We start from the raw sequence: 144,179 nt of genomic DNA on the forward strand, positions 1-144,179 counted from the left end.
CGCTCTCTTTCTCTCTCTCGTAGAGGTTGTCTAGATCGCTCTCTTTCTCTCTCTCTCCTCTCTCTCTCTCTCTCTCTCTCTCTCTCTCTCTCTCTCTCTTTCTATTTCATTCTCTCTCTCTCTCTCTCTCTCTCTCTCTCTCTCTCACACACACACACACACACACACACACATCATGAATTTAAGTGTGCATTTGTTATTATAAACAGTACATGTATTTTTGGGTTGTTTAAAAGTACTTATTGTGGTCATACCACCCATTTAATGCATGTCCTTGTAACACGTGTACAATAATATTCGGCTTGCTTCGTTAAAAACGCTAACGGTAATGTGTATTATTGCATGAAAAGGGGAGAGAGAGAGAGAGAGAGAGAGAGAGAGAGAGAGAGAGAGAGAGAGAGAGAGAGAGTATAACTCGTGTAGTGACAGGACAGATCAAGGGGAGAATAGAAATCATATTGGTGAAGCTAAATACAGACTGAGAGAGAGAGAGAGAGAGAGAGAGAGAGAGAGACTTAAGAAGGCCTCTGCCTCCTTCAAGGTGCAAGAATCAGAAGCTTGAAGACCCAAAACAACATTCCCAGTCCTGAATCTCTACTCCAACAGCAATGTCTAGTCCTGGCAAAGGTAAAGTCAATCTCTTCACTTTCATTTGGTCCATAGTTTAGTTATGTCTAGGAATAGTGCTTCAAAATGTAAAAGACCATTTTACAATTCACCAACCGATATTGGATCACGGCGCGCCAGTAATGTTGTGGACATTCGTTTACATACTCTGCGCACCGTGATCCTCTTTTGAAATTGTATAAACGTTTTTTTTGAAGAATAATATTCTTTGATGTTTTGGTAGGTATTCCATTGTATGAAAGCCCATTAAGTGGATCACGATGCGCCAGTAGTGTTGTGGACATTTGTTTACATACTCCGCGCGCCGTGATCCTCTTTTGAAATTGTACAAACGGTTTTTTTGAAGAATAATATTCCTTGATGTTTTGGTAGCTATTCTACTGTATGAAAGCCCATTAAGTGGATCACGACGCGGCAGTAGCTCTGTGGATTTTGGATTATGTACTCTACACGCCGTGATCCACTTTGTATGGCTTTTGCTCTTCACAACTATAAAGCAACTTTGCATTCTATCCATACTAATCATCTTACGTTATTGTCTATATGATTAGTTGGAAATAACTCTAAGATACCTAGCTATAGTTTGTTCAAAACTTATATGATCATGTGGTGCTCTTCTTTTGATTTATGTTTGATGAAACTTATATTTGTGAGTATGAAATAAATGGCAGGATTAAGATCACATAGGAGGAAGAGACAGAAAATAGATCGCGAGCACATTGTTGGCCAAGAAAACATTCCGAGAAGACTGTCGGAGCTATTAAAAACATCAATGAAGAGGAATGTAGACTTCACAGAACCCATTGATATATCTGCTGTAGAGCCTGCCATGAGTTTGGAGGAGCCTGCTCTAGGTTTGGAGGAGCCTGATACTGATCCATTTGTCGAAATGAAGTCCCCTTCTCTTCCAAAATTTACTTTACTGAACTCACTTAAGAGAGAAGTGGATTTTTCAGCACCTACTTTGCAGAGTGCCCAATGTGTTGCAACAATCCAAAAGAAAAAAGAGGCAGTTATTTATGAAGACCCTACAGTGATTGATGAAAGGCTTTTAGATTTTGTAGTTTTGTCTGGGGATGGTGATAAGTGTGATTTGGTCTCTTGCATTTTTAATGCTCCATTTAATCTTGATGTGTTTATAGTTGAACCTAGTGAACACTTGAAGTTGGAATGAGAGAAGTTTGAGCTTCACACTCAAGAGGGCAAGGTTAATGTTGGTGAAATGGTGGTAGTCCATTTAAAAAATTGTGATCCTAAAAGACAGTCTTACAAGGAATATAATCAGTTACCTCTTATGTACAGGCCCCATTGGTGCAGCTTACATGAACGGGAGTGCAAGATGATTCAAGAATCCTTTGGATTTCTAATATTTTTTGATGGATTATTTACAAGTCTTATGAAAGATCCTAAGGAGGTAATGGAGGAACACGATTTACCAGCAGATGAAAAAGAGGAAAAGGATGAGGAATATATTGAAGTGACGGAGATAGAGGAGTCCATTGATCTTGAAGAAGAAGCAAAAGAGGTGAAACGAAGCAATCTTCTCTCAGTGAAAACCTCAGATATCAAGCTACTCTAGATGTGTCAGGTTTCAATGAGCGGCAAGCCACCTTAATGCTACCAGGAGTGCCAGAGTTTAAATTTGGAGATAGATCATACATTCTCCTTCATGATATAAAAAGTATTTTTTGTTTGCGGGAGGACTTTGCATTGGCCACTATCTCCAAGTATCAGGAGGAGAGGAAAGGATTTGTTTCAGATGACAGTAGTGATGACGAGGCAATGGAGATCTCTAGTAACCCACTGGACTTCCTTAAACTCTGCTTTGAAAAGGCCAAAAAGTATAAAGAAAGCCTTCCTGATGAAGCCACATTTCAAACTATTTGAAATAATCTTAAGCCATCAACTAGTAAATAGGAAATGGAGGATTGGTTTAAGCGACCAGCCCAGGAGTCAACCGGATCAGTCAACCTATGGAAAGATGAGCTTTTTTTGCAAGATGAGAGTTTCATGGCATAAAATCTTGCCCCCCCACCCACCCACCCCCCACATATCTGTCTCCCTCTCTCTCACACATACACAAACACTTGTTTTGTTTACAGTCATGGATTGTTGAAAAGGACGACTCTAGGACAATATCTTTTGGTCGAAGAAGATAGTTTCGTGGTAGGGATGTAGCTCTAGGACAATATCTTCCTAGTTATGTGAGGGACCCATCCTAATATTCCACACTGGAATGTCATAAGAGGGGAATACTGCAGCCTATTCTTTCAAGACATTATCTCGCTTCTTAGGTGGTCCAATGCTACCACAAAATGCTGACAAAGTTATCCTCGTCGACAAGGTCTTGGGAGAGAATGTTTTGGTTACTCGCCAGGATATATTGGGGGCCGTGCAACATATTACTACACATACACAGCAATGGCATTATCTTTAGGAAAAGAAAACTCTATTGAACTCTTAGAGTAGGGCAAACATTTAATGATCAGATACAAGGGCGAGGTTGCAAATCATCAAAATGTTGAAATAGTTGTGGTACATATTGAATTTAATTTTACAGGCATTTGTGGTACATCCGATCATCTAAACTCTTAACTCTCTTGCTCCACCGATGATTGGCATATTGCATTGTCTCCCTCTCCCTCCACCTGATTTGACTGTCAAGAGCACTTGAGTTGTTGAATGTGTTTGCTTGCTTTCTTTTCTGAAGTTGCAAATGTCTGATTGCCTGTATGGTTGCTGAAGAGGCCAATACTTGCTTTTGTTGCATGCGATGAATGATTCTGCAATAAAACCACTAAAATAACTCCTTCAAATTGTTTGCCTTATTTCGAGAGCCTCCATGTTGTGTGTGTCTGAAGTAGGCATTTCTAGCCATGTAATGAGACTTCTCCAGGCCCTGGGTGTTCCATATACCTGGATTTCCATACTTTTGGATGAAGTATGGCAAATGATTAAAAATAATGTGCTGCAAAACAAGATATTTAGTTAGAAATTTAAACACAAACTTAGTACTAAGACAATCTGAGGTGCTTTGAATTTACCATGTAATGAATGATTTGAGTCTCAGCTCATGCTGTCTTGAAGGATTTTTCAGTAGCTGAAGGTTCTGTTTAAACTTGCTGAGATTATCCTGCGACCAATCATCATTCTCACACATTTGAAATAATGTGTAAATAGAATGCCACACATCACCCTTTGCATTGCGAGTTGTTGGCTCTTGGTCCTTCACTGCTAAATGAAGTTTTTTCTAGAGTGATATACTCTCCCTTGCTTTGTTAGCTTCATATCTTTCATACCTTGAGGTTTAGATAGAAAACGGCGTGCCTTGACCCCACCTATGGATGGTTTGTAGGGTACATCTTTCTCATTGGTTGACCTTTTTTTGTACCGCTGTATTTTCACATTGCCCCCATGTAGACCAATATCTGACAAAACTAGTTACAAAGCGTCTAGAGCGACTTGTCGTTCATATGACTTTTTGATTTTCCAAGCAAACCCAATGTATAGATATACCAACTTCTCTACAATTCGACAGAGACCATGCATTGTACAAATATGGACATTAACAAGTGGTATATCCAGAACTCTTTGGAAATTAGAGTCTTGATTGTGACGCGAGTAGGAGCCTTTCGCCACCACTTTGGGTCCATCACTTTGCAGGCTCCATGCAATACAAGCATGGAGACTTTTCCATGGCACCCATTCCACAATTATACATACACTTCAGTGTTTTAAGGTCACCTGCAAGATGCCATTGAACTTGAAAGTCTCCTCTCCCATCTACAGCCAATACCTCTCCTTGATTCATTTGCCTATCAATGATATCTGGAATAGGGGTTTGATGGAACACCCAAAATAAAATGTCACGGTCTTCTTTCTTTACCTGCAAGATTAATGCTTATGAGATATGAAAAATAAATCTAAAATTTAGGTACAATAGAGGGCTTGCTAGAGCTGCAAAATTGGAGATAACTGGATTACCTGAAATGCACCAAGCCACCATATGTTTGTTTCTGATTGAATACTGAAGTATGAAGGGTCATCAGTGGGACATTTGGAAAGAGACCTATTCATTAATGTGATTGTAACTCGCTCTAGCTTCTTCTCTTTAAGAATCTCACACTCATCTAGCTTCAAAACAAAATATAGAACGCCACCTCTCTCCTCGAATGTGATATTGTAGAACTCTACCATTCTAGTTTACAACAAAGTGAGGTCCATGAAGATATTGTTGTACTCATCATAAGTGACAGTAGTTCCCTGTGAGCTATAAATATCTTGAATATGAAATGGACATCCAATGAAGTCTGTTTGTTCATTATTGAGTTGTAGTCTTTCCTTCTAAACACTTGCAGCTATTGGTAAAAGCTTAGACTTTATTCCCTTCTTCACAAACACGGAAGAGATAGACTGTTGAATAGCTGAGTAACCTCTTTTACTAACTCCAAGGGAGTCCAATGTACCCTGTATATGCTTGGCAGGCACTGCATTCTTTGAAATGAATAGGTCAACGACATCCCGTTGCAAAACCTTAAACTTTTTGTCATGCATTATATCCTTTTCAAGACCACTAGTTATCAATGGCTTTAACTGCTTTCCTACATTGGCCTTCGGGTCTATGTTTTCTTTGTCTGAATAGATGGAATCTCTACAAAGAAAGCATAACTAACATAAACAAAAACTTAGATTATGTTAAACTAATTAGACAATTTACAATGCTCACGTCAATGCTTGGATTCTTTTCTTAAGGCCGCCATAGCCTACCTTCAACGTTTCAAGATTCCGTAGTTTCTTCTTTCGTACACGAGTGCCTAACATTGTCTCTTTGTTTTGTAATGACCGTACCTTTGTTCGAAAGACCTATGCGCTGTATTACAATCTTTTGGTTCTCATGATGCAAGTTTGAAAGTCTCTGCGTATCATTTTCTTGGTGCTTCACCATGTCTTTATAAGTTTCTCATTTGTTGTTTAGAGCTTTATAGTAGCCAAGAAATCCATTCTCTCCATTACCTGCAAAGGTCAATAAGCTAGTGGGATTTGAAAATGCAGGGAAAGCATTGGTCATGGGATTCAATGGATTGAGTGAGCCTTTTGTCCAAATATCTAAGTGTTTTGCTCCCTCTGCTTTGAGTCTCTTTGTCACGATCGGTGTCGCTTTGATGTTAGTTTTGCCTCGCTTACATAGTGGCATATATTGGGGATCCAAGTCAATGTGTAGATAATAGAAGGGTCTTTTAAGGAGGACATTTGTGGGGGTGGAAGAAGAAGCCATGTATGCAACATGGCAAGAAAGGGAGGATTTCTTTAAGGTCAGCGCACAAACAATGAGAGAGTAGGTTTGGAAGGATACGTCCTATTTCCTTTAGTCATACATTCCATGTACAGAAAACTCCCTCCAATTCTAGGATGTTCATTAAATGCAACTGAAGATGATTTTTTCTTCAATCATCACAGCCGTTATGACATTGTGGCAAGAATCTACTTGTAAGTGCACTTTTTGAATGGTTATTCCAAGTTTACAATTGCTTTTACCACACCTATTTTCTAGAGAGAGAAAGTCATAAATCTATTTTTCTTAGAAGGCCCTCCAAATGACCTCCGAAATTTCCTAATGGATGTGGAGATGACCATTGGGTGCGAGAATGTCTGCATAGAGGTCAATGAACAATTTTTTTTGGCTTTTGTGATGTGTTGGAATTAGGGTTGCAGAGAAACGCACACAGCTTGGAGAAGACGAAGGAAGCTTAAGGCACACAATAGAGAGTATGTTACTTAGTGTGCAATGGAAAGATAGATAGCCCTAGACTGATGGACGTATATACAATGCTCGGGGGGAAAAACCTCCTAAAGAGGGAAAAAATGCCCCGGAGGTCCTAGTGTGTTCACACACATCACTACCACAAGTATATGGTAAAACAACCCCCCTGGAGTGACACGGTGAACGAGAGCTGGCACATGAGTAAAGGGAAGTGCCATGCCCTGAGGACATGATCAGTCCACAAAGGGGAGTAAGCCCAAAGCTTTGCAGAAATCTTCAAGCTTCTCACGAGACAATGTCTTTGTGAAAAGATCTGCAAGGTTGTCCTGTGTTGGCACATAAGCCAAGCCGATCTCTCCTGCTGAGAGCCTCTCCGTGACATAGTGGTAATGCACCCCAATGTGCCTTGTGCGAGCATGAAAAACTGGGTTCCTCGCAACTGCCAATGCGCTCTGACTGTCAGTGTAGATGGTGTTGGCAGTGTCCTGTCCAACACCCAAATCAACCATAAGGCGTCTGAGCCATACACACTCAACCGTAGCTGTGAAGACTGCCCTGCAGTCAGCCTCACAACTCAAAGTGGCCACAATAGGTTGCTTCTTGCTCAACCATGATATACATGAACTGCCAAGCATGAAACAAAAACCACTTGTGGACACTCGCTTGTCAAAACAACCAGCCCAATCTGAGTTTAAAAAAGCATGTAAGTCTGGCAGCAATGATCCCCCCTTGGGATAAAACAAGCCAAGATGTAAAGTGCCACTAAGGTAGCGGAAAATCCTCTTGACAGTTGTCGATGCTTAGACCCTGGGCTAGGCATAAATCTGCTGACCTGTGAGACTGCAAACTGAATATCCGGCCTCGTGTTGCATACATAAATGAGGCAGCCAACAGCAGTTTGATAAAGAGTGACATCAGCAGGATTGCCAGCATCATGTAGACTCAACTTCAAACCTGTTTCCATGGGAGTGGCAATAGGTTTGCAATCCTCAAGTCCAAACTTACATAGCAATGTCTCTATGTAACGTTTCTGACACAAGGCAATACCACCATCACACTGCTTAAACTGTATACCCAAGTAATGATGCAAGAGTCCCAAATCTTTCATCTTGAAAGTAGTCTTCAAATCAGCCTTAAATTCAGCAATATGTCTCCCATTTGGTCCAGTGATCAGTAAATCATCGACATAAAGAACCACAATGAGAAGTACATCACCCTCACGCTTTACATATGATGTGCTTTCTGTTGGACTGTTACGAAAGCCTTGTTTGACCAAATGAGTGTCAGTTTTCTCATACCAAGTACAAAGAGATTGCTTCAACCCATACAAAGCCTTCTTTCATCTGACACTTTGTCCTCTTGTCCTTTTATGACAAAACCGCGAGGCTGCGTTACATAAACTTCCTCAAATATGTCACCATTCAAGAAAGCAGTAACGATGTCTGATTGATGTACATCCCAACCAAAATGAGCTGCCAATGCACATAGAAAATGCACAATAGTCATATGACCAGTCGGAGAAAAAGTCTCTTCTTAATCTATGCCTTTTTGCTGTGCATAACCCTTTGCAACAAGTCGAGCAAAACTTTGGCACGCACGTTTTGGTCATCTGAATTTTGCCAGTTTGCTGCGTTTGCAAAAATCTAATATGGTTGCTTCTTTGCCGCCTCTTGAAGCACATGTCAAAGACGTTTGTGAAGGCTGTATTTTGGATAAGATGCAGCGTTTTAAGTTTCCAAAGGATGGTTCAGTTAGGGTCACATGCAGGTTGCACCTTGTGCATAGTGATGTTTGTGGGCCCATGCAAAGTCCGTCCTTGGGCAATTACCTTTAATTTGTGACTTTCATTGATGATTACTCCAGGCATGCATGGGTATTTCCGCTTAAAGCGAAGTCCAAAGTATTTATGTGCTTCAAACAATTTCTGGCTATGGTTGAAAATGTCTCGAAATGTACTATGGGCACCCTCCGTTCTGATCGAGAGGGGGAGTATATGTCTTATGAATTGAATGCATTTTTGTCTAGTCGTGCGATAAAACACCAATGTAAAGTGCCTTATACGCCTTAGTAAAATGGTGTTGCTGAGAGGAGAAATAGGTCACTTACGGAACTGACACGATGTATGGTCAAAAGTCAAGCTTTGCCGCATTCGTTTTGGCTTGAGGCCATCATGTGTGCCTCTTATGTACTAAACATGTGTCCTAGGAAAGCTTTACACTCTATTACTCCATATGAAGTATGGCATGATAGAAAGCCTTCTATTGAGCACATGCGTGTTTTTGGTTGTTTGGCATATGCTTTGTTGCGACAAACACAGCGCAAAAAATTGGATGATAAGGTTGTTAAATGTATTTTTTTTTGTTATAGTACTGAAAGCAAAGGTTATAGGTTGTATCATCCACAAACAAAGCGTATTCTAGTTTCACGAGATACTATGTTTGTGGAAGATCCTGTTCAGCCCTTGTTGTCATGTACTAGAGACAGTAATGTAAGCTCACATGACGTTTATGACACTTTGTTGCCTCTTTTCAGTGGTGGAAGTAGGAGTGTAAATTCCAATGAGGCAAATGTACAGCCTATGGGGGTTTCCAAAAATGTTACAGATCAGCCTATTACTGATGCAGATGTACATGATGTACTTGATGAGGAAAGGGTTGAAAATGAGCAGGCTAGAGGTATGCCAAAATGGCTGGTGCATACATTACGTGACAATAAATTGGATGCACCTTTGTCTAGTCGCACTCGTTCAGTCTCTCACCATGCATCTTATGCATCATATTGTTATGCTTTGGCTGTGTCTAGCTTACATGATGTTTAGGAACCTCTATCTTTTGATGAAGCACAGAATTCAGAAAATTGGATGACTGCCATGCAATCAGAATATGATGCACTTATAGAAAATGCCACATGGACTATGTGATTTGCCTCCTGGCAAAAAGGCCATTGGTACCAAGTGGGTTTACAAGTTGAAACGCAAGCCGGATGGTGAGATTGATCGCTACTATAAGGCTCGAATTGTTGCAAAGGGTTATGCACAGCAAAAAGGCATAGATTATGAAGAGAATTTTTCTCCTACTTGTCGTATGACTACTATGCGTTTTCTATGTGCATTGGCATCTCATTTTGGTTGGGATGTACATCAATCAGACATTGTTAGTGCTTTCTTGAATGGCGACATATTCGAGGAAGTTTATGTAACGCAACCTCGCGGTTTTGTCAAGAAAGGACAAGAGGATAAGGTGTGCAATTGTATGGGTTGAAGCAATCTCCTCGTGCTTGGTATGAGAAGGCTGACACTCATTTGGTCAAACGAGGCTTTCGTAATAGCCAACAGAAAGCACATCGTATGTCAAACGTGAGGGTGATGTACTTCTTATTGTTGTTTTTTATGTGGATGAATTTGGTCCCATTGAGTCACATATTGTTGAATTTAAGGCTGATTTGAATACTACTTTCAAGATATTTGGGGCTGTTGCATCATTACTTGCGTATACAATTTAAGCAGTGTGATGGTGGTGTTTCCTTGTGTCAGAAAATTTACATAGAGACATTGCTATGTAAGCTTCGACTTGAGGATTGCAAACCTATTTCCACTCCCATGGAAACAGGTTTGAAAATTCATGATGCTGGTGATCTTTGCAGATGTCACTCTTTACCAAAATTCTATTAGATGCCTCATTTATGTATGCAGCACGAGGTCGGATATTCAGTTTTCTGTCTCACAGGTCAGTAGATTTATGAATAGCCCAGGGTCTAAGCATTGGCAGGGTGTCAAGAGAATTTTCCGCTACTTGAGTGGCACTTTACATCTTGGTTTGTTTTATCCCAAGGGGGATCATTGCCGCCAGACTTACAGGCTTTTTCAGACTCAAATTGGGCTGGTTGTTTTGACACACGAGTGTCCACAAGTGGTTTTTGTTTCATGCTTGGCAGCTCATGCATATCATGGTTGATCAAGAAGCAACCTACTGAGGCCACTTTCAGTTGTGAGGCTGAGTACAGGGCAGTCTTCACAGCTACGGTTGAGTGTGTATGGCTCAGATGCCTTATGGCTGATTTGGGCGTTGGACAGGACAATACCAACACTATCTACAATGACAGTCAGAGCGCATTGGCAATTGCGAGGAACTCAGTTTTTCATGCTCGCACAAAGCACATCGAGGTGCATTACTACAATGACAGTCAGAGCGCATTGGCAGTTGCGAGGAACTGAGTTTTTCATGCTCGCACAAAGCACATTGAGGTGCAATACCACTATGTCAGAGAAAGGCTCTCACAGGAGAGATTAGCTTGGCTTATGTGCCGACATAAGATCTTTTTACAAAGGCATTGTCTCATGATAAGTTCGAAGCTTTCCACAAAGCTTTGGGGTTACTCCCCTTTGTGGACTGATCATGTCCTCAGCGCATGGCACTTCCCTTTACTCATGCGCTAGCTCTCGTTCACTGCATCACTCCAGGGGGAATTTGTTACCATATACATGTGGTAGTGATGTGTGTGAGCACACTTAGGACCGTCGGGGCATTTTTTCCCTCTTTAGGAGGTTTTTCCCCCCGTGCATTGTATATACACCCATCATTCTAGGGCTATCTATCTTTCCATTGCAAACTAAGTAATACACTCTGTGTGGTGTGCTTTGAGCTTCCTTCGTCTTCTCCAAGCTGTGTGTGTTTTCTTGCAACCCTAATTCCAACAGATTTGAGCAGAGATTATTGATTTGCAATCTACACACCGAGCTTTTTCTGTAGATATGCTACATTATATGGTTTTACCTACTCATTTTGAACTCCATTTTGAGGGAAAACGTTAAATCAAATAAACGAGTCGTTTTGCATGTTTGAATTCAAAGGTTGTCCTTTGATTGCTTTCTTAATGATAAAGGTTTGACTCCCTTAAACTGCCAAATAAGGAGGCCCTCCTAGACCCCATTCTCTTCTGAATGGGCATAGTTCATACAAGCATGGTTTTATAACCTTTGTTTTTCTAGTCTGTCTCATTCACATGTGACGTGCAATGACACAAGTTCTTACAAGTGATAAAATACCTTTGAGTTCTCTTAGAACTCCACCTACTAGGATATTTTATTGCAATTGCATGCCCACTGGGTGATATGATATCTTAGTGTGTAGTAAGGAAGTGTCTAATGCCAACAAATTAAAGGTTAACATGAGTAGCAATAATTGGCCTTAACCATTCTTTGGTTCATTGCTCACATAATTTCAAAGGATCGAAGGGATCAAGAGCAAGGATTCTTCTAGGATATGCCTATTGTGTAGAATGCATTACGAGATGAATATGGAAGTTCCCTGTAGTATGCCAAATATTAGCTCATCCTCTCTTGCGATAAAAAGGCATGCATTTTTGGACTCTCTAGGAGGCGCATCTGATGATGATTTCTTATATGCTACCGTGTGGAGTTAAGTATAAATGTGTGGTTCCTCTGCATCTAATTCAAATAATGAATACTCCACACAGTTTTCTTTAATGATTATTGAACTACCTCTGGGTCCGCACTCCACATCGGAGTATACAAATACCTTGGAACTTAGACATCGACATGGCACCACCTTTTTAACATGTCCCAAAACTCCAAATGTATTGTTCATCATAGATGATAGGTAGACCATGCCACAATAAGACTAATCTATTACATCTAAGACGGCATATTGATATGTTATTTTTGCATCAACAAAGTGCCACATAACCTAGAATTAAAGCAGCTAGGCACATTGACTCTTAAGCATACAAGAGATCCTCGCATTATAGGGGGAGACATTCTCTATCTTCTTTTAAGCTTGATTTTCTCATTTTTGTAGTATGTATGTTTTCACGAGTAGTTTGCGAGGATTTTTTTATTGTTTGTGTAGCTTCATTCAAAAATGCTTACAAGGAAGACTCCAAAGATGACATAGCTATGGTGGAGACCATGTAAACATGTAAGCTATGTGCCCACGTTAGTGAGCGGTATTTCAAACGTTAGATAATAGGCCCCATTTTCAACTCATTGATCACATAAGATTTCATGATTAGGCTTGATGGGTCATTTAAGTTATTTATAGTATGTTAAGAAGGATACATAAAAGACATGATGTAAGATAAAGAGGCAAGGTACACCTCTAGAGGGTTTTCCTAGCTTAGATACCTAGCGTAATGTGCAACAATCACAAGACCAATACCAACGGTATGTACATGAGAGAAGGATAATGCTTTAGAGGAAGGAGATCAAGTTTTTCCGTACATTCAAGTATCTTTGGAATAACTGAAGAGTGAAGAAGTACCATGTCCCCCAAGTATTGTGCACCTTTCAAATGCTCCAACAAGTAGGTCTAGTTTCCTAGCACCTATAGGTACTTGCTATAGGTACCTCTTTGCCTACATCTAGATTCTTCCATAGGGGTCAATATTGTCAAGAAAGGGGTCTTGTGGAAGAGAACTCGCAGAAAAGGGGCCACCTATAGGCAAGGTGGAGGGTGATTCTTAGATCTCGAGTCACCTAGTTTATGGCGAGGGCTCAAATGAACTGCTTGGAGATGCCAATTGTGGAGTCTATCTAGCCTTGGGGATCGAAAACTTTTTCATCTGTTTGTCTTCATTTCTCGATTTGAAGTTCTGGCAACCCTAGTAGCAATGGCATCAAGCACCCATGTATGGTACCAAGTTGTGTAATATGATGATGACAGAATAATGGTTACCATCATTAAGGTGTGTAGTTTGGTGCATCGAAATAGTTCCCTCAAAATCAAGATGTTTTCCCTACCTTATGTGATGTGGACAAGTGGAATTAGTCCCGCTAATGGCCTCCATTACACCTACACCCTACTCTTTCAGGTTGCAATCCGTTCAGCACCTGTTATCCCCAAAAATCCATGTTCACAAGTAGGTAACAAAGGACGTGCTAAACTACAAAACATACTAGCAAGTTCCTTTCCATCGTCAATCATTTTGTTGGTGTAGAGAAAAAGTGTTTGCCACAAAATGTCAAATATCTAGCAGGACCGAGCTCTCACAAGTGAGCCCCAATACTTTTTGTATCATTTATTGTGGTATAAAGGTCATAGTTACTTAGGCACTACTTAAGCATAGGCAAGTTGTCTGATGCATAGAGGTATACGTGCGGTCGAGTCCTTTCACTACAACAATAAACAATGTCATATAGTCTCCCTCAATCACAGAACCACAGCATGACATAAATAGAGCATCTCCCTCTCGCAAGGCAATTTCCTCTTGCAATGTTTTTTGTCACATATTAATTTATTCCTTGGAAAGCTCTCGTCAATGAACAAAATTGGTTGTATTGCATTTATTACTCTTTTATGTTTGTGTTCTAGGATTCTTCGTCAATTGACATATGCATTACCCACTCCTATGTTTCCTCATGCACAAACATGTATTTTTGAATACATGTACTTAAAAAACCCCAAGAGTTGGTCTAACGGTAAGGCTGTGGCCTCTCAACCTATGGATTGTGGGTTCAAATCGCCCTGTCGGGTCACGCTCTAGAGGGACACCTTGTGCTCACCTAGTGTTCATGTTGCTAGAGCTATTGCCTTTGGCTACTTGAGTGCATCCTCCTCCTTGGGTGGGTCACCCGAGGAGGAGGTTCCTAGCTAGTCGCAACAAGTTCTCTCCATTGTTCCCCAACATGTGGTGCATCAAATTAGGTGGCCATGGTGATGCCTACACGTGGCTCTTGCCCAATGGTACGCGGCCCTTGCCTGACCATGTCACATGGCTAATATTTGGAAGGGATAAGCGCCTCCCCCTGTGGGCCCTCTGGAGTGTCGAGAAGAAAATCACTATTTGAACATTATGTTTCACTACATTTATTATCTTGAATTAGCTCCAAGGGATAATGCACTCCTATCCTCTTTACATCACTTAAGAACCCAAAGCACACCACTTTAACTCTAAAATTAAACAATCCATAAGCAAGGGGAACGGTTAGAAACCATTCATTGAACTCATTTTACTTCCAATCACATACATTTTTGTCCTGCACGAGAAAGGATATAATAAGCCAATGGTAAACGTTGTCTTTGAAGGGAGTGTTACAAATGAACTGAACTATGGACATACAGAGTGCTGACGAGACTTCTGAGAGCCTTGGATACTAGGTGCATTCCAAAATTTAGCTAATGTCATTTAAGCTCTCCTGTTCCCTTGCTTTCACATCATCAATGCTTCTTACTCGCGCTTTCATCATTGGAATCTAATTTATTCGTCTGGATATAATTGTGGGTAGTAGTTCGACATTCACAATTATTTCACATGTGCTCAATCTCAATAGTGTCTGGACCACAAATCACACAAGCTGTACAGACAAAGAATATGTTCGTCTATGGCAAGCTATGACGTCGTCATCCATCGCACATAGATAGCTGCATTCCCCCTATTACAGCTAAAAGTGAGGCCTCATTACAAAACCCGTCTGCATGCCTCTATCTGACATGCATAAAGAAATAAACGAGAATATACACAAGCATAGTAGTACAAGAACAATCTTTGCAGTTCTTGCTAGATGGGCACAATTAAGAGACGAGCCAATACAAGCCAAAACAAACAAATGGCCAATAAAGACAAATCCAAGGCCCAAATATCTAAAAACGTAAATTAAAGAGAGATCAACAAAGCTCTTCAAATGTCCAGGACAGTATTTCTTGTTCCATTTTCTTTAGGAATAGAGACAAATAGAGCTATAACACCCACACAATGACATTAATCAAGGCCTTTGATGCCCCAATGTTTTCAACAGACATACAATGATAGTTCTGTTGGCCAGGAACCAAACCGGGCAAGAATCATAGCTAAAAGAATGGTTCCGATATCATCAATTGCTACCATCGATTAGTACCAAATCATAAAAATTACCATGCGGTGCCAAAAGCAAGAAAGATAGCCCCTCGCTGTGAATTGATACATTGTAAGCTTGTGAAGATTTTGTAAGATCCCACAGAAGAATAGATGCACTAACAATCAATAAATGCTATGCTCAAAGCCATGGACATTCCACCCGCTTAAATCATCCACACAGGAGAGAATTCGGATTTAAAAAAATCACGCCCACAATTTGTGGAAACTCTCAAAATACCCCTCAATTTTGAAACCCCTCATACTTGGTTTAGATGGTATTGCAGGCTCTTAGGATAAAATTGTTGTCATTTTTGAACACAGATGCCTCTATTTGTGGGCACATTTGTTAATAGTTTCATCAAAGACACTTCAAGATAGATCTCTTTTGTCATAAAGATTAGAGACTGCAAAAATTGGGGCCAATCCATTCCGAAATGACACAAGGTTATATTGGGATTTTTTGAAATTTGAGGGTCATGTTGGGAATTTCCACAAATTTCAAGGGTATTTTGGTAATTTTCCCAAAAAAGAAACACAGTCTGCAAGCTAGTAGACAATCCAATTTGGTAGACATAGCTCTGATACACTAGGTCAAACCTTCACACACCACATCAAACAAACACTCCAGTAATGAACGTAGCTCTTAATAATAGAGCATAAATCAACTGTTGGAGTGCATGCATTCCATTCAACCCATCTAAACACAAGCCAAATGGATACATTTGAAATACTGAAACAGCTGTCAGAAACAACATATAGCTGAGATTAGTGCGCATATCCCACCACCTAGATTATCAGCTCAATGGAGGCCACACCCGACACTGTACATTCAGGCACGAGGTATGGGGAACATTTTGCCGTGCGAAAAACATAAACAACAAGCTCCGTCCTCAAATTAGCTTTAACTGCATGCATCCTTGCCTCACTGTATATCAACATACATAGCTCCAACTTTTAAATCAGGCACTTTCATCATGAGCAGAAAAACAAGGCATTTCCTCTTTATTTTGCCTCATAATTGCTGTGGTTTTCAGCTATTTGACCGTGACCATTGTACCGTAACTATTTAGTTGACAGTAGAATTGTCTTCTTCCATGGTACATATTCCAGAAGGTGAATGCAATAAAGTCATATCTGGAAACCTACAACTCAAAGGGTGTAAATCCCCGGGGGCTTTTTGAATAGATTGTCCACAATTCAGAAGAAAAATCAAGCTAGCGCATCAAAAGCAGAACATCAACAGTCCAGATAATTAGGCATGAAACTGAAATTCTCCAGGTATTGCAACACACAGCACACGCACACAAGCAGACAGCTCCTCAATGCGAACTGCGAAACCATTTACAGCACAGCAAGCCCAAGCACTGCCCATCTGCTCTTCCCACCTGGAGAACCATGCTGTAATCTGAAGCCACACATGCAAGGTTAGTCGAGCCCTCCCGTCAAGTCAGCAACACCTACGCAAGCGATTCACCTTGCAAACTGTCCAACCCAAAGCTTCTTCCAATTTGCTCCACATAAATTAATCTAGTCCTTCTCACTCTCTTGGAAATCGTATAGCTGGCGGATATTCCCTGTAGCTGCACAAAACAACAAGATTTCTGAGATTAGTCTCACTACATCATCGCCCAGAGTTGCTTTCAACGATCCAGTCCTTGACATTAAATTACCATAGAGCCACTCCCGGAAATGCACATTAATAGCTTGTGACAAATCTTGTTTCCTGCTTTCATCCATTGGAACACTCTTCAAGGTATTCCTCAATGCATCTACAGCTTTGTTCTGTACAGACAGAAGTTACTTCAGCATATAAAATAAAAAGCTTCATGAAGAGGGCGACACGTTCTGACATCAATGCATAGTTAGCAAACAGGAAAACTTTCAATCAACTTTTCAATCAACAGAAAACTAGACACTCAATCAAATTGAAAGGACAATTGAATCTTTGTGCCTCAAAATTGGATAAGAAGACAGCTGGAAACGCTTCATTTTGCATAATATAGTAAATTCCTAAAACAAAAGAAGATTCTGGTGGTTTCTAGAAGAAACACTCCAGAATATGCGGTGGAGGAAAACCCTCTGTGGCAAGAATTTCTGCTTGGACAGAAAGAAGTCAGATCCACATGTCTCTGCTTTCTACGAGTCTTCAAAAATGAGAGGATTCTAGCAGAACTTCAATACATAGACATAAAAATGAAGAGGAATGTAAGGGACACTACAGCGTTTACCAAACAGAAGCACATAAGGCAGACAGCTAGATAGACAGAGTGAACTACTTTTAGAAAAGAAGAGCAAAGGTAGTTCCATTGGAGATCTGTAAGACCACATAATCGCCAACTGATACTCATAGGCCCCATGTGTCTTTCCTTGATTTCTGCTAGTTTGTCGAAATGAGAAGGCATCATGAGGCCAAGTTCAATAGGCACAGCTGATAGAGTGGGAAGAGACAACAGCAAAAAGAAGGCTAGGAATGAGAACATGTCTAAATTTAAGAGAGACAGGAGAGAGTTTAAGAAAGAATTTGTAATTACAGTCCAAAAGAAGGCCTGCCGTGAGACAGGAGAAGGAAAACAACACAGGAAACACATGGGATTAAGGTCATGTCATATCCAATATCCCTTTGAAATTGGATGACCAAGTTGCGAGGGATTGCTTGATGCAAAAAGCTAGGAGAAAAGACAAACATAACTTTAAAAAGTTGTGGCCTTGAATATCACCTTCGCAATAAACCCCTCTCAGATTTCAACCTACAAATTGAGGAAAACAATATGGAGTAAAAGTCCAAAGATACAGGAGACGTTACACAGGAAGACTTGCTAGTATGATAAAAAGATTGTACAAGAATTGCCTATATGAAGCATTTGTGCATGCCTGCAACACCACCATGCATAATTATGAACCTTCCATACTGAATAAAAATAAAAAACTGCACTAACAATGATAAAGCGCAAAAAGCATTTCGAACCAGGAAAATCCGAACAGCTGTGAATTTAGACATGTTTCAGCCTACTGAATACAATTTCAACCTTCCAGCAACTCTGAGATCTACCCAATATTATGCCAACCACTATTACTGACTGTAATGCAAAATACCATCACATTTGCTCACACTGTAAAACAACAAGCAATTACCCTTTGCTGCTGGGCTACAAAGTATGCCTTTGGTAGCATGAATGGATTGGCTTTTGTGAAAGGTTCCTGGGAAGATTGCGAATCATTCCATTTTGGAATCTGCAAGGTGAAAAAACTGTAAATATTCAGCTTTAACTTATGACTACATAAACAAGCTTTCACCACATTTGAATGTAGCTGCGCACCACGAAATTTGTGAATCGATCGGGTGATAAAAGTGATGCACCCTCTGCATGAGCATCAGCAACACCCGCGGCATGTGGGAGGGAATCATGAGGGTCTACCACCCCAAGAGTTAAAACCTTGTCCCATTTATTGACTGAAAGCTCTATACCAACTTGGGCCAGATGTGCCTCCAGTCGTGGATAGAAGGTATTGTAAGGTGCTACCTACAAACAACAGTCCATGCAAAAGAAACATTACACAGCCGAAGGCTTCAAAAGTTGCAGTGGTGCACTACTAATTGGAATCAAACATTTTTTTTCAAGCTAATAGTATTAGCCCAGATTCGAATCTAAACGGCGTGGTGGCAGGGAATACGCCCCTTATATTACTTGAACTCGGTACAATGCCGGTACTCACGCTCTGCACCTTCACCTAGAAGAGTCCCAGAGAATGAGCCCTCACACATATTTAGTGGCTCTTGGCCTTGAAAAGCAATTACATAAAAAGCATTCAAACTCAAAAGCACATGGCCTGAAAAGCTGGCATTGAAAACTGCCCACTGTAAATCACGAAAATCCGTACATGCTACCACGTCATCAGACCAGCCTGAAACGCGGAATTCCGTACAGGCTGCCACATCAGCAGGTCAGCGCAAATTGCAGAAATCTGAATCTGTACTGCTCTGCCACGTCATCAACTGGTTACGCTATCTTTTGTGTCTGTAAGGGTCCAACTTTATTTCAATGCCTTTATGTCACTTGGGCCTCATTGAATGGTGTCCCATAAGTTGGTGGGAACTCCTCTTTGAAAATAGGCCAAACTTCGACACTCCAAGTCAAGATTCTACCGCGACACAACAAAGATTCACTTCAAAACAGTTCACAGTTTACAATTGATTCGACACAGCCCGGCGCAGTTCCGTGCCTAGAGATATTGGCCCCAAAGACTAGCGCCCCTTTTGGTATTTCTTTTTGTATTAATCTGTGTTCAAAGTACAAGAGAGTGTGAGGGTTCTCACTCTCAGACTCTGCGTCCAGATGCTCTGAGTAGTGAGGGCCCTGCCCACCCGTCTGCGCTTTCAAAATCCCCCCCCCCCCCCCCCCGGCCCCCCGTTCTCTTCGCTCTCCGCCTCTTTCCCGAAGATTCCCTGCAATTGGCTCTGGCAGCGTTGTTCTTTGGACAGTGCTCGGCGCGCTCTGTTGCAGATTATTTTCTCCTTCTGCTTCTTCCCCACAGCAGTAGACACAGATAGAGGCTCCAGCTCCGCCACAGAGGTACTCGTCCGAAGCCCCCTCGCCCGACCCCGCTGAGCCCTCCATTCGCTTGCTCTTTCACCGACAGAGCAAGTGAGCCTAGCCGCACAGGTAGAGCGCTTGCAGGCGACTTCTGTCATCTGCAAGATTCTCGGCACCCGACCCAGCAGAGGAGAGTTGCGTGACCTTCTTCACGCCCACCTTCTCGTAGAGGTGGGCAAGATCTTGGACGTACAGATACTCGGACGAGGTTACTATCAGATCGAGTTTGAGACCTCCGAGATGGCGTCCAAGGTCATCGCCATGAGTCCATTGACCATCCGAGCAGCACGAGCCCACTTTCGACAGTGGAGACATGGTTTCGACCCTACTTCCGATGTTCTGGTAGAGGAGGCAGACATCCCCATCTCCGTCTGCTCTCCGGGTTTGTAGAGGGAGTTCTTACCACTTTTATCCAGGATAGGTTCAGCCATTGGGACTGTCCTGGAGACACCTCGCACGGCAGCCTCAGTAGCTGCAAGGCGGCTGGCATTCCCTCAGTTCGCGTTTTGGTTAGTGATACTCACACGCTCCCGAAGGTCATCCTTCTACCTCGGGTGAGTGGGGATTGGTTTAGACGAAGTGTGGAGTATTCGGGCCTCCCGAGCCAGTGCTTCATTTGTCGACAGATGAGCCATCTTGCGAAGGCCTGTCCATGGAGGAGGCCTCGACCTACACCACAGAATCGGCCCCAGCTTGCAAGGGCTGGCCGGCAGCCACAAACAGAGACAGCGCACACACGCAGAGAAACCCTCTGAGCCTGGGGCTCCAGGGGAGGAGGGATGGCAACAGGTCCGTGGTCGACGACGTCAGGGGCCACAGCGACAGCCTGGCACTTAGAGTGGTCCTCAAGCGCCTACCCAACAGCAATGGGTTCCCACGGGGAACCGGTTCGGTCCTCTTGAGCAAGATGAGGTTCTTGCTCAAGCCCCCACCCCAGCTTCACCCTCGACAGCGCCCCCCCCCCCCCCCCAAGAGTTCCCCCCCTCCTCATCATCCTCCCCCCCGCCTCTCTACCTCTGCCGCTCCCTCCCGCCTCTCTTTCCACCTGCTCCTACTCCCCCCCCCTCTCGCTCCAGTTCCACAGTCGACTCGGGGGGCAGGGCCTTCTCCGACTGCTAAGGAGATCTCTTGGCAACGCCTTTGCCACGAGTCGCTTAGCGAGAGAGGGACAGGCTTTCTTGCGACCCTAGGTACAGACGTCTCCCCTTGCAGCTATCCCTCGTGGTCTGACGAGCATCGACATCCGGCACCGATGGGACTTCTTCGACTACGACTTTACTCGTTTTCACGGCGACCCCTTAGCAGACCACGAGGCAGCCTGCTTCAGGGTCCATGTTCTGTTCCTTGCAGCTAGGGGGACAGAGGCCTTGGACTCAGCATTTGGCTTCTCCTTTCCCCTTTGCGGCAGCGACCAGACTGAGTGGACTCTCGACTCAGTGTTGGGATGGTTGCACACACAGGTCCTAGAGTTCTCTCACCATATGGGAGAACTAGGAGTTACAGACATGCTTCAGACTTTGTGGCCATTGGCCAAGTTTGCGGTGACACCTCCAAATTCAGCAGGATGTAGACACATTGTGGTTTACTTCTTTACCAATACACAGTGCTTGCCATGCTATGTACACATTCATGAGGACTCCTAGACAGAGGAGGTTGCTTTACGTACGGATCGCTCTGCTTGGGCTTGGGCCAGGCACTCGTTGCAGTCACGCATATCTAGAGGGCCCTCGGATGCGGATTACTCCCCATCCAAGCCAGCCTCTCGGATGCGGATTACTCCCCATCCAAGCCAGCCTCAAAGATAGCCCGTTTAGCTGCTGCAGCAGCATCTGTTCTCTCTCGCTCCCCATGAGGATCGTCTCATGGAACGTGTAGAGACTTGGTGGGCCCCGATTTCAGCGTCAGCGGGGCCGACTACGTCACGAGCTTCAGCGCGGCCTTGTGGGAGGAGAGATTCATCTCCTTATGCTTCAGGAGCACCATCTGTGTGAGAGCCGCATTAGACGCTGTGGTCAGCTCTTGTGTGGACGATATGATACTTTTTGGTCAGCTGCTTTTGGAACTGGAGGCATCGAGGGTGGGGTATGTATGATTGTTGCGGACTCTTTGCAGCAGGCCATTGTGGGCAAAGGGATTATTGTGCTAGGCAGGGCTCAGTGGATTACTATGTAGGTTCAAGGTTGCCTTGTGGTCTTCCTGAACATCTATGCGCCCAATGTGGCGAGTGCTCGAGCAGAGTTTTGGTCACAGATAGTTGAATCTCTGCCGTAGGCAGAACACTGGTGCATAGAAGGGGACTTCAACATGTTGGAGGACCCTTCTGACACGATTGGTGGTAGCCATGCTACTGTGCATGGAGTTCAGCTGGCAGCTTGGGAGAGGTTTTGTATGACTCTGAGGGTCTCGAATGTTTGGCAGCACTCTAGTTTTGTGAGACCCCCAGACAACCTTACCTTGTCTCATTCGGACCGCAGAGTGGGAGGAGTGAATCTATCGCAGATAGATCGCTTCTACACTAGTGACCATTTCAGTGACTTGGGAGGGACAGTTGGCATTCTGGCAGGGACTTCCTTCTCGGACCATGCACCAGTGATCCTCACAGTGGCAGACAGACAGAGGAGAGGGAGCACGATGCTTCGCATCCCAGAGAGGGTCTTGCTAGACTTTGCACTCAGAGAGCGAGTAGAGGCTCTCTGGACAGAGAGCTCGGACAGGCAGGATTCTCTTGTTGACATAGTGGCCTCAGGACTAGCTCAGATTAGTCGTTTCTTTCTCCAGGAGTCTTCGGCTCGCCGGGCTGCAGCGAGAGAGGAGGAGCAGCGTCTCAGACGGGGCATTGCTTCGTTGCACAGGATGCAAGAGCAGCATCCAGATAGTCCTTGGTTGGAGGAGTAGCTACAGCAGGCTCGTCGGGAGCTTGTTAGCACAAAGGAGCGGCGACATCAGTTTGCTTTCCACCGACAGGCATCTCAGTGGACACAGGTGGGCGACAGAGTGACTGGTGCTTTCTTTGAGGCAGTAAGACCTCAGCATTCGCATGCCAAGGTCAGACAGTTGTGGAGGCCCGACGGGTCAGTTGCTTCTGAGCCCGAGATGTCCGTGCAGTTGCTACTGACTTTTACCGTGAGTTAATGTTTGCATAGCCTCAGTCAGAGCGTCAGGATGCATGCAGGGAGCAGGTTTGGGCACAGATGCCTTGCATTGTGACTGAGGAGATGCGTCAGAGGCTTGAGCTGCCACTTCAGCTTGAGGAGCTGCACACGGCTCTTAGGGCCCTCCCCCGTAGTAGCTGTCCACATGAGGATGGGTTGACTCCTAGTTTTTTCTTGGAGTACTGGGACCTGCTTGGCCCAGATCTCTTAGTCTTTTCAGTACATTTTGCACACAAGAGTGATGCCTGACAGCATAAGTGAGGGCTTGATCTACCTCATTCCCAAGGAGGGTGGCTCCTTGGATGAGATTCGACAGTAGCGCCCCATCACCATCCTCAACTCAGCCTACAAAATTCTTGCCAAGGCTCTGAGTTTGAGGATTCAGCCACCTTCTAGAGAGCCTTATACATGGGATTCATACAAGTTTTGTCAAGGAACGCAGTATCCTTGACAGCATCTTTACTTTTTGGGAGGCTTCTACCCTAGCACGGCTCTGTGGTGAGGACCTAGTGATTCTTCTTCACAATTTTGAGAAGGCATACGACAGAGTTGACTGGGACTTTCTAGAGGGCACTCTACGTAGGATGGGCTTCTCAGATGCTTGAATCAGAGGGGTGTCAGCTTTGTACAGACAGGCTCACACTCAGGTACTTTTGGCAAGAGGTAGAGGTGATCGCTTCATGCTCACACGTTCGGTCGGACAGGGCTGTCCTCTTGCCCCCTTCCTCTTTCTGTTCTATGCAGAGGTGATGAGCAGGTTTTTGGTGTCCCAGCAGGTTGGTCTACAAGGCATACCACTCCCTATTTGAGGAGATGAGCTACTGGACGTTGAGTTTGCCAACGACTCAGCCTTGTACTTAGATGGCCAGGAGGCCAACCTTCACAGGTGTGAGCAGACTCTGGAGACCTCCTGTTGTGCATCGGGCGCACTGATCAACTGGAGAAAGACAGTGACTTTCTCGGTTGGTAGTGCTCCTGTGCCCGATTGGATGCCAAGAGAGGGTTTTAGGTGGATTCCCCCAGGGACTACAATTCGGTACTTGGGGTGTCAGGTTGGTTTGGACTTGTCTCCCGAGCAGCAGGTTGCTCCCCTCCTCCTGTCTATCAGGAGGAAGTTGTTACATTGGAGCTCAGCACGACTTTCTTTGGCTGGTAGAGTAGTAGTGACCAACCATCTGTTATTGGCGACTATGTGGTACATCACTTCTTGATGGATCTTCTCGAGTTCTTGTATCAGCCAGATAGAGAGGCTGATCAGGAACTTCCTTTGGTCAGGACGTGACACTCAGATAGCCCGAGCCAAAGTGGCTTGACAAGTCATAACTCTTCCTTGTTCACAGGGAGGGCTTGGGATCGTTGACCCAGCACAGCAGAGCAGAGCCCTTCTTGGGAAGTTCATAGTCAGAGGACTTCTTCCAGGTGAAGAGCCCTAGAAGGAGTTCTTGCTACAGCGGCTTCCTGCTAGGGTGCCTTAGGATGGAGGCCCCTGGCGACCTTCGACCAGATGGATCTTCATAGAGATGCGCAGAGTTGGTTTGAGAGGAGACTGGAGGACCGCTTTGCTGTGAGTTTGCTTCGATCTTGGGAGCTCTTGCGGCGAGGCTTGGAGCAGAGACAGCCTACCTGCACGGAGGAGCATCTACTACAGCCCCTTGTTTGGAACCCCATGGTTAGCACTCAGAGAGGCCACTTGGTTGGTAGTCGGCCTCATGTTTCCTGGGGTCCCATGGCAACGGGTCCAGCGCGCTCTTTAGGTGACTGGTTAGAGTTTTCAGGCTTGTCAGAGCAGGTACAAGGTTTTCAACTACATGGCATGAGAGGGGTGCAAAGCATGTGCCACGACATCTCAGAGGCAATTCCAGCTGAGTGGCTCACGCCTCACGAGCCAGTAGCACCCAGGTGGATGGGAGCCTTCACACGACTCGAGGTTCTCATCTCAGTCAGGGCCTGCTCATGGACTGTTCCATCCCTTTTCTTCGAGCTACAGGGTGAGGGACGCTTACAGCGAGTTGCAATAGAGGCCCCGCAGGTGGCACAGTGCTGTTTTCAGTGGATCTAAGTGGTGGGCATCTTGGGAGGACTTGTGTCATCGATCCTGACCCAGCAACTCTTGAGACTGGACACTAGAGGCTGTGGGCTTGGGAGTGCTGTCCACTCGCACGAGTACAGTGGAATCCTGGTGAGTGGCTTTGCAGGGACCCTTTCTCTTCTGCAGACCACCCAGGTGTCCCGTTCTTTCAGTACATTGTTCGACTGGGATGTCATATACTAGCAGCACACAAAGAGGCCCGTCCCGTTGCAACACCTCATTGGCAGGAGGGTCTCACAGCTGAGTTCTTGGCAGCCTTCTAGGAGAGGTTGTGGGACTCCAGACAGCCGAGGCGAGTCATCTTGTTTCAGTGGCTGGTCGCACACAGAGCTACAACAGCTGGGAGCTAGCTAGTGCATAGTGGTCTCTCGGCCGCATGTGCAGCTTGTGACCATCTTGTGGAGAGTCAGCGTCACTGTCTTTGGGACTGTCCTTCTGCACAGCAGTTGTGGCTTCGAGTTCTTCGATTGATGCATGCTCTTTCCACGGCTCGACAGTACACTTGGGGAGCATGCTAAGGGCAAAAGGCATCACCAAATATTCGAATAAACCGAACGTTGTCCGAAAAGCTGTCTTATAGACATCTCCCAGCACGATTTGGATCTGATGATATCCACTCTTCAAATCGATCCTGCTGAAACAAGAGAATCCCTGTGGTTGGCAGAGTTACCAGGGAACGGACATTTCGGGCCTTGGAACGCCGGAACGGAACGGCGTTCCGACTGGATACTGTCATCGGAACGGGACGACCGGAACGCGCTGGAACGGACCGGAACGGCCCCAACGGCCATAAACGGCAGTTTTTGAAATTGAAAAAAATGACTGTTAGGCAGCCAACGGCCATTTTTAGCAGTCAAAAAAGTATATAATGCCCCCCTCCTCCCCCATTCTTCACACACTCATCAAGCCTCAAGGCCCATTCTCCCTTGCTTGAGCCTTGCTCTCAACTCTCAAGCCAAGCTCATTCTCCCTAGCTTGCTCTCAACTCTCAAGCCATAGTGTGGCGCCGCGGCATGCCTCAAGGCTCAAGCTCTCAACCTCTCTCTCTCTTGGGCTAACTTCTAAGTTCTAACCCTCAACTTTCAAGGCTCAAGGCTCAAGCTCTCACGGAATCAAGCGGCAAGCCTCTCTCTCTCAATCCCTCTCTCTCTCTCTCAAAGTTCAAGATCAAGCTCTCTCTTTCACGGATAATCCATCATCCATGGCCTCTTCTTCTCGTTCAACCCCCTCCGTTCATGCGGGCAACACTCAAAAGGCGAAGGAATGGTCGTGGTGGGATGAAGTGACCTCGGAGGGCACCTTGTCGGCGGCGGGAGGTTCTCGTGCATGGGGATGCAAGCTATGCTCTTACACGCGGAAAGGGGGGCATGACATAGTGAGGGCACACTTTCTTCGAGTGTCGGGACATGAGGTGAAATTTTGTGCCAACGTAACCATCGAGAAGAGGAAGGAGCTCGAGGAAAAGGATCGGCAATTCAACCATAAAGCCAAGCCGGCACGCAAAGGTATTGATCCAAAGACCCTCATTTTCCCTTCTTCCTCTCTACCCGGTGTAGGTGTTGGTGCATCTTCAAAAGGTCCAATTCGTCGCCAAAAGACCCTTGCCACCTCTTGGGACCCAAAGAAGAAGGAAGAGGTGGATGCGGCCGTGGCCCGATTCTTCTATCACGACCATATCCCATTTGTCGCAGCGAGGTATGTTCATTGTTTTATGATTCATCAATCTTCTCTCTCATTTCTTCCGTTATCGTCGTTTCCACTTTTTTGATACTAACCTCTTCTATGTTTGATCGAAATAGGTCGGAGTATTGGAAAGTCATGGTGCAACGGATAGGAGAGTATGGCACCGGCTATGTGCCGCCATCTTCAGAGGCTCTCCGAACCACCTTGCTCGATCGAGAGAAGGCTATCGTGGAGCAAGCAACCCTCAACATTCAGCGTCTTTGGGCAAAACATGGCGTTTCCCTCATTGCTGACGGGTCAAGCGATACAAGGAAGAGATCTATCCATGGTCTCGTCGCATACTCCAGTGGAGAGATGTACTTTGTGCACTCTCATGATGCCACTGAGAGTGGCAAGTCCGCCGATGTCCTCTCTGCAGAGTGGACAGCGGCCATAGAAACCATCGTTGAGCAACACGTGGTGGCCTTTGTCATAGATGGGGAGGCATCAAACAGGGCAGCAGCAGCTATCATAGAGGGCCACTATCCGCATGTGACAGTATGTTTTTGCATGGCACACTGCTTGAACAACCTTCTAAAAGACATCGACAAGCTAGACTGGATTGCTCCAATCATTGCTGATGCAGTGAAGATGGTTACTTTCATCAACAATCACAACTTGGTTCGGAGTGAGTACCTCAAGAGGTCGGGCGGCAAAGTGCTTCTAAAGTATTCAGATACCCGCTTCGCATTCAACTTCCTTCTTGTACGCAGGCTGTCTGAATGTCAAAATGCGGTCCGACAGGTCTTCATCAGTGATGAGTTCACCACCTCCCCCTATGCAAAGACAGTTGCAGGGATTTTGTGCAAGGATAAGGCAGAGGATCTTGAGTTCTGGAAGGAGCTCAAGAGTCTAGATGCACAGGTAAAACCGGTGGTTCATTTGCTTCGAGTTCTGGATGGCATGGATCCTTACATTGGCAAGATTTATGAGGCAATGGACCGCATGATTAAGCAGCTTGCACAGCTTGAGCCGAACGCAGAGCGATGTGAGGAGATCCATGCGCTTTGCAGCTCGAGGTGGAATTCATATGCCTCTCCTTTACACGGGGCAGCGTACATGGTGGATCCAGAGTTCCAAGGTGCAGGGCAAGAGACAGATAGGGAAGTCATGAACCAATTTACAGAGATCTTAAACAAGATGGTTCTCGACAGAGATGGGCGACGCATTGTCAGAGATCAGCTGAGACAGTACAGAGAGATGGCAGTCCAAATGCTCAGATTGATCGCAGGAAAATAGGTTCAGTGCTTTGGTGGGAGGACTATGGCTATGATGGCCCTAAGCTTCAGAGATTGGCGATCCGTATTATCAGCCAGTCAGTTAGTACCTCATGCTTGGAGCAATTGTGGAGTACCTTTAGCCACATTGCTTCCAAGAAGAGAAATCGGCTTGGAGTGGAGAAGGCTAATGATCTTGTCTTCGTCAGCGCAAATTTGAAAATGCTTTGCAAGAGTACAGACAAACAGACAGATCCTTTCACAGTGGGAGATGGAGCAAGAGGCTTCTCAAGCGGGTGGAGATGCACATCCACCAACACTAGGTACTTCATCTGTGGCTGAGATCGAGCCGGACCTAGACCTCGATGATGAGGAATGGGAGGATGTGCATGATTTACAGCCGGCTACTACGGATTGGGAGGCCTCTCAGGCTAGTGGCTCTTGAGTCTTGAGTCTTTGCCATTTATCCACCTTTTTGTATGGCTGCTTGAGCCTTGCCCTCTTTGCCATTTGTAGCTACTAGCATCTTTATGGTATTTGTCACCTTCAGTCTTTTGGTATTGTGGTCACTGAAGTCTGGTTTGAACTTTGCCCCCCTTTGGTTTTTTTGTAGCACCTTGGCCGCTGGCGGCCCTTGAGGCTTGTTACTATGTTAGCCATAATTAATTCCAAAGTGTTATCTCTGACTACTACTCTTGCAATTATTTGAGAGCATTGTGTATGTACTATGGGCATTGTGTTTGCTCATTGTTGTTCATCTGGCTATGTACTCTGGGCGCCTCACATCCCAATCAAGTCATAATAAGGTTAAATGGTCTTCGAATCGTGTTTTTTGTGGGTATTAGAGTCAAAGGACTCTAATACTACTTGTATTCAAACACATAACGCTAAAAAAAATAATATTTGGGTGTTTTTTTAGCCTGCCGTTCCGGGCCCATTCCCGTTCCCCCGTTCCGCAGGGAGGCCCGTCGCCGTTCCCGTTCCGCGTTCCGGGTAACTCTGGTGGTTGGTCTAGAATATCATTAATCCTAGGAATCAGAATTCTGTTCTTGATAATGATTTTGTTGAGAGCTCTATAATCAATGCACATTCTCCAAGGTCTGTCTGTCTTTCTTCAAAACCAACAACACCGGAGAGCAGTAAGGTGAAGTACTCGGCTGGATAAGACCCTTTTCCAAGAGGTCTTTCACTTTGTTTATAATCTCTTCATTCTCGGCTCGGCTCACACGGTAAGGTGGCCGGTTCGGTGGTGTGCTTCCAGGCATCAGATCAATGGTATGATCCTCAGGACGAGCTGGTGGCAACTCGCCTGGCAGGCCCTCAAAAAAGCAATCGACATGAGTGTGGAGAAAATCTTGGCGTTCTTTATCAAGTTCATACATATTTGTGCTATGTTCATCATTCAACTCTTTCAAAAAGATCGAGTAAACAAGCGAACTGGATTTCATTAATTTCAAAACGGCCGAAGCTAACACAATAGGGACAGATTCGCCCTTAAGTTTCACATCAAGTACAATAGTTCGGCCCTTTTCAATAGTCGATGTCGCTTTCTTCGCCCGATAATCAACCACGGTATTGTTCTTATGGTACCAAGGGACTCCCAGGAGAACATCACAACCTTCCAAGGGCATTATGTAGAAGTCCTCGTGCCCCGAATACTCCTGGCAATGCAATCGATGTTTGCCAATGACAGGTGTAATGGCGACGTCCCTGCCGGGTGCCGCTAGAATTGTCTCTGCTTGTGGTCCCACCCAATCGGGTGTAATCTCGTGGCTCCTCCATCAAAGAAAATCAAGGCTTCTTGGTCTTTCACTTTGTCCCAAGCTTGGCAAAGTTTTGTACTTTCATCAATCGTGCTTGAATCAGTGCCCATGCAATCTGGACCCAGTTCTGCTTTCATCTTGCCTTTTCGTCCATGTTCCTCACCTGCTTTCGAACTCTTTGGCCTTTCTTCATCTTGTGCTTTCTATGCGTTTTTACAACACTTCGCAGAGATGTGCCATGTTCTCCGCATCCAAAACGGTTCCCCTCTTTGATGTAGCTAGCCCTCTCCCAAAGAGAGCCGGGGTCGTGCATCCTTATCTTTCTTTTCTTGGGAGCTCTTCTTCTTTCTACTTTCATTATTAGAAGTCAGTCGGTTCTCTGAGTGATGATCTCATATGTGGGGTAAGTCAGACTGCCTGAATGTATGGCAAAACCCCATTTCGCATGACCCATCAATTCTTGAATAGAACCCGACTTTTGTTCTAAGCGGTAATCACGGATCTCTGTAGGAAGTCCGCAGCAAAACCGATGAATCTGTTCTTTAAATGAGAACTTCTTAAATGAAGAAGCGGTTAGAAAAGAGCCCCAAAATCTCTCGCAATATGCGTCCAAAGAATCTCTCTTGGTCATCCGAAGATGATTCGAAGCGGTTCGTATATCTCGTTCGTACTCTCGAGTCTGCCAAGAAGAAATAAAAAGACTTTTAAATTTTAGCCATTTAACTGGCGCTTTCTTGTTCAATAGAAGACTGGACCACCATGTGCGAGCATTTCCCTTGAAGAAAGAGGTAGCCCTTCGAATCTTGGATTGCTCTAGAGAAAGCTATATCAAACTACTGTATGAAGGCCAAAGCCCTCGAAGCATCTCAGAATCCATAAAAAGTGTCAAACTTAGTTCACTGTCCACCTTCTTTAAATTCTCAAACTTTCTTGCTTTTATCTTCGAGAAAGTCATATTGGTTGGCTTTATAGAAATGCTTCTTCTTTGCATAAAATCTATGATCGTCGGTGTCCGAACTATCTGAAAACGAGTCCTCCATAGAACTGTCAGAAACTGGGGAAACTTAGGCTTCTTTGCCTTTTTCTTGCCCTTTTCGAAGCTTTGCTTTTTGCTTCGCTTTTCTTTCCTGTTTTCTTCGCTTGAGTCAGAAGAGCTAGAAGAACTATCAGAAGAAGAAGAAGAAGAAGAAACTGGGGAAACTTAGGCAAGAAAGCAAAAGAAGCGTGTCGGATTTGAAGCCTAAGTTTCCCCAGTTTCTGACAGCTCTTCTTCTTCTTTCTACTTTTTGTCGTGCTTTTTGGCTTTGTTGTTCGCGTCAAAAAGTTGAGAAATCCGTGTAACAACCACCTCTTCCAATTCTTGCTCTATAAACATCCTCCGAGTAGGAGGTTTCTTGAGTGCCGGTTTGAGGGGTGGCTCTTTGGCTTTCTGCCACTGGGTGTGCACCTCATCGAAGGATGTATGAGTCAAAAATTTAGTAAACTTCGTATCCTTCGCAAGGTTGATCAACATCTTTGTCAAGTCGTCAACCAATTGTCGACGTTCCATCTCTTCAATCTCTGTCTGAGTAGGCCGTACTCTTCGTGAGAATCTTCTTTGTGATCTCTTCCCGCATCCCCAACTACAGAGGAAGTCGAGCGTTCGTTGTAGGAATCCATAAATGTCACGAGAAAAGGATTGGGGTTCCCGTTAGAAGAGAAATCCGCCACGCTTTGATATACTGTAACAAACTTGGACACTCCAAGTCAAGATTCTACCGCGACACAACACAGATTCACTTCAAAACAGTTCACATTTCACAATTGATTCGACACGGCCCGGCGGAGTTCCGTGCCTAGAGATATTGGCCCCAAAGATTGCGCCCCTTTCGGTATTTCTTTTTGTATTAATATGTGTTCAAAGTACAAAAGAGTGGGAGGGTTCTCACTCTCAGACTCTCCGTCCAGATGCTATGAGTAGTGAGGGCCCTGCCCACCAATTTATAAGTTACAAGGGATGCCCAAAAAGCTTCTCACTCAAAAGCTCTTAAAAAATAGCAATTCACTCAAAAACTGCCAAAATCAGCCTGCGTAGAATTCAGCCTATCCAAAAAAGCAGATTTCCGTACAGCCAGTCCGCTTTTTGCGCCGCAATTCACGGAGCTGCCGTACAGCTGCCATGTGTAACAGTTTTCGCCTTTTTCGATGTTGCCACGTCAGCCTGTCTTCGCGTTTCACGAACCTGCTGCCAACCAATTGGGTGTAACCGGTCTACTGGCCCACTTTGGGATTGTGTCGGGTCATGCCACGTCACCAGTTAGTGACACCACTCAACCGTAAGTCGGTAAAACTTCTTCTGTTGCTTCAGCTTCCTTACTTAGGGTTTAGGCCTTTGAGCCTGGATCTGCAGATTGCCTCCGTTCTTCAGTGGCTTGACACGTCAACAATTTGTGACATCCCGCCTTCTTGAAAGAAAGTAATCGTCCGCCATTACAACATATCTACAAAACAACTCAAGTTAGCTCACAAATTTCCGAGGATAAAGCTAACACACTTGCTAAACCTAAGCTCACCCCAGATGAAAAAGCGACACAAGGAATCATAGAAGGATACATAACAACAGAAGAACAAGTCATTTATTCTAAGGAAGGTCGTTGTTATCATTGTCACGTCAAGGGTCAAATAAAGAAAACATGTCCTAAGAATGAATCTAACGAATCTAAAGAACCAACAGAACCCACATCCTCTGTTAATGCCATAAATAAGAACACTCGTGTGTCCCAAGTTTCTCATGAAGTCTTATGGTCATGTGAATGGTCTGGTGGTCTTGTTTGATTCTGGTAGTATGCATGATGTGATGGGTGACTCTCTTGTCGATAGAGCCCACTAGGAGGTTCGCAAGACATCTCCTTTCGAGGTGTCAGGCTTCGCTCTCGGTATGGACTCTCTCATTACTAAAGAGTGCCTTGATGTAGTATTCACGGTTCAACAAGTGTTCTTCCGCATAAAATTTGTAGTGTCTCCTCTTTCACATGTGATATGCCTTGATGTAGTATTCACGGTTCAACAAGTGTTATTCCGCAGAAAATTTGTAGTGTCTCCTCTTTCAGATGTGATATGCCTTTTGGCATTCGATGGTTTCGTGAGCATAACCCTTTCATTGATTGGGTGGACAAGACTTTCCCTTTCAATGCCAAAAGTGACTCTCCCATTGTCATTCGTGGGGAGAAAGTTGTTCATTCTTCACCTCTCATTTCTAATGTGCAGGCAAAGCTTGAAAAGGAAAAGGAAAAGGAGACTCTCTAAGTCATTTCTTCTCCAAAGCACGACACACATGATTTGCATGATAAAGATGTGTTTATTCACAAGGATGATGATTTGCATGATAAAGATCTGTTTATTCACAAGGATGATGAGCATGATCAAGATGTGATTGTTCACAAGGATGATGGTTTAGTTGATGCTTTTTCTAGTGAAGCTAACCTCATTGCCGATACGATCAATCACGAAGAACCGATCTTGACTCTCGAGTCGAGATCTAAGGAACCCACTCATGTTTGCATGAGTAGTCAACACGCATTGTTCGAGTGTTTCATTCGTGACGCTTTCTTGTATTTTCGTCACCGTCTTTACGTGGTCCCTTTTCAATGCACATGATTCACTCATATATGAGCATGGATCTATGCGGATTTCTATCGAAAAGAATAAAAGTTTGCATGACACAGTCTCAGAAATAGCACAAGAAAATTTTTCCATCAAGCATCGGCATTTTTATTGTGATTTGTCATAGTTGATAGATTTAGATCAGAAAGTCAAGATTCGACCCCATTGTTTGCGGCGTGTGTTTGGTGAACGGTTTGGCACCCCGTCACTTTGTTCATCTACATTGCATGCACAGTCTTTTAGGAATCATAGTATTTTTCCAGTCACTCTACATGGAATGGGTATATTCATGCTTTTCTCTTGGAAGTGATTTCAGGAATTTTCCTCCACGGAGATTCTTAACGAAGGTGGACCTACGTCCATAGCCAAAGTTTAAGCATTAAAGCAGCCACAACTTCCTTTGCGTCGCTTTCGGCGCGGCCCAAAGAAGCAAGCGTTGTAGACCTTTATGAAGTTAAAGTATCGCACCACGCATCAGAGTGGGCCGGCGAAGAGTCCTTCCCAGGATTCCAAACATTGTTGGCGATCTCCCTCGATGCCATACAGTTCGGTACCAGTACCTCACTTTGAAAAGGAGGGGATGTCACGTGCACATCTAACCCTATGTGCATGTGGACAAGCTACTTCAGCTCTAGGGTTCAGGTCAGCTTAGGAAGTGTTCTGGCACCTTTGTGAGCCTGTGAGCAAGCCGTGCATGTCCAGACACTTAGTAGTTGCATATCCTCTGGTTGCACACAGCATGATCATCAGCATGACAGTCAGTAGCCATCATGAGTATTTTACAGTGCACATAATTCATTTTTCCTATTTTTGCCATTTTTCACTTATTATTAATAAGTGACTTTGTTAGAAACTGGGTAGGGCAAATTGGCTAAGCAGGTATAAATAAAAGCTAGCGCTAGCACTTTCTGGCAAAAGAGACAGCAGATACCCAACATCTCGCAGTGCACCTTCAACAGCAAGACCAGTAGGAATCCCTAGCATTTTCAGCCACCAAGACCAGCCAGCGTTTTTCTCTTGCAGATCAGCCTTGGCATTTTCAACAGCATCAGACCAGCACTAGCGTTTTTACATATTTGAGAACTACTCGGCGTTTTTGCATTTGTAGATTCCCATCAACGTTTGCAGATTCTCGGTGATAGGGTCAGCCATTACCTCATCTTTTTCAGTTTGCTGCACCTACACACAGCAGATCAAGTCCCAAACCTCGCAGATCTCACCTTCCCGCAACAGATCCTCGCCGCGTGGTCAAATCAGCCAGCGTTTTCAGTTTTGGCCCGTTGTTCGCACATTTCAGCACCTGCGTTTTCAGCGCATCGTCGTCACGTTGTCGCCATCACCGTCCTCGCCGCCATACAGAGTCAGAATTCAGCAGATAGCAGATTTGCAGATTTCAGCCTCTAGCGTTTTCAGATTTCAGCCCGTCTCGTCGTCGACATCGTCGGCGAGTCCAGTGCATCTAGACCATTGTACCATATTTGTGCAATCAATAGCATAGACCTCTCTCGCCATAGAGAGTGGGGCCCTTGGAGGACGGTTTGACAACATTCTGGTGTCGTATTCATCTCTCTCTCCCTCTCAGTTTCAGCACCTTCATTCACAGTGTCATTCACTTTGTTTGTGATCATTTGCACTCTCACTAAAGGAACGGAAGGCTCTCCCTTCCGTAAGTAAAAGGAACCCTTGAGCACAGTTCGGAGCACTCATCTTGAGCAAAGTTCAACATTCACTTCCGCTGCACCTTACAATACCCACCCCCCCCCCGGGTAAATAACCACAAGGGTATGGGCCATGAGTAAAAACAACACTTTTCAAACATTCAATACTCCCCCTGCAAATAACCACAAGGATCCGGGCCATGAGTATGAGCAAGCATTCTCAAACATCATTTCTCAATACTCCACTCGGGAGTAAAATCACCAATCATTAAAACCATTATTAAAACCAAAGTCAAACAATTCAAATCGGCACCAAGACAGGTTTAAAACAGATACCATCCATTTCAAACAAATTCCAAACAGGATCACCAAACAAGTTCCAAATAGAACTCAAACTTGAAAAGCAATCTCGACATCAGTCGAGCTCGGAAAGTCAACTAACTTTCCATCCTGGAAATTGCACCAAAAATTAGGGTTAGGTTCCTTCCATAAGGTCGTAGCCGACCACAACATGGTCCATCAGCCCTTGGACAGACAGTGTTACTCTGGCGGCGATGGTAGTCTGAAGACCTGGCAATCACACTGGACCTCCAAGCTTTTTAGCTCGGGAAAAGACACCTAATGAGAGATGTCGAGAGATTTCCAGTCGTAATCTGCAAGGGTTTCCGTGGCAAGCATTTCCAAGATACCCCAATCTGCTTGAGGCTACTAGAAACCATATAACTTCGGGCAAAAATTTTCTTGAGAGCTTGCCAAGTCCTTGGAGTGTGCGGCTTAGTAGCTATGACTTCCACCACTGCATGACACTGCCTCTGAAAAAAATAACACCTTGAAACAAATCTTGGATCCTTCTTTTGCAAGTGATCTTTATGGCTTATGCCCTTTAAGACAGAGCGATGAAGTAAGGGTGGGAGTGGCTAATAAGTCCAAGGTCGGGATACGAGGATTCTTCAAGTAAAATTCCAGTGGACCTTGGAAGCGTCAACTTGCTCTATTTGCGCTTTGGTGGGACCGGTATGCTTTCAGAAAAGCACACGCCTCAAGCTCTAATACCCTTGTCACAGGACGGACACCACGTGTCAATAGAAAAGAACAGACTAAACAAATTTTTAGCACTTCAATAACAACTGAACTCAAAGAGAGAACACGCGAGACGAAGTGGCAGAATTCCACCCCAGAGAGTATTGGCCCCAAACCTGGACGCCTTTCCGTATTTCTTTATATTACTTGGATACAATCCGATACTCACGCTCTACACCTTCACCCAGAAGAGTCCCAGAGAATTGAGCCCTCTGCACATATTTAAAGGCCCTTGGCCTTGAAAAGCAATTACATGAAAAGCATTCAAATTCAAAAGAATATACCTTCATAAGTTCAGAATAGTCTGAACTCACGAATTATAAGAGGGAATAAAGCACTCATACTCAAAAGAATATGGCATGAAAAGCTTACTCTAAAGACTGTCCAACGTAAGTCACGGAAATTCATACAGGCTGCCACGTCATCAGGTCAACGTAAAACACGGAATTTCATACAAATTGCCACGTCAACAGGTCAACGCAAATTGCGAAAATCCGTACTCTACCACGTCATCAACTGGTTGCGCAATCTTTTGTGTGTGCAAGAATCTAGCTTTATTTTAATGCCTTTATGTCACTTGGGCCCCATCAAACAAGGTCCCATAAGTTGGTGGGAACTCTTCTTTAAAAATAGGCCACTTGGCAAGACTTTGTAAGTCGGTAAAACTTCTTCTGCTGCTTCAGTTCTGCACTTAGGGTTTAGGCCTTTGAGCCGGGATCTGCAGGTTGGCTCCGTTCTTCAGTGGCTTGACACGTCAGCAATTTGTGACACAAATTGTCATAAACAAGTGCCCGTAAAAGTGGTGCTCTAGGATTGACCGTTCCAGCACTCGCATCACCTATTTTACATGTCAGATCTACATTTTGGGCATATGGCTGCAAAAAACCAGCCATACCAAACTGAGTTCCACGCACTCTAAATTGACCATAGGCACCCTGAAAACCTGGTTGGAGACCCATGTTCCCATACATAAGGTTAACCATGCTTGTTTGCATTGTCCAAAACACATTCCCTGGCATATAACCTGTGGAAGGTCAAGCCATAGCTTGAAACACTCAACCACCTCCAAAATACCCAAGATATGAAGTAGGTAACGTAAGGGTCTCTGACGTATAGCCTGTTCATTACTCCATTAACCATTCACAAACGGTTCCTATCAACGTAAAGCAAATTGTTTGGGATCAATGGACACCATTCGTTTCTCAATCACATGGGCTTTCCCTCGCGCATCACGACACCTCCGTGCATTGGAAATTTCAAATTTCCTTTTTCCTGCAATAGCTCAGTCATGACCTGTGTTCGAGCCTGAAAACCTTGTGTAGGAGCCTAAAATTCTTGTGTGGGAGCCTATAAGAATTCCTCCATCCTTGGGTTGTTGGCCAACTGTTGAAACATTTCCATTCAGCCACGTAGTTGAGCTCAGAACAACTTGTCCTCTTCTTGAAGAATTGAAGGAACTTTCTGTGTGCCATGTGAGGAAGATCCCTCTTCGGGTACTTGGTCTCTCTTCTCTGCCATAACAACAAGCTTTGTGTTGCTTTCACCCACAACAATCCACGTTGCACTTTTTGAAGAAAAAGTGACTATCTCGTCGACGGAACCATATAACCGGCATGTACACAGTATGTTGGGTATAAAGGCCTAAACACCCCTTTGTACATGCTTGTACAATATTTTACTCTTTGGCCAAGTTCATATTCAACCTGGCCCATTTTTAAAAAAGAGATAACTTACAATAAAAAGTGGACATCCAAAACATCAATCATGGGTTTTGCCCCAAATCTCTCTCTCTCTCTCTCTCTCTCTCTCTCTCTCTCTCTCTCTCTCAACGCATTCTCTCCTGTGCTTCTCTTCCTGCTGCGCATCCCTCTATCAGAGCCTACACTTGCTCCTTCACCACCTAGGGTTTCTTCTTCTGCATTGTGGCACTCCTTTCAACTAGTATCAGCGCCTAGGGTTTCTCTTTGACCTGGTCAGCAAGTACAGGTTCAGCCAGAAGCTGTTATTGAAGTCCGAAGCGCAAATACTCGCTCGTGTCACGAAGACGCACCCATTCGGAACTTGGAAGCAGCCAGGTCACTAAAACAGTAAAACAGCCCAAAACAGGCTGTTTTTAGGTCAAAAACAGGCTATTACAGCAGTACACATGTGTGTAGCAGGTTGGAACAGGTCTCAAGAGCACATTTCGAGGAGTTTCGTCGCGGAAATCAGCGTATACAGCTGATTACAGATCCTTTTTGACAGTGTCGCACAGCTGAAGTTAGTAATTTTGCTGAGAACTGATTGTGGGCTGATTTATGTGAGAAACTTGCGGAAGATTGCATGTAACACATTGCGGTTGGGCTATTGCGCAGAAAATTTCAGTCCCCTGGGCCCTTCTTGTTGCGTTACATTTATATCTGTGGTTTTATCGAATGGCTACCACTTCTTCCAGCTCTAACACAAAGAGTTTGATGGAAATCAAACGATTTGATGGTCAGGGTTACAATTCTGATGAGGAGTGGGCTAACCTGAACAAAAAGGCTATAGCCTACATCAAGATGGCTGTAAATGATGATATTCTTGCGGATAGCAAAGGATTGGACACGGCTTATGCGATCTGGTAAAAGCTTAAGTCCACTTATGAGAATACCACACCTATTAATCAAGTGCATTTGATGCGTAAGTTGGTAAATATGCAACTTGATGAGGCTAGGTCAGCATCTGAGCACTTGAGTGCTTTCACAGGTATTCTAAATCAATTGCAGGACATTGGGCTTTAAGCATTTGATGACAAGTTGAAAGCCCTTGCTTATGACATTGCCAGACTCATGGGAAACACTTGTGGTCTCTTTGAGTAATAACCCAAATCTTTTGTATGATGGTGTGTGTGGCTCTATTCTTAATGAAGAGATTCGACGCAAATCCAGTCGGGAAGGCAATGGTTCAGCACATAATGTTAGAGGCAGACCTGATAAGAAAAATGCAAATGCAGGACAGAGAAATAGAAGCTAGAGTAGAGGGAAAGAAAAGCAGCAAGACAAAACTTCGTATCAATGTGGCCGTAAGGGTCACAAGAAACCTGACTGCAAGTTTTACAAAAGGGAGCAGGAAAGGAAGAAGAATGCAGCGGAGAAAAAGAAGAAAGACGAAAAAGTCTAATGCATCTGAGGCCTCAAAAGGAAAAGAGGGGGCTAATGTAACCTCAAGTGTAGTCATTGAGGAATTGTCAGATGTAGAAGATAACTTGTGTGCTACTCTTTCTTCTGATGATGCCCTTGCACTTAATGTTCTGGACATGCAGATCACCAAGCAGATGTCATTGGTGCTTTACTTATAGTCGACGATGTATTGTCACAGACATGGATAGTAGACTTTGGTGCCTCGTTTCATGTTACTCCATGCTTGGAGTGCTTTGCTACATTTGATGCGGGTAGTAATGGCAAGGTTTACCTTGGTAATAATCATGCTTGCAGTATTGATGGGATTGGCACCATACACTTGTCATTAAGCAATGGACAAGAGCTTGTGCTCAAGGATGTCAGATATGTACCTGGCATCAAAAAGAGTTTGCTATCTGTGGGGCAGATGAATTTGCATGGCTACACCACATTGTTTGGTGGATGATTGTGGAAACTCAAGAAGGGTTCTATGCTTGTGGTAAAGGGCTGCAAAAAAGGGACACTGTATTGTTTGCGATGCAAACATTTGCCTTGCTAATTTCTTGCTATTGTTGAAATTGACTCTCATTTAGATCTTTTGTAACAAACTTGGACACCCCAAGTCAAGATTCTACCGCGACACAACAGAGATTCACTTCAAAACAGTCCACAAAATTGACACGGCCTGGCGTAGTTCCGTGCCTAGAGGTATTGGCCCCAAAGACTGGCGTCCCTTTCGGTATTTCTTTTTGTATTGATCTGTGTTCAAAGTACAAGAGAGCGGGCAAGTGCTCACTCTCAGACTCTGCGTCCAGATGCTCTGAGAAAGTGAAGCCCTGCCTGCTTATTTATAAGTACAAGGGATGCCTTAAAAGCATTAAACTCAAAAGCTTATAATCTCAAAAGCAATTGTCCCAAAAGCTGCTATAAACAGCCAGCATAATTTCAAGAAAATCCGTACGTTGCCACGTCATCAATGCCGTAAATTCCGTGCGGTTGGCCACATCAGCATGTCAGCACATTATGGAGGGGGTTTTCGTACTGCTACCATGTGTCAACCTTTTCGGTGTGTCCGGGGTTAGCCAATTTAGCAACAAACACTGTCAGCCCAACAGTATCCCTGAAATCCAAAAGGATATCAGTGACTCTATATGAAAAATCAAGGTAATCTGTTAACAAAGGAGCGGAGTGACTCCCCTCTTGTGCATGCCCGCTGCACTAGATTCACCCATGCTAAAATCGGGGTTCTATCGGAGTAGACTATGCTAAACCGAATGCTTCATGGTAACGTTCCACAATCTGAGGAGTATCTGCTAGGTCCTCCTCTCCATCCACTCCGCATCCAATGCAAGATAGTTCTTGAATTTAACCAAGAACCGCCTAATCACTTTACCTTTAATCTTTCTATCTTTATGTGCCAATATCTGTTCTGGAACAAGTATCTCCTCGCTTTCCTCCACTTCGAATCATCGGGCACATCGCCTTTAAAAGCCTTCAAGAGACTCACATGAAAAGCATTGTGAATTCCCCAAGAATCGGGCAGCTTCAGTCTAAAGGAGACATCATTTATCTTTTCTGTTATATGGAAAGGTCCATAGTATCTCATGCAAAGCTTTGGAAAAAGCCGCTCCTTTCCCTTTTTCTTTATCAGGCGTGCCTTCTCAAAACGTAAGAGCACCCAATCGCCTTCATTAAATTTCAATTCGCGACGGTGTCGATCTGCTGCCTTCTTGTGTCTTCCTTGAGATTTCGCTAAAGCCTCCCAAACCTTGGCAAAAGCAGTGTCCAAATCCCTCGTGTACTGGTTGGCTTCAAAAATCTTATCTTTCGTGCTTAGGAAGGGTGGAACCTTCGTAGCACCTTCAGTAATCCCAAATGGCGCCTTCCCCGTCGAAGAGTGGATCGTGTTATTGTAGGCAAATTCCACCAAGTACAAAAACTTTTCCCATTGAGTCTTTGATCGAATGTAAGACTTCAATACATCCAGTACGACTTAACTTGCAATCTCAGATTGCCCATCTGTCTACGGGTCGAAAGATGACGAAAACCGCAACCGTGTGCCAATGTTCTCCCAAATAGCCTTCCAAAACAAACTCTAAATTGGGGATCTCTGTCAGAGACTATTCTCTCAGGCATGCAATGTAATCTGAATATTTGGGCAATGAATAGTCTCGCTAAATGATCCGGCTTGACTGTTTTCTTCATTAGAATGAAATGAGCTTGCTTGCTAAATCTGTCAATAACAATCCAGATACCATCGTGCCCACTCTGTGTCTTCGGGAGATCAAAAACAAAATCCATTGCAATACCTTCCCAAGGGCAAGGCAATCCCTGTGCTTTATGCCTGTCAAACTTGACCTTCTGGCATACCAAGCAACTACGTGCAAAATCGTCCACGTCCTTCTTGAGTCTCGGCCAAAAGAAGTATCTCCCCACACCTTTCAAGGTGGTATCAATCTCGCAGTGATCCATAAATGGTGGACAGTGACATTCGGTTAAAACCTTTTCCCTCAACGGCTGTGTAACGCACAACATCGTTTTCTTCATCAAGTAGCCATCCCAGATTAAATATCCAGCTACTACCTCCCCATTCTGTATTCGACCAAACACATTTACAAAATCTGGATCTGTGGCATACTAGTCGACCATATCCTCGAAGCTTCTATGATGTATCGCAGAAATAGCCAAGACCAACGGCTTCCGAGACAAAGATCTGCCACCAAGTTCTTTTGTCCCTACACATGGATAATCTGGAAGTGAAACTCTGACAAGATGTTCGCCCACCGCATCTGCTTTTCCGATAGCTGCTTCTCTGACAAGAAGTAGCGTAAACTCTGGTAGTCTGTAAAGATCGTAAAATCAGCTCTGAGTAGGTAATGTCGCCACAGAGTAAGAGCATGGAAAACCACAAAAAGCTCTTTCTCATAAATATGTGCTGTCAATTCCAGCTTTGAAAACAATCGGCTTTCATAGGCAATGACATGGACTTCTAACATTAAGACCGCACCCAAACTACGACCAGAAGCATCACAATATACTTCGAAAGACTTTTGCAAATCGGGCAAAGTCAAAACTGGTCTCATAGTCAATTTCTCTTTCAAAGTCTGAAAGACAGTCACCTCTTGGGTCCCCTTGAGAAAGAGACTCCTTTCTGTGTCAGAATATGCAAAAGCGAAGCAACCTCTACAAACTTTCTAATGAACCGCAGGTAGTAAGAACATAAGCCCAAGAAGCTTCTAACTTCATGGACATTCTTCAAATAGGGCCAATCACGTATATCTCAATCTTGGCCGGGTCCATTTGTACTCCTGCTGCTGAGACGATGTGTCCCAGAAAGTGTATCTCCGGTAAGAAAAATTCACTCTTCTTGGCATTGATCACCAATTTGTGATCTCGCAATGCCTGAAAGGCCCGTAGCAAATGATGTCTATGTTCTGCCTCATCCTTGGAGAAGACTATAATGTCATCAAAGAAAGTGCCAACAAAAGATCTTTCCTCTCTGAAAATTCTATCCATCATTCGGTTAAAAGTCATTGGAGCATTGGTAAGGCCAAAAGGCATCACCAAAAATTTATATAAACCGATGCTCGTCCGAAAAGCTATCTTATAGACATCTCCCGACGCGATTCAGATCTGATGATATCCGCTTTTCAAATCGATCTTGTTGAAACAAGAGGATCCCTGTAATCTATCAAGAATATCATCGATCCTCGGAATCGGAAATCTGTTCTTGATGGTGATTTTATTGAGAGCTCTATAATCAATGCACATTCTCCGAGATCCGTCTTTCTTCAAAACCAACAACACCGGAGAGCAGTAAGGTGAAGTACTCGGCTGGATAAGACCCTTTTCCGAGAGGTCTTTCCCTTGGTTCATAATCTCTTCATTCTTGGCTCGGCTCACACGGTAAGGTGGCCAGTTCGGTGGTGTGCTTCCAGGCATCAAATCAATGGTATGATCCTCAAGACGAGCTGGTGGCAACTCGCCTGGCAGGCCCTCAGAAAAGCAATCGGCATGAGTGTGGAGAAAATCTTGGCGTTCTTTATCAAGTTCATACATATTTGTGCTATGTACATCATTCAACTCTTTCAAAAAGATCGAGTAAACAAGCAGACTGGATTTCATTAATTTCAAAACGGCCGAAGCTAATACAATAGGGACAGATTCGCCCTTAAGTTTCACATCAAGTACAATAGTTCGGCCCTTTTCAGTAGTCGATGTCGCTTTCTTCGCCCGATAATCAACCACGGTATTGTTCTTATGGTATCAAGGGACTCCCAGGAGAACATCACAACCTTCCAAGGGCATTATGTAGAAGTCCTAGTGCCCCAAATACTCCTGGCAATGCAACCAATGTGTGCCAATGACAGGTGTAATGGCCCTGTCCCAACTGGGTGCCGCTAGAACTGCCTCTACTTGTGGTCCCACCCGATCGGGTGCAATCTCAAGCCGCGCCGCCAATTCATGTGAAATGAAGTTGGCCTTGGCTCCTCCATCAAAGAAAATCAAGGCTTCTTGGTCTTTCACTTTGTCCCAAGCTCGGCAAAGTTTTACTTTCATCAATCGTGCTTGGGTCAGTACCCATGCAATCTGGAACCAGTCCTGCTTTCATCTTGCCACTTACTCAACTGCTCTCGAACTCTCAAGCATGTCATCATTCTGTTCTTGTTGTGCCTTGATAGGGCACTTCGCGGAGACGTGCACATGTTCCCCGCATCCAAAACACTTTCCCTCTTTGATGTAGTTTGCCCTCTCTCGGAGAGTGAGCCAGGGTCGTGATTTCTTGTCTTTCTTTTCTTGGGAACTCTTTCTCTTTCTACTTTCATTATTAGAAATCAATTCAGTTCTCTGAGTCAAGTTGTCATCAGTGGGGTAAGTCAGATTGTCCGAATGTATGGCAAAACCCCGTTTCGCATGACCGATCAATTCTTGAATAGAATTTGATTTTTGTTCTAAGCAGTAGTCTTGGATCTCTGAAGGAAGTCCGCAACAAAACCGGTCAATCTGTTCTTTTAACGAGACCTTCTTAAATGAAGAGGCTGGTAGAAAAGAGCTCAAAAATCTCTCACAACAAGCGTCCAGAGAATCTTCCTTGGTCATTTGAAGATGATTCCAAGCAGTTCGTATATCTCGTTCGTAGTCCCGAGTCAACCAAGAAGAAATAAAAGCCTTTTGAATTTCAACCATTTAACTGGAGCTTTCTTTCTCAGAAGAAGGGTGGACCATCATGTTCAAGCATTTCCCTTGAAGAAAGATGCAACCCTCCTAATCTTAGAGTGCTCTAAGTAATGCCCTCCAGAGAAAGCTATGTCAAACTGTTGTATGAAGGCCAAAGCCCTCGGAACATCTCGGAATCTAGAAAAAGAGTCAAACTTAATTGATTGTCCACCTTCTTTGAATTCTCTTACTTTCTTGCTTTTATCTTCAAGGAAGTCATATTGGTTGGCTTTATAGAAATACTTCTTCTTTGCATAAAACATGTGATCGTTGGAGTTTGAACTGTCTGAGGATGAGTCCTCTAGAGAACTATCAGAAATTAGGCGAAATTTAGGCTTGTTTGCCTTTTTCTTGCCTTTCCGAAGCTTTGCTTTTTGCTTCGCTTTTTGCCTTTTGTCTTCTTTACTCGAGTCAGAAGAGCTAGAAGAACTGGCAAAAGAAGAAGAAGAAGAAGAACTAGGTAGTCCTTCAAATCGTACACGCCTCTTCTGCGTTCTTGCCGAAGCAAAAGAAGATTGACGACCCAAATAACCCGGGAAGTCGGTTTTCCCATGCTTTTTGGATTTGTTGTTTGCGTCCAAAAGCCGGCTGATCTATGTTTGAACCACCTCTTGTAATTCTTGCCCTGTAAACATCCTCGGAGAAGGAGGTTTCTTGAGTGCCGGTTTGATAGGTGGCTCTGTGGCCTTCTCCCATTGGGTGTGTACTTCTGCGAGGGATTGCTGAGACAAAAATTTTGCAAATTTTGGATCCTTCGCAATTTTAATCATTTGCTTTGTTGCCTCGTCAACCAATTGTCGACGTTCCATCTTTTCAATCTCGTACTGAGTAGGCCAAGGTGGGCCGTACTCTTCCTCTGTTTGCTCATGAGAATCTTCGTTGCGATCTCCTCCAGCATTCGCAGATGCAGAAGAAGTCGATTGTTTCTGGTTGGAATCCATAAGTGCCGCGAGAAAAGGATCGGATTTCCCGATAAAAGAGAAATCGGCCGCGCTCTTATACCATTGTAACAAACTTAGAGACCCCAAGTCAAGATTCTACTACGACACAACAAAGATTCACTTCAAAACATTTCACAAAATTGACACGGCCCGGCGTAGTTCCGTGCCTAGAGGTATTGGCCCCAAAGACTGGCGCCCCTTTCGGTATTACTTTTTTTATTAATTTGTGTTCAAAGTACAAGAGAGGGGGCAGGTGCTCGCTCTCAGACTCTGTGTCTAGATGCTCTAAGAAAGTGAAGCCCTGCCTGCTTATTTATAAGTACAAGGGATGCCCCAGAAGCAGAGCCCGCCTATAACAAACTTGGACATCCAAGTCAAGATTCTACCGCGACACAACAGAGATTCACTTCAAAACAGTTCATAAAATTGACACAGCCCGCCGACGTAGTTTCGTGCCTAGAGGTATTGGCCGCAAAGACTGGCGCCCCTTTTGGTATTTCTTTTTTATTAATCTGTGTTCAAAGTACAAGAGAGCGGACAGGTGCTCACTCTCAGAATCTGCGTCCAGATGCTCTAAGAAAGTGAAGCCTTGCCTGCTTATTTATAAGTACAAGGGATACCCCAAAAGCATTAAACTCAGAAGCTTATAATCTCAAAAGCTATTGTCCCAAAAGCTGCTATAATCAACCAGCGTAATTTCAGGAAAATCTGTACGTTGCCACGTCATCAGCGTCGCAAATCTCGGAATTACGTATGATTGGCCACGTCAGCATGTCAGCGCATTATGCGGGGGGGATTCTGTAGTACTGCCACATGTCAGCCTTTTCGATGTGTCCGGGGTTAGTCACGTCACCAGTTTGTGACAGCTTTGGCATAAGAGAGTAGGCCATATGAACCATAAAGGACTTGATGTCCTTTCCTCTTTGAAAAGACTTGATATTCAGGGCTCAAAGCTCGATTTTTGTAATGATTGTCAATTTGGTAAACAAGTAAGAAGTTCTTATTACTCTGGTGTCTCTCGTAAACCAAAAGTTTTAGATTTGGTGCATTCTGATGTGTGTAGCATGCTTGTGAAATCTATGGGGGGTGCTACATACTTTGTTTCTTTCATAGACGACTGTTCCAAGAAAGTATGGGTGTATTTGTTGAAAAATGAAAGTGATGTATTTGTTGCATTTAAGGCTTTTCATTCATTTGTGACCACCCAAACGGGAAAGAAATTGAAAAGTCTTAGAATGAACAATGGGGATGAATTCACATCTGCTGAAGTTAAGTCTTTTTGTGAGTTACATGGTAATAAAAGGGAGCTTACAACTCCATATAGCCCTTCTTCGAATGGTGTGGCAGAAAGGTACAATAGGACATTGTGTGAGAGAGTACGGTGCATGCTGTCCACTGCTAATCTCCCTCATGGTTTTTGGGGGGAGGCACTAAAAACCGTGGTACATATATGCAACCGCTCTCCTAATCAATCTTTAAAAAATGGTATTCCTGAGGAGGTTAGGTCTAGCAAACCGGCCTCATATGACCATTTGCGTGTCTTTGGTTGTGATGCATTTCGTACATGTGAGGAATGAACTGAGAAGCAAGCTTGATGCTAAGTCCACTAAAGGCATCTTCATGGGTTATAGAGATGAAGCTGAAATGGGCTACAGAATTTGGTTACCTCAATTTAAAAAGATCGTACGCAATCGGGATGTAGTCTTTCATAAGGCAAAGTTAATGAAACATGACTTGTCCTCTGATGTTGACTCGAAGAGAGTCAAGTTTCAATATGCACGGCCACCCATTATGACTGAAAATGACCTTCATGATGCTTTACCACAAGCTGAAATTGAAAATCAGCCGGTTCTTTTTGAGCAAAAGATGCTCGACAGCAAAGGGATGCTCGTGGAGGTGGGAGACAGCAAAAAAATGCAGGTGCTGATCCACAAAATGAAGGTGCTGAACGGCATGGACAGCATGCTGAAAATGGTGTACAGCAGCCCGAAAATGCTAAATTGACCTGCCTCCTGATGTAGAACCTGTGCCAAAGAATGTAGATCATTGGGTACGCAGGTACTCGCGTTAGAAGGCAACCGAAGAGGTTCCAGCCATCTATGGATTGCATTTTGTTGACTGATGAGGGGGAGCCTCTTACATTTAAAGAGGCTCAGTCTTCTGAAGACAAAAGTAAGTGGGAGCTTGCTATGAAATCTGAAATTCAATCACTATATGCAAATAATACATGGGAGCTTGTGCCTTTGCCCAAAGGTAGGAAAGCTATTCCTAACAAGTGGGTTTATACGGTCAAAAGTGTAGATGACAAACCCAAGTACAAAGCACGTTTGGTTGCTAAGGGTTATGCACAGAAGGAAAGCATAGACTTCCAAGAGATCTTTTTGCCTATGGTGAAGATGAGTACGCTCCATGTTTTGTTTGCTTTATGTGCTATCTTGGATTTGGAGTTGGATCAAATGGATGTAATCACTCCTTTCGTATATGGTGATTTGGATGAGGAGTTGTACATGCAACAACCTGAGGGCTTTGTCATTCCAAGGAAAGAGCATTTGGTATGCAAACTAAAACGCAGCTTGTATGGGCTGAAACAACCCCTAGACAGTGGTACAAGAAGTTTGATACTTTTATGCTTAACCATGGGTTCAAACGCAGTCATGCAGATCACTGCCTTTACACTAAAAAGGCAGTCTTATTGCGCTAGTCCTATATGTGGATGATATAAGCAATGGAAGTTGTTAGCAGGTTTATGTCTAATCCTGGCAAACCACATTGGGAGGCAATGAAGAGCATTTTTCGGTATTTAAAAGGTACATAGTCAAAGTGTATCTGCTATGGCATGGGTGACCTAAAGTTGCAAGGATTTGGTGATGCGGACATGGCAGGTGACTTGGACACTAGGAAGTCTACCAATGGATGCGTCTTTGCAGTTGCTAGTGGAGCAGTTTCTTAGTGTTCTAGGCTGCAAAAGATTGTGGCATTCAATACTACTGAGGCTGAATATAGTTCAGCCACTGAAGGTTCCAGGAAGCTATTTGGTTGGGTAGACTTGCAGAAAAGCTTGGTATGCAAGCTAGTACTCCAGCATTGGGATGCGATAGTCAAAGTGCACCTTGACTAACATGAGGACACAAGATAACCCTGCAGACATTCTCACCGAGAGTCTGGCTAAAGCTCGACATGAGCATTGCATACAGTTGGTGGGAATTGGTCAGCTTGAAGGCGTCGTTTACCAAATCTGACGTCTCTCTCTCTCTCTCTCTCTCTCTCTCTCTCTCTCTCTCTCTCTCTCTCTCTCTCTCTCTCTCTCTCTCTCTCTCTCAGTTTTTTGCTTGACTCACATAAACCAACTTAGGACCCCATAGTATATATCTTTGTTTTGTACTGTTGTTAGGTTATTTTGTTACTCTGACTTTGTATCAGATCCACCACTTTGTAACTTTCGGGTCTCATAGGTCATTGTGGCCTTTTGAAGACGTTAATATAACATTTCATTTCATTTCTCTCTCTCTCTCTCTCTCTCTCTCTCTCTCTCTCTCTCTCTCTCTCTCTCTCTCTCTCTCTCTCTCTCTCTCTCTCTCTCTCTCTCTCTCTCCTGCTTCTCTTCCTATTGTGCATCCCTCTATCAAAGCCGACACTTGCTCCTTCACCACCTAGGGTTTCTTCTTCCGCACTGTGGCACTCCTTTCACAGTAGAGGGCGGTACTAATTCAATTACATGTTAACTTTACACAGAGCACTAAGAAGAAAAGAGAACATAGATTCGTCCAATGACTAGATCGTCATTGCGCACACGAAGATCAACACCCTGTAAGCCCCAGAGACTGGTGCCCTTTTCGGTATTTCTTTATTCAATTGAAAGTAGACGATCCGAACACTTAGATCAGATCTAACTCTCAAAAAGCTGTCCAAACCTGGCAAGGGCTGAAATTGCAGGTTTTTGACCCAATTTCGGTAACAAAACAACGCCAAAACCCTTGTAGGTCAAAAGTTCATGTCTAGGACAGATTCCCTCGTAATTTAGAAGCTTTCTAGTGAGCTATAGCAGAATTTCAGTGTGCTGTAAATCCCTGTTTTGTCACTGCAGGGTGCCAAAATTCTATACACGCATCCCAAGGCTTTCCAAAGGCTCCCCTGGTGCTAATTTGCAGTTTAGGTGCGAAACCCTAAACCCGCAAGAAAGTCTGCTCCTCGCTTGCCAACTGGCCCGTGGCAAAAGCACTGCCAAGAGACCTCCTAGCAGACGACGAAGGTCTTGCCCCCTTAGTCGGCTGTGAGGCAAGGGCGAGAGAGGATGAGGAAGCAGAGGGGCTAGTGGGTGGAATGGGAGGGGAATGGGGGGGAGGTGGAGGAGATTTGTTTTTTTTTTTTTTTTTTTTTTTTTTTGGGGGGGGGGGGGGGGGGGCGCAAAGTTGAGGTGGAGGGGGTATCTGTGGCCTCTTCTTGTTGCAGGGGGTCGAAACGATTCCTTGTGGCAACCCACTATTGTTGGCCTGATATAGGACGACCACCACGGGGACCGAACTCGCGTGGTGGTCCCTGGCGACGACGACCAAGGACCTCCTACCATCCCTCCTTTGCCTGGGCACCAGGCTCGGAGGAGGAACCTGCCTGAGCTCCTCGTCTCTCTGTCTGCTGTGTCTGGCCAGCCTTAGGAGGTTGGGTCTAGGTCTAACTATCCAAAGGGTTTGGGCCTCCTCCATGGACAACACTTTGCTAGATTGCCAATCTGTCGACAAATGAAGCACTGATTCGAGAGGCCGAAATACTCCACATTCAAGCACAACCAACCACCACTAACTCGAGGTAGTGAAGCAAGGGCGTGCAGGTGCAGGTACCGAGCAACGGGCGATCTTAGTCCTGTTGCATGTTCCATACACAAACTATTATTCAATGAATCATTTAGCCTTCACATCTATACCTCAACAATCTAGCAAATGTCGAGATGCACTAAATTCATCATATCGATCATTGGTATCACCATTGCCGAACAAAATGTTGCAATCATTTCACCTCTCATACTCAAAAAAAACATGCAAGTTTTGAGTGAGTGAGCATCATCAATTGCTGGCATGCAAAGAAGTTTCTAGGCCGAATACTATCAACCTACATTATCCATAGAGAAGTTACCAAAACTTCCCTTCCCAAACCGTGTCGATCTATTATGGCGAGTAGAGGGTCTCCCTTTATGCGAGGGGCATTGCACTAGAATGAACTACTGAATCCCTGAAAGCTCTACAAAGAAGCTCCTCATACCTGTAGATTCCAAACACAAGATCTTTCTCCATCGAGGAGTATCTACCAAGTTGCCCTCCTCAAATCCAAACTTCAAGAACTCCACAACTCCTATCAATATAAGTTTAGAAGATCCATCTGTGAATCTTTTTGAAAATTTTTAGCAATATTGCAACTTCTTCCAATCCCTTTCTAGATCTGGCAAGTCAAGTAGCTCACTACCTAACTTGCATCCATTGCACACATTAGCAGATATAATGTGTCCCATTTCTTTACCTCTTCAAAAGGTTCTTGACAACTGCGACTTTTCTAATTGCACAAACCATGAGATTTTGTCAATCCCTCTCTGAATCTTTTGAGACACAAAAATGTATTCGCGCCCTGGCTTTCTTTGCTTTACTTCTCACTTCCCTCTTAGTCGGAGACTCTACACACCCTCAAACTTTGGAAGTAGATCTTTTGTCTTCCACAAACTTTGGAAGTAGATCTTATCAGGTCTCGACTTCTTTCAAATCAGCGTCCTCTTCTACTTTTTCACTTTCTACAACTTCTTCAAAGTGCTTCTATTGCTTCAATCTCTTTATCCTCGTCCTTCTCCTTCCCGAAGATGTTGCTTCCACACTTGATTGCGGCATTTCTAGACACGATTGCTCCGTGAAGAACGATCGTCTGATCTATTATACCACTTTAGCCGGCCATAGGCGAAGCAGTAGAAACATTGCAACGATACCAAACAAAACCAAAATCGCAAGCACTTGAGGGAACATCACAGAGTAGACAAGTCACAAAAGACACAATGGTGGAGTTCCACTCTCAAAAGCATTAGCCCCTCAACCAGGTGCTCCTCACAATATTTCTTAGATCAAAGTCCGTTTACAATTTGAAAAGTCACACTCTCCCTCAGAGTCGCAGCCCGTTGCGCCAATTTGCCTATTGCCTTTCATTTATAGGGAAGGGTCAAAAAGCAATCCCCAAGAGCGGCCTTAAAAATCCCAATTATTTTTTAGGTGCAAAAACACCAAAATTCAGCTGCTCATAAAAACTAATGCTCTAAAATTCAGCTGTTCATAAAAACTAATGCTCTAAAATTCAGCTGCTCATAAGAACTAATGCTCTAAAGCAGAAAGTCAACGCTTTCATAACTGGGGCCCCAAAAGGCAAATCCCACGTCCACATGCCATGTCACCCTTGTCCGCACAGACAATCACGTCATCACCCGTGAATCACAATGCGATTTGCGAGCTTGTGGCAGGATTGTGGTCAACCACCAGCTCTTGCTTTCCTCTTCAGATTCATAAGGTCATGCCCCGTCATCACTTTGTGGAATAAGCAATATGTCTTTGAAATCCAAGGTGTGCACCAATTTATGGAATAAGTGAAGCTACATGGATCTAAACAAACAATAATTAGGTCCATTTTGTGTTTTACCAACCTTTGGTGGTCCCATAGGACCCCTTTTCTCTCCTTTTCGCCAAAGCGTGGAGGGCGGGGAAAGATACTACCAAAAAGAGAGCCCTCATCCTCCAATTTCCCAGTGAGACCAAAAGAACAACTTTCAGGAGGACAAGGGTGGTGTTTCACAAAAAACCCCAATCTTCTTGACGATGATCTCACACAAATCCGTAACATTGCAATAAAATGAGTAACCGAAGGACCATAATGGCATACATTTATCTAGTGCCTTGCTTGTGTGATCCCAAGACGTTCTTAGTCCGTAACACAGCCCATATACTGTGGTTTCAACAAGGGATTTGCTTTCCTAAACCTTCCTTTCTACTTTCACTGCTGGTGGGTAGCTTTGAAGTACCGAGCATGCATTCAACACTAGTGAACCTGCTCACGATTAAACAGCTCAACTTAACTGTAATGGGATCCCTTGAGTGACCAAATCCCTTCTTTACATTTTGCTTACCATTGAAACCACGACAATGAAGCTTTCTTTTCTGTACACACTTCTTGTGAAAAATTAAAAAATCCATGAAAAAAGCGAGGATTTGGCGCTGTGTTAAAACTAGTTCGCTAGACGAAGGACCAATGAACTTTCAAGGCACTAAACAACAGACAAATCTAAGGCTTTCAAAAGAACATGTGAAACCACCTTCACTTCAATGGTCCAAAAAGCATAGTTACCTGTAAATTGTGATTTTCTCCCAGTATAAGAGGTCTCTGATTCACAGCCAAGTTGAACAAGCACTCTCGGCAATTTGTGATACATATGCGCCTAGAGCAAACAATCAGCTGTACCCTTTCACAGTGTTCAATTTTCACCACCTGCCATTCAGATACCACAAACAATTTGGTGAATATCAGTAGATTTTCTGTGCGGAAGCATGCAAGGTGAAGCTTCAGACAGAATGAAACAGCGCCTATGTAAGACGGAGAAAGCTTTCAACCACCACCCTACTATTTCTACCAAGTGTGCAACCCAAAAAAGCATGTCCCAAGCTGTACCTGCCCTTTTAATAAGTCACTGCAAAGCAGAATACAGTCCAATCATGCACATTTTAACAAATAAAGATTGTTCTTTACTATAAAACATGCCGCAGACTGTTGCAAAGTCTAAATAAAGAGAAGATACACATATACACGTCAATAGCACCAGTACAGCACATTCAACATTGTGCTGGTTGACTTTGAAAAAAAACAAAGCGTTTCAGTATAACCTTCTGCAGAAGCCACTATCAAACGACTGCGCAACACATTCCAGCCATGCAGCCTAGCCAAAGTCAAAACAGAAGCTTCCTGTTTTCTGAGAACCAAGCCCAAACCGACCCGCATTATACCGTGATCATAACCTCTGCACCTGGCGCAGCCGTCCCTGCCACACTGCTCTGCAAGACAAAGCTAGGAGAGCTCAACAGGTGGAGTGATGGCAACAACACTCCTGGCTCATAAGGCCACTCCCAACCTCTAGCCATGAGCTGCTTGCCCTTGTCATGCATAGCTTTGTATGGCTTCTCTCTCTTCATGTGTGCTGTTCACTACTCAATGTTTCATCACATAACATGCTTCTATAGAGAGCTGCATAACAATTAAAAACTATATTTGGTGTAGCTGATTCAGTCAATAGTACAAAGATTGTGTTCAATTTTCTTGGTCACAAGGCTGTGGCAAAGCCCCATGACCCCGCCTCACAGCTCCGCAAAAAATGAAACAGCAGCAAAGAAAAGCTGTGCGAGCTCAACAAGTGGAGAGAGAGAAACACCAACCACAGCAGGGTCGCTGGGCTGTGGCAAAGCCTGTTGCTGTTACGAAGAAGGGGGGGGGGGGGGGGGGGGGGGGGGGGGGGGGGGGAGAGAGAGAGAGAGAGAGGTCCAGATCCCCACCATAACCGACAGCAAGGCACCTAAAAATTAGTTCCCAACCAACAAGAATAAAATCCGGTAACAGCAGGCAGCAGGTGCACGCGCATGTAGAAAAAACAGTAGCACCGAAGATTACAAATTGCAATCGGAGCAGATAGTCAAATTGTAATCTCCCGCACACATGTGCATACCGAGAAAAACAGTGAAAAACCAAGCAAGCACCAAAGATTACAAACAGCAATGGGAGCAGATAGCTAAATCGTAATCTTCTCCTCTGGCACAGCTTATTGTTTGTTCCAACAAACGCCTCATTCCAAGTATCATGCACGAGTGCCATTTATTCAAAAATGGTCCTACACGTGCCTCCCGTTCTTTCACTCACACAATTCACATTAAATTCCTTAGTGAGCTAAGCCGCCGTGACCCTTAAAACCCCTACCTGTATTTTGAGACATGAGAACCGTCAAGCTCTCACGGTGTTTCCACTTCATCGCCCTAATTGCTGTCACACTTCCTTCCCCTAAAGAATCATTTTCATGATCAAAAACAGAATTAAAAACGTCTAAAATTAGATTGAGAACCTCTTTGTTGTGTGCTTAGTTTAGTTGCTCCCACCTAGAGCTCCCTTCTAAAGTGCCATTCCATTTCCCTAGGCATTGTTGGAAAAAAATATTCCTTGTCCGTCTATTACAAATGTTTAATATTCTTTTGAGTTCACGTGAAATTGGTCGGTCATTAAAGAGTTCCTTACTTTTTGAAACAATCTAATTAGACGACGATTCTTAAGTGATTGTTCCACCTTCATGATTTCACATTGCTCATGATGTTACAAGCTTGGACACTTCAAGCAAGAAATCAATAGCAACACACGAACAGAAACTTCAAAATCACTGAACTTTAGGGGAGAGAGAGAGAGAGAGAGAGAGAGAGAGAGAGAGAGAGAGAGAGAGAGAGTCGACATGGCACGGTGGAGTTCCGCGCCCAGAAGCATTGGCCCCAAAGACTTGCGCCCCTATCGGTATTTCTTTATTATTGCTCACAGCAAAGCACAACTCCCGAGGGTCCTGTGCTCTCAGACTCTATTCATGATTCTTTGCACAAGGAGAGGCCCACGGACTCTTTTAAACTTATGTGGGATGCCTAAAAGCAGAGCCTTGAAAAGCTTCAGTTCTAAAAGCACATTAACCCATTAGCATCAGCTCTCAAAAGCTAGCGTTGAAGACTCCAAAAGGAGCCAACGTAATTTGCGAAAATCCGTACAGTGTCACAAGGACGTGGCAACTGCTAACCTTAGTTGTTGGTTTCTTTCCGATGATTTTCGTTTAATTTTTGAGACCCTCTTTTTGAAGTTGCAAATGGCCGGACATTGCATGGCCAATGTGAAACAGTACTTTCACCCGCAGACGGGAAGTTGGTCGGCACTGGAATTCTAGTAGTAAAAGGGTGTCTAGGCTCAGTTCAAAGTCATTTAGGTCCCCTCGTCGCACTTAATAAGTTGGTGGATACTAGGAAACTAACTCAATGGAGGCACAGTGCCAAGGTGGGGTCACCTAGAGAAAATCACCTGAGAACTGGGCTACATTGCATTTTTAGATATAGTCCGAGTGGTGAAAGATGGTCAGATCATAGTTATCGGGGAACACCCCCTAGCCCCCGTTCCGGCGTTTTGGGGGGCAGTTCCCTTCCCGAACGTTCCGAAACGTCCCAAAACGGTGGCCAGTGCAAACCAGAACGGCCATTCCGGAACGTTCCGGAATGCCCCTGGAACGGCCAACGGCTACAAACAAATTTGGCAAAAATTGAAAAAATTGAAGTAAATGTTTGGGCTTCTTTTTGAAGTGTGCAAGGCCTCAAGGACTCATAAAATGCACCCCCCTCCCCCTTTCTCTCCACAAGCTAATCCTCAAGGCTCGAGCTCTCTCCCTCTCACACTCTCAAGATCTCTCCCTCTCAAGACTCACTCTCTCAAGGCTCAAGGCTTTAAGCCTTCAAGCTCTCCTCCTCTCTCTCTCTCTCTCTCTCTCTCTCTCTCTCTCTCATCATCTAGTCATAGCAAGGTTGAATGGTCTTCAAAACAAGTTTTTTGTGAGTATTAGAGTCAAAGCACTCTAATACTCCTTGTATTTAAACACAAGGAGCTAAAAAATGCACTACCTGGGTGTTTTTTATACCTCCCGTTCCGCGCCGTTCCCATTCGGGACCCCTAGCCGTTCCCCCGTTCCGCGGGGATCCCGTCGCCGTTCTCGTTCCGCGTTCCGGGTAACTATGGGTCAGATGACCAATGAGAGTCCAATGGAAGCATCTCCTAAAATTTAGGAAACTGCTATTTTGGGCCATGAAATCTGTTCGCATCATTAACTCCAGAATGACAAAGGGAACATTTTATTGCTCTGTTGCAAAGTCAATTGACAAACCAGTTGAGATATTTTTAAGCTGGAACCAATGCAGAAAAAAGTGCCATGTGGTGGCTCCAGAGTGACTTGCCAAGCTTGCATGAAGAGGGGGCACCCATTTCCAGAGAGAGCTGATTTTTTATCATTAAGTGACTACAGTGTGTGAGTAGTTGTGTGTGAGTAGTTGGTGCAGGTGAAGAAGCTTCGATGGAAAGCTTGCCTTCTCCCTTGCTCTATGTAGCACAATGATTCTGCTCTCGCGCACCTCTCTCCCCTTTTGAATACAGAAACGTGATGCCTACTCGAGGGCTGTGGTTTCATGCGCGATTGTCGAGGCAAGGGCCTCTTGCACAGATACTGGATTAGCTAGTTGCTAATCCCCCGCAGGTACATGTGAATTCGGAGAGATTTCACACGAGAAATCTCGTCCGATTCCGAGGGCAAGTAGCCCACAGGTGCAGGAGCTCGAGGACTTGCTACGGGTGCGACCGGCACAAATACAGCGTGCTGTGTATTTTTGCAAGTTTAGGGTTTCGGCCCTAAACGGTCCCTAATACTCCCAGGAAGTCCGGGGACGCGAGTAGACCACTGTCCAGGTGTTTTGGCGCATTTTCAGGGCAGAAAACAGAGAATTCAGCGTGCTGCAGATTCTCGCCAGGTTTTGCAAAGTGTCTGTATGCGTCGGGAAAGCCACCTATAGTGTGGGGGTACTGTCTGTGAAGCGTCCTAGTACAGTTCTGCTGCTGAAATCGGGCCAGATCAGGTCATTTTCAGCCCAGATTATGCGGGGCAGCTTGTAGGAGATCACAGGTTTTATTCCCACTTGAAATATAATAAAGAAATACCGAGAGGGGCACCAGTCTTTGGGGCCAACAGGTGTCGGCGTTTGCTTGGTAGCACTCTAGCTTCCAAGCCGTGTATGTTGGAGTGTTAATTCCCGTCAGAGGTTTTATTTGCAAGTTTCTCTATGTCCTAAAGTCTAAAGTAAAGTTTCGGGTGAAAGTTAAAGTCTACCGCCCTACGGGCCGGTTTCATGGTTCCATTGCCGGGACACGAATCACTCTTACCTCAAGAAGTGAGCCTCGGTTGGTTTGGTGAAGACACAGAGTACAGGAACGCGGGATTACACTATGGCTGACAAAGGGAAGGGCATTATGGAAGAGGGTTCCTCTTCAAAGGACAAGCAAGAAATTCCTACAGTATTTGAGGTTCGCGAGAGTTCACGGCCACGTCTGTCTGTACCTCTTGTTGATGTGAATGCTCCACCAGAGCAGGGCTTTACGACTGTGCAACTTGAAGATGATGCGTTCAAGACTCAGTTAGTTGCCGCTGTGAACGTGTTTTCTCGACTAGTGCAAAACCCAAGGTTTATGGAGTTTTTGCAAGCGCCATCAGTGTCACTACAGTCAAGGCAACTCACACAGCCCGTGGAGCCTGTTGAGGCTCAAGCCCAGGTACTTCATGCGTCCCAGCAGGATAGGGAGCACTCATATGTTGCGGAAAGGGCTCCAAAACAGGTTCCTTCCGTCCATGAACAGGTGGTTAGGACGTCTATTCTACAGGCTTTGCCAGCCTGCATGTTGCGTTACAGGGTGTCAGGGACAAGGAACTAGTTTCCATGAAATGCATTAGGTTTTTTCACCACCCACGGTACATCCTGGGTATTTCGGGGATGGATCTGTGTTCCAAAGTATGGCTGGTTATGCGCCTGGAAACCAGCAATATATGCCATGAACAGTGTTTGGGGGTATGCAAGGCATGATGCCAATCCCCATGTATGGTAGCATCGGCATGCAGCAAGGCTTTCAAAGCAACTAAGGCTAGTTTGGGGTGCCACAGGGTAATTTTGGTTTTTCTAGACAGCAGCCAGATATGGCACCTATGACGCAAAATGCCAATGGCCAAGATGCGTCGATGATCCCTACTACAGTGCCCATCAATTCCTTATGACAATTTGGGGGCATTGGAAAAGCCGAAAGCTTACAAAGAAGGTGGTGCAGTTATAAAGTTTAGCACTTTCAGCGACTTTGAGGATAAGGCAAAGGCTCTTACTTTCCTCCAGCAGTTTGATACAGCTTACGCAAGAGGGAATTTTACAGAAGCCTCTAAGGTCAGGAAAGCTGCCACTTTCTTGAAAGACCATGCGCTTACATGGTGGACGACCCTCTTGATGCAAGGACAGGCACCCGCCACATGGGTATACTTTAAGCTAATGTTTGCATCTGCGTGGCTGTCAAATGAATTTGAAGCCGACGTCATGACGGATTGGCACCAACTCATTGTGGCTACTTGCAAGAGCCTACAGGAGTACAATCGGAGGTTTTGTAAATCATTGCTCTCAATAACCTCCTACAGATTTGTGCCATTGACAGAGCAGATAGAGAAGTATCGTTGTGGGTTGCCTAAAGGGCTTCAAGATTACTGTACAAAGAACATAGTGGCTACTCTCACTCAGTTTATTCCATATGGAAGTTGCCACATTGGTCTTGCCTTGTTGAAGGGAGAGGACAGTTGATTTCCGGGCAACGTAAAAGGGGGGCAACAAAAGAAAAATTCAGTAAAAGCGGCTCCTGAAGTATCACAGGGGTCAGAAAAGGACAACAAGGATAAGGACTTAGCCGGGACTTCTGGAGTGCTGGCAAATAAGCCAAAAAGGAAGCCTTTTGTGTGCAAGTTGCTCGAGGAAAAGAAGGTCTTGATGACTGAAAATAAATGCTTTATATGTGAGCAGCCTGATCACTTTGCTGCAGATTGTTCGCAAAGGAAAAGGCCACCTGATTCGGATGATGAAGAAGATAAGAAAGGAAAGAAGCCTAAGCCCACGGCAGGTTTGGTGTCTTTTGACATCGAGTGGAAAATGAGGGGTCCACATACAAGGCAGCCCCTTCATTGTTTTCCAAAAATTATTAAAACATAGTCCCCGAGAGCCCAAAAAGAGGTCCCTCAGCTTTTACATCAGACTCTGCCCCAAGCAGTAGTCATCAGTTCACATTTCTATTGTAACAAAACCCAAATAAATATACTTCACCCCCCAGCTTATACTCGATAAGAGTTATGTAGAAGACATTTGCAAATGGCGAGCACCTCTTATTATTTTTTTATAAAGTTCCCAGACACAACAACATCCGCTTCCTGACTAACAGCTTATCCACTTGGCATTTAATATTAATATTGATACCACAATTGAACCAGAAAAGACATCACATGATCACACCAACACACCTTTTCCACGGCTCCCAGAACTATGATAGAGTCGGAGCATCCATAAACAGATGCATACTTCATGGGGGCTAGGATGTACACAACGGAGTCATGGCAATTGGAGACCTGCATCATTAAAGCAATCACATATTGGGGCCTGAATAAAAAAGTTAAAAGGAAAGCATAAAATAACCAGTCTATGTGCATACTGGGACACTCAAACTCTAGACTAATGACCTTTTTGTCTTGAAAAAAAAACCTAGCAGGAGTGTTCATACCAATGCAGACTCCTATGGACAATAGCGGTCACAAGAACACAGCACCCGGTGTCTTTTCAGACCTTTCATTTTTGCTACGTTCACACTCCCCATGTACATGAACAACAAATTACCATCCTTCTCACAATCTATAAGGTGGACCATACACAAATTCAAGCAAGGTTACGTGCAAAAAGTGCATGATCCAAACTCCCCCCACACAAAAATGATTAGCTTTACAAAAAGCAGAGAAGCAATCTAAACACTCTGAAATATTAACTAGGAAATATGATGCTGATGGCATAGTTTACCAGCTAAGAGCAGCCAAAAGATTACTAAATTACAAATTGTTCCAGTAACAATCTTTGGCAGGTTAAATGACTGGAGCTTAGAACAAAAAGCGCAAGCATACAACAACTCACACCTCCAAAGAAGGCATAAAATCATCTGGCCCAGTAAAATAAAAGCCTCAAAGCAAACACTCGCCTTAACAGATTCTCCATGGATCTCACTATCAATCTTCAAAACCGAAACCTTTGTAATTCCGTCAATAAATGTCAAGCCTTCTTGACACCGGTTTCTTGTCCGACTAGAGCCACTTGCGGGGGTGCCACGTGGACTGACTGGTGAAACTGCAGTGTTCGCACAAGCATCAAGCATGGTAACATCTGCCTCCCCTTCTGGTCCATTCTCCTTCCACCTTTCTTGACAATGATCTGACGCCATTGACAGGTGCTCCAGTACCCATTCAAGAACTTGGGGCAGAGGGACAGGCGCAGCTGGCATATCAGGATCAGAGTTTGCAAAAAATGGAGCTAATTGACTGAGAGGAACCATTTCAGAGCCTCTTTCTCCAACTTGAAGGAGAAACCCAAGATGATTTAACTGCTCAAGAGTCAACACCTGACATTTTTATCAACCAATGAGTAAAATCAGGACAGTTTGTTTTCCAGTAAAATGCCTCCTGCAGACCTAAAAGCTTCAACAGGGGTGAACAACAGCGTACAACTTACCACATAAAAAAGCACAATCTTGGAGCAAAAGAAGCCAGCTCAGGGCCAGGAGCAAAGTTGTAACATTAAAACTCATTTACACAATTCTCTGTCACTACTGAAAACCGTAAGCGACATCTAGAAGTGCTGTACAAATTAAGGTGCAATTAAGGCAACCATATAAGCACAACCAAACTTTCACATATAGCATGAAGCTCCCTCAAAAAAAGAAGCCAAGAAAAAGTCAATGTCCATAAAACATGAGCTCTGGTAGCAAAGTTCAAACTATTAAGTTCACTACATTCTCATTCGTTGCCCTTGTGCAGACCACAGTGAGTCCATGCTTTAAAATTGATCTTACTTTGTAAGGTATAGGTTAAGTTTTTTTTCTAGACCCTTTCATTAGTGCAGAAAATAAATTGCCACAAGCTCTCTCAAAATATTGAGAAACATGAGATGCAGAGAAAGACATCTTCACAGACATCCCACACACTCTACACACTCAAGACTCCGATATACCTCTGCTGCAGGTGCAGGAGGAAAAGAACAAACAGGGCCAAGTGCTGTAGACAGGCATTATCATTTCTGCTGCATCCAGTGTGCCCTTCCTCTACAGCGAGCCTGTTCCCAGAGGACGTGGATCAGCTCATACCAGGCGGCTCTACCTATCTCAACTTGGTGAGAGCGTATCCAGTCTATGGCAAGAGCACAAAAGTATCTGCTCTCTCCAAGAAGCCTGTACTACAAAGGTACTATCTGCTCTCATACTCAACTGAACAATCCCACCCCATGTGTAAATATAGTCACTAGAACAAGGTTGCTAGGTACAAAAATACGAAAATTAAAGTAAAAAAGGATCTCTAGAAAGAAAGCTCCTAACATACTCAGGTCTCAGAGACGAAATCTTTCATCCACAACTCCCACTGCAAAATCGATGTCTAGACACGTCCCAATCATGGCATAGATCATAGAACCACCCGCAAATGCATGAGGAATCTTGGCCATCTCAACACATTGCTCATAAGATTTGGGACAATCCACTTGGCTCAATTTTACACACACCAACTCTTCTCAAAAGAAAAGCAAACGCTTTCCAAATGACATATGAGGGGGCGGGGGGCTTTGAACCACCCCAAATGAAGTTCCTAACCAAGCGTCTAAGCTAAGACATGACTCCTGCATGGAGCGTCCAACACGAAGCACCAAAGCGAGGAGGACCTGGTTCACCAGGGCCCTACCACATGGACAAATGCAGAGAGGACCAGTGACATAGCTTCCTCCTCATAGACAGCAATAAGGGGCAAACTGCTGCTCAGGGAAGACATCTACTCCAACCTGCAAGCTCAAATATCTATATGTTTGCCCATTGCATTACCAACTGAAAGCCAGACAAGTTGTGCCAGTTCATGCGGGCACCATTAGCCAAGCAATAAACATGAAGAGCTCCACAAGTCAGGTGGGAAGAGAGAGAAGGTGGGTTGGGGGAGTGGGGTGGGTGGGTGGGGTGGGGGGGGGGGGGGGGGGGGGGGGGGTTTGCCAAGCATATATTGGAAGAACAACTAGGTATCATCGGCATGATCCTCATCCATCATAGATGGCTCCTGTACTAACCGAATAACCAAACCTCTAAGAGGAGGCTGCTGAGCTCCGAGAAAACCTCACATAGCCTCTACCACAAATAAGAACAAGTATGCTGCTAGCGGGCAGCCCTCTCTCACGGATCTAGAAAGCACAACTCTATCCAATGACGCCCTCCATTAGTCATTGCACCGTCATTGAGTGGTATGAGGCAGAAACACCTCTGATCCAAGACTGTAAAAATCTCGTCCAGAGTAATGTACCTCCAAGAATTCCCAATCAACTCTATAATATGCCTTCTCGACATCAATAAGGAGTACCGCAAGAGGGGTCTAGGACTCTGGATGAACCCGGCCCACTCTACTCCTTGATGAAAACAGAAGATATTGTCCAATATACATATGTTATAAACAAAACCTATCTGCAAGCCACGAATAAGATCTTGTATGAAGGGTCCCAATCTAGCATTGATCATCGTAGCCACAATCTTATAAACTAAAGGGAGAACAGTAATCGACTAGATTGCCAAAGATAAGTGGTGTCCCCTCCTTTGAAATAAGAGATATGAGACCATAACACATATACTTGGGCGTATGTCCAAATGCGAAGATATTCTGACAACCTCTCAACAACTGTCAATGCGATCCTCCCAGTATGTCAAGAAGAAGCTTCTAATGAGCCCATCCTCCCCTGGGCAAGTAAATTGCATGTATGGATGATGTAGCTGCGGTAACTCTTTGAAATGAAGCACCTCCAAGGCTAATTTGATGTGCCAACTAGCTTCTACTCGATGCGGGTTGTGGATGGCCACCACGAGGTAGATCTGGGGCTGATATGTGCACCCCGTGTGAAAGGAATGAAGGGCCGAATGATGGCTGCGAAGAGCAGTCTGAGACGCAAAAATGCAGTGATGTTTGCACACTGAGAACTATGGATGATGGCAGCAGATGGGGCGCCTCAAAGGATGCCAGAGGATGGGCAAAATGGAGAGGGCTGATGAAAACGCTGCAGCAAGAGAGGCGAGCAGAGGGAGGGGTTGCTTCTATAGGGATCTAATGGCCTAGAAGACCGCAAGCTAGGTTGCTGCCTTGTGAGTGCACACGTGTACATAAGTGACTTTCTGGGGATCTAGTGGCCTAGGAGACCGCAAGCTAGGTTGTTGCCCTGTGAGTGCACACGTGTACATAAGTAACTTTCTGGCACTTTCAGCCATACTCACTAACCAATGATGCACTTGACCTAGGACGTGAACCAACAAGTTCCCCTCGCACCAAACTACATGCTCGTCGGATGCCCATCGAAGTGTAACAACAACCGTCAAAACATGTGTACAAACCAGTTATGCAAGAGGATCTGGGCTTGTCTGAACATGTAGGCCCTCCGAACAAGCTCACAATATTGCCAAAACTAAATCCCTTGGACTCTATAGACAAACCTTGGCTCCAGAGACGTGGTAGTAGCTTGTCCACGTGGCACATAGAGCTATTTGCATAAAACTCAACTCCTCATCCTCGACTTCCTCTTCTCTTTCCACTTCAACTTCCTCTTCCACATACTTGAGCTCTTCCTCAAAGTCGTGAGTTGTTGTTGCATGGCCGGTTGCTGTAACGATAGGATTGGACTCTCCATCAAAGACGTGTCGATTGGTTCTCTCATTCCACTGTAACAAGCAAGTCACTAACAAGGGAGTGAGCAGACCCCACCACCACCACGAACTTAATTGAAACAACAAAAACTTGAACTTGAAAGAAAACTAAAAACTGAAAGAGGCAGTCGGGCAGAGTTCCCCACTCAGATCCGCTTGCCACTATAGTAGGCATCCCTTGCAATATTTCTTTATCATTGATCTTCACCGATGCAACTAATGGGAAGAGTGTCTTGCAATCTGCAAACTCGAAATAATCTACAAAGCTCTTCCAAGGCTACATATTTAAAGTCTCTTTATCTCAACTCTTGCTCCTCTGTAGTGGCCCAGTCAATCATTCCACGTTGTCACTTTGTGCCATACCACGCCTTCCACTACACTTTGATATGTTATTAAAACCACGGCTTGGCACCGTCATCCTTGCAATCAGGAGCGCGAAAAGCGCTGATTGGGCTGCAGATTTTCAGCCAGCTAGAGAGCGACTTGTGGCTACCTTCTATCCAGGAGACTACTACAAGTTTGCATTTTTGCATTAGGCTCAAAATCCACTATAAAAGTAGTAGTGTTTGTCACAAAGTGATGATGTGGCATGACAACCTGGACAAATTACAGTAAAAATGACACACTATAAGTTATAAGTTGGTTACAACTTATGGCATAACCAACTTATGGTACCCTGTCCGAAGGGACCAAAGGGACAAAGGAAAATTAACTTGCACAAGTAATGCTGATGTGGCAGATCAGTACACCACCGATCCTAACTTTGCAGACATCTTTCACCGGATACATAATGGGGAGCTAGTTGCAAGCTATTCCTTACGAGACGGCTATTTGATGCGGAAAACGATGTGTGTTACACAACCTTTGATGGACAAGGTTTTGATAGAGTGCCTTTGTCCATTTTTTCCCGGCCACCGCAGTACATATACCACCTTGAAGGTGTTAACCATTACTTTTTATTGGCCAAGGCTCTAAAAAGAATGTGAACACGTTTGTTGGCAGTTGCTTAGTATGCCAAAAGGTCAAGTTTGACAGGCATAAGGCACCAGGATTTCTATAGCCTTTACCCATACCCTCCCATCCCCGGAAAACCATTGCCATGGATTTTACTTCCCAAGACTAAGTGGGCAAGATGGCATTTGGACTCTCATCGACAGATTCAATAAACAGGCCCACTTCATGCCGAAGACAGTTAAGCCGATCATTTGGCGAAGCTGTTTCTCTCACAGATTTTCCGATTACATGGCATGCCTGAGTACACAGACCCCCAGTTTACTAGTTTGTTTTAGCAGGCAATCTAGGAGAACATTGGCACACGGTTGCAGTTCTCGCCCTCGTTCCACCCGCAGACAGATGGGCAATTTGAGATAGCCAATTCAATGGTTTTGGATGTCACAGCACATCTAACCCTATGTGTACATGGACAAGCTACTTCATGACACGGGTTCAATTAGCCTAGCTTAGGAAGTGTTCTGGTACTTTTGTGAGTCTGTTCGTAGACCGTGCATGTCCAGGCACTTAGAGTAGATGCATATCCTCTGGTTGCACACAGCATGACCATCAGATTTCAATCAAAACCCATCAGGAGCATTTTTACCGTGCACAGACCTATTTTCCCTCTTTTAGCCATTTTTTACTTATTATTAATAAGTGACTTTTGTTGGGAAACTGGGTAGGGCAATTTTGACAAGCATGTATATAAAAAACCCTAGCGCTAGCACTTTCTAGCAGAAGAGGTAGCAGGGACCAGACATCCAACAGTGCACCTTCTCAGCAAGACCCCCCCGACAGTCAACCCAACGTTTTCAGCCAATAAGAAGTCCAGCGCTTTTCAGCTTGCAGACCATCTTCAAGCCTCAGCGTTTTTGGACAAGCAAGATCATCAATCACTAGCAGTTTACCTAGCGTTTTCTGTTGTAGACCCCAGATCAGCCCTAGCGTTTTTGATCAGCAGGACAGCCTAGCGTTTTGCAGATTCGCCGCAACAGAACAACTAGAAGCATCAGCGTTTTCAGTTTTCAGCATTTAAACTCCGCAATAGAACCCCCGAACCTTGCAGATCTCACCTTCCCGCAACAGATCCTCGCCGGACGGTCAGATCAGCCACCGTTTGCAGATTCAGCCAGGAAAACGCAGATTTCAGCATCTGCGTTCTCAGCGCGTCGTCGTCACATCATCATCATCGCCGTCGTCACCGACATAAAGTCAGAATTCAGCAGATAAAGATTTGCAGATTTCAGCCCTTAGCGTTTTCAAATTTCAGCCCGTCTCGTCGTCGTCCTCATCGTCGGCAAGTCCATTGCATTGTAGAGATTTGTGCAATCAATAGTAGACGGCTCTCGCCATAGAGAGTGGGGCCTTCGGAGGAGGGTTTGACAACATTCTACTGTCGTATTCTTCTTTCTCTATCTGTCAGTCTCAGTACCTTCATTCACAGTGTTTATCCACTGTGTTTGTGATCATTTGCACTCTCACACTAAAGGAACGGAAGGCTCTCCCTTCCGTAAGTAAAAGGAATCCTTGAGCATAGTTCAGAGCACTCATCTTGAGCAAAGTTCAACATTCACTTCCGCTGCACCTTACATTGGTATCAAAGCTTTGGCAGTGTTCTGTATCACTCACGGAAAGAACCACAAAATTTTATTTTCTTTTTGCTTGTTGAGGTCGCACGTAACCCAAGTCCACTTGGGTCTGTCGATTCCTAATCGTGTTTTTGAAGAGTGACAAGAAACCCAAGAAAGAAGGGCTTGTCCAGCCTCCCCTTGTTTCTCTTTTCACTCATTGAGAGCGGACCGTGCACTTAGCGACCGGCCAATCGACGTGAGGTGAGAAAAAGCAACCTTGGTGTGAGCGCAAGGCCGCTAAGGGGTGCGCCATCGGGAAAGAGAAGAGCTCGAGTAAGAGAAGATCCTTCTCTAGCACAGATTGCAAGCGAAAGAAGAACCTCAAGACTCCAAAACCTCAAGACTCAGAAACCCAAGAACCCAAGACCCACAAGAACCCAAGTTCCTCGTGAACTTAAGAACCTAAGACTTCAGTGTATGGTCATTACCCGAAGCGGAATGGATACTTCGCATGGAGGTGATGAGCATGGCAGTGGTGAAGAAGAATTTTCCCCACCGGAGGTTTTTATGACCCTCCCCCTTCCCCATCTACGCCAAGGATTGCACCAAACCCTATGGAGGCTTGGCTCAAGTCGATGATGGACATGATGTTACACCAAGAAGCGCAACGCGTTACCTTGGATCTCGAAGCGCGCTTGGCGGCCGAGGAACGAAAAGAAAGAAAAGCAAAAAGAAAGGCAGCTATTGAGCGTGAGCGTGAGCAAGCGCGGTTGGCGGCCGGAGAAAGAAATGAGGTGTTGGAGTCAGAGCGTGAGGCGCAGAGACCCCTACGCATACAAGAGTCGGTCCGACAGGTTTCTCACCTCGAAACCCGAGCCGGCCAAAGATGTTGGTGGTTCATCAAGTGGCGCAAGCCGAGATTCGGACTCCAACAACCCCGCCGAGAAGTTGACTTTCAGTAAGTATGACGGTAAGATGGATGCTTGTGTTATTCATTCTTGGTTGCATCAATTTAATGGTTATTTTGCGGCAACTAAAAAGACAAGGAATAGCAAGGTTCTAACGGCAGCTATGTACCTTGCTAGTGATGCCATTAATTAGTACCACGCATGGCAAGAGGCGTCTTAGGGTTCTTAGGGTTGATCTGACATGCCAATGGACAAGGGAAGCTAAAGAAGCTACCCACAGGCCCATGAGCACAAGTGTCACGTGACACATCCAACCCTATGTGTCCGTGGACAAGCTACAGCACGATCAGGGTTCAGTCAGTCCAGTCAACCTAGATTAGAAGTGATCTGGAACTTTTGTGAGTCTATTCGTAGACCGTGCATGCCCAGTCACTTAGTGTAGATGGATATCCTCTGGTTGCACACAGCATGATCATCAGTATTCCCAACAAATCCATTAGAATCAGTTAGGAAATTTTTCCAATGCATTTAGCCTATTTTCCCTATTTTTGACATTTTCACTTATTATTTTTAAGTGGCTTCCCAACAAAAGTAGGTAGGGCAATTTTGCTAAGTTTGTATATAAGCAATCCCAAGTTAGCACTAAATGGCAGAAGAGGCAGCAGGAGCACCACTCAACAGGCACCTTCTCAGCAGGACCCCAAAGGCTTCTTGTCACGTGACACGTCCAACCCTATGTGTCCGTGGACAAGCTACACCATAGCAGGGTTCCCGTCAATCCAGTTAGTCTAAATTAGAAGTGATCTGGCACTTTTATGAGTCTATTCGAAGACCGTGCATGCCCAGTCACTTAGCATAGATGCATATCCTCTGGTTGCACACAGCATGATCATCAGTATTCCCTTGAGGATCCATCAGATTCAGTCAGGGGAATTTTCCAGTGCATTTAGCCTATTTTCCCTATTTTTGGTATTTTCACTTATTATTTTTAAGTGACTTTCCAACAAAAGTAGGTAGGGCAATTTTGCTAAGTTAATATATAAGCAAACCCAAGTTAGAACTTTCTGGCAGAAGAGGCAACAGGAGCTTCCCGCTCAACAGGCAACTTCTCAACAGAACCCACAGAACCCCCAACCTTGGCGCTACCTTTCCCCATAGCCTAGAGTTTTTGGATTGGACAACCTCAACAGTATCCCCCAAGATCTGGCGTTTTCAGCATTGCCTTGATCGCCATCATCATCAACATCCTAGCATTTGCAGATTCCTCTCATCGCCAGCAATCCCAGTTTTGCTAGCGTTTTCCAACCTCAGCCCATCAGCGTCCATCAAGCCAACGTTTTTGGATAAGGATACAAGCAGCCCAGCGTTAGTGGTTTTCAGCCATTGCCGCAGCAGAACACAGCGTTTTCAGCCCTATGGAACAGCAGTAGAATCAGCCCAAGTTGGTTGCAGAAGAACCTCCATTTTCAGCTATAAAAACGCAGCCAAAACAGTCATTTTCAGCTACCGAAACAGTCCTGAAATTCAGCAATTAGAAGACCACAGATTTCAGCCCTAAAGCCGTCGTCGTCATCGGCATAGTCCCAGGTTGCATTAGTCCATTGCATCGTCATTGTACCACTTTGTGAAATCATAAGTAGACCACTCTCGCCGACGAGAGTGGGGCCTTTGGAGGAGGGTTTTACAACGTCTCTGGTATCGTATCTCTCTTCTCTCTCTATCTCTCAGTCTCATACACTTGCATGCACAGTGTCCATTCACTTTGTCGTGATCATAGCACTTTCCACTAAGAACGGAAGGCTCTCCCTTCCATAAGAACTAAAAGGAACCTTGAGCACAGTTCGGAACACTCATCTTGAGCAAAGCGCAAAGAACACTTCTAAATCTAGACTGACTGGACCCTTGTCGTGTTGTAGCTTGTCCACGGACACATAGGGTTGGATGTGTCACGTGACATCCCCTCCTTTTCAAAGTGAGGTACTAGTACCGAACTGTATGGCGTCGAGGGAGATCGCCAATAGCATCCGGAATCCTGGCAGGGACTCTTCACCGGCCCACTCTGATGTGTGGGTCGTGCGGTACTTGAACTTCATAAAGGTCTGCAATGCTTGCTTCTTTGGGCCGCGCCGAAAGCGACACAAAGTCATCTATGGCTCCTTCAATGCTTCAACTTCGTCGAGAGTCATGCTTCTTTCTTCTTCAAGAATCTCCATGGCTGAAAATTCCTGAAACCATTGTGCTACCAGTTCTAGCCTTGAAAACATTTTTCTTTCAAAAATGGCCTTCTTGCATTAAGACCGCTCCCAAACTACGACCATAATAAGCATCTCAATCTACTTCGAATGACTTTTGCAGGTCTGGCAAAGCCAACACTGGTCCAGTAGTCAGTTTTTTCCCTTAAGTGCCTAAAAGGCAGTCACCTCTGTCGGTCCTCACGAGAAAGGGACTCCTTTCTGAGTCAATAAGTGCAAAGGCACAGCTACCTCTACAAATTTCCGACTGAACCGCTGGTAGTAAGAACACAAGCCCAAAGAGCTTCTGACTTCATGAACACTCTTCAAGTCAGGCCAATCGCGGATAGTGTCACTTTTGGCCGAATCCATCTGTACCCTTTCTGTTGAGACGATGTGTCCCAAGCAATGTATCTTAGGCAAGAAAAACTCGCTCTTTTTCACATTTATAAGCAATTTATGCTTCCTCAGTGTCTGGAAAACCCACAAATGATCCATACTCTCTAAAAATCCAAAAAGTCGTTATGAAAGTTGTCTTGTAGATGTCTCCAAGAGCAATACAGATCTGATGATAATCACTCTTCAGATCAATTCGGCAAGTAGAATTCTGAAGTCTGTCGAGTATATCATCAAATTCGTAATGTGGAAATATGTTCTGGTCCATTGTTTCTTTATTTTGGCCTCAACTAACTCTGTAAGGTGGCCGGTTCGGTGGTGTACTACCAGGAATCAATCATGTGATCTTCACGACGTAAAGGAGGTAACTCACTTTGTACGCCTTCAAAGAAACAGTCAGCCCCTATTGCAAAAAATCTTGTCGTTCTTTTTCGAGGTCAAACATATCTTCAATTATCATTTACTTTTCTCAAGAAAATCAAGTAAAGAAACTGAATTTCATTAAGTACAATCTCTTTTCCCTTCATTTATCAAAGTCGCTTTCTTAGCCTGATAGTCAACCACGGCGTTATTCTTGTGGTACCAAAGGATTCCTTGGAGAACATCACACACTTCCAAAGGCATGATATAAAAGTCCTAGTGCCCTAAACACCCCTGACATTGCAAACGAAGTTTGCCAATGATCAGTGTAATGGCAACATCCCGTCTGGGTGCCGCTAGAACTGCCTCCGCTTGTGGCCTCAGCCTGTCGGGCGTAATTCCAAGTCGAGCCGCAAGAAAAGAAGTTGGCCTTGGCTCCTCCATCAAAGAAAATGAGGGCTTCTTGATCTTTCACTTTGCCGCACATGTACTTTTGTTCATCTAATTCGGGTCGGGCCCCATGCAATGTGGTACCAGTTCTACTTTCATCTTTCCTTTTCTTCCGCACTCAGCTGCTGCTCTATAATACTCAAGTTTATCTTTTGGTGGTCCTTTGGTTCATCTTCTTTTCAAGAGTTCTTGTCTATCTCTTTCTGCGAATACAGGTTCCTCTTTTCTACGCTCGTTTGTCCTTCCGGCTTTCCTCCCGACCTGAGAGGAGAAGCAATGGCCACACGCCATCTCGAGTAAATCTTATCAATCGGGTAATTCTTCAGGTGTTTCGCAAGTTCTCATGTCTATGGAGTACTTGATCAATCTTTTCACAGATGTGTCAACCTGCAGTTGACGTTTGTACTCCGTTCTGGCAAAAATTTCCACCAAGATTCTGTCCAAATCTTCATTCTTTTCTTCAATTCCCGCGTCGGATTTTCGACTTTTCTTGCCTTCCCACTGAGAAGTGTTATCTTTGTCAGATTCTCCACGAGAACCCATGTGTAATCTCGGATTCTTTATGGCTTTATGCCCTGTAAGACAGAGCGTTGAAGACAGGAGCGCGTCCGATGCGCGATGTATGAAGGATGGGAGTGGCTAATAAGTCCTGGGTCGGGACACGATGATTCTTTCACAAAAGTCTGTGTGCTCTGCAAAAAGGATCGTATCCTTCGTAATAGAAGAATCTTTCTGTGCTTTGATACCACTGTAACCAACTTGGACACCCCAAGTCAAGATTTTGTCGCGACACAACACAGACCCAGACTCTGCGACCAGATGCTCTGAGAAGTGAGACCCTTGGGATTTATTTATTAATAAAAGGGATGCCAAAAGCAGAGCCCCAAAAGCATGTAAACTCAGAAGCAATTTGATCCAAAAGCTGCCAGCAAAAGAAATTAGCGCTAATTGCGGAAATCCGTACATTCAGGCCACGTCAACAGCCAACGCGTTTTGCGGCAGTCCGTACAGTAGTCAACAGAATTGCGATCGTACGTACAACAGCCACGTCAACAAGTTCTTACGCTTTTTATTAAAACCTAGTGTCCCTTTGGCCCCTCGGTAGTTGTCCATAAGTTGGAACAACTTGATAATCATGCCACGTCATCAGTTTGTGACAAGATTGGAGCCCGAGAGAGGGATAGCAGAGTTTGTGAAGCCCGCTTCATGTGGAGCTCTCTGTGCAGAGGAGTGGAACGGCTTGGAGGTTTATTTTTTCGGCTTGGTTCGTGGGGCTACCCTTGGCTTCTCGGATTACCAGATCTTGCAACTTAAATATGGTCCCCTTGCTCGAGCGCCGGCGACAAATTGAACGAAAATAACTAAGCTCATTGGAATTTAATCATGTGACTCTGGTTCTCACAGAAAGGCTTATGGGATATTGTCGACAGCTCGGAGCCCCGTCCCACGAGAGATCCCAACAACAAGTACACCCGCATTCAAAATGACGAATATCTCAAATCGTGTGTCGATTGGGATGTGGGTTATGTCGGCCATTGCTGAATCTCTTACAAAGGACCTTTCTCCAGCCATTCAGACTTTGAAGACTGCCAACAATATGTGGTTCAAGCTCATTGGAATGTTTGATCGGGATTCTACGATGCGAGCAGTCACTTTTCTTGGACAGTTATTTGCCATCCAGTTTCCACAAGGAAGTTCCAAGCAATCATTTCTTATGAGATCTAAAGTTATTCATGATCAACTATCGGCTATGAAAAGTGCATTGATGAGTACTCAATTAGCTGCTTTGGTTCTCACAAAGTTACCTCAGGCATATGAACAGTGGCTAGAACATTTCGGCTACAAGTCACGAAGGAAAAGCTGGAATTTGATGATCTCAACTCTTTTCTCATTGAAGAGGAAGCCATGTTGATAACTCAAGGCAAAATTCAGATTTCTGAGACACGTGGGGAAGCATTTGCTGCTTCGGATTCCAGAAAGAGGACCAAGAACCATTGTTACAATTGTGGAAAGCATGGTCATTTGGCCAAGGATTGCATATCCAAAAGCAAAGACAAAGATTCTACAAAGGAAAAAATTAAAAGCAAGCATCAAGAGGAAAGCAGTGATAGTGACTCAAGGAAGGACAGCAAAGAGGCTATTGGTGTAGTGGAGAATGGAGTCTATACTGGCACGGACTCCCGCCTTCTAATCACATGGAAATTGGTGCCGCCACCAGCTTCAGCTAGAGAGAGGCTTGTGAGTGGCAGAGAGGGGCAAACAATGCTCCATATAATTAATTTGGACCCTTGTGTTGGAGTTCAAGACTTCAAGTTATCGGTGTTTGAACACGTAGGTCGGATTTTAAGACACATGCATCTAGCAAGGAACCAATCAGATGTATCTAAAACCCTATGGATGAGTGCACCAATCCATTGTTGTTGGTCGGATCATGATCAGGATGTGTTCCACAATTCCTTATCTTGGAGTATTGCTTTTGGATTGTTCACAATTCACGAATGGGGATTTTTGGACGTAGTGTGGTCTACAGTTCTAATTTTCTAAAAAGGCAACCGATGCTCAAGATGGCATTCTTTTCTTCTAAGATACAAAGTTGAGGGTAGCAAAATCGAGGTGTATCAAGTAGTCCAAGGCCTTCTACTAGGGTGTCAATGGTAGCTTCTTCATCACTTGGTCTCCCTATTGATGTCCACTATGAGTTGCAGAGAGGGTGTTAAGAGTTTTGGCATCTCAAGTGAACTGCCCAATGTGGTACCATTATTTATTTTGGCTTTTAGGTATTTATTTTACTTATTTGTCAAAGTCTTGGTAAGGCAATTTATTGAGGCTGCTATATATGCAACCCCTTGCCTCCATTGTATTACACATTCAGTTATTCATTGCCAAGGTTGATTGGTTCAAGAGACTCTCTCTCTCTCTCTCTCTCTCTCTCTCTCTCTCTCTCTCTCTCTCTCTCTCTCTCTCTCTCTCTCTCTCTCTCTCTCTCTCTCTCTCTCTCTCTCTACGCTTCCGCATCGTCAACTTTGACAACATCTGCCGCAAACTGGCGCCTGACTGTCCTTTTATAGGCACTAAAGCTAGCAGGAATAGCACGAGGGGGGGCACCTTGCTTTTTTGGACGGGGCTGAATTAGCGGGGCCTTGGGGTGGTAAGGAGAGAGAGAACGTTGGTTTGCTACCAATTTCGGCCAGAGAGGGAGCACCTTGGTCTTTGTGCTCTCAATAAGTGGGCAACTGGGCAGTTTTTACAAAAGGTGTGAACCGGTTTAAAACTCTATAAAAACTTGTAAGCTGAAAGCAATGCTTATACAAATACTCCCCATGCGTCCTTGGATGCAACCTCATGCACAAATGCAATGAAGACATAGACTCAAATCAAATTTCCTCCTCAGACCAACGAGATATTCTCTATCTGACGCATTAAAATACCCGTTACTCTCCCACCAAACTTACGGAACAACTATTTCATGATGCTTGATGTCACCCACCATATGACACATCAAAGATGTTTGTTCCCGATGGCTTCTATCAGAGCTATAGATCTACAGTTCCTAACTTAATAGTTCTCAAGTGCACAAATTTAAATATCCTAATTTCATTAAATATAAATATAAATTACTCAAAAAATAGTCAATTTAGCACCATCTCTTTGGCTTCTAAATAGTCGTCCATAACTGTAGTGCTTGTACATAATCTCAAAATAACGTGCTAATTCCTTCTGGATCATCCATTGCGCATCCAAAGTGGAGTAGTTCTTCAACTTTACCAAATACTTCCATGTAATCTATCCGGACTTAAGTGGCTGCTCCTGATGATGAATGATCTGTTACGGCTAGAGTATCTCCTCTTTCCTCAACCTCAGAGGGTTCCTCACCAATAGGCTAACTCAGAGGCGGTCTCACAAGACGGGCACCACGTGCCAATAGAAAAGAACAAACTGAACAGACTTTTAACACTTCAATAACAACTAAACTGAAAGAGAGAGACGACACGCGACACAGTGGCAGAATTCCACCCCAGAGAGTATTGGCCCCAAACCTTGGCGCCCCTTTCGGTATTTCTTTATATTGCATCAACACAGTACCATCTCCAAGAAGCATGCCAGAGAATGAGCCCTAACCTCATATTTAAAGGCCCTTGGCCTAAAAAGCAGTTTACGATAAAAAGCCTTCAAACTTAAAAGCATCTGGTCCAAAAGCAAAGCCAAAAAGCTGCCATCGTAAATCACGAAAATCCGTACAGCCTTCCACGTCATCAACCAACGCAAAACACAAAAATCCGTACAACCTACCACATCATCATGTCAACGCTATTTTCAAAATTCTGCCACGTCATCAGTTTGTGTGTGTGTGTGTGTGTGTGTGTGTGTGTGTGTGCGCGCGCGCGCAGAGGTCCTGCTTTATTTTAATCCTTTGTCACTTGGGGCCCCATCAAACGGGGTCCCCATAAGTTGGTAGGACTTCTTCTTCTGTTACTTGTTCTTCTTAGGGTTTAGGCTCCTCGGCCGACATCTGCAAGTTGGCTTCCTTCTTCAGGGCTTTGACACGTCAGCAGTTTGTTACATCTCCCCTTCTTCAAAGAGAGTAATCGTCCGCGATTACAACATATCTACAAAACAACTCAAGTTAGCTCAAAAATTTCCGAGGGACAATCAGTTTTCTCTTTTTATTAAGAAGTTAGCTTCTCCTTTCTGCTCTTTTGATCAAGGTGTTAGCTTCTCCTTTCGACTGTTTTGATCAAGGAGTTAGCTTCTCCTTTCTACTCTTTTGATCAAGGAGCTAGCTTCTCCTTTCGTCCAGATCGGAACTCTTGATATTCCGGCATAGTAAAATTAGCCATCACACCCAGACCGTACTAATCTTCCACAGGTGTCTTGATGCACTAAAAAAATTACATACCCAAGCAATCGCATCCAATTAGGAATATTTAGTAGCTGGCACATCACAATGCAACACAAATGCTTACATATGCATGTTACAAGACATAGAAACATAAAGTCGCCAATGAACACTCCTCCCGCATAACCTAATAAGGTTCGGGCCGGGAGATATTCAACGACTCCCTCATCACTCCTCCCCATAACCTAAAATGGTCAAGGCCGGGAGATATAGAGGCCTTTTACAACCAAACGCCCCCCAGACCGCAGCCTATGTCGTTTTGGAGGTGCTGAGAGTAACCACCGCTCAGACTTCTTAATACTCCTCCCGCATAACCATCCAGGTCCACGCCGGGAGTCACAACAACAATACTCCCCCGTAAATAACCACAAGGGTCCGGGCCATGAGTATAAACAAGCATTCTCAAACATAATTTCTCACTACTCCACCCGGGAGTAAAATCACCAATCATTGAAACCAGTATTAAAACCAGAGTCAAACAATTCAAATCGGTACCAAGACAGGTTCAAAACACATACCATCATTTCAAACACATTCCAAACAGGATCACCAAACAAGTTCTCAAATAGAGCTCAAACAAATTTAAACTTAAAAAGCAATTTCGACATTAGCAGAGCTCGAAAAGTCGACTGACTTTCCATCCTGAAACCTGCACCAAAATTAGGGTTAGATTCCTTCCATAAGGTCGTAGCCGAGCACAGCATGGTCCATCCCCTCTTGGACAGACAATGTTCCTCTGGCGGCGATGATAGTCCCAAGATAGCAATCGCACTTGACCTCCAAGGTCATCTGCTCATGAAGAGACACCTACTGGGAGATGTCGAGAAACTTCAAGTTATAATCTGCTAGAGTTTCCATGGCAAGCATTTCAGAATACCCCACTCTGCCAGAAGTTGCACTCCGAAAGAAGATGTCAGAAACGATATAACTTCGGGCAAAAGTTTTCTTGAAAGCTTGCCAAGTCCTTGGAGTATGCTGCTTGGTAGCTATCAACATCTGCATAGCACTGCCTTTGAGAAAAGCACCGCCTCGAAAGAAATCTTGGATCCTTCTCTTGTAAGTGATCTTTATGGCTTATGCCCTGTAAGACATGAGCGATGAAGACAAAAGCGCTTCCCGATGCGCGATGAAGTAAGGGTGGGAGTGGCCAATAAGTCCGGGTTGGAGGGCGAAGATACCTCGATTGAGTGGCTAATAAGTCCGGATTGGAGGGCGAAGATACCTTGACTGAGTGGCTAATAAGTCCAGGTTGGAGGGCGAAGATACCTCGACTAAATTCCAGAGGTCTCTGGTTTACTCTGTCTGCTCTTTTGTGGGACCGGTATGCTTTCAAAAAAGCACACGCCTGATGCTCTTATACCACTGTCACAAGACGGGCACCACGTGCCAATAGAAAAGAACAAAATGAACAGACTTTTAACACTTCAATAACAATTGAACTGAAAGAGAGAGACACAGTGGCAGAATTCCACCCCAAAGAGTATTGGCCCCAAACCTTGGCGCCCCTTTCGGTATTTCTTTATATTGCATCAACACAGTACAAACCGGTACTCTAGACTCTACACCTTCTCCAGGAAGCATGCCAGAGAATGAGCCCTAACCTCATATTTAAAGGCCCTTGGCCTAAAAAGCAGTTTGCAGTAAAAAACCTTCAAACTTAAAAGCATGTGGTCCAAAAGCAAAGCCAAAAAGCTGCCAACGTAAATCACGGAAATCCGTACAGCCTACCACGTCATCAGCCAGCGCAAAACGCGGTAATCCGTACAACCTACCACGTCATCATGTCAGCGCAATTTTTTGAATTCTGCCACGTCATCAGTTTGTGTGTGTGTGCAGGTCCTGCTTTATTTTAATCCTTTGTCACTTGGGGCCCCATCGAACGGGGTCCCCATAAGTTGGTAGGACTTCTTCTTCTGTTACTTCTTCTTCTTAGGGTTTAGGCCCCTCGGCCGACATCTGCAAGTTGGCTCCCTTCTTCAGGGCTTTGACACGTCAGCAGTTTGTTACAGGAAGCATATGGATCCTTCAAGTAGGCGGTAGATCTAATCAAAATGTAGCATCGTTCACTTGGTTAATTATCTTGAACGGCCCATAGTAACGACTAGAAAGTTTAACCATCTTCCCCTTCTGAGTCGCTTGCTTCTTGAGTCTCACCTTCTCAAACCTAAGTAAGACCAATTGACCAACTGTCAAATCTAAATTCCTTTTATGCTTGTCCGCAGCTTTCTTATGTTTTTCCTGAGAGCGTAAAACTGCTCTCTTGACTAGGCAGTGTCCATATCTCAAACGAACTAATCTATTGCACACATATTATCCTTAGTCAAAGGATCGATGGAAGCAAGGGCTTACCATAAAGGAACTTTCCCTGCAAAGAAATGTACAATATTGTGATATGCGTACTCGACAAGAGGCGAATACTTTTCCCAGTCATACTGTCTATTCGACACATAGGATTTCAACATATCCAACACTCTACAGTTGACAATCTCACTCTACCTATCAGTTTGGGGATGATATGTAGAAGAAAAATTCAACTTCATACCAAGGTTATCAAACAAGGCACGCCAACAAAATTCTGTCAAGCAAGGATCTCAATCACTCACAATAGCCTTGGGCATCCCATGATGCTTAAAAATTTGTGCTAGAAAAACCCTAGCCATATGATGATTGATTTGCTTTGATCATTTTCTTCGCTATAACAATGTGAGCTTGCTTACTAAATCTGTCCACAATGATCCAAAATGCATCGTTTCCACTCTTGAGTCTTAGGGAGATCGATAATAAAGTCCATGGCAATACTCCTCCAATGTTGGAGTAACCCGAGCGTCTTGTGCCAATCATACTTTACTTTTTGGCAAACTAATCGGTGTCTGCTTTTAGGTTCGGCCAAAAGAAATATCGTTCCAATGCTACGGTCATAGGGAGGATACCTCGGTGACCTACATATGGCGAAGCATGTGCTTTATTCCATAATTCTCTTCCTCAAAGGTGTCGCCACACAAATTGCTTAGTGATAGAGGTACCCATCCCGAATTGAATAGGGATACTTGTTCTCTCCATTCTGTAGCTTTCTCCAAATGGAGGAGAAGTCTGATCCTTTAGATACAGGCCGGGAAGTGATTCCAGTTCTTGGTAATATACAAAAGTGATTGCATTCACCCTCAGTTGCTTAGACAATGACGTCTGCAATCAGGTTTTTAGTTCCAGCCGTGTGAAGGATCTGGAAATGAAACATGGACAATAAGTTTGCAAATCTCATCTGCTTCTCAAATAATTTCCATTGTGTAAGAAAATACATCGGACTCTAATGATCTGCCTTTACTACTATTAGAATAGAACCATGGTTCAGAAGGTATTTCAACCTGTCAACAACAACTTGTTGTCTCGTTCCTCGCAAGGTTGGCCCGTACGTACGCACGGACTGGATCCGTACGGTACTTCCATACAATACGGATCCGTACCATACGAATTCAATCTGTACAAGTTTTTTTTTCAAGGTTTTTTTTTTTTTTTAGGGTGGTGGTGGTGGTGGTTTCTCCCTCCTCTTAAGTTCCATTGCTATTATTGACATGTGGTATTGTGTCCCAAGTTCATATCATGAACCATGGTAGGTCACTTGATTGATGTTTACTGCCATATAGACATATACAGTGTTATATTTGTAGGCTTCTCTCATGAAATTCCTATTTTCTTCCTAATTTTTAAGGGATTTTTACCAATAGTGCGTATTTTTACGTACCTTAAACCTCAATCCATACAGGACTGCGTACCTTACGTACCGAATACGTACAAAATTTTACGTTTAATTCCACCTTGGTTCCTCGTTTAAACTGGTTCTTCGTCCTTCTTAGGTCACGGAGTGGTCTTGCTACATGAGCAAAGCCTCGGATGAATCTCCGTTGATATGAGCACAATCTCAGAAAGCTACATACATCATGTACAATAGTGGGAGTTGGCCAGTCTTGAACAACCTGGATCTTAGCTAGATCCATAATGACCTTATTGTGAGAGACTATATAGGTAGTGAATCTCCATGAGAAAAAACTCATCTTTTTTTGCATTGAATGCAACTCATGCTTAAGTCCAAGTGCTTCCACTGTTCTGCTTCTAATCATGAGAAGACCGATATGCCATCAAAGAATACTCCTATAAAGGCTCAGTATGGACTGAAAAAACGATCCATCATTCGATTGAATGTGGCAAGAGCATTGGTTAAGCCGAAAGGCATGATCAAAAATTCATAAAGTCCAAGGGTTGTGCAAAAAGAGGTCTTATGCACATCCTCGAGGGCTATGCGACTAAAGATGCTTGCACCCTCCAACTTCTTGAGAATGTCATCAATCCAAGGGATCGAAAAGCGATTCTTGATTGTGATCTTGTTTATGGATCGATAATCTATGCACATACCAAACATGGCATCTTTCTTCTAGGCCAGCAAAATTGAAGAGCAATACTTGGTTGTATCAGACCTTCTTCTAGATTCTAGAAGCACTTACACATACAAGTAGCTTTGCTATTATATTCAATCCTTCACAGATTCCATGCAAACGGTCACCATTCTGAAGACCACACCCTGTAAAAGGGCGATTAAAGGAATCGAACACAAGCACTGAATATATAAAGCCTACAAATTAGTCATAACCAGCTGAGCCATCCCGTCGAGCCGGAACTCCCACAATTCGTCAAGTTCAAAAAGGAAAAAGAACGCCCCTGCCTCGTCGACCTGCTGCTCTACTCATTCTCTGCCCCGTCCTCCCTCATGAGCCCTGTCCTGCTACCTAGCCCTGGTTGCCTGCGCCCTTCACCTCCTTCTTGCTTGGCCCGATTTCTTTTTCTTTTTCACGCCAAAGCGACATCTATTCGCATTCTAAGCTTTAACGATTTTTTCAAATCATAGAGACATACTTGCTTCAAAATTTCCTCTTGTTGAGCAAGACTTACCGAGAGGGGGGGTTGCTAGGAGGAGAGCTACCCGGTATGCAATAATCAAGGTGGAAAGGTACGTAGTGTACAACATGTTTTAGGTACGTACGGAACGTACTTCCGTACTGAACCACCTTTCAGGTACGTACCATTTGTAAAAAACTCATGTTTTAGAGAAAAACCCATAGACTCATAAACAAATTTACATTACAAAATACAATGCTGAAAATGAACATATTGACAATTGGACATAAAACTCAAATGCCTCAAGCCTCAATGATAAATCATAAAACCAAGTTCAACTACAAGCATACTGTCTCTGGCGTCGGCCAAAAGCAGGCACTGTAAATCCCATACTAACTAAAACAAAACAATGAAACACAGGTACAACCGTCCAAACTCAACTACGAGCATAATGTCTATGGCATCAGCCACAAGGCGGCATTGTATATGCCATACAAACTGAAACAAAATAATGAAACACAATAAACATCTGCTGCTCTCCAAAGCCTGCACATAGGCTATTAGGCAGCATGCCTATAGCCTCAAAACTTCAAAAGTATGTGCCAGATGTTGAAGATGAATCGTCGGTAGAGAGCATGCCCCCATCGTCAAGGACATTGCGAACTCCTGAGTCCTGTCTGTGAACTTCTCAACAGTCTCTGTTGCTCTCTGGAAAATTACGTGCAGTGAGTATAAGGCATACAGCCTTGGGCTATTAGCCTATTAGCATTCCAGACCACCAAAAGACCCCAAATCGTCTTGCATTCCTGGTCAGCACACTAACGTTGCACTTTCGGAAAAAAATTTAACTGTAGCATCATATAGTACTGTACCTTACGTACCTTACCGTACTGTACGGTTGTACCGTACAAAAGGTAAGGTACGTACGTACCTATGCAATCTTGGCGATGATCTTCCGGACCTTCCAAAGTAGCTTATCTGGAAGAGTTTAAATGAAACAATTCTTGTATCTTTCAATAAATTGAAAACGACTTCTATCAAGATTCAAGACCCGAGAGTTAACTCTTTTTACACCTCTCGCGTAGAAAAATCAAGCATGCAGAAACGCACTTCTTCATTTCCTTCTTGATAGAGATATGGCTTACAATAGGGATAGCCAATCTCGAGCACCTGTTAGAGTTCTGGCATCTCAAGTAAATTGCCCAAAGTGGTCCCATTATTTATTTTGGCTTTTAGGTATATATTTTACTTATTTGTCAAAGTATAGGTAGGGCAATTTATTGAGGTTGGTATATATGCAACCCCTTGCCTCCATTATATACACAATCAAGTTTTCATTGCCAAGGTTGATTGGTTTAAGAGACTCTCTCCCCCCTTGGTCTCTACGCTTCCGCATCATCCACTTTGACATGGTATCAGAGCTTTGTGCTCCGTGACCTTGGGCAAGGAAAGTGCACCGTGGAGTAGTTGTGAGAAGAACCACAAAGAGCACTCACCCATTGCTGGCGTGACGCGTCATCACCCTCTGCACCTTGCGTTTTGGAAACTCTACCACATTGGAGCAGGACCATCGTAGTCCATTGCGTTTCAAAACGTTGGGCTCTGAATAATCCAGTGCCGACCTCCTTCACCCACCTTTGGTGCTAGTTAAAGCAAGCGTCGTCAACAGCGTTTTGAAACACTAAGAGCAACAAGTGCTCACCCCCCCTTGGCGTGGCCGACAACAAAGGACTATAGCGCAAGATTTTGGCGCCCACAGATAGGCATGCCACGCCACCCCTCTTCCAGCAAGCAACGTCTTCGGACGTTGCGTTTATTTCCCTGATGCTTTCCCTTGTCGACAACGACAACGTCTCTCTTCACACCCTTGCGCAGACAACATTTCAAAACGCTACTGCGGGCTCCCTTTCATTGCCGGCCATGCCCCCTTTTTTGCTCTCTTTAATGGTACACCTACGAAGTCACATTGCCAGCATTTGTTAACACCGTTCTATGTGAACCATTGAGAAGGGCACTAATGGATGATGTTCTAATTGGATCGGCTTTGGGAGGTGTGGTAGAGGTTCGCGAAGGGCATCCAAATCGGGATCGGCTTTGGAAAAGCGGCAAAGAAGAAACGGAGATTGGGGGCAATAGAGAGCCCTCTTTTGGCACGGTTTGGGAAATTGCTCCGGATTGGGAAATTGCTCGAGACTCTTCGCAACCACCCCTTTGGAGTGCAAGAAGGTATCACTACCAGATTTTGCAACTTCAATATGCCACCCCCTTGCTTGAGTGCCCGCGACGACAACCACCACAGTGGCCACGACACCAGATTTCTAGTCAAGAGGCAGTTGTCGCCACTAGCTTCAGCCAGAGAGAGGCTTGTGAGTGGTAGAGAGAGGCAAGAAGTGCTCCGTATAATTAATTTGGACCCTTGTGTGCTGGAGTTCAAGTTACCGATGTTTGAACCTGTGGGTCGAAGTTCAAGGCACATGCATCTGGCAGGGAACCAATCAGAGTACTAAAACATTGTGAATGCCTGCGTGCACCAATCCATTGTTCTTGGTCGGATTATGGACAAAATGTGTTCCACCCTTCACTAGGAGTACTTTGGAAGTGAGGTGTTCACAATTCACGAATGGGGATTCTTGGACGTAGTGTGGTCTACAGTTCAAGTTTTCTAAAAGGTAACCGATGCTCAAGATGGCATTCTTCAAAGGAACAAAGTTGAGGGTAGCAAATTGGAGGTGTATCCAATAGACGGATCCTCTGCTGGTGTGTCCATGGTAGCTTCTTCATCAACTTGGTCTCACTGTTTATGTCCACTATGAGTTGCAGAGAGGGTGTTTTGGCATCTCAAGTGAACTGCCCAAAGTGATCCCCTTGTTTATTTTGGCTTTTAGCTATTTAAATTTTATTTTACTTATTTGTCAAAGTCTAAGTAGGGCAATTTACTGAGGTTGGTATATATGCAACCCCTTGCCTCCATTGTATACACAATCAATTATTCATTGCCAAGGTTGATTGGTCTCTCTCTCTCTCTCTCTCTCTCTCTCTCTCTCTCTCTCTCTCATAGGTCATTTTGGCCTTTTGAAGACGTTAATGTATCATTTCATTTCATCTCTCTCTCTCTCCCCCTCTCTTTAGGGTTTCGCCTGGTTTTTTAGGGTTTTGCTGCTGCAGATTAGGGTTTCGCTGATCTGCCGCAGATTAGGGTTTCGCCTGGTTTTTTAGGGTTTCGCTGCTGCAGTAGTTCAGGGTTTTGCTGCTCCTGCTCTCTCTCTCAACGCGCCCACCAGTGTGCTGCCACGAGCTCCCTCTCAGCCCCCGCCACAGCTCTGCCCATCGCCATCTACAGCCCATGGCCCAGCGCTGCTATACCTCCATTCAGCTCCTGCATTACACATGGCCGCAAATCGCTGAATAGTGGTAAAACAGCCCACTGTGTAGCAAACCAGCCAGAACCCCGCCACTGTATGGCCACATAGCTCTCTCTTTCTCCCCCATCAACCATGGCGACCACCCCTCCATCCACAACAAAAGTTGATAGGGCGCTCATGACGACCCCCCTCGCCCGGTACCGCCGCCGTAACAAAGTCTCAAAGGAGCTACTTACCTCAATCTGCCGGGAAATGGAAGGGATGCTCCAAGCGGAGATCCTGCAGGCCATTGGAGTGATGCACCGATTTGCGAAAGGAGAATGAAGCTCTTAGGATTGAGCTTGGGGAGACCAAGAAGGAGATAGAGCTTCTACAGGCCTCGATCATTGTGGCCCGGGAAGATGGAGAGATCTCACACGTGGAGACTATTAAAGAAGACTTGAAGGAGTTGCACACCGAGATGGAGGCTACCCAAGGGAAATGGGTGGAGGTGGTCCACAAGACCATCAAGCAGGAGGTCAAGGAGGATGCCGTACATGAGGAGCACATCAGAGTCCAGGACACCCTGGAAGAGGAGAGGTTGAGGCAGGCTCGACGCCTCAACATCCGTGTGACCGGCCTGGCAGAGGGACCTTCACCAGAGAGAGATGCTGAGGAGCTGTGCAAACGGCTCGGCTTTGGAGAGACCATGCCCTTCACCCGTGCATGGAGAGCAGGACGGGACTCCTCGAGAGCACGGGATTTGGTGCTCCAGATGCGGTCCCCGCAGGAGAGAGTTGCTTTCTTTTGAAAGCGAGTCCTGATCTGCACGCTTCCAGGCAGCCCCATCTACATCGACGAGGCTCTGACGAGGATGCAGGTCGAGCACCGCCGTACCTGCATGCCTCCGATATTACAAGCGAGGAGCGAGGGCCGAAAGGCCTTCTACAGAGATGGTCATATTTTTGTGGATGGGCGCCCCATGAAATAGGGGCACGCGGCCTATGGGACGCCGCTGCGACCGGAGATGCTTCTCAGAGGAGCAGTGTGGAACTGCAATGGGTCATTGTGGACTCGCCCCGACAGACTGGAGGAGCTTATAGAGGACCACGACTTCATTTGCATCACTGAGACCCATGAGAGCCCTGAAAGGGGGCTACCAGCCATTGCAGGCTTCAGATGGGAGTCAATCTTTCGAGCTACCACTCGCCGCGACACTTCACGAGGATCCGGTGGGGTGGCCATATTATTTCGTCGTTCCATCAGCAGTCATACAGATTGTGAGCCGAGATGAGGAGGCGCGGTTTCTATGGGTACGCCTGAAGATAGACCGCGAGCATTGGGTCTATATCGCCATTTGCTACTTTCCACCACGAGGCTCCTCATATGCGACCACTGATGGGCACGCACGGGAGGGGGATTCCCCTTATACACCACTCTTAGATGACATACTCCCCTACTCAGCACTCGGAGAGGTCTTCCTTATGGGAGACTTCAACGGGCGCACCCAGACCAGGCAGTGCGAGCTCTATGATATGGACCACCCAAAGATTATGAGCAGTTTAGACCCAGAGGAGATGGGGATTAGCAGACTGTCAGCAGACTCAGGGCAGGATACCACCGGGTACGGCAGCCACCTATTGGAGCTTGGTAGCCGACATCATCTCGTTATTTATAACGGGATGCAGAGGTGGCCAAATTCGAGCGGGCTCACTTGCTTCCCTCATGGGGGGGGGGAGAGTACTGTCGACTACATTCTTGGGAGTCTTCTGGGGGGCCAGCTTCTCCGATCTTTCAGTGTCGGGAGACGTCCTATCGGCGCAGACCACACTTTCCTCACTTTCACACTCACCTCCCATTTGTCACACACACCCACCCCACTCACACAGCCACATACCACTATTCATTTTACACACGAGCTCTCTCATGTCTATGCACACCATCTCCGCACACATCTCCTATCTCTCAACCCACATGCCCCCCTAGAATCACTCACATCAGATCTTACCTCCATGATTCACACATCTGCCATTCAGAGCTTCCCTCACCACACACGCATACATGCACCCCGCACAGGTTCCATGCCACGGAACAGCTAGTATGACAATGATTGCAGAGCATTACGACATCAGCTCAGGGAGGATGAGGCCCGCGGGGTACTCACACACCGCCAGGCTCAGCGCCAAATGCAGTCTCTCACCCGCCGTAAAAAGCGGGAATGGGAGCAGCAGCAGTACTGGGACTTATATCACTTGCTCATGAGTCGAGATAGTGCAGAGGCATGGCGCCGCATCCGCAAGCGCAGGCCACCGACATCGATCGAGGACCCGGACACATGGTACCGCTATACAGAGGACCTTTACCAGATACCAGGACAGCCACCGATACCCCTGCCACAGGGACCATGCCCCACCACATCGTCCTTCTTCACATCAGAGATGGTAGCTCGAGCCATCCGACATCTACAGCATGGTAGAGCTCGAGACCAGACCGAGCTACAGGCCGAGCATCTGATTTATGGGAGAGAGACCTTGGCACCTTTCATAGCTCACCTCTTTAACCGCGCACTTGTAGAGGGATTTCCAGACTCGTGGACACAACACATCATTGTACCTAGTCTAGAGACACCATGGATCCCAACACATACAGGACTATTATGATTGGCCACATGTTGGCCAAGCTCTATGGCGCGGTTTTAGAGGAGGAGCTTAGCACCAGAGCAGAGGCAGCAGGCATCCGAGCTGCAGGACAAGCTCGGTTCCGCCGCACATACTCTACCATCGATCATATCTTCACGCTATGCTGCTTGATCGACCAGGCACGAGTGAGGAAGAGGAGGCTTTACTGTTGCTTTGTGGACTTTCGCAAAGCATTTGATACGGTGCCACGTGAGCGACTCTTCAGGCGACTACTCTCACTTGGGCTTGAGGAGGACATGATATGGGGCATATATACACTTTATGAGCAGGTATGTGGGCGAGTACGATGTCCAGGAGGCACTACAGAGACCTTGTTTAGCACCATTGGTGTGAAACAAGGATGTCCACTCTCCCCTACACTCTTTGGGCTCTACATTGATGAGATAGTGGATTTTATTCAGCATAGAGGAGGTGATGGGGTGGAGATGGGTGGCACCACAGTCCATATACTATTATATGCCGATGATATTGTACTCATATCAGAGTCAGCAGAGGGGCTGCATCAGCATCTACTTGGGCTTGATGACTTTTGTGCGCAGCGAGGGCTCTCAGTGAACCTTGGGAAAACCAAGGTTCTCATCTTTCATACATCAGCACGGATCAGACGAGAGAGCTCTTTCACAGCAGCAGGGGGCAGTATCGAGGTTGTAGGCTCATATGTCTACTTGGGGGTGACTTTTACCGCGGCATCAAGGGCCTTTTCCATGACACAGGCAGCCAGAGACAGACTGACCAGGGGGTACTCCGCACTCGCACAGATGGAGAGACAGTGCCACCAGGCACACTTTCAGGAGCCCCGTACGAAGGGGTGGTTTTTTGACACTTTGGTTACACCGGCTCTTATGTATGGGGCAGCCATATGGGGACCTGGCTTGCAGACTCGATCTGGCCTTTGATAGAGCGCCCACAGGTACTGATGATCTCCAGGATGATCCGCAGCAAGCCATCCGTTCCACATGATATAGTCAGAGCAGAGCTAGCAGTCCCACCTATGCTAGTAGAGGCACTGTTTCAGACGGTTTGCTTGTTACATAGATTACAGAGTATGGATAGGGACCGCATTGCCTATCGAGCACTACAGGCATCACAGTCTATGGCACTGGCGGGAGATGCCTCTTCTTGGTATACACAAACCAGCAAGTGGTTCACTAGACATGGGGTTGATATAGATCGATTACCACCCCTCCAGTATGACATCCATGCACCTACTTATACTAACTCATCAAGAGAGGAATAGGATCATCAGGCAGGAGATTTCGCATATTTACATTGAGAGGACATGGATCAGCCCCAGGCAGCCACTACCGACGAAAATGCTCCACTACCATGAGCATTTTCTCCAGATATCAGATCAAGGCTTCATAGACCCCCCTCAATATATGCAGCAGTACATGCCACGTCACCTACGGGTAGCCATCGGCCAGCTCCGAGTCTCATCACACCAGCTTGAGATTGAGCGGGGTAGAGCCAGAGGCATACCACGAGAGAACCGGACTTGCCCAGTGTGTCAGACAGAGGTGGAGACGAAGGAGCACTTCATGCTACGATGCCCAGCTTACTCAGAGCTTAGACAGAGATTTGGGATTGAGGGCACTCTCCAGACATGCATGAGGAGGAGAGACCAAACTCATGTGGGCCATTTCATCACAGGAGCACTCCACATACGTGAGGAGTCTACACGACCACGACCACATGACACTGGAGGTGTTCAGCAGACGATCACTCAGTTTTTCCAGAGAATGACTTCAGGGGATCCCACACCGCCGACGACGACTGGGCTGACACTCGAGCAGGCAGAGGCACAACGAGCACGACGCCGACCACGGGAGTCAGGATACCGACGGCCCCGTCTATACCAGCAGGATCTACTGAGGATCCGTACACTTCATGAGCAGCAGCTGGAGAGGGCCCGCTCCACCACACATTGGAGCACCCACTTACATCAGGTTTTTCAGCCCCTCCCCCCCATGTACCACTTTTTATACCCATCACCCATTACACACTACTAGCCATCTCTGATACGGGTATGCCCTCACACTTTTACTTTCACTCAGCACGAGGTAGTCATTTTCTGCTGTGACAGAGCTACATCCACAGCCATATATTCATATGGTCAGTATCTGCGGTGCCAGAGCCATATATACCCATACCACCACACATTACCATCATACCACCACACTGCACATCTCGGTTCTAGATTAGCTTTCATTTCAGCATTTTATTTTCAGAATTTTCTTTTCCGGACACCCGGACTACCACTAGATGTACATTGATTTGTCTCATAGGCCGACTTCGGCCTTTAGAAGACGTAAATAAAGCTCGCTCGCTCTCTCTCTCTCTCTCTCTCTCTCTCTCTCTCTCTCTCTCTCTCTCTCTCTCTCTCTCTCTCTCTCTCTCTCTCTCTCTCTCTCTCTCTCTCTCTCTCTCTCTCTCTCTCTCTCTCTCTCTCTCTCTCTCCGCTTCCGCATCATCGACTTTGATAGCACTAGCAAAAAAATTCATTTACTTGCCCTCGAAATCGAAGGTGAGGGACTTCTCGACATAATCGGGGATCGGGTGGATGTGGAGATGCCAGGCATTCGCAAGATAATGTCCCATCCTTCGATGGCTTAGGTGTTCCCCCCTCCCCCTCATAAGTGACACCTCTCCACAACAACAGATGTGGCATTTTTTCAAAAGAAAATAACTTTTAAGGTTATTGGCTACTTTTTCCGCAGATTGTTGCAGATCTGGTCCGCCAAAGCTACTCGTTGCTAGCATTTTGCAAAAACGTTTCTTGGCTGCATTTTGTGGATATGGATGCTTCCCATCAACAAGGCTTTCCAGCAAGCCTTGGCAGCCCCTCTCACGCGCCCTTCCCATGCCTTCTGCTGCCGTTGCGAACTACATGGGCTGATTTTCAGCCACCGGCTTTCCTTGGTCACAGACGAAACAACCCGCCATAGAGTGCTTCCTCTCCTACAGCAACTTTATCTACGGCTGCGGCTTCCTCTTCCCACTTTCCCCTTTCCGATGAGGTCAAATAATCCCCCCCTTTCTGTTGTGTCTTGGCGACCAGAGAGGGCCCCTCATGCGAGTTTCAGGTAAGCCCTTCGCAGATTGGGATACAATCAGTAGAATACTCTTCGGCAAAGATAAGGCATATGGTTTAATCTTTGGACATCCACCTACACTGATTCTACGAAAGGTTCACGACAAAACTGGAGATACAATGATTGCTTTTGATCTATACGCAGGTTTCTCTCTCCTTTCGCAGCTGTGCACACAAATATCTACCTGGTAGGGACCTCACCAAAGCTTCGACACATATCGAGAGCAGACGAGCATGCTGATTTTCGCTTGAGAGCATCGTTTTGGTGGAACCTGATGGCAACAGTTTGATCCCCTTACATATAGCCTCTACACATTCCCACCTGCCCACAATATCCAATCATAAGCACACTCGTGTTATGTTGGATTCTCCTCGTACTTTAGCACGGAGTTGGTTTTTACTTTGATTTATAACTTGAACATTTTTACACTTGAGACCATCACCAAAGCCTTCAAACATAGGCAAAACAAAATGTCATTTTAGGGCATTTTAGACATGTGCTTAGGATAGCAACTCCTTAAAGTGTTGCAAAAGTGAGAGGATTCATTAATATGTTGGTTTCCGTTGGAAAATGGGGTTGCCACCATTAACTGCTGCAAATAGACAACTACAAGATCTTCAATTAACACCAGGATATGCAAGACCCTGACTTAATCTAGCCCATACCTGACTTAAAGCACAGTTAACAAAGCTGATTAGATTAGAAAGGCTGAGATTTTGATAAGAATAGAGGTCTTTAACTTCCCTTGCTATAAGGCAAAAAAGTTGCCACTTGGTCCAATACAAAGCTATTACTGATCTCCATGTCTTAAAGCAAATCAATCGTGCAAAATGATAATGGTTGCAATTGATTATTGCATTGATGCATAAAATTTATCCCTGGCCATGAGGCACAAATAACACTAACAAGTGCAAATTCTTTCTCTCGCTTCCTCCATTGAAGTTCTTTTCTGCTTGTGTAGACAGGTAGAATCTCAACAATCACCACCACCAACCACCATGAAATAGCGCTTTACAATACTAGCGATGTTTCATTATCTTACATTCCATTCACCTTGTTACGCAATACTAATGGGTCAGTACAAACTTGCTGCATGAATAACATTTTGCCAAAAAAATTGTTGTAGTTCAACCAACCTGTAAATTGAGATCATCTTCAGCAGGTACATGCGCTAGGAGAGAGAGTATCGATGGCAGATGCTTTTGCAAATATGCCAGCTGATGAGCTTCCTCGTCCACTTGGGAAGGAACACTCTTCCGACCAGTTCTGACCTGAATCCAGTGAGCACCTATTGGTTGTAATCACATACATAGAAACGAAAAAGTGGTACCAGAAGCATCGCAGCAAACACTAAAAATTCACCCCTGGACTAGTCCAACATCCAGCAAATGTACGAAGTCAAATGCCTTGATATCTAATACCCAATAACTTCATGCAACATAGCAAACAAACAACTTCAGAAACTCTTTGTTGATGATGTTCACCAAAAGTTCGATGCAAATGAGCAACTTCAGAACCTCTTTGGTGATAAACTTGATTGATGCATCAATAAACACATGTTTGCAATGCACTTTCTTAAACCTGAACTTCACTATCAACTTTCAAAAATACGCCTTTTGATCTTAGGTATAGTGACAAGTCAGCACAATGTGATACACGCGTCCAAATTCTGACGTAGGCCTGCATGGACAAACAAGAGCTTTGTGAAATTACTTACTTGCAACGGCGATAAAGTGGCTAAGAATCCATCGAACGCGGAAGTAGATGGCCACACATCAGCAACAGAAGCAGCATCCTTATGAGGGCGGATAGGGGGCTTTTTATAATTCTGGATGTACACGAACAGGATGAGATCATCAAAGCTCACACCAGCTGAACCATCTGTGGTTGAAAACCGGGCAGTGAGAGAACCGGTGCCATGGTGGGGTTCCGGAAGAACAGATACGAGCGTTTCCAAGACAAGCTGAGCTTCATCTTCAGACAAATCCAAAGCTAGGGCAATACCTGCACAATCAATGTCAGCATCTCCATCCGTGCTTGAAGCTAGAATGGAGTTTCCTTCTGAGCATAGCTTGTTGCGAAGCCCACGAAGCGCAGTGAGTGGATCCGGGAAAATAAGGGTGGGAAGAGGGAGGAGGCCATATTCGAAGGGCTCCCTCCTGACACGAAGACTTTGCTGCTGCTGTTGCTTCTGATCAAAGCATCCTGTGGAGCCAACGTTCATCTTTTAGGGTTTTCTGCAAAGCTCGACATCCACTGCGTGTTTGGGCTGCCCAGCAATGAAAAGAATGAAAACCCCAGTAGCATGAGCGAGGGGTCAACGAGAAGCGTCAAGCTGAGGCAGGCGGGCAATAGAGGAGGGGGTTAGGGATGTCGATGGCGAGCTCGAGCTTGAGAGAGAGAGAGAGAGAGAGAGACCCTGCGTGACACTTCTACTCCAGAATGTATATCGTCTACACGTGCAGACTGTGTATATTAGCCCACTTCCAAGTTCCAAGCTAAGGTGCAAAGTTGCAAACACTCCAAAGAGAGGACAATTTGACTCCTCATTACCTGTCTTGTCCTTGCCTCTCTTGAAGACACTTGCCACCTGATCTCCACAAGGGTTACGACTTACAAGGGTTGGTTTGTTCTCTTCATTAGCATCAAATTGTCAGTGTGGAGTGTTGGGTGTTGGGTGGAATGTCATTGAAGCCGTGTCCACTTGTCTCACACTTAAACAATAGGATTAACTCTAGATCGTCCGCATGTACATCTTTGCAGTCGTTGCTTGCAAGGTAAATCATCACAAAAATATATATTGATATGCCAATGCTTAAAAATTTGAGAAACATTGAAACCTCCAAATTGTTCTTCCTATCCATATGCTCTTGATACATCCATACTCTCGTTCTATTTCCATGTACTATATCTTAAGATGTTGTTTGTGTTTGTCCCACGGATCCAACTTTGTAAGCATGATTCTATAGTTGTTCTAATGCCGAAATGGTGGTATATCAATGGATGAAGACCCTTACATTGCTTTGTTCTTCGTACATCTATTAGGCTAGCAATTGGCAAATTAACCATTCAGAATGATTTAGTTACTCCACATCAAAGCAATGGTAGAAATGGGCAAAACCACATACAGCCAATATTTGGCATCGTAACATAGTAAGTCACATGTTTCATCTTAAGTCAGTTTTAAGTGAGGAAATGAAACTGTGACATAAATAACAAATTGCAATAGTTGGTTAGGGTTTACGTCATGGTGGATAAGCAATATACATGACTTATGATTGTTTGCAACATGGAATTGTGTGGCTAATCGTAATTAAGCCATAACTAATAAAGTAAGGTGGCACAAGAATGTGTACACATCAACATTGTTCGGTAATTCTAGCATGATTGTGTTTTGTCATATGTTAAAAGTACTCGATTGTTGCCTTTGGAAGTGAGGAATTAAGATTGGCCAAGCATTTGTTCATGCATTTGGAGAAATCTTCCACACATTGTAGAAGTAGACAAAGAGCGCAAGGGTAAGAACCTAAAAGATGGAAGGAAGATAGGTTTACAAATATGGAGCAATCCTTGCACTAACTAGGTTATTCTTATTCATGGAGAAGTCTCAAGTTTGAGCAAGGAGTAGATATCTAGAAGTATGTAGACAAATCTTTGAATTTGCATGTCAAAGATATTATCTTCCAGAAGAAATACAACAATTATATCCCTTAGCTCCCAAAAATATGTAGCTTATGTTGTTGCTCAAAACTCCAATAAACCATGATATGGTAGCATTCAAATTTTTCTACCCATTGAAGGCCGTGTATAAGACCTGTGTAAATGTGTAAACCACCATCACAAAGAGAAAACGAGACCAAAGGGAAAATAGAGGAAGATAAAAGTGTCCATAAGCATTAATTGCCTCTCTCTTGAAAAGATCACACATTATAGAGCAAGTATTTAATGCTTGAAATGTGGACCAAAGCAAGGTCATTCTTACAGTGTCTATCCCACTCACACAACCAAGAGGGAGTGACAAAAAATAATCTCCTTTTTTACCCTAGTATCATCGATTTAAAAACTGAAGGACCTGGTATCCATGCATTAAAAAAATTATCCTACACGTGAAGCAGATGCTACATTACTAGTCAGACATTTCCAACTGCTCCTTTAATTGAAGGGTCAATACTATTTGGAGCAAGAGGAATTTCATATCTCTCTGCTAAGCAATGCGGATGTTTGTTTCAATACACCATGGTTCCATCCTATGGAAACTTACCTTAAATTTTAACCAAAAAATAATTGCTTTCAATTGTTAAGGTAGAGTGGTTATCTCACAAGTCAACAATAAGGGTGATAAAATACCACTTATATCCCAATATTCCTTCAAAAAGTCAGTAAAATGTGCTCATTTGTTGTACTTTGCATTTGTTAGAGACTCTTCTCAAGCTGATGATTACTAGAAAAGGATTATCCATGTCGCATACATGCAAACCACCATTCACTAAATAAGGACTCTCTCAAAAATTGATTTCCCATTCCCATTTATGGAAATCTCTTTTGTAAACTTTAAGTATACATAGGACTACTTTGATAAAGTAGTTATCAAGAGGCATTGTACTAGATACACAAAAAGCAATTATCCTATTAGGACAAGGGGGCACGACCTTGGCAAGGCCGGCTCAGCATGTGGTGAAGGGGCTCCCTATGGAGGACTAGGAGTCTATAAAGGTATACGAATGGGAGGAGATGAACATGCTAGAGTCCATGTCCTTTTAGTGGTATCAGAGCAGGGCTCCAATGCATGGCTTGCATGACTTTTTTCATGCATGCATCCTTGAGCAACATAAGCCAAGCATCAAGGTCGAGCACAGGGAGCCTATAGAGAGGAAGATCCGTGGGAATTGTCCCGCGCAGGCCTTAGGCAAGTAGCCCCTACTCGCTACACCTTCATGTGGGAGACGGACTCTGTATACATAGATGGGATCTACAGAAGCATGTGCATTGAGGATCCAAGGCGACCTCTGGAGGAGATTACTACTATATTGACACATACATTACATGATGCAATAGTAAAGGCATATCCACAAACCGAGCCTAAGCAAAGATGGTATTTTGGGAGAATGCCCCAAAATATCTGGTATGATGAGGAATGCCATAAGACAAGAGGCATACTTCAGAGGGAGGTGCTTTTGGGGGACATCACTCACAGACAATCACAAATTGACTTTCGATGCCTAGTGCGGCAGAAGAAGAGGGCATTTTTGGCTCGATTAGAGCAGGATCTATACCAATTATTCTTGATTCAAGACTCACGAGAGGCATGGCGACTCTTTCATGAGCCCCCCGCCCCGCCCCTGATCCATGCCCACACACATGTGCTTTTTTCACCACTGAGATGTGAAGAAGGCCATTGATAGGATGAGGACTAGGAAATCATATGATCATGATGTCTTAGTGGCTGAGCATTTCATGCATGCCAGAGATCTACTAGCAAAGCTTCTAGTAGTTATGTTCAATCGTGCCATACATGTGTGAGGGTTTGCTTATTACTTGGAGCTTATCTACTATTGTACCTATCTTCAAGTCAGGAGACCCTATGGAGCCTGGGAATTATCACACTTCATGATTGGACACACATTGGCACAGTGGTACACATCCATTCTTGAGCAGCAGTTGAGTAGATGGGCAGAGAGGAAGGGGATACGCACAACCGGGCAGGCAGGGTTTAGGAGAGTTTTTTCTACCCTTGACCATATCATGACACTCAGAGCCATTATTGAGAAGGGCACATCACATGGGAGACGGATCTATTGTAGCTTTGTTGAATTCCGCAAAGCATTTGATATAGTACCCAGAGCTAGACTGATGTGCAGACTACAAGAGATAGGAGTACCCACAAAGCTCATTTGGGAGATCATGGCATTAGACAGGTCAGTAGTGGGGCATGTATGCACCTCAAAGCATCTATCTACACTAGTTCACTCCACTATTGGAGTGAAGCAAGGCTGCCCAATCCCTCCTACTCTATTTGGTATGTATGTGGATGAGGTTTCAGACTATATCGAGAGAGATGGTGATAGAGGTGAACAGCTGGCAGGGACATGGATTCCACTATTGTTATATGTTGATGATATCGTGTTGGTCTCCGACTCTCCGGAGGGGATGCAATGTTAGTGGTTTTTATGTTAACCTTGGTAAAACCACGGTTATGGTGTTTAATACCACCCCCACAGTGGATCAAGAGGTCAGCACCCACATTCACATACAGCCAGGAGATAGTGGAGTATACAGATGGTTACACTTATCTTGGGGTGGTCTTCATTGGAACAACATTTTCATTGAGGAGAACAACAAAGACTAGACTGTTGACCAAAGCCCATGCAACATTGGGTAGATTGGAGAGGGTGTGTTCACAGGTTTAGTTCAAGGAGCCTCGGATGAAGCTTTGGCTCTTTGACACTTTGGTGGCTTCCACGTTGCTCTATGGAGTTGAGATATGGGGAGTTGCATTGGATCATCATGGGTGCCTCTTGTCTTTATGATCCCTCAGCTTATTAGAGCCAAGGCTTCAGTACCATGTGACATTATCCGAGCAAAGCTAGGTGCCTCCCCACTACACCATCTATGGGAACTTTCCAAAGGTAGATATGACCGCCTAGCACTTAAGTCATTGACACAGTTAGCCATGCAAGGAGATACATCATGCTGGTATGGGAGATTACATCATGGGTTCAACACAGACAAATTGCCCCCCTTTCAGTACTCATTGGTGATGCACCCTCTCTGACTCTTACACAATCCGAGATCACCAAGCTCATCCGCTATACCTGACTCGGCTAGACACCAGGAGGACATGGATACAGCAAGCACAAGAGTTGGGCACGAAGATGGCTTTCTATAGAGAGCATCTTCTCCAACTTACAGAGGACGGCTTTGTGACGAGACCCAGAAACATGGACACGCACTTGTCCCATGGGATACGATGTGATATTGGTGAGATACACACATCTTCACACCAGCTTCGGGTCAAGACTGGGAGATATAGCAGAGTACCAACAGAGGGGCCAGGACATGCCCCCTATGTCACCTGGAGCCCGAGAAAGAGTTGCACTACACATGCCACTACCCAATATACTATGAGATACGAGGCCGCTTCCACTTCTTGTTCAGAGAGGGCTTTGGACCACTCTCTAGAGTCATGGGATACAAGCTGCATAGGTTTGTTTTTTCTCAAACTGTGCATACAGAGAGAGAGAGCCTGATGAGAGGAGAGGCTAGCCACTCTCAGAGTCGAATCACATACTTTTTTAGAGCAGACACTGGACAACTAGAGGCTCTCCACATTCTCCTCGCACCAGAGGCACATTGATCGATCGAGCAACCAACTTGGGGAGATCTAGACGTCCATGATTGCGGAGGACTACAGAGCATCAACGGAGGCTGCATCATAGGATTTTGATCACTTTGGCCCGATATGCACGATGCCTAGTCAGACTACTTACCATGGAGGAGATTGATGCAAGGGGGAGAAGGCTCTATTGTGAGTGGGAGGACCACCAAGGACACAAGGAGGAGCCATTTTGCATCAACATTAGCATCACAATCTCCTTTCACAGAAGACTCAACAATAGCTCCATTTGTAGTGGAACCAACATTAGTAGTGGAACCAACCTCTTTCTTCTTAGCCTCTTCGGCCTTCAACTTAGGAAAATGCTTGATCAAGTGATCATTAGCTTTACAATAATGGCAACGCATCTTCTTTTAGCTCTTATCACCAAAATTTCCAGTGGAAGTGCTGCCAACAGAAGCATTAGGAATAGGTGATTTTCTACTCGCAAAAGAACCAAAAGAAGTGGTTGCATTGTTGCTACCACCTTTTCTTTGAGCAACAATAAAGGCATGTTCAACTGCATGCTATTTAGTCCTGATTTTTTTGGAAAGGGACTCTTGCAACAACAATGTGCATAATGCATCAATCTTAAATGACAACTTCATGATTTCCTTGGGTCATAAGTCTCCAAGTACTAGCAAAGGTATGGTAAGAATATGGCAAGGCATCAAGAACCATCTACACAAGGGAAGTGTCTGAAATGACTTCACCTACAGAAAGAAGTTGCTCATTGATATCCTTGACACCACCAAGGAAAGTGACCATGTCATCTTCCTCATGCATAATCTTTGACTCTAGCTCTTTACACAGCAATGCAATTTTTGCCTCATTGCGACTTGCATTAAGACCAGCCAGAATATCACAAGCCTATTTTGCAAATTTCATTGAAAAAATGTGGGGAGTAATAATGTGCTTCACAAACAATCAATGCATGAGCTTGCACATCTTTTACATCCCAACGAGCTTGCTCAGCCGTAGGCAAAACAACTCTAGCAGTAGCAATCCTTGTAGCAAGACCTGCAACATCCTCAACTTTGCATGTATCCTCAGAATGAGGACGTACAGCAATGTCCTACACAATGTTCCAAACACCCTTTGACACAAGGACATGTTGCATCATGTAAGCCCACATAGGGTAATTGTCCCGATCCAATCTGTCCTCAGCAACAAACATCTTGAACACATCTATGTTGTTGTCAGCCATGGTAAATGTTGCACTTGATGTGAAAACTATCCAAAAAGAGGAGAAAGCAAGCGAGAACAACACGTGCTATATAGCACAAACCGTAGAAGACTCTAAGGGATCTGTTATGCAAAAAATGGCAATGACACTTTTTTACAAAATTAATCATTCCCAAAACCCCTGTCTCTCTCTCTGTGGTCATATAATTTTGCTCTATGTTGTTCAATTGTCTACTGGAGTAATAAATCAAAAAATCCATGTGGTTTTCTCTAGGGTGAGCCAAGATACAACTAAATAGTGTAAGCCAATGTGTCTGCATGGACATGTAAATCTTTTCCCAATCAGGAGCTCTCAAAATCAGAGTAGAAATGAGTTTCTACTTCAATTGGTGAAATGCTCTCTCACATTCCTCGTTCCATTTGAATTTTGTTATTAGTGCCTACAAGGGTTTTGCAATGATCACGTACATGTAAATGAACATGTGATAATACCCACAATGGCCCATGAAGGATTTTACCTCTCTAACTTTTGTTGGTCTCAAGAGCGCATCAATCACTTGTATCTTTTCAAGGTTAGTGGAAATACCGTTGTTGGACAAAAAATGTCCTAGAATCTTGCCATGTCTTACCATGAAATTACATTTTTTTAGGGTTTAGGTAGATGCGATATGCTTTGTATTTCTCAAAGACTTTCTTTAGATGATCGACATGCTCAAGTCTGTGAAGAGAATGTACACACAAGTCATCCATAAATCTCTAATAATTGTATTAGATATTCTTTGAAGTCATGACTCAACAGCCTTTGGAATGTGGCTGGCACATTGGTCAGACAAAATGGCATTACCCTATATTAGCAAAGGAAATTTTGTGTTGATTCTCCAATTTGATTATGAGTTTTGTATAGCCTGAAAAGAAATCTAGAAAGTTGTAGGCTTCTTTCCCAGCAACTCTTTCAATCACATGATCAGTGATAGGTAAGGGATAGTTGTCTCTGATTGTGGTAGTGTTTACTTGTTTGAGATTTATGCATACTTGTAATTTACCATTTTTCTTAGGCACCATGACAACTGGTGATACCCACTCCATATGTTCGATCTCATAAATGAATTATGTCTCTTTCAACTTATCTATCTCTTCCTTAATTTTCTTCACAAAGGTTTCATTGTAAGTGTATGGATAGTGTCAGTGTGGTTTTACATCGCATTTCAGAGATATCGTGTGTTGAAAAATGCTAGGATCTACCCCTTCAGATCTTTGTAAGACCAGACCAACACATCTTTATATTGTTTGAGGGTAGCTATCAACAATTGTACCTCCTCCTCAGTGAGATATGTGGCTATGAATGCAGTTCTCGGTCCTTCCCCTAGTTGCGCCAGATCAATCTTCTTTGTGTTTTTAGGTCCATCATACGATGTTCCCAATTCTTTCGGCTCTCTCATTGGTTGTTCCACCATAATACGTCGATCCTGAATATTATATTTCTTGTAATGAGAAGGTGCGTGAATTTTTTTTGAGTTAGAGTCCCCCTCAGTTTCCATTTCCATAGTCCAAACCTCCTTCAATGTCCGTTTTAATTTTTGATATTCACTCTTATGTTCCATTTTGGACATTTTTGATGACTTTTCGATTTTTTTTTGGGGTTCTTTTTGTCTTGTTTCCTTGACCTTGCCCGAAAACTTGTCAAATTCAATGGTTTTTGCGTTATTTTGTCTCGAACATAATCATCAGCTCCCACGAGCTTAAGATATTGCGTTTTGGTCATTAACTTTGGCATTTTTTTCTCAATTTTGTTTTGTTGTTTCTTTGTTCTTCTTCTTTGATATCTCTCTTGTCTCCGCATTTTTTATTAAAAAATTCGTGGAAAATTGGCTGATCCTTTTTTTTTGCAATTTTGTGTTTAAAATCACCCGAGAGTTTGTCTTCTACATTGTTTCCTAATTCCTTGCTCCTTGAATTGTGGTATTCGTCTTCATCATCATGTGAAAGGTCACGTATAGAAACCTCATCTACTATCCGTTTACAATCGCTTACCAATTCTGTTCTAGTAGCTTCAAAAAGGTTTTCAATTTCTTGGACCGTCAAAACCATTAGAAAGGGTTTTGGTTACCTCATTTTCGGAGACATCAAGAGTCGCTAGTATTCGATCCCATCCAAAGCATTCAAATGTTAACCATCACGGACACCCTATCACCGACGATGGATGCCGTATTATTTATTTGGTAGAGTCATGGACCCGGCTTGTCAGTCCAATAATTGTATAGGTGATCGCTGATGAGAGGTGCACCACATATCTATTTTTATAGCAGTTTTGCAACGATCGGCCACTGTGGGCGTCCATATGTGAATGGGCCAAACTCTTATAAAAGGTCCATTTGACCTAAAAATCCTCATTCTCTGAGGTGTAAGCTAAGAAGTGCTCTTGCTCCATCTCTGTCTCCTTCTCCTTCTATGTGTGTGTGTATGCTAGAGAGAGAGAGAGAGAGAGAGAGAGAGAGAGAGAGAGAGAGATCGAGCATTGCGGCGACATCGGTGGCGGTAGAGCGCGGCATTGGCGATAGCTTCTTCTTCTTTGCAGCACAGGATCCTTCACGACGGAAGCATTGAGAGGTGAGTGACACACCATTGTTCTTTGAGCTTGCTAGACTCTCTAGCTGTGTGTTTGCAGCCTTTCGAGGTTCGCACACACAACAGTGCACAGGCAAGTTCCCAGCCTTTGACACGTACGACAAAGCGTACATTTTTGACGCTGTTGCTGGGGACAGCCTTGCATTAAGCTTGAGGAGCGCTCATTACTACCTCTGGAAGCTTTTCTTCCACCTGTTTTCTGCTTTTTGCTGAATTCTATGAGAACCGCTAAGTGACTGTAAAGGGCAGATTAGCAGATTTTGTTAGCAATTGTAAGCTCTATTAGTGCTGCATTGTACTGGTTTTTGTTAGTTTTGCAAGATCTATATTGTGCAGGTGTTAGTAGAGCAGTTAGTGAGTGTAGACAGTGAGAGGTAGAGTAGACAGTGAGCAACAAAGTTGACTGTGTGTGAGTGTGCAATTCTGTGTTAGACAGTTAATTAGCTGTTAATTAGTTGCAAGGAGGTTAGACAGATCTCCCAAGAGCTGTTGTATGTGCGTGGGAGCTCGGCATCCACGCGGCCACATTATCCTTAAAAAAAGTTTTTTTTAATAAATAATAATAATAATAAAAAACGCTCGGGATATTTGGGACTAAAAAGAAATTTGGAAATTAAAATTAAAAAATCTTATTCTAAAAGAAAGGGATCGGGATCGAGAAATTTGGAAGTTAAAATTAAAGAATATTATTCTAAAAGAAAGGGATCCGGATCTTTCCCCAAGCCCAAGCCCAAGCCCAGGCCTAGGCCTTAGTTCTATGATATACTACTCACACTACCTTATATATAGAGACTAGGATCTCCAGTGAAGGGAGGGCATGTGGGACAAGTTTCTCAAGTCCTCCACCATCCCCTTCACACTCACCCTTTGGACTTACTAATTCTAGCCCTCTCCTCATCTAGGAAAAGACTAGTTTTAGGATTCTGAGGGCAGTACGTAACCGAATCGGGGGTTGTAAAGCACGACCCATCCCTCTAGCCAAGATGCCCGTTTTGAGCTATCATACAACATATTTGATGGCTCGGTTAAAAAAAGGGACCAAAAACATAAAAAAATTGGGTTGTAAATACCTAAAACACTAGGTGAGCGGCCTTCACAGGCACTCACCAACACCTCTAGAGTGTTCAGGTCACATGCACCTATGCTCAGGTCATGTGCTAGAGGACGAGCACATCGAGAGTGTCTCCGATTACGCGCGCACTCATTATTCCTCTACCTTAGGCTCTAGGTCCTCAACGGGAACCCAAAGTAGTACCACTCAGGACCTACATATTGTGTCTAGTGACTCTTCCTCTGACTACGACGTCATGGAGGGTTGCCCGATCCTAACCCAGATAGCTCAAGACAAGACATGCATGCCATGGGCCCACGGTCTGGGCCAAGCGTGCTTAGACGCTTGAAGGAAACCTTTAATAGAGCTACTCGCTCCGAACATGGGGCTAGTGATGTAAATGAGGGGGGTGGGGAAGTAAATTCACCATTCATGACCAATGTAGACCCCATGCTCCTGGACAGCGTACACGTCAATACTCCATTCACTACACCACCTGAATCTTCAGAGCTATTTCCCTCCAAGGTTATATTACCTGATGGTAGAAACCTTGTTGAACTACAAGAGGTTGAGCGGTATAGCAGTTCGGCTATGGAAAATGAAATCAAGAGCTTACCCGAGGCTGAGCAAAGAAGAGAGTTAAAAGCAAAAGCCCCTATGTCAATATCCTTGCTAAGAGAGCAATCGAGTGCTCCTGAATTAGCGACCACTAAGGGTCAACCCATAGAGAGCCACATTGCATCTAGTTAAAAAGACACCCCTAGTGCCTCAATCCTAGATGGAGCATTCCTAAATGAGAACTGGGAGTACGAACTACAAACGAAATTTCTAACCCGCCTATACACAAGTCACACCTATCATGTGGGTTGGTTAGATGTCCTACAATCCACAATGGGTGCTACTAGTGTAGAGGATCAACAACAAAGAGTTTGTGAGGTCATCCATAGGGTTATTGAGATAGAGAGATAGAACAAGGGGATCCATCTGCCTTCAATGAGTCTCATGAGATTCTTGGATACAGGGAAGGCTAAACAACCAACCTTATCACAAATGGAGACTCCCTTGGTAAGTCTGATGGATCCTCCATATGTTGTTTTGCCAGGGGTCTCAGTGTAATCTGAGCCCACAAGTGATAGCTTTACTTTTCCAAGTCTAGCTCATCTTTCCCTTGATGACACCATGGCTACCATGCCTACCCCAGTGATGGGCATGCCAAGAAACATGCCATGGACCTCTTTTGTTAGTAAAGCACCGCTACATGGTAGCTCAATGCCTGCAACAATACCTACAAGTGTGTACCAATCATATATACCTATGGGTCCTCGTACTCATGTAGCTCCTACCCCTCCCATTGTTTCAAAAACTTATGCTCCACAACCACAACACCCAAGCTCTTATTTGAATGGGACCATACCGGCTAGCATTAGCATGTCACATTTGACGCATGCTATGCCTAGGGTCACACATATGAACTTTGGACCGCCACATGGCACAACACCGTACGAAACTTGGAACCCAAGGGCTTCCCATGCGCCAAGCCTAATGCCAATACCTACTCCACATGTAGGCTCTAAAGCACCTTTGCCCACGGTACGTGCTCACTTAGGTGACTTGGCAACATTTGCTCAAGCTATCGGTGGATCTATTACTGAGAATATGTGTAACACGCCTGATAGAGAGCCTAGAAGTAAGGTAGTACAAATAGCCAAGCTCACACAAAAATTTAGTGGAGACGGGGATGTGAGAAAGCATATCAAAGTGTTTGAACAAATATGCGATTCTCTAGGAGAGCACTCACCTGCATAAGAGTAATGCTTAAAGCCTAACCTTAAGTGGGAAGGTTGGGATTGGTATAGAACCCTAAGGGTGGAAGAAAAAACAATTTACCCTACTCTTAGGAGATTGTCCTTAAAAGAATACATACGAGAGGGAGTACTTTGAGGTGTAGCATCTCAGCTCCAGAAAGCCCAACGAGAGGAAGGAGAGTCGATGAGAGAATTTATTAGTCGCTTGAAGCATTTGAATTCTCGTTGTAATCCAAATGAGCGCTTCAATAATAATCAACTGCTTGATAGATTCATTAGGAGATTATGACATGAGGATATCTACAATGGCCTAGTCATTAGAGGTATCACAGCTTGGGAAGCAGCCATCACCAATGCAATCCAATTGGAGGATAATTTAATGAAGTTGAGCCTAAATCTACTAGCTTGCAAGCATCAGGGCATCAGCCAATGACCCTAAGCCTATTGCTAAGGAGCCAAAGATATCCGAGATGACTTTAGCAGATCTCACCAAGGCCATTCAAGAGAGTCTTAAATACAATCATGCTCCACAAAACAATCATATGTATCCAAGAAGGGAGCAACAATGGTGCTCAATATGCTACGGTTCGTATAGTACCAGTGAATGCCCTACTTTTAGAGTAAAATTCAATAGGAATTGAAATGCCTATGGGAGGTATGGTCATCAAGCTAAGGATTGCATAGTATTTAAGTGCGTGATGGCCAATAGACCAACCTTAGCATGGACAGACACACCTCGAGTGCCTGCATTGATGTCGACCCCACCTCTTGAGCAAACGTCACAACACATGGTCCCTAGGGCCCAAAATGTTGTTCAAACAACACCCTTACCACCTCTAGTGCTAAGACCATAGCCACCACATCCGAGAATCACTTCTGTGAATCAAGTGGGTTCTGAGTCATCTATTGCTTGTTTGGAAGGCTGTGAGGAAGATATAGACCCTTATATTGCCTATGGGATTGATGCACTAGAAGAAAGTCCACAATACTACATGGAGGACTATTGGGGACAAGTCAAACCTGTCTATCAAGTAGCTGCTCTTGCTGAAAGAGGCCAAAATATCAATTACACTGCCAAGAGACCACCTCTTCAATGCTATGAGTGTGGAGGTCCACATTGTGTATCCGAGTGTCCTGTTAGGCTACAAAAGAATGCTATACTAATGCAAACCAATCAAAAGAGCACATCTACAATGCCGATACTCATGTGTAACCGATGTGGCATAGATCATTTGATTGCCCAATGTTTGAATAATCCAAACGCACTGAAGATCATGCCATTAAACTTGACTGAAGTTATCGAGGAGCCATCACAAGGTACACATGTGGTACCAGTAAACGTACTCACATGATCGATGCTCCAAAAACAAAATTATATTCTTGAGGAAAGAGGCACGGCATCAATTTCCCAATCTCAGAAGAAGAAAAAAACACGAAGGAAGAGATGGCAAAAAGCAGTGAAGTCAAACCCCACTTGAAAGACCAATAGGGATTGGTGATGTCCCCGTTTATATGTACGACGCTGAAGAGGATTTTGATTCAGGTGAAACCATGGAGACCAAAACGACCACTAGGAAAGAAACCAACAAGGAAGATCGTCATAAGCCACAATGGCTAGGACCCAAGAAGAAGATAGGAACTTACCCAAACCCTACAGAGGAGATCGAGTGAGTCAAGCAATTAAGGATCTTGGTAAAAGATACCCAAATGGATCTAGAGCCAGCACCTAGGCAAATCTAGACCCTAGCCATATCTAGCATCATCCAAGAAGAAAGTGACTTAAATGGGAGTGTGCTCAGAGCCTGTGCCTTTTTTGCATTGCTATGAGCCTGCTTAGAGGGAGAAACGGCCATGGATCCCACGGTTGGGGAGCTTAACGCAATCAGGTCAGTGCTCAAAAGAAACCTAGATGGTCCCAAGCCCATCAAATTCGATTCAATGCGAGTCTCCAAGCCCATCAAATTTGATTCAGCGCTCGCAATAAACCTTGTTTGTTTTCTTGCTGTAGTAATATATATTTTGGCAAGCTGGACAATTAAACCACCACTTTGTGATGACTATGGCGACCACAACTCTGAACAAAGGGCACCCTCCATATATACATATATAAGAGCTATATGCTCCCTTTTATTGTCAAACGCTGCCATTGATGAGGGTGTATTTGTGAGCTTCCTTAGCTCATCTTACACAACACCAAGCTCTATTGCATGTTTCCTAGAACATCGATCCACCGTTTCCTGCTCTCAATGCCTATTCATAGACAATCATCACTATATACCCTCGATCAGCTTTGAATTACAAGCTTTCTTCCCCTGGATGTATGAAATGATAGTGGTGGTAATGATGATGATGATGGTGATGCACAATCCCTTTGCTTGAGTGCTTCTTAGCACTGCTGCAGATGAGCATGTAATCACTTGATGCAAAAATCCGGTGCTCTCGGCACGACGATGATGATTTTGAGTGGTTGTGCACAAACTGCATTGGCGGTGATGGTAAGCTTTGGTAACCTCCAGTGGGTGAAGTTTCACCACCGACAATGATGTCAGGAGGAGCTGGGGAGGAGTGATGCATTTTGAATGAGAAAAGCTGGTGTAGGTGGTAGGATGTGGATTTGCTTATGTGCATGTACATGTGCATCACAAGAGGAAGATGCCTCTACATTGTCATCAGTGCTGTGAGAAGCGACATGGTGCGTGTATGTAGAAGAGAGGGAGTGTGTTAAGTGTGCAGTTTGATGAAATGCATTAGAGAGAGAGTGAGGGAGGTGCGGGAGATGGTGTAGAGCATTGGATAGGCTGTGAGGCAGATGATGAAGAAAATGAGAGAATTTATGGGGCAAGTGAGGCAAATGATGCATAGCATTGGGGTAAGCGTGTCATTAGCAAGCTTGGCCGCCGACGGCGGCGACTGCATTGTGGCACACACTTTGTGTTGCAATCGATATTGTTATAGTAGCTAGTGCTTAAAGTTTTTAATAGTACTGTAGAAATAATCATCATTGTCACATAGCATTTCGCTATTGCAATCGCATGCAAGTGACCAGTTTGAGGTGTGAGGTGACCATTGAAGCAGGTCATGGAGAGTATGCTTGTTGTGCAATGGGGCCACTGCCAATGCAGCACCGCGACCTTTAGAAACCTGCATCTCTTTTGCGTTGTCTTTAGCTGTGGACATGCTCTTTCTACTATCCAAGGCCACCTTATAATTAGACACATTTCCTGCCTTGGGAGTAGTGTTTTTTGCTAATATGCTCAAGATCCAGTACCTTTTTCACTTGATCAATTTGGAAATATTCCTTTAGCTCCTGCTGATCATCATGAGCAACTAATTCTAATAGACCATCAACATGAGCTTCCTTTAAATCATGATCAAGATTAGCTTCCCTAACATTAGAAACAACAACCTCCTCTACCCCTAGATCATGATCGAGAGCATCCTGTCGTTTGACGTAATGTCCACCTTCATTATGCGGTAGTGGCTTGAGCTTCCTCAGCATTGCCTGCAGCTCAAAAGAGTAAAAAAGAGAGCTCTTGTGACTTCCTGCTAATGATTCCAAAGAGACTACCCAACCAGAGATTGTGATGCAGCGAAGGATCATCTGCCACCACCGTGGCACATGTAGAAAAGGCAGTGGTGGATGCGAGGAGGATGCCGAAGGTAGATTAGATGATGATGTGGAATTCAATATGTGATCAGCATGTGCTGCATCAAGTAAGTGTGGGGTGTCATGATATGAACCACACATGAGCTAATGATTTTCTTCATTAGAAAATGAAGATTGTGGAAAAGCAACAACAGAGAGCCGACACATCGCCATCGACTCACCACTGCAAGTTTGTCTGCTTCCTGCTGGAAGTGCAAAGGTGGAAGACATCTAGCCTTGCTAGCTTTGTGCTCCACATGAGCCATTCCATTACTAATCTCTTGATTGTCACATCCTCTACTATTTCCAGTTGTGCTTATTGTCTGCATATACTTTCCCTTCACCATGAGAGCAGTGTTGCTGCTAGCTTGTATGCAGAGCGAGCTGCCACTGGTATGATCACTCCGCAACACACATTCTGCTACTTTGTGACCACCCTTGACATTGCCACTTCCCATTCCTTTGTCCTATTGTAGGCCACCGTGATTCTTCACCTTGTTATTTCACATTTCATTTCACTGTCTCACATTGGTTGACTTTTCTTGCATTCTATAATTTAATTCTAATAAATATTTGGAAAAGTCCCTTTTATTAAGCGGCCAACGTCCTCACAAACAAGCAAACTGGATATACTATGAAAAAATTAAAATTTGCATGATTGTTTCAAACTATTTTTTCACATATTTCATCGGTTTTCTTCCCTTTATCATGGTTTGCAACCGGTTAGTCTTGAATTTCAATTGGCTCAAGGTTATGCTGAGGCATTCCTTTCCCAAACACTAAATTTTCAGTTGAACTTAACCTAATGATTTTATCACTTTCTTATAGTTTTAGAAAGCCACCATGACCCTTTCACTTGTTAAATACTAAGGGTCACTTGTTAAATACTAGAGCCTTTTCATTTCCCTTCCCAATGGAAAGACCTTACCTTTTACTTTTCAATTTCCATGTCAAGCCTTTTCATTTTCCTTAGTGAATTGATTTAATTTTCTCTAAGAGTCTTCACTTCACTGGAAAGTGTTATGGAGCCTGATTTACCCCCTGTAATTTTTTGTATTAAAAACACACATTTGTAAGGCCCCTGTTATAAGAAGAAGCCATCGTGCGTGAAGAAAAATCACTCGCCGAAAATAAAAATCACCTGTCAAAAACCAAAATTTTCATGTCTATCGGAATATTTCTTTTTCGCCGGAATAATATGGCCGGACGACGGTCGAAAAGTGGTCGGAAAAAGATCGGTCAGTTGGCCGGTAGTCAATGGCCAGTTGCCGGTGGTCGGAAGTCAATGGTTGATGTCCAAATTCAATGGCCGGTGGCCGAATTCAAAAGTGGACTTGTTTTCTCAAGGGCGGCCACACATGGGCGGATTGGAGGGTCTGATTTGGACTTATCTACACAAGGGTGGCTACACATGGCTGCCTCTCATGAGAGAGGGCAACCCTTTTGGCCTATAAAAGGAGACCATTTCTACACACATTTCATAGTGTGAAGTTGATGCAACAAGGTGGGTGTGAGGTGGTGAGAGTGAAGCAAGGCGGGAGCTCTATTAAGGGTATAATCCCTTTGTAACCTACTTCTTGTTTGAAGTACTAAAGCCATTAAGTGGTTGCTTTCCCGTGGATATAGCCCACACTAGGTGAACCATGTATATCGTGTGTTCTCTCTCTCTCTCTCTCTCTCTCTCTCTCTCTCTCTCTCTACTCTATTATCTCTTGTGTGTGAAACTTATCTCTCTCCATTCTACTCAATTATCTACTTAGCTACGTCATATTTCCTAACAGAAAGGACTTACCTTTGACTTTTCAATTGCCATGTCAAGCCTTTTCATTTCCCTTAGTGAATTGATTTAATTTTCTCTCAGGGTCTTCAGTTCACTCGTTTTGAAAGGATTTTTATTTTTCTCAAATTAGGAGACCTAATTGTTTATTTTTTTTGTTAGAATCGCTGTGATAAAAACCTTAATTTTTTACACTAGATCTCTAATGATGTATAGACTATTTCTCAAGATCCAACTATCATTTGACCGTTTACGACCTGTAGAATGCGACGATGTGAAAAAGTAGAATCTTTAATGGTTCATTTTGTTTAGATCTAGCTCGAAAAGAAGCAAAGACTGCTCAGAGGATCTTAAGGGAGAATTTTTAAAATTATAATAAATAATTTATATTGCCACTCAATTTGATTTTCATGTATCTTATAGCTTTCATCATAAAGTACTCATAATTTTTTTTTGAGTCAATTTGAGTGAGAGAAAGGTATTTTTCTAATGAAGTACTCACAATTTTTTTTTGAGTCAATTTGAGTTAGAGAAAGGTACTTTTTTCACTGTTTCAATGTTTTCACTTCCACAATTAACTTAAGGTGTGGCTCCTTAGGTTTGGTAAAGTGTCAAGCCTTGAATTTTTTGACACTTGTCCATATTTGATGGTTTGGTATGTTTCTCCCGATCCTACTTATCTATTCCATGTCATACAAGGAGGCTGCCACATCATCAAAAGTCACTCCATGTCACCTTCCACATCACCATAGTCAAAAGTTTGACTTCACACTTGGCATGCTACGTCATCCTAAACGCCACCTCATCCACCAACCTCAACTGCCACCTTGCATGCCACCTCACATTAGATGCCATGTCATCCACCACCTCACGTGACACTTGTCCATGGTGCCTGCATGGCTTGCCACATCACCCACCACCTCACAATCCACTAAGAATGACACATCATCAACTATTCGACTCACCATCCACCTTTTTTCCACCTAAAAATTCCATGTCACCATTCTGCCATGTCACATAATAACATGGCAGTTGAGGAGGATTTGACCGTCACATCATATTGCCACATGTCACCATTCTGCCATGTCACATAATAACATGGCAGTTGAGGAGGATTTGACCGTCACATCATATTGCCACATAGACTGGCCATGTCATCTATGCATGGCCACCTCATAGCCACATCATTTATTTATATCTTTAATAAATTATTATTAATAAATAAATTATATAGATTATATATCATAATTATTAAAAAACTTAAAGAAAATTTAAGGTAATTTTTATATATTTATTATTTTAATATATTATGATTATTATTAAATTTTTATTTATTTAAATTACTACTGGATGAGAACTTAAGGATTATAATTTTTTTTTGAAAATCACTTAGAATAAGTCAATTAACTTAAAAGATAATTATAATTTTATATACACTATTTTTCTAAAATTTGATTGGTGTAATCTTATCTAGATTTACACCTTTTTAGATTACATAGGGAGACAATGTATATAAACCCTTTTTTTTAGTGCACTTCATTTGAGAGCTTGAGGGTGAGTGAGTTTGTGAGTTTGGAACATTTATGCTCTTTTCATTCAATCACTAACTACTCTAACATTTGTTTTTCTAAATAAGCATGGGTTCACAATCACGAAGGTCTTGAAAGCAAGATAGACAACACAAAGATCCTGTCCACAAAGTTCGGGATGGGGAAGCAATTGCCTATGCGGAAGAAGATCGACGCAAAGCTCAAGAATGCAAGAAACGCTCTAGAGCAAGATTACGTATGGATGTGCTGCAAGAGCACTACTATAGCCCCTACGATCGAGGAATTTTGGGGTGTTCACATGCATGTATCGCCGTATGAGGGTGATTCTTCTTCTCTAACTTTATCGCCTAGCTTTTTGCCTTCTTTTCCTTGCTTGGTCCCTCTACCATTTTTCTCAACATATACAGTCCCGCTAGGAGAGGGGTCACCCATTGGCGAGCTCACAACCCCCACGGTGGGTGCCTTTGGGGAGTCTCACATGGTGTCCCCAACCTTGGAGCATTTTGGGAGTCCATCGACCCAACACAACTGCCTCATTTCTTCGAGTGGATCTCCCTTGCTTTCTCTTGGAGCACCCTCTAGAGCTGGCATGGAGGCATGTGTGGACCCTACAGTAGCATTAGAGCCCAGTCCTTTGGCGATGGTACGCTCACTTAGCATGTCTGGAGCCAAATATCATGCAAGCATCATTGTAGATACCTACTTCAGCGACATTGATCTCTCCTCACGCACTCAGGTGCTTGAGCATTTGTTGTGACACCCTCGTGTCATTGAGGCTTGCACAACTATTGAGATCTGTAGTCCGAGGACCCATCGCGCTACGACAACTGTTGTACATAGTGTGAGACACTCTTACATTGCACTGTTGCGACAGGGATCGAGGGATGCATTTGCTGCTCATAGCACACTCACTGCAGTAGTGGCGGCTACATCCATCACATGTATTTCTCGGGACACTTCTCATGTGTTGTGCATTCGTCGACCCACCTTGCGTGCCGGACGCCTTAAGAGACAGCATCTTGATTTGGGACATAGTGATGAGCTATGGGTAAGCAGTGGGCGTGCTCCATGATGCTCATGCATTCTAGATTCACGCATGAGAGAGCTCATAGCACAATTTTAGGAGGAGAATTGCCGCGCTTTGCCAGATTTCAAAAAGGCAGTTTGACATAGGATTGGTCGCAAGTAATACATAGAGCATGGTGCTATGATCCTAGAGATTACACAAAGCCAGCTCTTTCATGGATTCAGGATGCCCACCCTGAGATTAGCATTGGTCAGTGCTCCTTCGAGGCTTGCAAGCCTTGGTACCTGCAATTCATGCACGAGAGGGAGACATGTTGTTGCAGATACCATGTGCAGTTTAAGATTATGTATGATGTGTTCCGCGCTCTTTTGGGGCGTGCTGGAGAGGTCCCGACAGGGCCAGGAGACTTCGTCCACTCTTTGTTATGTCAGCGTGTAGACGTAGCCTCCTACCATCAGATGTTGTGTGTGGGGGGCAAGTGTGCCCAATGTGGGGATCTTGCACGACTTACATTTATCACAGATGATGGTGATGCGGGTGAGATACTTACATGGTAGCAGTATGACTACCATACATACATAGGTCTTCGAGGTGGCACATCTTGTAGTTTGCAGCTCACATCTCATACTGCACCACGTCCTTACTTCATGTAGGCTTTTAGGTCCGTTGTGTATCCATATGTGCAGCATGCGCATCGCACAAAGTGGAAGGATCGTCAGTTTCGTGCTTGCCTTTCAGCCTTTTTGATTGGCAATGTGGTCTCTGTCGTGGATTTCGCAGAGAACTACACCTTTGCTCCACAGTAGGAGATCCAGTTCGAATACTACTTCTCTGAGCAGGTATAAATGATAATAGTTTGATAAATTTACATTTGCTTTGCATTTTTAGCCACATTATGTAATTGCATTGTTTCATTCACTCTAACCTTTTTAAATGCTCTTGAAGGTGGCAATCCTCATCCATATATCTTATCGACATGTAGAGGCGAGAGTTGATGGAGTGGAGAGCTTTGAGGACTCACGAGTGATCATACGTGAGTACCATTTCTACAACACTGATGATCACTCACACAATGTGCAGTTTGTGCAACATTGTTTGCAGCAGCATGATGAATTCCTTCGTGAGTGCCACATCTCATCCTCTTCTCGTTATATTTGGTTGGATGGTTGTGGTGCGCAATTCAAAAGCACAAGTCAGTTCTTTTGGTTGTACATATGGCACCATAGTAGTGGCATACCTTGCATTTGGAGCTTCTTTGAGTCAGGGCATGGAAAGGGAGAGCACGATGGTGCAGGCGCTTGTGTAAAGCACGCTCTTTGGTGATACCAGCTTCGACGCAATAGTGACCGATTTAGAGATGCTAGACAGGTTGTGGAGTGGTGCTCACAGCAAATGGCACATGACTCATCTACAAGCAGTGGATGCTCAGTGAGGAGGTTCTTTTGGTGTGTGGATAGCCAAGATATTGATCTCACTAGCTGGGATTGTGACACAATAGCAAGTATGCTCTAGCTGCACACCATTCGGAGCACCGCAACTAGGGATCCCACTATCTTTACTAGGCACCACTCATGCTTTTGCGATGCCTGCATTCATGGGTGAGTTGGCAGATTGCACCATGACAGAGTGGGCTGATAGGTGGACACTACAACCTCTTTCACCATCACAGGGTATGACCACATTGAGTAGCTCCATTGATAGCCAAGCCACACAGTTCTCAGATGATGTTAATACTTTCACAGATTACTTGGCAAAGGGAGATGATTTTGTAGTTATTGCTGAAGAGGGAAATGAAGAGGGAGTTGACTATTATATTCTTAGGTGCACCAAGGCAAATTCTGTGCTTCAAGAATCCACTGTGGATGATTATGGTGAGGCATGTGATGCTCACATTATGGTTGTTTCAGGGTAGTATTTTCAGCAGGTCCATGGACATGAGCACTACATCCATTTTGTACAGTATGAGGGGCCGATGTTACCATATACATGTGGTAGTGATGTGTGTGAACACACTAGGACCGCCGGGGCATTTTTTCCCTCTTTAGGAGGTTTTTTCCCCCCGTGTATTGTATATACGCCCATCACTCTAGGGCTATATATCTTTCCATTGCACACTAAGTAACACACTCTCTATAGTGTGCCTTGAGCTTCCTTCGTCTTCTCCAAGCTGTGTGTGTTTCTCTGCAACACTAATTCCAACAATTGGTATCTGAGCAGGTCACGTCCTCTCGGGCTTAGTCGCTAGCTGCTCTAGCACACGCTTGCTCACTTTCTCCGATTTCAGTGAGCTTTGGCGAGCGTTCGCAGGTCGACAAAAATTTTGGGATAGCTCGAAGAGCTTGGTCTGCTCAGAATTTCGATTTGGGCTCATTTCGGCCTCCATTTCCACTTCAGGCAGTACTGCACAGGCTATTTTGTCATTTTGTGCAAAATTTCTGCTAGTGCCGTTTTCTGCATAACAGGTGCCTTATAGTCTTCTACGGTTTGTGCTATATAGCACAGGTTGTTCCCGCTCCATTTCTCCTATTTTTGGGCAGTTTTCACATTAGGTGCAGCATTTACCATGGCTGACAACAACAACATAGATGTGTTCAAGATGTTTGCTGCTGAGGACAGGTTGGATGGGGACAACTACCCTATGTGGGCTTATATGATGCAACATGTTCTTGTGTCAAAGGGTGTCTGGAACATTGTGCAGGGCATTGATGTATGTCCTGGTTCTGAGGATGTAGGCGATGTTGAGGATGTTGCAGGTCTTGCTGCAAGGATTGCAGCTGTTAGAGTTGTTTTGCCTATGGCAGAACAAGCTCGTTGGGATGTTAAGGATGCGCAGGCTCATGCATTGATTGCGTTGTCTGTGAAACACACCATTGTTCCTCACATCCGTTCAGCAAAATCTGCAAAACAGGCTTGGGATATATCAATTAGACAGAGAAATCACATGACAAATTCATTATAAATCCATATTAGAATTCAAAACCCAATCGATTAGGTCCAAGTTAAGCAACCAGGCATTAATTAGTTCCCAGTAGTCAGCTGGTGTGTGTGCACGCAACTAGTTCCGAGTTAATATCGGCCAACCAAGATTCATAACCAAGATCACTATGTGTGACAAGGAGCAACGACTAGAGGCTATCTAGTGCAACTTCCAAATTAATCTCTTCATTGTAAAGACAAAGTTAAAAGACTCATATTATCCACATAAGCATCAATTCAATATCATTTTTTACTATGATTCATTTCATAAGGCCACAAGTCTAATATTTATGTCAAATTTTCACAACTTAGTGTTTCCAAAAAGTAAATAGAACAATTAGCTAAAGGCTATCCATTACAATTTCCATTTAAGAAAAGTATTCCCTACACTGTCACAAGCCACAGTTAACAGCAGACAAGCCATCTTCTCAAGAATTATTTGCAGCCAAGCTCCCAAAGCACATCTTGTATTTGATTCTCAAAAAGTAACTATCATACTTTTCGGTATTTTTTAGTCCCTCTTGCGTGAGCTGCATCTTCCTTCCATTGTTGTTATTCTTCCTTCTCTACAAGGGATTTGAGTCTTTTGTTCTCCTTTTTTGTCCTTTTTGCTTTCTTTCTTCTTTTCGTTCTTGGCCTTCATTGTCTCTATATATTTCTATTGAGGTGAGTATCAAGCTGGTAGAGTAGTCCATAGATGCCTCTGTTGGTTCCCTTCTAGTTGAAGCCTCCAATACTGGCACCCATAAGAGTTCAACAATTTTGGCATGCTCTTGTGAAGCTTTAGTAGTTTTGTGAATGATGGATGATCATAGAAGGATTGATATTGTCATTTTTACTTTCTCTTTCTTGTTGTTGTGCCAAAAAATCCATGTCTTTTTATTTGCTAATATCTTCATACATTTGTCTCTTGGGACTTGAAAACTTGTTTCATCAATATTCTAGATGCTAGAGGGTGGATAGATATTATCAGAATAAAGATTTTGGAGGTTCTTATGGAGAGTCTTAACTATCACATGCCTAAATCTTGTAGATCTTGACTCATCCAATCCTTCAAAACATGGAACACAAGTTGTGGGTGTCACTCTAAAATCCGTCCCACCAACTCCTTCCAAGAATTCCATTAGTGAAGAGAGTGTGTCTTGTTTGACAAACCTCCACTATTTTAAGCTTAACATCCGCAACTAAAACTCCATACAGAGTTTTCCTTTAAAAAGAGGAATGCTATTTCTTCATTCAAAGATCCATTATAGGAATGCTTCTGCTTCATTCTTCAATATGGTTCTGTTGGAATTAGGGTTATATGAAAACACACACAACTTGGAAAAGACAAAGGAATCTCAAGGCACACAACAGAGAGGGTATTACTTAGTGTGAAATGGAAAACCCTAGAATGAGGGGTGTATATACAATGCACGGGGGAAAAAATATCCTAGTGAGGGAAAAAATTCCCCGGTGCTCCTAAGAGTGTTCACACACATCACTACCACATGTATATAGTAACAAATTACCCTGGGAGTGATGCGGTGAACAAGAGCTGGCACATAGAGTAAAGGGAAGTGCCATTCTTTGAGAACATGATCGGTCCACAAAGGGGAGTAAGCCCAAAGCTGTGTGGAAATTTTTGAACTTCTCATGAGACATTGCCTTTGTGAAAAGATCTGCAAGGTTGTCTTGTGTTGGCACATTAGCCAAGTTGATCTCTCCTGTTGTGTTGACATTCTCTCCATGACATAGTGGTAATGCACCTCAATGTGCTTTGTGCGAGCATGAAAAACCGGGTTCCTCACAACTACCAATGTGCTCTGACTGTCAGTGTAGATAGTGTTGGTAGTGTCCTGTCCAACATCGAAATCATCCATAAGGTGTCTAAGCCATACACACTCAACCGTAGCTGTGAAGACTGCCCTGTACTCACCCTCACAACTAGAAGTGGCCACAGTATGTTGCTTCTTGCTCAACCATGATATACATGAACTGCCAAGCATGAAACAAAAAACACGTGGACACTCGCGTGTCAAAAGAACAATCCCAATCTTAGTCTGAAAAGGCCTGTAAGTCTAGCGACAATGATCCCCCCTTGGGATAACACAAGCCAAGATGTAAAGTGCCACTCAAGTAGTGGAAAATTGTCTTGACAGCGTGCCAATGCTTAGACCCTAGGCTATGCATATATCTGCTGACTTGTGAGATTGCAAATTGAATATCTGGCATGTGTTGCATACATAAATGAGGAACAAAAATTCGGTAAAGAGTGACATAGACATGCTCACCAGCATCATGAAGACTCAATTTCAAACCTGTTTCCATGGTAGTGTCAATAGATTTGAATCCTCAAGTCCAAACTTACATAGCAATGTATCTATGTAACTTTTGTGACACAAGGAAATACCACCATCACATTGCTTAAACTGTATACCTAAGTAATGATGCAGCAACCGCAAATCTTTCATGTTGAAAGTAGAATTTAAATCAGCCTTGTGTCTCATTTGGTCCAGTGATAAAAAAATCATCCACATAGACAACCAAATTGAGAAGTACATCACCCTCACGCTTTACATACAATGTGCTTTGTTTGGACTTTTACAAAAACATCGTTTCACCAAATGAGTGTTAGCCTTCTCATACCAAGCACAAGGAGATTGCATCAATCCATACAAAGCTTTCTTACATCTACACACGTTATCCTCTTGTCCTTTCTTGACGAAATCGCGTGTAAGGGCCTTCTCCTATTTCTTACCCGAGGCCAACACACTTAAGCCACCGACTTAAAATATGAAAAAGAAAAAGAAAAAAAATGTTTGAGTAAAATGCAGGTTCAATTCAAGCACCAAGGTATACTCACGAGCCACTTCTGGCTTACGCCATGGGAATAGGGGCATAACCAATGCATGGAAAATTAGCTTTTTATTTTAAGAAAGTTAACATAAAGAAAAAGATAAGGGAAAGGTAAAAGGTAAGGTGAATAAGTAGCTTGTTGGGAAAGTTTTGATAAGTAAGATAAATTATCAAAAAGCTACCAAGATAAGGAAGATAAGCTATCAAGATAAGTAACACTTATCAAATATATGAGTAAAAAGAAAGCTTCTCTTCTCATTTTACACTTCCCTTCTCATTTTTAGAAGTGCAAGCTTAAGAGTAAGCTTGATAAAGCCATAGTCAAAGCTCTTTAACACACTCACTCACTCACTCTCTCTCTCTCTCTCTCTCTCTCTCTCTCACACACACACACACACACACACACACACACACACCCCCCCCCCCCCCCCCAAGAGAAGCCATGGTTGAAATCCTAATCAAGTTTGTCAAAACTTGATCTTCTTCTTCACATTACCCTCCCCCTCTCCTCTCTCCTAATTTTCAATCTTTCCATAGCTTGAATTCCTTTTGCCTCTTGCCATTCTCTCATTCCAAGTGTTTAATTGTGGTCTTTAGTCAAGAGGGAGAGATCCGACTACATCAACACACTATTCCTTACTCTCCCAAATCAAGGAGAAGACTCTACCATACACACAAGGTAATTTTTCCTTGTTCTCTTTATGTTATTGCACTTTCTTGGAAGTGATTTACTTTCATGCTTACTTAAATTCATGTTTAAGATCTCACATTTTTCATGAGCAAGCCTTTTGCTTGGGAAGAACAAAATAACTTCTTGATTTTGTTGTTTCCTTCTAATTATAGTTCATTACTAACCACCTCGCTAACAACTAACCACGATGTTATTTCAAGTTCCATTATTTCAAGTTGCTTAGACTACCAAACTAATATCGTATATAGAGAGTAGAAATCACTCTCTTTAACCATAGGTGTCTGGAGGTCATAATTATCTAAATAGTATGCATGATTGAATGGTGACTAATAAACTTAATTATCCCTTAATCTCTCGCATAAACTTTTTTTATTGATTTCTAAGTTATTTTATACTCATACCTAAAGCCATAAATCAAAGGCAACTAGGTAGTGGAGTTATTTTTTGAACTAATCTTATTCTTCAAGAAGAGGAATTTTATTTTTTCCAAAACAGATGCTCTTGATTTTACATTACGTTTCTAGAAGTTTTAGTGACATACTAAGTTAATATCATCTAATTTTCAAAAAGAAGTTGAGTTTTGAAGGGTAACTTAATTATAACCAAAAAACATTTCTTTGAGAAAGAAGATCTCCATTCCAAATAAGGTCATTCCCTCCCTTCCCTTTGCCAATTGAGAAAATCACAAATCTTTAAGCCTCTCCTAGCTGCATGATTAATCTTCTCACTACACTAACATGTCCACTCTTAGGAATGTTGCATTTTCACTCTTGCACTACCATTCATTGAAGAGTTATACTCTTACACAATCAAGCATTGACTCTTGCGTAATCACTCAAAAGAAGTTTACGATTATAAGTTGGTGCACTCTAAAGTTCTATGTTTACAATTTGAATTTGTTGGCCGAAAAGTTGAACCCAATTTTAAGTTGTCCATTAAGTTAAGTCAAAAACCGGAAAAGGGATTCCAATCTACAGAGGGGGAATCAAACTTGGGAACGAGAAATTTGTGTAGCTATTAAATACACTCATCTTAGGGGAACGCTTTGATGGATGTTGTCGACCATAACTGAGAAAAAAGCTTCAGTGACCTTGAATCAAGGGTGAACTAGAGATCATCCACTAGTTGACCCTCGAAGGTTGAGTTCACAATTAGTCTAATGACTTTGACTGGAAATTTCAAAGCGATAAGGAAGAATATTTTGAGGTTAAAGGTTTTGTAAGAAAAATTAAATGTTATCACTCCCTTGAGTTGGCATCAAAGAGCGGAAGGAGTCCTATCTTGGTGTCGGTCTCAAGAGGGATGGATGTCAAGAATTGTGGTGTATTCATTTGGAGATGGTGTAGCCAATGGTCCCTGGCATGGCCCCCACACCGCATGGCTATGTTACATAAACTTCCTCAATATTTCACCATTCAAGAAAGTAGTAACAATGTCTGACTGATGTACATCGTAACCAAAATGAGCTGCCAATGCACATAGAAAATGCACAGTAGTCATACAACAAGTGGGAGAAAAAGTCTCTTCATAATCTATGCCTTTTTGCTGTGTATAACCATTTGCAATAGGTGGAGCCTCATAGAGCGATCAATCTCATGATCTGGCTTGCATTTCAGCTTGTAAACCCACTTCGTACCAATGGCCTTTTTTTCTAGGAGGCAAATCACATAAAATCCATGTGTCATTTTTTTAAAGTGCATCATATTATGATTTCATGGCACCCATCTAATTTTTTGAATTTGCTTCATCAAAAGATAGAGGTTCATCAACATCATGTAAGCTAGACACATCCAAATCAAAACAATTTGATGCATAAGATGCATAGTGAGAACCTGAACGAGTACGACTAGGCAAAGGTGCATCCAATTTACTGTCAGAAAAAGTATGCAGCACTAGCCATTTGGACATACCTCTAGCTTGCTCATTCTCCACCCTTTCTTCATCAAGTACATAAGGTACATCTACATCAATAATATTCTGATCTGTAACATTTTCAAAAACCCCCATAGTCTGTATATTTGCCTCATTGGAATTTACATTTGAACTTCCACCACTCAAAAGAGGCAACAAAGTGTCATAAATATCTTGTGAGCTGACATGCTTCATATGGAGTGATAGACTGCAAAGATTTTGTAGGACACCTGTTTAGTACATAAGTGGCACACAAAAAGGCCTCAAGCCACAACGAATGCGGCAAAGCTTGACTTTTGATCATACAACGTACCGTTTTTGTAATTGAACTATTTTTCCTCTCAGGAACACCATTTTGCTAAGGTGTATAAGGAACTCTATATTGGTCTTTTATCCCATGACTATCCATAAATGAATTAAATTCATGAGACATATACTCCCCCCCTCGATCGGAATGGAGGGTACCCATAGTACATTTCGAGACATTTTTAGCCATAGCAAGAAATTGCTTGAAGCTTTGAAGCACAAAAACACTTCGGACTTCTCTTTAAGTGGATAACCCCGTGCATGCCTTGAATAATCATCAATGAAGTGTGGGACAAGTGTCTAACCTCACTGCAGATGTAGCGAGAACCACGAATATAATTGTCAATCCATGGGACGAAGCTGACTCGACTAATGCATAGAGGCTACAAGAGGTTTTCAATCTCTTGGAAAAAAACAAACAACTTGTATCTAACTCAAGCTACAGTCAAATGAAAAAAATCATCAAAAGATAATTGCTCATCGACAAACAAATCACATCCGTTACAACATCAAATGACATCCAAACGCCACAAAACTTCTAGGACATGTTTATAAGACCTAACCACACATGCTTATGGTCTCAAACCTCACTTTAGGTCAAGTGCAAAAATCAAGGTTATTAACAACAGTGAGTTTTTGATCTAAATGCTTAGCAATGATGCCCCAATACCCCACCTATACTTAGTTTATGATTTTGAAGCTTAAATTCCTACTTATGATGAAATTAGGCCGCGGAGGCCGCGGGTCGGCGACGCCAAAAGCTATGGATTACCATGAAATGCTTACATCAATGCATAGAGCTCTTACCTGTGGTTGCAACGCAATAGACTGCACTGCAATGTGAAAACGAGGAAGGGAGTAGGAAGCGCAAGAAGGAGAGAAGTGAGTGTTATTAGCTCACATTACTAATAATCTGGGAGCTCTAACTAAAGATGGGTTGATACAATCTGGAAGCTTTTAGTCCTAGATCATCAATGACAATGTTTATCTAGAAAGTAGGAGCTACAATGTTCCCGATTCACCAAAATAATAAGTGTTTTTATAATAAAAGCTCCGAAAAATGATATTCGAGTTATCCGAGTTAGCTTGCTGCTAACATTCCCCCCCTCCTCGCATGTGTCGTTCCTTGACACATATTTATGAGTTGAAGTAGTTTTCGGGTTGACGGCTGGCGAGGAGGTCTTTAAGCGCATGTAATGCTTTCTCATATCTGATTCTTCTCTCTTTGTCAGGAACCTGCAAAAACTTCATGGTGATTCTATTTTTAAGCTCAATGGCTGAATAGCCAACAAATCTGGATGTAAGGTTGCTTATCACCACTAGCCCAAATATTTTGTTTGCCAAGTGACGAAAGCTGTATAGAATTCTTCCTCAAACACCAACATATGGCTTGAGAACAAAAACATGCATCGGACGTAGAAGTTGTAAAGGACTTCTTCGGACGGCTGGTCACTTAAATCATAGCAGAGACCCTTATTGCCTTCGAGGAAAGACATCCATGGCACTCCTGCTTGCTTTCGCTCGTGAACGGTTGAATACATGTGAGCAACATTTTGTAAATCTTATATTACATGGCACATGATAGGTTAGGTAGGCTCTTGAAGAAAGTCATGGCGCTCGTGAACGGTTGAATACATGTGAGCAACATTTTGTAAATCTTATATTACATGGCACATGATAGGTTAGGTAGGCTCTTGATGAAAGTCATGGCGCTCGTTAGAATTTTCACGATTGTATTCCTCTGTTGCCGATCCCTGCTCTGGAGCTGGCAATTGTGGATAATTCAGCCATGTAGGCCGTTTCTTTCTTAGTGCTTCATATGCTTGCCATGTACTTACCCTTGGTACATGACAAAAGGTTGGATCTTTCTGTAGTGCGGCACGTGCTCTTGTGAACAGAATCGGATATCACAGATTCTTGTTCAACGAGCTCTTTCTCCACTTGTGGTGGACATCCTCTGATACTTTTGCCTGCATATCTTTGTATAATATTTCTTTTACCTGTAAAAGCTTTACTTTGATCTAAGGATATGGCAATGATTGTTGATGCCACTATGCATTGATTTGGTTGGGATTGAGTTGAGTTACATTGACTGAGTGAAGAATTCTCAACTTCCAATCCATCGCTGCTTTCCATTTGGCATCTTTCTCATGAGTAGCCTATTTTTTTAGTGCATCTTCCTCAACTTTAGACAGTTAGACCATGGGCACCTGCTCAACTTCAGTGAGGGGTACTTGAAAATCTTCTTCTCCTCCTAGCTCCTCTATTGGCTGTGTTTCCATCTCAACAAAAGAGACTGAGGGAATGTAACCGTTGGTTGCTTAGAGGTACCTGCTTCTTCTTGTGTCTCTGGTTGTCCCTCTCTCAGCAGCTGACTGACTCTTTTTAGCTCTACTATCTCCTTGAGCGGTTGCTCTTCTTGTTGTACCCACATCAATGCAAGGTCTCTTCTTTGTGATTGCTCTAGCTTTAGCTCTAGCTCAAGATCCTTATTTTTCTTTTCCAAAGTCTTTTAGACTTCATCTATACCTTTGATCAAGGAGACAACATGATTTTCTCTTATCCATCTCAAAAAAGTTGCTTGATCATTGATACTTTGCTCTGAGTACTACAGAGATGCGTTTGCTACATTGAGATGCACTTGGATCTTTTGTACTGACAACGTAGTGGTTAGGAGTTCATTTGTTACCTCTGTCAGCTGTTGATCTTTGGTCTTGCAGGCATTGGATAATTTGGTTAAAGGTTCTCCCAGATCCTCCATTTATCTGTGTTGCTTCTCTTTGGCCAGCTGGTGCTGTTCTGTCTCATCCTTCAATTCTTTGATCTGAAATGATATTCATCTTGTCATATAACTCTCCTTGTAGAGCATCGATAACTAGCTCAAGATCTCTAGCCTTAGCACTGTGGTTAAGTGTTGCTATTCGCATTTTTTTGGTCATCACCTCCATCTGCTTGGCATATTCATTGACTTCATGATGACTTCATCGTTTGTTTCCATTCTTTAGATTCTGTAGGCTGTCTAGAAGTTTCAGCCGTTTCAGTTTGTGGTTCCTTGGGTGGGGTTGTGCTGGCTGCTTGTGGTTGCGATGGGGGTTCTACATCTCCTTGAGGTGTTGTGGTTGCCTCGGCTGCTTCTCTTGTTTGAGGGTTTGGGGATGCCTTGGCTATTTCTTGGTGGATGGTCGTAGAAGGCCTCAATTTGTTCTTGTACTTTTGGTTGTTCAAAACTTGTTGCTTCTTGCGGTTCAGGCTCTTTTACTTTGGATTCCTCGCCCTCATTGGGTTTAGTTGTTGGTGAAGGGTGAGGGCTTGGCATTGGGTGGTCTTGTTGCTCCGTAGCGGGTGAGGTGGGCTTTGGAGACATCTCCCCTTGGTCGTGCTGTGCCTCACTTTGTTTCGTAGCCTCTGTTTGTCTCTATTGTTCGGCCGCATCTTCCCTTGCTTTCCTTTCTGCTTCTTGAGCTTCTTTCAACTTTCGGGCTTATGCCTCTGCATACATTCATCCAAGAAAGTATGTGGGGTCCTCTGCTTCTTTCCTTGTAGGGTTTTTGGTTTTGAGTCCCCTTATCTCTCTTGGAACCCACCTTTCTAGGTCCTCACTTGTAGCTTGGCAGCTTCTTTCATAAGTTTGTTTTTTCTCTTTCAAACCTTGCCTTCTTTTGCTGAGGTCCTTCTTGATGTGCAACTACTGCTTTCTTCTTCATCTCTTCAATTTTGGCCCTTCTCTCCTCGTTGTCTGAGCTCTCACTGCTATGAGCTTCGTGGGAGCTTTTGATAGATTCTTCATCTGACTTATAAACTCTCTTTGATGAATGCGTAGTCCTTGGAGAAGGATAAACAATTACAATCCATGTGTTCTGATCTAGGGCTGATAGAAACTTGTCTGCCATGCCAATAGCATGATATGCTATTCTCATTAGCACTTCAGGCGCGCCCGGATAGATGATTTTACCTTCTTTCTTTGTGCCTTTCAGCCCCGAGGGGGTCACCTAATAAAACTGTAACCTATCCCGTGAGTTCAACAGAAGGGTATTTAAAGTTCTTGAAACTTATAGAAATATATATACATAAGGACATTATTTTTTTACATTAGGGAAAATTTGGACTCACAAAGGGGCCTTATAAGGAGTTTGACTTCCTCTCTCATGTCCAAAACGGGCGTGCTGTAAATTTTTTGCAAACCAACTCTAAACTTGATGGAGATTTGAGGGTTAGAATCTACTCTTCAAGCTCTTTCTATTGATATATAGCACGCCATATTGAGATTCTTCATATTTTGAAAGATTCTATTTTTTATTCTCTTGTGATGTGACAACTCCGTTTAGAATCTAAAGAATAAAAAATAGAATCTTTCAAAATATGAGGAATCTCGTGGCATGCTATATATTAATAGAAAGAGCTTGAAGAGTAGATTCTAACTGCGCATTGATTTGCAAAAATTTTACCGCATGCCCGTTTTGGACATGAGAGAGGAAGTCAAACTCCTTATAAGGCCCCCTTTGTGAGTCCAAATTTTCCCTATTGAATTTGAAAAAAACTTACAGATTTTAAAAGAAAAGGATACATTATATTCTTAACAAAATTCACAGATAAGGGGTTTTACAAACATGTCTTGAACGCACGTGCTATGGTAGTTTTACACATAGTGAATCCCCTCAACGCCGTTAGCACATACTGCGCATGATCTATTGGCTCCCTGGTTATCGACTTGAGCGCTTGGCTGAAGGTAGTCACAACCGCATGATTGGGGTGGTGTACCGTGGCGGTCTTTTTGTTATAAAGTGGAAGTGCTGATGGTATAGACGAGTTGGTTCTTCCACTTGCCTTTGGATGAGGTCGATAAATGTTGTAGCAACAGCCTCCTTGGTGAATGTGCCTGCTGTCTTTCTGTCTCAGGCTCCCATTGTCATCCCTTCAGTAAGCAGCTTCATGCCTCGGCCACAATCTCTTTTGTGATCACTACTTTGACTTTTTGCTCTTGTTGGTCGGTGATTTGGGATGATCCATCCTCTTTGATAGTAGACAATAACTCATATGCTTTCTGGAAATCTATGCTGCATGGTCCCTGGTCGTAGAAGTCCCTGAGGCCCAGCCTTTTGTTGGCGTCTTTTGTGTCTGGCTTTGCAGCTACATCATATATTTCCTTCTGTAGCATTTGCAGTTCCACTTGGTGTCCTTCTTCGCTCTTGAACCTGCCTGTGAAAACCGTGGTGTTGTTTCCTAAAGCTGTTCTCTTGACAAGTCTGTTGCCTTGGCCGTCTTCACTAAACTTGGGTCTATCTGGTAGGGTGGCAGCTCTTGCAACTTCTCTTTTTGGAACACCCTTTTCTTGGCCTTCTCGGCGGCTTGCATTGCTCCTCTTAGGGAAATACCGTACTAAAGTTAGAAAATTTTTCAAATTTTGCTCTGAAATTCTCTCGAGTCTGAATTGCTGACAAATTGAGTCCAATTTGCTTCAAATCAATTTTGGAGCATGCATAGATGCATAAAAACATGTAAAGGTCAAAATCATAAGCTCAAGAAAAATTTGTAACAAAAGTATATAATTGCGGTTATTTACAGCTGGAGGTTTTTTCCAAGTTTTTGCAATTTTGACATCATAGGCTTGAAACATATGGTATTTAGGTGCTCTGAGTGAAGTGTGGGCTCATTTGAGTGCACTGGGTGAAAATGATGCCAGATTTAGGCTTTCAAACTTTGAAACACTAGGTATATTGAGATTTTGAGTTTTTAAGATCCAAACTTGCTCAAACTTGGTCAGTGGACTTGGGACATCATAAGGTGTCTATAAGCTGTCTGTGGAGTCAGAATCCAATTCTGGCATGGGACCCCCCTTGACCCCGATCGAATGGTCATCTGGTGATATATAAGTATTCTATTATATAGGGGCATGCTACATTTCAAGTCTCGTCCAATTTGGTTGAGCTGACAGGCCGCTATGGTCAATTTTAGGTCGTAGGACTTCGTGCACTGTTGGGTTTCTAGGGTTTTTTGCTTGAGCCCAGACCTGCTACCGGCCATATAGAATTGATCATTGATAGGCATAGAACTTATCCCTCATGTCTCATGTAAGATTGCGCTATAAACGGGCGACTGTGGACTCCAAAAATCACGTGTGAAGAAGATCGAGAGCTCTCTTCTCCAAGGGCGACTAGTGGAAATGAGGTGATTTTGGACTACCTTGGATATCTATACTCGGACTTCCGAAGCTATTTTCCCCAAATTCCCTTGTTAATCCTACTAGGCTGTGAAATCTATATCAGAATAAAAAATTTCCTCAATCGGATTCCGGTAGCTCATTCTGCAAGAATTTGAGAAAGTAGGTCTTGGCAGCCTAATTTAGGCTTCCGGCTTCCATCTCTCAATTTGATTGAAAGTTTTTGTGCCTGTTTGCATTGTCCTTTTGATCATCAACGCATCTTCAATTTTTCCATCTGAGCTCATTTGCTATTTATTATTAGTTTTTGATCCTTTTATTGAAAAAATCAAAGAAATTAACAAAATGCGCTAAAAGGCAAAGTGAAAATCCATTAATTAAGAAAATCCATTGAAAAACACAGCTTTATTGTTTTTTGGTGGATTTCTCCATTTTTAAGTCCCAATATCAAGAAAAAATAAAGAAAATAACAAAAAAGACCAATTTTTGATGATTTTCTTATAGTATATACACTATTTACACTCATCGGGGAGACGTTATCCGTTAAATTTCCTCTATTGATGATTTTTTAAGGGTGTTAGTAGGTACGTGGAAAAACTGATTGCATTTACTCGAGCTCCTGTATCGACCAATGCATTTGTGCTATGATTGTTCAGCTGTACTTTGATGCAAAGGTCCATTCCATCTAACCACTCATCATTTGTTGACACATTGAATCTTTCTATAATTCCCATAGTCGGTCATTTAGTTCTAGAGTGTTGATGGGAATAGGTATTTGTTGATTCTTGAGAGCAGCTTTCCTTTTGAGCACTTGAAGTCGAGCTTCCTCTTGGGCTTCATCAATGACCTGCTGTTGTTTTATCTTTCTTTGCTTTGCTGCATGCATCTTTTCTAGCAATTCATTGATTAGTGGAAAATTATACTTCTTTAAACGACATCCACTAATCCAATTAGCCATTGGTTCACCATCTAGAGTGGACAACTTAACTGCCCCACTTGAAGATACATCTTCAATGATAAACGGTCCGTTTCCCTTTTTCTTAAACTTGGGAATGTGTTGCTTAAGGGAATAGACTAAAACTAAGTCCCTTTTTTTGAAGATTTTTGTAATTACATGGGAATCAAAAAACTATTTTTGTTTTCGCTTTTGTGCATAGATGTGAGCTACAACAGTTAGCCTTTGCTCATCAAGCTTTTCTAAATCTTTCAGCCTCTTTGACAGTTCATGTCGAGTCCACTCAAGATCCTTGGCTACCCTTAATGTCGGCAATAGAAATTCTATTGGCAATATGGCATCAAGACCATAAACAAGGTTAAAGGGTGTAGCATTTAAAGTTGTCTTGAATGCAACTCTATAATCGTGGCATGGAGATTCATTTCCCAATCTGTCCGTCCTGAACTAACCATATAGAGCTAAGAATTTTATTCGTTTGCTCAGCTTGTCTATTTGCTTGTGGGTATAGGGAGCCGATTTGTTATGGATAACCATAAATTCATTAAGCAAATACTCAATTACCTCATTGAGGAAATGAGTTCCCCTATCACTGACAATTGTAGCTACAATAACATATTGAGCTTGGGTTCTATAAGCAAGTGGCTGTATTGGCCCAACAAAGTCTATACCCCATTTTGCAAAAGCTCTAGCCCCCCATCATGGTCTTAAAGGCATGCTATCTACACAGGTTGGAATTTTATCTTGTTGACATGCATCACACCTTCGAACATATTCCTTGGCATCTGCAAAAAGTATTGGCCACCATATGCCTGCAATTAAGATGGTTCTTGCAGTGGCTTCATTAGAAAAGTGACCTCCAGCTAATCCAGCATGTGCTTGTTCTATAATGGGAATTGTTACCATATACATATGGTAGTGATGTGTGTGAACACACTAGGACCGCCGAGGCATTTTTTCCCTCTTTAGGAGGTTTTTTCCCCAGTGCATTGTATATACGCCCATCACTCTAGGGCTATCTATCTTTCCATTGCACACCAAGTAACACACTCTCTATTGTGTCCCTTGAGCTTCTTTCGTCTTCTCCAAGCTGTGTGTATTTCTCTGCAACCCTAATTTAAACAATTGGTATCAGAGCAGGTTACGTTCCCCCGGGCTAAATCGCCAGCTGCTCCAGCACACGCCTGCTCAGTTTCTCTGATTACAGTGAGGTTTGGCGAGCATTCACAGGTCAACAAATATTTCGAGAGAGCTCTATAGTTCAGTCTGCTCAGATTTGTGATTCGGGCTCATTTCGGCCTCTGTTTCCACTACAGGCAGGTCTGCACATGCAATTTTGTCATTCTGTGCAGAATTTCTATCAGTGCCGTTTTCTGCATAACAGGTGCCTTACAGTCTTCTACGGTTTGTGCTATATAGCACGTGCTGTTTCCGCTCCGTTTCTCCTATTTTCGGGCAGTTTTCACATCAGGTGCACCACTTACCATGGCTGACAACAACACAGATGTCTTCAAGATGTTTGCTGTGCTGAGGACAGGTTGGATGGGGACAATTACCCTACATGGGCTTATATGATGCAACACATTCTTGTGTCAAAGGGTGTTTGGAATATTGTGCAGGGCATTGATGTACGTCTTGGTTCTGAGGATGTAGGCGATGTTGAGGATGTTGCAGGTCTTGCTGCAAGGATTGCTGCTATTAAAGTTGTTTTGCCTACGACAAAACAAGCTCGTTGGGATGTAAAGGATGCACAGGCTCATGCATTGATTGTGTTGTCTATGAAGTGCACCATTGTTCCTCACATTTGTTCAGAAAAATTTGCAAAACAGGCTTGGGATATTCTAGCAGGTCTTTATGCAAGGCGCAATGAGGTTAAAATTGCTTTGCTACATAGAGAGCGGAGTCGAAGATTATGCATGAGGAAGATGATATGGACACTTTTCTTGCTGGTGTCAAGGAGATCAATGAGCAACTTCTTTTTGCAGGTGAAGTCATTTCAGACAGTTCCCTTGTGCAGACTGTTCTTAATGCCTTACCAAATTCTTACCACACTTTTGCTAGTACTTGGAGACTTATGACCCAAGGAAATCCTAAAGTTATCAAGTTTGATGCATTATGCACATTGCTGTTGCAAGAGTCACTTTCCAGAAAAAACAGGACTAGTAGACAACGTGCAGTTGAACATGCTTTTATTGCTTCTCAAAGAAAGGGTGGTAACAACAATGCAGCCACTTCTTATGGTTCTGCTGCAAGTGGTAAAACTTCTGTTCCCAATGCTTCTGCTGGCAGCACTTCATCTGGAAATTCTGGTGATAAGGGCAAAAAGAAGATGCGTTGCCATTATTGTAAAGCTAATGATCACTTGATCAAGCAGTGTCCTAAATTGAAGGCAAAAGAGACTAAGAAGAAAGAGGGTGGTTCCACTACAAATGCTGCCATTGTTGAGTCTTCTATAAAAGTAGATTGTAATGCTGATGTTGATGCAAAATGGGCTTTTAGTGCAGAGTGCACTTACAATCCTACTGTTCATGATGCATGCATGTCAGTTGCTGCAGATTCACATGTGTGGTATTTCAACAGTGGTGCTACAAAGCACATTACCTCACATTGTGAATTGTTCACCTCTCTTGAGTCTGTCCCTCATGGGAATTCAGCCACTTGTTCCAACAATGCCTCTTATCTGGTTCAAGAAGTTGGAAAGATTGTGCTTATTACTGCTGCTAATGGAAGTTCTTTCATGCTTGTTGATGCACTTTATGTACCTGGGATCAAGAAGCATCTTTTGTATGTATCTGCACTTACTAGACTTGGACTTGTAGTCAAATTTGTGGATGACAGATGTACAGTTCATGATCTCAGTTTTGGTGATGAAATCATTGCATCTGGGATTTTGTGCCGTGGGCTGTATAAGCTCACTTTGATGACAAGTGTGGATAAAATTTTGCAAATGCAGTTGCAGATTCAAGGGCTATTTCATATGCAAAACTCTGGCATGCACATTTTGGTCATCTGAATTTTGCTAGTTTGCTACGTTTATAGAAATCTGATATGGTTGCTTCTTTGCCGCCTCTTGAAGCACCTGCCAAACATGTTTGTGAAGGCTGTATTTTGGGTAAGATGCAACGTTCTAAGTTTCCAAAGGATTCAATTCGGGCCACATGCAGGTTGCAGCTTGTGCATAGTGATGTTTGTGGGCCCATGCAAACCCCGTCCTTGGGCAATTACCTTTACTTCGAGACTTTTGTTGATGATTACTCCAGGCATGCATGAGTATTTCCGCTTAAAGAAAAGTCCAAAGTTTTTATGTGCTTCAAACAATTTCTGGCTATGGTTGAAAATGTCTGGAAATGTACTATGGGCACCCTCCGTTCTGATCGAGGGGGGGACTATATGTCTCATGAATTCAAAGCATTTTTGGCTAGTCATGGGATAAAACACCAATGTACAGTGCCTTATACACCTCAGCAAAATGGTGTTGCTGAGAGGAAAAATAGGTCACTTACGGAAATGGCACGATGTATGGTGAAAAGTCAAGCTTTTCTGCATTCTTTTTTGGCTTGATGCCATCATGTGTGCCACTTATGTACTAAACAGGTGTCCTACAAAAGCTTTGCAGTCTATTACTCCATATGAAGCATGGCATGATAGAAAGCCTTCTATTGAGCACATGCGTGTTTTTGGCTGTTTGACATATGCTTTGGTGCCACAAACATAGCGTAGAAAATTGGATGATAAGGCTGTCAAATGTATTTTCTTTGGTTATAGTGTTGAAAGAAAATGTTACAAGTTGTATCATACGCAAACAAAACGTATTTTGGTTTCACAAGATGTAGTGTTTGTGGAAGATTTTGTTCAGTCCTTGCTGTCATGTACTTGAGACAGTAATGTAAGCTCACAAGACATTTATGACACTTTGTTGCCTCTTTTTATTGGTGGAAATACGAATGTAAGTTCCAATGAGGAAAATGTACAACCTATGGGGGTTTCTGAAAATGTTATAGATCAACCTATTACTGATGAAAATGTACATGATGTACTTGATGAGGAAAGGCCTGAAAATGAGCAGGCTAGAGGTATGCCAAAATGGCTGGTGCACACTTTGCGTGACAGTAAATTGGATGCACCTTTGTCTAGCCGTACTCGTTCAGGCTCTTGCCATGCATCTTATGCATTAGATTGTTATGCTTTGGATGTGTCTAGCTTACATGATCTTGAGGAGCCCTGGTCTTTTGATGAAGCAAAAAATTCAAAAAATTGGATGGCTACCATGCAATCAGAATATGATGCACTTATGGAAAATGACACATGGACTTTATGTGATTTGCCTCCAAGGCAAAAAGGCCATTGGTACAAAGTGGGTTTACAAGTTGAAACGCAAGCCGGATGGTGAGATTGACCGCCATAAGGTTGACTTGTTGCAAAGGGTTATGCACAACAAAAAGGCATAGATTATGAAGAGACTTTTGCTCCCACTTGTTGTATGACTACTGTGTGTTTTCTATGTGCATTGGCAGCTCATTTTGGTTGGGATGTACATCAATCAGAAATTGTTACTGCTTTCTTGAATGGTGATATATTTGAGGAAGTTTATGTAATGCAGCCTCGCGGTTTTGTCAAGAACGAACAAGAGGACAAAGTGTGCAAATGTAACAAGGCTTTGTATGGGTTGAAGCAATCTCCTCGTGCTTGGTATGAGAAAGCTGACACTCATTTGGTCAAACAAGGCTTTTGTAAAAGTCCAGCAGAAAGCACATTGTATGTAAAGCGTGAGGGTGATGTACTTCTCATTGTGGTTATTTATGTAGGTGATTTGCTGATGACTGAACCAAATGAGAGACATATTTCTGAATTTAAGGCTGATTTGAATGCTACTTTCAAGATGAAATATTTGGGGCTGTTGCATCATTACTTGGGTATACAGCTTAAGCAGTGTGATGGTGGTATTGCCTTGTGTCAGAAAGGTTACATAGAGACATTGCTATGTAAGTTTGGACTTGAGGATTGCAAACCTATTGCCACTCCCATGGAAACAGGTTTAAAATTGAGTCTTCATGATGCTGGTGATCCTGCTGATGTCACTCTTTACCAAACTGCTGTTGACTGCCTCATTTATGTATGCAACACAAGGCCAGATATTCAGTTTGCAGTCTCACAGGTCAGCAGATTTATGCATAGGCCAGGGTCTAAGCATTGGCAGGATGTCAAGAGGATTTTTTGCTACCTTAGTGGCACTTTACATCTTGGCTTGTTTTATCCCAAGGGGGGATCATTGCCACCAGATTTACATGCTTTTTCGGACTCAGATTGGGCTGGTTGTTTTGACACGCGAGTGTCCACAAGTGGTTTTTGTTTCATGCTTGGCAGTTCATGTATATCATGGTTGAGCAAGAAGCAACCTATTGTGGCCACTTCAAGTTGTGAGGCTGAGTACAAGGCAGTCTTCACAGCTACAATTGAGTGTGTATGGCTCAGATGCCTTATGGTTGATTTGGGTGATGGACAGAACACTGCCAACATTATCTACACTGACAGTACGAGCTCATTGGCAGTTGCGAGGAACCCAGTTTTTCATGCTCGCACAAAGCACATTGAGGTGCATTACCACTATGTCAGGGAGAGGCTCTCAACAGCAGAGATTAGCTTGGAATATTTTACGTCTTTAGGAGGTTTTTTCCCCCATGCATTCATTATATATACACCCATCACTCTAGGGATATCTATTTTTCCATTGCACACCAAGTAACACACTCTCTATTGTGTGCCTTGAGCTTCCTTTGTCTTCTCCAAGCTGTGTGTGTTTCTTTGCAACCCTAATTCCAACAGGAATATATTCATTTTTATTTGCACAAAGACACAAATGTTGATCTTTTCCTCTCCGATACAATTGGTTTCCAATAAGAGCATAGTCTCATGCTTCACTTTCAATTGCTCTTTGGTGGCGTTTACTCATATCCTCAAGAAATGTTTGGCTTGATAAGTAAGTAACTAGATAGTTACTCCACGTCTAGTTACTCCACTTACGAACAAGTGATATTCGAAACAATGTCACATGAGGTATGGGTGCTTGTTTCTGGCATTGAGGACATTGTTTTACAAATGAATGAACATCCCTCCTCATAGCTGGCCAAAATACTCAGTCTCAAGATCCGTTGCATAGTTTGGTCTTCCGCAAAGTGAAGTCCTACTATGGTAATATGTGCTTGACTTAGGTATTGGGTTTTCTCCCAAGGATTAATGCATAATAGCAATATTGCATCTTGATTGGTTTTGTATAACCTTCCAGCCAGTAATTGATATATAGCCGATTGCTCAATTAATCCTGTTGTAATAGGAAGTGGTATTTGTGAATCCACTTGAGCTATGGTCATCAAGGATACCATGTTTTTCAACCATCAAGGTATCATTTCCAATGGAGAACAGATATGCATCTGGGAGATCATCGTCTACTCCCTTAGGTGGTTCTCCTGATATAATCCTTGACATATGATCCACTCTTTGATGAGTGGTGCCCTTTTTCACAACTATAGTGAAATTAAACTCCAAAAGAATGATGAATCATCTCACTATTCTTCCTGTGTTTGCATGGCTTGTTGACCAAGTACAATAAGGCTTGGTGGTCCACAAAGAACACAAATTTGTTAGCTAATAGGTAATGTCTATACTTTTTTACGATATATATCATTTCTAATCCTTTCCTTTCTATGGTTGTATAGTTTTTCTCTACCATATTCAACTATCTACTAGCATATGAAATAGGAAAATTAATTTTTCTATCTCCTGGTTGAGCTAGTATACACCCAATGGAAAAATTGGAAGCATCTACATGTATGTGGAATATCTTATTCCAATCTGGTGGTTTCAATATTGGAGCTGAAGTGAGAGCTTGCTTAAGCTTCATGAAGGATTCTTCACACTCATCAGTCTATTCAAAGAGTGTAATTAGGCTAGACATGTGTTTTGCAATTATAGCGTACATGTAAATGAACCCTCTGTAATATCCACAATGTCCCATGAAAGCTTGAACCCCTTTGATTGTTGTCGGTCTAGGCAAATCAAAAATCATATGAATTTAATCTAGATCAGTAGCTATGCCATTTTTAGACACTATATGTCCAAGAATTTTTCCTTGTCCACCCACAAATGTGCACTTTTCAGGATTTAAGCAAATCCTATAAAGTCTATATTTTTCAAATACCTTCTTGAGGTGTTCAAAATGATCAGCCCGGATTGATGAATGTACACATAGATCATCCATATATACTTTCAAGAAATTCCAAAGGCATTCTTTAAAAGCATGGCTCATCAATCTTTGAAAGGTGGCAAGAGCACTAGTTAACCCAAAAGGCATTACCCGATAGGCAAAAATACCCCATTTTGTTGCGAAGGTAGTTTTATGCTGATGTTTGGGGTCAACCAAAAGTTGATTGTACCCCGAAAATCCATCTAAAAAGCTGTAAGCTTCTTTTCTTGCAACTCATTCTAAAACATGCTCAGTGATTGGAAGAGGAAAGTTGTCTCTAATGGTAGCTGCATTCACTTTCTTGAGATTGAGACACGCCCTTAATTTTCCATTTTTCTTGGGTACTACCACAATTGGAGACACCCAATCCGTGTGTTCAATTTCATAAATGAATTTGGCTTCCTTTTGATTTTCTATCTCTTCTTTGATCTTCCTAGAAAATGTCTCATTATAAGTGTATGGACTTTGTCTGCTTGGTTTTGCATCATCTCTCATAGGTATGGTATGTTGACAGATTTTTGGATCCACACCCTTGAGATCCTAATAATACCAAGAAAATATATCTCGGTATTCTTTCAATAGGATTAACAAAATCTCCTCTTCTTCTTCCGTCAGGTCGTTTGCAATGTAGGCAGGTCTAGGCTCTCCGCCTGGTTTGGCCAGATCTATCTTTTTTGCGTTTTCAGGTCCTTCGTAGGACTAGCCCTGTTTTTGTAGTTCCCTGACAGGTTGTTCGACTATAATTTTTTTGGTCTTGGAGGGAAGTCACGAAGTACAAGTAATTGCCCAAGGATGGAGTTTGCATGGGCCCACAAACATCACTATGCACAAGCTGCAACCTGCATGTGGCCCTAATTGAACCATCCTTTGGAAACTTAGAACGTTTCATTTGACCCACAATACAGCCTTCACAAACATGTTTGATAGGTGCTTCAAGAGGCAGCAAAGAAGCAACCATATCAGATTTCTGCAAACACAACAAACTGGCAAAATTCAGATGACCCAAACGTGCATGCCAAAGTTTTGCATCTGAAATAGCCTTGAATCTGCAACAGCATTTGCAAAATTTTTTCCACACTTGTCATGCAAAGTGAGCTTATATAGCCCACGGCACAAAAGTCCAGATGCAACAATTTCATTACCAAAACTGAGATCATGAACTGTACATCTGTTATCCACAAATTTGACTACAAGTCCAAGTCTAGCAAGTGCGGATATAGACAAAAGATTCTTCTTGATCCCAGGTACATAAAGTGCATCAACAAGTGTGAAAGAACTGCCATTAGTAGCAGTAAGCACAATCTTTCCAACTCCCTGAACCGGATAAGAGGCATTGTTGGCACAACTAACTGAATTTCCATGAGGGATAGACTCGAGAGAGGTGAACAATTCACGATGTGAGGTAATGTGCTCTGTAGCACCACTTTTGAAATACCACACATGTGAATCCGCAGCAACTGACAAGCATGCATCATGGATAGCAGGATTGTAAGTGCACTCTGCACTGAAAGCCCATTCTGCATCAACATCAGCATTACAGTCTCCTTTTACAAAAGACTCAAGAATGGCTGCATTTGTAGTGGAACCACCCTCTTTCCTCTTAGGCTCTTTGGCCTTCAACTTAGCACACGACTTGATCAAGTGACCATTAGCTTTACAATAATGGCAACGCATCCTCTTTTTTCCCTTATCACTAGAATTGCCAGACAAAGTGCTGCCAGCAGAAGCATTGGGAACAAAAGTTTTGCCACTCGCAACAGAACCATAAAAAGTGGCTTCATTGCTGCTACCACACTTTCTTTGAGAAGCAGTAAAATCCTGTTCAACTACACGTTGTCTAGTCCTATTTTTTTGGGAAGTGACTCTCACAACAGCAATGTGCATAATGCATCAAACTTGACAACTTCTGGATTTCCTTGGGTCATAAGTCTCCAAGTACTAGCAAAAGTCTGGTAAGAATTTGGTAAGGCATCAAGAACAATCTGCACAAGGGAACTGTCTGAAATGACTTCACTTGCAGAAATAAGTTGCTCATTGATATCCTTGACACCAGCAAGAAAAGTGTCCATATCATCTTCCTCATGCATAATCTTCGACTCTAGCTCTTTACGCAGCAAAGCAATTTTAGCCTCATTGCGACTTGCATAAAGACCAACCAGAATATCCCAAGCATGTTTTGCAGATTTCGTTGAATGGATGTGAGGAACAATGGTGCACTTCACAGACAACACAATAAATGCATGAGCTTGCGCATCATTTACATCCCAACGAGCTTGTTCTGTCGTAGGCAAAACAACTCTAATAGCAGCAATCCTTGCAGCAAGACCTGCAACATCCTTAACATTGCCTACATCCTGAGAACCAGGACGTACATCAATGCCCTGCACAATATTCCAGATGCCCTTTGACACAAGAACGTGTTGCATCATATAAGCCCACATAGGGTAATTGTCCCCATCCAACCTGTCCTCAGTAACAAACATCTTGAATACATCTGTGTTGTTGTCAGCCATGGTAAATGCTGCACTTGATGTGAAAACTGCCCGAAAATAGGAGAAACGGAGCGAGAACAACACGTGCTATATAGCACAAACTATAGAAGACTGTAAGGCACATGTTATGCAAAAATCGGAACTAACAAAAATTTTGCACAAAATGATAAAATTTCTTGTTCAGACCTGCCTGTAGTGGAAACGGAGGCCGAAATGAGCCCGGATAAAAAATCTCAGCAAACTGAGCTCTAGGAGCATGCCCAAAATATTTGTCGACCTACAAATGCTCGCCAAACCTCACTGTAATCAGAGAAAGTGAGCAGGCGTGTGCTGGAGCAGCTAGCGACTAAGCTCGGGAGGATGTAACCTGCTCTGATACCAATTGTTGGAATTAGGGTTGCAGAGAAACGCACATAGCTTGGAGAAGACGAAGGAAGCTCAAGGCACACAATAGAGAGTGTGTTACTTAGTGTGCAATGGAAAGAATGATAGCCCTAGAGTGATGGGTGTATATACAATGCTTGGGGGAAAAAACCTCCTAAAGAGGGAAAAAATGCCCCGATGGTCCTAGTGTGGTCACACACATCACTACCACATGTATATGGTAACACCTTGTAGTTTATCAAATAGATCTTCAACCTATGGTATGGGAAATCTATTTTTGATACTGATTCTATTTAATGCTCTATAGTCGACACGCATACGATATATGCAGTCTTTCTTTTGGACTAACAGGACTGGTAAACAAAATGGGGAAGATCTAGGCCTCACATTTGCTTTTTCTACCAATTCATGGACTTGCCTCATGATCTCCTCTTGTTGAGCTTGTGAAAATTGATAAGGAGTCCTATTAGGCGGTGAGCTTCCTGGGAGAATCTCTATTGCATGATTGTCATCCCCTCATTTTGGAGGTAACTCTCTAGGGATATCATCCTCAATAAAAACATATTGGAATTTACTTAGGAAATTAGACAAATCTAATTTCTCTTGATGGCAACCTTTTTTACTTAGTAAAATATTATTAATTCCTAACAAAAATCATGTACGCAAAAATTGAGCGTTTCATTGACTTACCAAAAGTAGGCATATTTACAAGGGGGATGGTGTTACCGAACTCATTAGCATCTATGTACATGTTCTTTTCCATGTACTTGAAGTATATTCTCCTTTCAAGTAACCTCATTCTGGTAGCCACGCAATGGAACCATGGTGCCCCTAGGATAGCATCCTCATGCTAGAGATGGGAGATGAGAAAATCCTCTTTATCGACGTAGCTTTGGAGATGAAGCCTCAATTTCCCAATAAAGGGAGTAAGAGAGGTGTTTTGTCCCTTGAAAGACCCATAGGCAACAGTGTCTTCCATCTCAAAAGCTTGTATTCCTAACTTGGTAGCCAACTCCGTTGATGTAAAATTGTGAGTTGATCTAGGGTCAAAAAGGATAAAGGAATCATGCTGCCTCACCTTTCCCCAAGAATAGGAAATGGGAGATCCTTTGATTCAGTAACCCCCTTTTGGAGTTTCAATCATAGAAGGTCTAGGTGGATCATTGCATGAATTTCTTTGGGGGCAAGTGTAGTAAACCATGTCCTTGCTCCCCGCACTAGAAGCACTTGCTGTCTTTGCAAACTTTAGGGGAGAGTCTGTTCATACCTTTGTAGACTCCATTCTCCTTAGCTTTTTTCTTCTGTTTTTTCCTAGAGTTGCCTTTAGAAGAATTTTAAGCATTATTCTTCTCTTTAGGCTCATTTTGTTATTTAGCTTGCATGGGCTTAGAATTTCTCTTAGCCCCTTGTTCTAGATTAATTCGTGAAAGTATGATTTATGACCGCATAGATGGTCCTAGGCCTTTGAGAATTAGCATATTCAACCAGGTCTTCAGATAGCCCATCACAAAACTATTTGAGATGTAAATCCCAAAAGTCGTCCACATACTTGTGGATAGACTCATACAGAGACAACTTCGAAATTTTCCATTTGGTAAGAACTTTGTCTTTGGCATTGCTTGCAAGAAAATACTTCATTATGGAATTTGTTAGGGCATTCCACATTCTTGGAGCTTTGCAATTAGCTCGTAGAATGGCCAAATGCATGGCTACATTTTGAAATTTGAAAATTCATAGCTACATGTTGTAGTCCTCATCTCCAAAGGCCGCATTATATTACTGGATGAAGGCCAAGATTTTGTTCGTAGCACCTTCATGTGTAAAATCAAAGTCATCAATATTCATTCTACTCTCTTTATTATTGTCAGCCATGCTGAAAAATTTAGGTATATGCTAACTTATTCTTTGGTAGCTTAAAAACCTCTCGTAGAACGCTTTTAAGACATGTCCTCTTAAACAAGAAAAGAGAAACCAATAGCTATGACACCAATGTAGCCGAATTAGGCTAATAACATTGGTTATAGTGGAATTAAAATGATAGTAGTGAGAATTTCATTAAGAGAATCCCTAATGAAGATAGAGAGGAAGTGCTTGATTAAAAATAGAAATATAAAAATGACTTCTAGTTAGCTTGGCATACACAATACTTGAGAGATAATTAGAGAAATTGACAACAATTGAGGACCAAAATTACTTCTTTGCATGCACAATACCTTGAGGACCGGACTTACTTCCCATAAACAAAGACTTGATACAATACATTGTTTGTGTTCCTTGAGACCTTGTTTATTCCATAAAGATGGAAAGCTTCATGCACCAAGATTATGCCCAAAATAGCTATTAAACTTACTTGTAATAGCATAAACTTTTCCCAGGCCTCAATCTCAAGACATCAAACACCTTCAATGTTGAAGAGAGCTAGCATGGAATGAGGAAAGTGAAGAGAAAGAATATGTTACATACGGACAAGAAGTATTCTCCTCACCATAGATAACTCTTAGAGCTTAACGTAGCATAGTAATAAAGATGGTTAAAAAAATGAGCATGCCATTGAAGCTTGACTCTTGCTTGAATTTGCAGTCCATAGCCAAGAGGTGTTGGTGTAGGCTCTCTACTACTCAAGATTAGAGAAGGAGATGAAGTTCTTGCTCAACACATGAGACAATGTGAGTGAAAAATGAGATCTTTCTCTTGCTTGGTCGACCCCTCTCTCTCTTAGATCTAATTTGCACCTTATTGGTCTATGCCAAGGACTAGCCAATGAGAGGCTGAGTTCATTTCAAGCAAGGGGTGTAGCATTGTGACAAGTGTCCTCCTTTCCCCTTTTGAGAGAGAACTCAGATTACCATTTAAATGAGCTAAATTCTTATAAGTCCTTTAGGTCAACTGGCCAATAGGAATTAAGCTTACAAAGGTTGCTCAATTCTCATTGGACCCCTTGGTAGATTTTTGAATTGGAATTTAGGGGTCATAAATCCTATTGGTTCATTTGATAGTTTTTTCTAAATTACTAAAGCTCAATTTACTCAAGCTTAATTCTCATTGGTCCTTGCCATAGGCCATCCACCAATAGGATTTAGGATTCATTGGGGGCAACTTGTCTAGGAGCCTGACATGTGAAAAAGGGGAGCTCTTATGTGTGTGTGTGTGTGTGTGTGTGTGTGCGCGCTCTCATCCCCTAGAATGAGGGCTTGCCCCATGCAAGTGGGAGTGTCCACTTGACCACTTGCATCCACTTGGTGACCATAGTCCAAATCTACAAAGGTTTTAAATTCCCACCATAGGCAATAGTCACCCCTTTGGTCCTAGGCCTAAAGGATTTGAACACTCACCTTTGGAGGCGTTAATGAAGCTTAGCCCAAGGTCTTTTAAAGATCGATTAAGTTTCTCTTTGGTAGACCTCTCTCCATTTGGACCCTTTTTAAGGTAAGATTTATCTCTCCTCTAGATCCCTGTTGAGAATAGTTCTAAGAGCACATGTATTAATATTCTAACTCTTTCTCCCTTTTATCTTTCCATATTAAATGATCAATTTAGTATGAGGATATCATTTGGGATAGTTAGATATTAGATTTTATGACAAGAAGATTCTAGGTTCTTCCTCAATCTTAAGGAGGCTAAGAACCTTCTAGGTGCTTCTTCAAGCTTAAGGAGGTATATATCCTTCTAGGTTCTTCTGACAACTTCTAGAACTTTCTAGGACCTTCTAGATTCTTCTTCAAGCTTCTAGAGCTTTCTAGGACCTTTTAGAGTCTTCTAAAATTTTCTAGGACTTGCCTAAGAGCTCACATCCATGACATACAATGGTCAAAAAATGGGAAATCCATAGTGAATGTTTCTAGGGTATATGGTGAATACAAGTCATCCAGCTCAATGTGTAGCACTACTACCAACTCCCCTATATTTCCTTGAAACCTAACCTCGTTGCCTAGCTATATATGCTCAACCGTACCACCCTAGTGTCGGCACAACAATACTTAACATCACAAAACATGGGGTAGTATTTTCCACAAGGGTGTTACACCCCGGGCCACCTCAATTTTGGTACCCCCACGGAGGACGGCTTGGTGTCTATTATTGTTGCATATTGTGTGTATGCTTAGATTTTAGTATAATCAAGTAGATTGCATGAATCATGAAAACTTGTATGACCCATTTGTTCCCATTGCAAGGGAAAAGGTACTTATTGTAGCTAGCACTACATTACAATTTCAATGAGTAATTTGTAAAATTTTGGTCCCTCTCAAGTTGGCTCAAATAAACGCTTCAATAAATCCTTTTATTTTTTCTATCGTTAGGTACAACCTTAGTTTGGATGTATGTATTTTTATTTTCTTTTAAGCATTAGTTCAATGCATAGGCTGTGGATAATGGTCTAGGAATAGAGGTTTTTCCCTTCCATTTCACTCCACACATTGGAATAAACGTTGCAATTAGTAGAAAGGTTCATTTTCAACAACATGTGGTATTCATGTTTGGTGCTCAAAGGGGTAGGAGAAATTCTTGTGTCACCAAATCCTGTCATCCTGCCTCTTGTTAACTAACATGGATCATTTCATTAGTAAGTGAATAGGGTATATGAGGGCCTCTTTATTTGGCAGTTTAAGGGAATGCTTAGGTTTTCAAGGGACAAGTTAAAGATTTTAAAGTGTGTTCACAAAGCAAGCAAGTGAAAGAGATCCTCATACAACATGCTTTCCAACATGCATACTTGAGGTTGCAAACATCTCCTCCTAGTTTTCCATGGCATTGACCCAATTGTAAGGTATTCTGAGCATATATCTCATTTAGTGCATGTTAATTTCTGAAGACTTATGGTTGATAGCATGTTTAATATGGTGCATAAATTTATCCATCAAAAAGGACGTACAGGCAACCAATTGAGAGCATAATTGAGATTTTTTATGCTTTCCATGCATTTATTGGTGAGAAAAGTTACAGAGGAAGACTGCTCAAGGAGCCTGTAGATATAATGGAATATTTTTTTATGATATCTCATATTTGGAACCCCAAATATCGTCTGTTGACTGGGGTCCTATGACTCCTTTACCACTTCCATTATTTGAAAGCAAGGATTGGTCTTTGCCAACATCCCAAACTAGTGAAAGCTTCAAGAATAGGTTGTTTCAGGATATACAAAATTCCCTCAAGTATTCTACTGCTACAAAGGTTTTTAGGCTCACTCTATTTATGCATGTTGAAGTGTTTGTAGATTTCTTCTTTCATGAGACAATAAGAACTACCACAACAATGTTCATTTGTTGCAAGTCTGAAATCTGTTTGGACTTTTTAGATGATAACTGGGATAGGAAAAAATTAGAGGGTAAAATCTGTATTTTGCAAAATAAGTACATAATTTGCAAGTACATTATAAGCTCTCTAAATTTCATAGTGTCGTTTTACTATTTTAGATATCATCTTCTTAGTGGGAACCTTATTCCACTCGACAAGATATAGAGTCTAACTCTGAGAAAAAACCTTCAGCAATGGAGATCTAATTCTGAGAGAGCCTACTTACTATTATGGACACAATGTCAAGTACAACTCTTGCATAGCTCTGGGTAGATCTTACATATGAAGACCTGCCACTGCTGCCAGAAGTGAATGCATTACTAACTAAATGGATAAATTTCACTTGTCTTTAATGCCTTAAAGATATAGATACTGACACTTTGTTTTTCTCATATTCCAAGACTCAAGGAGAAAACAACATTGTGCAAGGAGTCCCTCTCAAATACAGCTCACTTGATTGCTTCAACCGAAAGCTAGGTCACATACATTGTGCACACAATGAGTTTTACTACCATGCCATCCAAGATGTACACCCCAAAATGATTAATACAAAGACATTTTGAGACGTTCAAACATTGTCTCAAAATTATAAACTTTGTATTGTCTCAAGACTTTATACATTGTATTTTTTTCATTCATAATTTATACAAAGGGGTGATAATTACTACCCCTTGTCCATGTTGCTATCACTTCTCCTCTGCCCCCAACCCCGATTGCTACCACTGCTTGCCTTCCCCTTGCCCCTATTGCTACCACTGCTCCCTTGCCCTCTCCCTCGGTTGCTACTCCTTATCCCTCGGGAGATGCTGGTCTTGGGTGCCCTTTTGTGTCGCTCAAATGCCTAGGTCTTGTCCATGGCTTCCCATGCATCTTGGACCTTTGAAGCTTCACTTTGTTCTTACTCTTGTTGTTGACATTTTTATCATGCAAACAAGAAGGAAAATGCATGCCTCTATAGCGTTGCACAAGCCACACCATCGGAAGGAGCAACTATTGCACGGCCAAAAACACCCGTGGTAAACA

At 43.4% G+C, this 144,179-nt stretch overlaps 2 protein-coding genes and 1 pseudogene across 2 annotated transcripts; 1 reads left to right on the plus strand and 2 right to left on the minus strand.

The window, feature by feature from the left end:
• Positions 1-16,180: 16,180 nt before the first annotated feature.
• Positions 16,181-92,395, minus strand: LOC147457227 (uncharacterized). The gene is made up of 12 exons (XM_086512186.1): positions 91,597-92,395; positions 91,016-91,150; positions 60,326-60,742; positions 59,604-59,708; positions 52,814-52,954; positions 18,556-18,759; positions 18,371-18,469; positions 16,909-17,020; positions 16,780-16,818; positions 16,713-16,720; positions 16,624-16,643; positions 16,181-16,380 (listed from the first exon to the last, which is right to left on the minus strand). Exons 1-12 carry the CDS (start codon positions 92,101-92,103, stop codon positions 16,305-16,307), a joined length of 1,863 nt encoding a protein of 620 aa, XP_086368312.1. The 5' UTR covers positions 92,104-92,395; the 3' UTR covers positions 16,181-16,304.
• LOC147457228 (uncharacterized) lies at positions 87,648-89,126 on the plus strand. The gene has a single exon (XM_086512185.1). The coding sequence runs from the start codon at positions 87,978-87,980 to the stop codon at positions 88,794-88,796; it is 819 nt and encodes a 272-aa protein (XP_086368311.1). The 5' UTR covers positions 87,648-87,977; the 3' UTR covers positions 88,797-89,126.
• Positions 92,396-106,212: 13,817 nt separating the features above from the next.
• On the minus strand, positions 106,213-108,021 carry LOC147457229 (uncharacterized; annotated as a pseudogene).
• Positions 108,022-144,179: the final 36,158 nt, after the last annotated feature.

Source organism: Adiantum capillus-veneris, chromosome 5 (genome assembly GCF_014529385.1).
Source record: "Adiantum capillus-veneris isolate H3 chromosome 5, ASM1452938v2, whole genome shotgun sequence".
NCBI lineage: Eukaryota > Viridiplantae > Streptophyta > Polypodiopsida > Polypodiales > Pteridaceae > Adiantum > Adiantum capillus-veneris.

Coding starts and splice junctions, on each gene's coding strand:
- LOC147457228 (XM_086512185.1), top strand. CDS start 87,978: ATGACATCCATGCACCTACTTATACTAACTCATCAAGAGAGGAATAGG.
- LOC147457227 (XM_086512186.1), bottom strand. CDS start 92,103: ATGAACGTTGGCTCCACAGGATGCTTTGATCAGAAGCAACAGCAGCAG. Junction 18,470..18,555: donor ATCGATTCACAAATTTCGTG/GTGCGCAGCTAC, acceptor TTCACCTTGCAG/ATTCCAAAATGGAATGATTC. Junction 16,381..16,623: donor ATTACAGCATGGTTCTCCAG/GTGGGAAGAGCA, acceptor TTTGAGTTGTAG/GTTTCCAGATATGACTTTAT.